The sequence below is a fragment of the Selaginella moellendorffii genome, unplaced genomic scaffold (genome assembly GCF_000143415.4).
Source record: "Selaginella moellendorffii unplaced genomic scaffold, v1.0 SELMOscaffold_94, whole genome shotgun sequence".
In the NCBI taxonomy this organism is placed as follows: domain Eukaryota; kingdom Viridiplantae; phylum Streptophyta; class Lycopodiopsida; order Selaginellales; family Selaginellaceae; genus Selaginella; species Selaginella moellendorffii.
The window spans coordinates 491,926-613,821 of record NW_003314355.1 but is presented as its reverse complement, the minus strand read 5'-3'; the positions used below and the strand labels follow the sequence as shown (position 1 = coordinate 613,821).

General features: G+C 47.6%; 27 protein-coding genes and 1 non-coding gene across 32 annotated transcripts; 17 read left to right on the top strand and 11 right to left on the bottom strand.

Annotated features, from left to right (window-relative positions):
- The first annotated feature begins 7,616 nt into the window (after positions 1–7,616).
- On the top strand, positions 7,617–9,180 carry LOC9629842 (gibberellin 3-beta-dioxygenase 2). Its single transcript, XM_002989157.2, has 3 exons — positions 7,617–8,431; positions 8,548–8,869; positions 8,938–9,180. The coding sequence occupies exons 1-3, from the start codon at positions 7,860–7,862 to the stop codon at positions 9,160–9,162; spliced, it is 1,119 nt and encodes a 372-aa protein (XP_002989203.1). The 5' UTR covers positions 7,617–7,859; the 3' UTR covers positions 9,163–9,180.
- On the bottom strand, positions 9,137–12,604 carry LOC9630304 (kinesin-like protein KIF15). Of its 2 annotated transcripts, XR_002990741.1 has the most exons (20): positions 12,280–12,604; positions 12,145–12,223; positions 12,047–12,082; positions 11,868–11,971; positions 11,762–11,806; positions 11,664–11,715; positions 11,428–11,612; positions 11,212–11,370; positions 11,076–11,150; positions 10,816–11,026; positions 10,693–10,752; positions 10,478–10,632; positions 10,248–10,428; positions 9,990–10,180; positions 9,821–9,934; positions 9,665–9,766; positions 9,562–9,609; positions 9,399–9,506; positions 9,224–9,301; positions 9,137–9,154 (listed from the first exon to the last, which is right to left on the bottom strand). XR_002990741.1 is itself a non-coding variant. In XM_024662901.1 (19 exons), the coding sequence occupies exons 1-19, from the start codon at positions 12,523–12,525 to the stop codon at positions 9,281–9,283; spliced, it is 2,172 nt and encodes a 723-aa protein (XP_024518669.1). In that variant the 5' UTR covers positions 12,526–12,604; the 3' UTR covers positions 9,169–9,280. The 2 variants fall into 2 exon arrangements, 1 of the variants encoding a protein (XP_024518669.1); XM_024662901.1 differs by lacking the exon at positions 9,137–9,154 and having other exon boundaries at positions 9,169–9,301.
- Positions 12,605–12,758: 154 nt separating this feature from the next.
- On the top strand, positions 12,759–14,318 carry LOC9630303 (anthocyanidin 3-O-glucosyltransferase 2). Its single transcript, XM_024662902.1, has one exon. The coding sequence runs from the start codon at positions 12,849–12,851 to the stop codon at positions 14,178–14,180; it is 1,332 nt and encodes a 443-aa protein (XP_024518670.1). The 5' UTR covers positions 12,759–12,848; the 3' UTR covers positions 14,181–14,318.
- Positions 14,319–15,193: 875 nt separating this feature from the next.
- On the top strand, positions 15,194–16,804 carry LOC9629841 (anthocyanidin 3-O-glucosyltransferase 7). Its single transcript, XM_002989155.2, has one exon. It carries the CDS (start codon positions 15,336–15,338, stop codon positions 16,746–16,748), a length of 1,413 nt encoding a protein of 470 aa, XP_002989201.2. The 5' UTR covers positions 15,194–15,335; the 3' UTR covers positions 16,749–16,804.
- Positions 16,805–18,255: 1,451 nt separating this feature from the next.
- LOC9630302 (F-box protein At4g35930) lies at positions 18,256–19,984 on the bottom strand. The gene is made up of 4 exons (XM_002989113.2): positions 19,571–19,984; positions 19,406–19,480; positions 19,243–19,352; positions 18,256–19,175 (listed from the first exon to the last, which is right to left on the bottom strand). The coding sequence occupies exons 1-4, from the start codon at positions 19,958–19,960 to the stop codon at positions 18,938–18,940; spliced, it is 813 nt and encodes a 270-aa protein (XP_002989159.2). The 5' UTR covers positions 19,961–19,984; the 3' UTR covers positions 18,256–18,937.
- LOC9629840 (putative glycine-rich cell wall structural protein 1) lies at positions 18,333–18,782 on the bottom strand. The gene has a single exon (XM_002989114.2). The coding sequence runs from the start codon at positions 18,780–18,782 to the stop codon at positions 18,333–18,335; it is 450 nt and encodes a 149-aa protein (XP_002989160.1).
- Positions 19,985–20,162: 178 nt separating the features above from the next.
- On the top strand, positions 20,163–22,332 carry LOC112341909. Of its 2 annotated transcripts, none has more exons than XM_024662904.1 (9): positions 20,163–20,304; positions 20,354–20,428; positions 20,486–20,532; positions 20,590–21,211; positions 21,262–21,353; positions 21,411–21,485; positions 21,540–21,601; positions 21,657–21,726; positions 21,779–22,332. In XM_024662904.1, the coding sequence occupies exons 1-9, from the start codon at positions 20,181–20,183 to the stop codon at positions 22,265–22,267; spliced, it is 1,656 nt and encodes a 551-aa protein (XP_024518672.1). In that variant the 5' UTR covers positions 20,163–20,180; the 3' UTR covers positions 22,268–22,332. The 2 variants fall into 2 exon arrangements, with proteins under 2 accessions (XP_024518672.1, XP_024518671.1); XM_024662903.1 differs by having other exon boundaries at positions 20,345–20,428.
- Positions 22,332–23,507, top strand: LOC9630301 (E3 ubiquitin-protein ligase MARCH8). Its single transcript, XM_002989154.2, has 6 exons — positions 22,332–22,543; positions 22,601–22,686; positions 22,800–22,946; positions 23,011–23,116; positions 23,166–23,278; positions 23,340–23,507. The coding sequence occupies exons 1-6, from the start codon at positions 22,378–22,380 to the stop codon at positions 23,433–23,435; spliced, it is 714 nt and encodes a 237-aa protein (XP_002989200.2). The 5' UTR covers positions 22,332–22,377; the 3' UTR covers positions 23,436–23,507.
- Positions 23,508–23,552: 45 nt separating this feature from the next.
- Positions 23,553–24,609, top strand: LOC9629839 (glycine-rich RNA-binding protein GRP1A). The gene is made up of 2 exons (XM_002989153.2): positions 23,553–23,700; positions 23,783–24,609. Exons 1-2 carry the CDS (start codon positions 23,581–23,583, stop codon positions 24,512–24,514), a joined length of 852 nt encoding a protein of 283 aa, XP_002989199.2. The 5' UTR covers positions 23,553–23,580; the 3' UTR covers positions 24,515–24,609.
- LOC9630300 (pre-mRNA-splicing factor SPF27 homolog) lies at positions 24,541–25,650 on the bottom strand. Its single transcript, XM_024662907.1, has 6 exons — positions 25,414–25,650; positions 25,171–25,346; positions 25,031–25,114; positions 24,903–24,972; positions 24,714–24,847; positions 24,541–24,657 (listed from the first exon to the last, which is right to left on the bottom strand). Exons 1-6 carry the CDS (start codon positions 25,615–25,617, stop codon positions 24,627–24,629), a joined length of 699 nt encoding a protein of 232 aa, XP_024518675.1. The 5' UTR covers positions 25,618–25,650; the 3' UTR covers positions 24,541–24,626.
- On the top strand, positions 25,618–26,612 carry LOC9630299 (AP-2 complex subunit sigma). The gene is made up of 6 exons (XM_024662908.1): positions 25,618–25,719; positions 25,779–25,877; positions 25,928–25,978; positions 26,045–26,218; positions 26,296–26,355; positions 26,410–26,612. Exons 1-6 carry the CDS (start codon positions 25,717–25,719, stop codon positions 26,449–26,451), a joined length of 429 nt encoding a protein of 142 aa, XP_024518676.1. The 5' UTR covers positions 25,618–25,716; the 3' UTR covers positions 26,452–26,612.
- LOC112341910 (protein CDC73 homolog) lies at positions 26,199–27,897 on the bottom strand. 2 transcript variants are annotated; one of them, XM_024662906.1, is made up of 3 exons: positions 26,770–27,897; positions 26,630–26,712; positions 26,199–26,561 (listed from the first exon to the last, which is right to left on the bottom strand). In XM_024662906.1, exons 1-3 carry the CDS (start codon positions 27,851–27,853, stop codon positions 26,460–26,462), a joined length of 1,269 nt encoding a protein of 422 aa, XP_024518674.1. In that variant the 5' UTR covers positions 27,854–27,897; the 3' UTR covers positions 26,199–26,459. The 2 variants fall into 2 exon arrangements, with proteins under 2 accessions (XP_024518674.1, XP_024518673.1); XM_024662905.1 differs by having other exon boundaries at positions 26,432–26,561; positions 26,630–27,897.
- A 172-nt stretch (positions 27,898–28,069) lies between these two features.
- LOC9629838 (probable glutathione S-transferase MSR-1) lies at positions 28,070–29,108 on the top strand. The gene is made up of 3 exons (XM_024662944.1): positions 28,070–28,101; positions 28,300–28,611; positions 28,671–29,108. Exons 1-3 carry the CDS (start codon positions 28,093–28,095, stop codon positions 29,043–29,045), a joined length of 696 nt encoding a protein of 231 aa, XP_024518712.1. The 5' UTR covers positions 28,070–28,092; the 3' UTR covers positions 29,046–29,108.
- On the bottom strand, positions 29,062–30,975 carry LOC9630298 (tRNA:m(4)X modification enzyme TRM13). 2 transcript variants are annotated; one of them, XM_002989111.2, is made up of 9 exons: positions 30,894–30,975; positions 30,778–30,837; positions 30,389–30,724; positions 30,086–30,323; positions 29,969–30,026; positions 29,814–29,903; positions 29,673–29,768; positions 29,508–29,601; positions 29,062–29,442 (listed from the first exon to the last, which is right to left on the bottom strand). In XM_002989111.2, the coding sequence occupies exons 1-9, from the start codon at positions 30,959–30,961 to the stop codon at positions 29,262–29,264; spliced, it is 1,221 nt and encodes a 406-aa protein (XP_002989157.1). In that variant the 5' UTR covers positions 30,962–30,975; the 3' UTR covers positions 29,062–29,261. The 2 variants fall into 2 exon arrangements, with proteins under 2 accessions (XP_002989157.1, XP_024518709.1); XM_024662941.1 differs by having other exon boundaries at positions 29,673–29,903.
- LOC112341921 (serine/threonine-protein kinase tousled-like 1) lies at positions 30,975–33,146 on the top strand. The gene is made up of 8 exons (XM_024662943.1): positions 30,975–31,270; positions 31,393–31,481; positions 31,642–31,709; positions 31,869–31,955; positions 32,052–32,561; positions 32,621–32,852; positions 32,912–32,975; positions 33,036–33,146. Coding segments are annotated over exons 2-8 (981 nt in total). The 5' UTR covers positions 30,975–31,270; positions 31,393–31,463; the 3' UTR covers positions 33,038–33,146.
- Positions 33,147–33,198: 52 nt separating this feature from the next.
- Positions 33,199–35,420, top strand: LOC9630297 (putative transport protein YdbI). Its single transcript, XM_024662940.1, has 10 exons — positions 33,199–33,329; positions 33,541–33,837; positions 33,903–34,097; positions 34,149–34,220; positions 34,307–34,354; positions 34,410–34,535; positions 34,625–34,744; positions 34,796–35,004; positions 35,068–35,159; positions 35,211–35,420. Exons 1-10 carry the CDS (start codon positions 33,243–33,245, stop codon positions 35,363–35,365), a joined length of 1,401 nt encoding a protein of 466 aa, XP_024518708.1. The 5' UTR covers positions 33,199–33,242; the 3' UTR covers positions 35,366–35,420.
- Positions 35,421–41,878: 6,458 nt separating this feature from the next.
- Positions 41,879–44,197, top strand: LOC9630296 (polyadenylate-binding protein 2). The gene is made up of 8 exons (XM_002989149.2): positions 41,879–42,250; positions 42,313–42,431; positions 42,497–43,222; positions 43,279–43,368; positions 43,435–43,542; positions 43,592–43,690; positions 43,746–43,868; positions 43,927–44,197. The coding sequence occupies exons 1-8, from the start codon at positions 42,046–42,048 to the stop codon at positions 44,158–44,160; spliced, it is 1,704 nt and encodes a 567-aa protein (XP_002989195.1). The 5' UTR covers positions 41,879–42,045; the 3' UTR covers positions 44,161–44,197.
- Positions 44,198–44,298: 101 nt separating this feature from the next.
- LOC112341922 (keratin, type I cytoskeletal 9-like) lies at positions 44,299–44,841 on the top strand. The gene has a single exon (XM_024662945.1). It carries the CDS (start codon positions 44,322–44,324, stop codon positions 44,751–44,753), a length of 432 nt encoding a protein of 143 aa, XP_024518713.1. The 5' UTR covers positions 44,299–44,321; the 3' UTR covers positions 44,754–44,841.
- Positions 44,842–45,043: 202 nt separating this feature from the next.
- LOC9629837 (putative per-hexamer repeat protein 5) lies at positions 45,044–46,055 on the top strand. The gene is made up of 2 exons (XM_024662935.1): positions 45,044–45,401; positions 45,432–46,055. Exons 1-2 carry the CDS (start codon positions 45,044–45,046, stop codon positions 45,923–45,925), a joined length of 852 nt encoding a protein of 283 aa, XP_024518703.1. The 3' UTR covers positions 45,926–46,055.
- Positions 45,925–47,468, bottom strand: LOC9629836 (CTD small phosphatase-like protein 2). The gene is made up of 6 exons (XM_002989110.2): positions 47,324–47,468; positions 47,164–47,252; positions 46,998–47,112; positions 46,756–46,941; positions 46,358–46,695; positions 45,925–46,271 (listed from the first exon to the last, which is right to left on the bottom strand). Exons 1-6 carry the CDS (start codon positions 47,457–47,459, stop codon positions 46,029–46,031), a joined length of 1,107 nt encoding a protein of 368 aa, XP_002989156.2. The 5' UTR covers positions 47,460–47,468; the 3' UTR covers positions 45,925–46,028.
- Positions 47,469–47,514: 46 nt separating this feature from the next.
- On the bottom strand, positions 47,515–48,175 carry LOC9629835 (ankyrin repeat domain-containing protein 39). Its single transcript, XM_002989109.2, has 2 exons — positions 47,886–48,175; positions 47,515–47,820 (listed from the first exon to the last, which is right to left on the bottom strand). Exons 1-2 carry the CDS (start codon positions 48,123–48,125, stop codon positions 47,596–47,598), a joined length of 465 nt encoding a protein of 154 aa, XP_002989155.1. The 5' UTR covers positions 48,126–48,175; the 3' UTR covers positions 47,515–47,595.
- On the bottom strand, positions 48,154–50,853 carry LOC9630295 (conserved oligomeric Golgi complex subunit 6). Its single transcript, XM_024662939.1, has 11 exons — positions 50,591–50,853; positions 50,481–50,533; positions 50,274–50,421; positions 50,094–50,201; positions 49,966–50,033; positions 49,783–49,906; positions 49,579–49,725; positions 49,277–49,519; positions 48,936–49,220; positions 48,712–48,879; positions 48,154–48,660 (listed from the first exon to the last, which is right to left on the bottom strand). The coding sequence occupies exons 1-11, from the start codon at positions 50,810–50,812 to the stop codon at positions 48,178–48,180; spliced, it is 2,049 nt and encodes a 682-aa protein (XP_024518707.1). The 5' UTR covers positions 50,813–50,853; the 3' UTR covers positions 48,154–48,177.
- Positions 50,854–50,930: 77 nt separating this feature from the next.
- Positions 50,931–52,926, top strand: LOC9630314 (probable protein phosphatase 2C 46). Its single transcript, XM_002989147.2, has 4 exons — positions 50,931–51,707; positions 51,837–52,213; positions 52,287–52,523; positions 52,582–52,926. Exons 1-4 carry the CDS (start codon positions 51,416–51,418, stop codon positions 52,831–52,833), a joined length of 1,158 nt encoding a protein of 385 aa, XP_002989193.1. The 5' UTR covers positions 50,931–51,415; the 3' UTR covers positions 52,834–52,926.
- LOC9630294 lies at positions 52,785–53,732 on the bottom strand. Its single transcript, XM_002989107.2, has 5 exons — positions 53,466–53,732; positions 53,246–53,415; positions 53,152–53,179; positions 53,028–53,085; positions 52,785–52,965 (listed from the first exon to the last, which is right to left on the bottom strand). The coding sequence occupies exons 1-5, from the start codon at positions 53,721–53,723 to the stop codon at positions 52,937–52,939; spliced, it is 543 nt and encodes a 180-aa protein (XP_002989153.1). The 5' UTR covers positions 53,724–53,732; the 3' UTR covers positions 52,785–52,936.
- Positions 53,733–53,815: 83 nt separating this feature from the next.
- TRNAP-AGG lies at positions 53,816–53,887 on the top strand. The gene has a single exon. It is a non-coding gene; the product is annotated as a tRNA-Pro (tRNA).
- Positions 53,888–53,996: 109 nt separating this feature from the next.
- LOC9630293 (TIMELESS-interacting protein) lies at positions 53,997–55,026 on the top strand. Its single transcript, XM_002989146.2, has 5 exons — positions 53,997–54,247; positions 54,299–54,421; positions 54,479–54,545; positions 54,607–54,822; positions 54,879–55,026. The coding sequence occupies exons 1-5, from the start codon at positions 53,999–54,001 to the stop codon at positions 54,917–54,919; spliced, it is 696 nt and encodes a 231-aa protein (XP_002989192.1). The 5' UTR covers positions 53,997–53,998; the 3' UTR covers positions 54,920–55,026.
- Positions 55,027–55,136: 110 nt separating this feature from the next.
- On the top strand, positions 55,137–56,439 carry LOC9630292 (pentatricopeptide repeat-containing protein At4g02750). Its single transcript, XM_024662954.1, has 2 exons — positions 55,137–55,215; positions 55,298–56,439. Exon 2 carries the CDS (start codon positions 55,328–55,330, stop codon positions 56,318–56,320), a length of 993 nt encoding a protein of 330 aa, XP_024518722.1. The 5' UTR covers positions 55,137–55,215; positions 55,298–55,327; the 3' UTR covers positions 56,321–56,439.
- Positions 56,329–58,182, bottom strand: LOC112341919 (U11/U12 small nuclear ribonucleoprotein 65 kDa protein-like). The gene is made up of 11 exons (XM_024662934.1): positions 58,028–58,182; positions 57,898–57,969; positions 57,625–57,840; positions 57,483–57,564; positions 57,257–57,403; positions 57,047–57,205; positions 56,853–56,999; positions 56,715–56,802; positions 56,604–56,662; positions 56,480–56,545; positions 56,329–56,410 (listed from the first exon to the last, which is right to left on the bottom strand). Exons 1-11 carry the CDS (start codon positions 58,180–58,182, stop codon positions 56,345–56,347), a joined length of 1,257 nt encoding a protein of 418 aa, XP_024518702.1. The 3' UTR covers positions 56,329–56,344.
- Between the last annotated feature and the right edge of the window lie 63,714 nt (positions 58,183–121,896).

Genomic DNA, 121,896 nt, shown 5'->3' with positions numbered 1-121,896 from the left:
ATTGAAGGTCCTGTGGAACTCGGCGTGGCCGAGTATCATGGAGAGTTACCCATAGTGGAGGCATTCACAGCGGAAAGACTCAACATTTCGAATTTAGTGAGGGATTCCTTAGAACAAGCTTAACAAAGGCAAACCAAATATGTGAACCAAAAGCATCGAGTGTAAGTGACTAATTTTTTCATTCTACTTTATTCACTTAACCACACCTCCAACCACTTGGAGGAGTCTCACTTACAGCCTCCAGAAGTCCTATTCCGAACTTGGGATTGCTAGCCCTAAGAACGGCATCCCCGCAACTCAACCTTTGCATTTGGTCCAAGTGCTCCATATGTCTGATCCTATGACCGACACCCCAAGGTACCACTAACATATCAGCCTATTACGCTAAGGCCATGCCCCTTCACCTTGGTCACACCGGTGGTTTAACACCATCTGCATCATAGTCCTGTCTCTCAAAAACTAGGCTATCCATCCATGAGTGATCATCCCAGATCCACTTTTTAGCATCTTTAGGATGCCCGCAGGCATGGGGAATACCCTTCCCTAACATCCTCTTTCCAGTCCCCACCAAGTCCCTTTCTATCCATGGCCATATTCACCAACACTGCCATTGGATCAAGGCCCACAGGCCTGACCACTAAGTCCCATGGTCCTCTGGGATTTCCTCCTCATATGACTATATCCTTGGTCTCTACACCAAAGGATTGCTCCTCTTCCTTTTCACAGTCTGGGACTTTGGGACAACATCTCGGAACATTGTGGCCTTACGCGAGCCTTGTGGGTACTCTCCCTGCCTTCCACCTTTGTGTGCCCTAGCCATGGGCTTAAAGCAAGGTTCCGTTGAGCCACGCCAGGTATCCAAATAGGTAGTGTCACCCATACTTGGATTGGGAACATCGACCATTCGATCTCCCGAGGGAACTAGAGCCGGCTCTTGAACACTCCACCAAGCTACCTCGTTTGTCAGTCCGTATTCACTCTAGCCTTGGACTTCTCAATGGTTATTTCATCACCCAACAACTGAGTATGGCCTTTCTAGCCAAATTGGCTCCACTGGGATCCAACCCCCACACTCTCCCTATTATACTTTTGGAAGCCTTCTTTGCCCCCCCCCCCGGGGGGACGATCGCTTTGGGCTTTCACTCAACAGCCTGCATTAGTATTCGGACTCGGACTTGGTCTCAGTCTCGGCCTTAGACTCGGACTTGGTCTCGGTCTCGATCTCGGTGATCTCGGTCTCAGTCTCGGTCTCGGTCTTGGTTCCATCTCGGACTCCATCTCGGGTCCATCTTAGACTCCATCTCGGGTCCATCTTAGACTCCATCTCGAGTCCATCTCGAACTCCATCTCGAGTCCATCTCAGACTCCATCTCGGGTCCATCTCAAACTCTATCTCAGGTCCATCTCAGATTCCATCTCGGACTCCATCTCAGGTCCATCTCAGACTCCATCTCGGGTCCATCTTAGACTCCATTTTGGACTCCATCTCGGGTCCATCTCAGACTCCATCTCGGACTCCATCTCAAGTCCATCTCGAACTCCATCTTGGACTCCATCTCAGACTCCATCTTGGGTCCATCTCAGGTCCATCTTGGACTCCATCTCGGACTCCATCTTGAGTCCATTTCGGACTCCATCTCAGGTCCATCTCGGACTCCATCTTGGGTCAATCTTAGATTCCATCTCAGGTCCATCTTGGACTCCATCTCGGACTCCATCTCAAGTCCATCTCGGACTCCATCTCGGGTCCATCTCAGACTCCATCTCGGGTCCATCTCGGACTCCATCTCGGGTCCATCTCGGACTCCATCTCGGGTCCATCTCAGACTTCATCTCGGACTCCATCTCAGGTCCATCTCGGACTCCATCTCAGACTCCATCTCAGACTCCATCTCGGGTCCATCTCGGGTCCATCTCGAGTCCATCTCGAACTCCATCTCAGGTCCATCTCAAACACTTCCACGTGTCATGTGTTGGTCCTCTTGTGTCCCTTTTCTAGAGCCTCACTTATTGCTCACTTCGTGCTTGTTCCTTGAGCAATTTGTTGGGAGTTCCACTCCCGCTCTCGACCTTTCAAGTCGGAGCTTTTAGTCTAAATGTGTTACGCTTGTTTGGCTTTCATTTTGGTCACCACCCTGTGGTGCCCTTTCGGCTCCACTTTAGGGCTTAGGGATTTGTGTCTCACACTGGGATATAGAGTTCCAACCTGGGGAGAAGGTGTGGCTGAACACCAAGAACCTGAGCCTACCAAGTGGGATTAGCCGAAAGTTGACTTAAAGGTAAAATGCATGTATTCCTAGAAATGAATTAATCTTGAGTTCCTTAAGCAGGTTCACGGGGCCTTACGAGATTGAGGCATGAATTGGTAGGGTGGCTTACTACATCTGACTTCTTCGAGAGATGGGGAAAATGCACCCTATGTTCCATATAAGCTTATTTAAGGCATACTTTGAGGATCCACTTTGAAAGGACCAAGTAAGACCTTTACTTGAGGTTATCAAAGGGGAAGAGAAATACAAAGTCGAAGCCATCCTTAATGTGCACAAAAGCAAGCGACAAGGACACAAGGTGAGGGAGTTCCATGTGAAGTGGAAAGGATTTCCGCACTACGAAGCAACATAGGAACCAAAGGAGAACCTAGCGAACATACGGGATCTAGTGGAGGAATTTTTGCAAGATAAAACTCTATGTACTTATGCAAAATTCAATTAAAGAATCTATTTTAAAAAATTGAGCAATGGCGTATGTTGGGACCTGAAGGCACGCTGAAGGTAAGCTAATTAGCATGGGTTAACTAGGTTAACCAGGCGTAGGGAACTACACCCGACTCCCTGCGAGGATATCAAACCCGTAAACGTACTCTATAGAGGTTGGGTTCAAGTCCCAACCCTCTAGTAAAGCAAGGTTGGGTTCAAGTCCTAACCCCATACTAAGGCGAGGTGAGGGGAGGGGTATAAGGACACTTATATTCCGTTGTCATGGGCTTTTGGTCAGGGAGGCTAACTTAGGCACACCGCTAAGTGGGGGATGCCCCCGAAGACATGGTCAACAAGTTGTAGGATTAATAATAGGCGTTTGATGTGGGTATCGAACTTCTTCTATGGGTGGTGGAGTTGTAAGGAACCAACTCCCCGAGGTGTTGAAGGCTAAAAAATCCCCGAGTGCATAACCGAAATGATAAAGAATTCATTGGATGAGATTGAGTCTAAGATCGAGTCCAAGACTAACTCTAAGACTGAGTTTGAGACCGAGTTCGAGATCGAGTCCAAGACCAAATTCAAGACTGAGTTTGAGATCGAGTCCAAGATTGAGTTCAAGACCATGTTTGAGACTGAGTTCAAGACCGAGTCCAAAATCTGAGAATGGGTCCGAGACTAAGTTCGAGATCAAGTCCGAGATGGAGTCTGAGGTCGGGTCCAAGATGGAGTTTGAGATGGAGTCCAAGACTGAGTCCGAAGTTGAGTACGAGATCAAGTCCAAGACTGAGTCCGAGTCCAAGATCAAGTTTGAGACAAAGTTCAAATACTAATATAGGTCATGGGGTGAAAGCCCAAAGCATGTCTCCTAAGGGGGGGGCTACTGGGGGTTCCAAAAGTATAGTAGGGATAATGAGGTCCAGGAACCAATCTTGAAGGAACTCTTCAAATGTGCTTCCAAATTGACTTGAGGTTGAGATTGAGGCCGAGGGGCCTTGGGTGGGAGTGAGCATGGACTTGGGTGGTGCCGGAGGGGCCACCCAAGGAAGTGCTCAAGAGCAGCTCTCACTCCTGGAAGGGAAACCGACTGCAATGCTCCCGACTCATGTAGAATGGTGCCCCACTTAAATACCTTGCAGCTCATTACTCGTCACCCTTCCTAGGGGCTTGGGCCTTCCCTTTGGGATGGAAGGGGGGGGGTAGAGGTACTCATATTGGGCCGTTAGGCCATAGTGTTTCCCATGGTGTTTCAAGGGGTTCACTTGGCACTAGTTCATCCAGTATCTACTTTCCAAGCTTGTTTTTATAATAAGAGGTCTTCTATTCTTTTTTCTGTATTGGTTGATATAGGCTTGAGTTTATCTTCTATTGCTTGGCTTGTTGCCACATATTACCATCTATATTTACATTGTGTAGCAGTGCCAATTTTCATTCTTTATGGCAACAGCTGTACATATGTATGATGAGGCGGGCCTGGTTGTGTGGATAGGTAGTCTCAAGTTTGAGTTGCAATCATTATGGGTAGTGATAAGTCAAGCTTTCGACCTCATCTGTGGTATGGATTGGTTGTGGCGCAATTATACCAAGTGTGAGTTTGAGGCTTTTCCCCTTTATTTCATATTTCTTTATATCTCTTCCATTCCTCTCACTTCTGTTTTTTTTTTATCCTTTTACTTTTACCTTTACTTCCATCACTTTTATCTCTCCATTACTTTTTTATATGTTTCCATTTTGTTCCTCTTTTCTCTTTTCTGATCCCTTCAATGGTTTTTATATTGTAACGGTTGACTAGTTCATGAAGGAGTATGCCGATCTCTTTGAATTTGACATCGTTTGGGGCTAAAATTCCAATACGTCATCTTATTTCAATTGGGGATACTCGTCTAATCAAAGTTTTTGTTCGTCATCAGTCACCCAAAAAGATCAAAATTTTATATGCAAATATTAAGGAGATGTTGGAAAAGGGTGTTATTTGAAAGTTGCAAAGTTCTTATGCTTATGAACTTCATCTTGTGATGAAGCTTAATAGGAGTTTTTATTTCTATATTGATTATCATCTATTAAACGAAGTGACAATCCCAGATATGTACTCTTTTCCTCATACTGTTGATCTTTTTGATCGTCTAAGGAAAAGTCATTGGTTCACTAAGTTAAATCTTACTTTTGGTTATTGGCAAGTACTGATGGCCGAAGACGATATTCCTAAGATTGTTTTTTGTACATTGTTTGGTTTGTATAAGTTCTTGGTGATGCCGTTTCATTTGATAAATGCTTTAGCAACTTTCTAACAAATGATGGATAAAGTTCTCTGTGATATACCAGAGATGATTTTTACTTTATCAAAGATGTCTTAATCCACTCAAAGGGCACATGGGAGGAATACGTCCATGATGTTCCTAAGGTGTTGAATCAACTTCGGGAAGTTGGTTTAAAGGTAAAGCAGTCAAAGTGTGTGTTTGGATCTAAAGATATGACTTATCTTGGATACCATATTTATCAAAGGTTTGCAAGTTGATGCTGAAAAACTTGTTGCTATTCTAAAGTTTCTTACACTGAAGTGTGTGAATGATGTGTAGCACTTCTTGGGCAAAGTGCAATATCTTGGTCATTTTGTTGATCATTTTTCTGATTGCAGTGCACTGTTACAAGTGTTGTTGAAGTCATTAACATTATCTTTCATTTGGTCTGCAGACTGCGAGCGGATATTTGTGGATCTCAAAGAGATATTGACAACTCTTTCAATTTTAATATATCCTAATTACACTTGACCTTTCATTTTGCATATGAATATTTCTGATATTGATCTTGGAGGTGTATTAATGCAAGAGAGCCCGAGTGTGCTTAGTTAGCACCATTCTATTGCATATATTAATCATACATTATAACTAGCAGAGGTGAACTACTCCACTACAAAGAAGGAGTGTTTAGTAGCAGTTTAGGATTTTGAAAAATTTCATGCATATCTACATGGTTCTCAAACGTTACTAAAAGGTGATCATACTATAGTTACTTCATTATTGAAGCAGAAAAACTTGGTTAGTCATATTACTCAATGGGTTTTGAAGCTTTAAATATATGATTTTGATGTTATTCATCAGTTAGGGAGTCCTATAGTTAATGCTGATGCCCTTTCTCGAGCTCCTCTTCCTTTTTCACTCTTTTATCATATTTCTAATGAGTTTGTTACTCCTGCATATATGAATTTTTTAAATAAAGATTCCATGCCATCAATGGTTGCTATATTTGATGTTTAGTGTCCACAAGGTGTAGAACAAGATTTACATTCTTTTGATGAAGTTCACGAGGCCTAAAAGATTGAGTTATAGATTGAAGGCTTTGCAATAGATTTGAGAATCCTGCATCACTTGTTGACTATTTGCCCTCTTGGCATTTACATTCTCAATATTGCCTTGAGAATGGTCTTTTTTATTTTGTGGGGATGGATTTTGATGATCATTTACGGCTAATGGTGTCTTCGATCTTTATTCTATGCTTTCTCCATGACTACCATAATTCTTCTATTTTAAGTGGGTATATGGAACATTGTTGTATGACTAAGAAGTTGTATAGGTTTTTTATTGGCTAGAGATGCGATGTGATATTATCCAATATGTGTATAGCTGTGTTTGGTACTAAGCTCATAATACTCCCTCTCATATTACGAAAAGATGGTTGGAGTTAATTACAATTTCCCATCCGTTTGAGTTTGTTTATTATTGGTAATGAATATATCAATATTGTTTCTGACTACTTGACTCATTGGGTGGAAGTTAACATTCTTACTAGTGCATTTGCCACTGCTATTAGTTAGTTCCTCCTTAATTGAGTGATGTTCCAACATTCCTATTTAAAATGGATTCTTTTGGATAATTATCCCATATTTATGGCTGAGGCTTTTCACGTTTTGATGTTTTAATTGGGGATGTACCACACTTTCACAAGTGTTTATTATCCACAGTTAGATGGTTTGGTGGAATAGCTCATTCGGACCTTCAAATGGATGATTGCAAAGTATGAACTTTTAACATTTAAATTGAGATGATTATTTGTTATCTCTTTAGTATGCATATGTCATAGGGGTGTAAAGTTCTATTATTATACATGATTCAATGCTATTGATAGAATTGAGTTTACCTTTGTGATTGCCATAAGTTTCTAATGTTGGGTTTTGGGATTAGTTTTTGACAAGCATCCTTCCACTTGTCTGAGCAGAATTTGCTGAACACCTAGGCCACATACAAGTGGGACAACAATGGCATTATAACCCCTATCATTGTTCATTTGTAAAGTACAAAATGGATAGTTTATTTTCCCAATTTTAAGGTATATGGTTTATTTAAAGGGCCTATTATTCAATAAAAAGGACTATATTAAGTGTTACAATAAATTGGACCACAAGTTTATAAGATTTGGCATAACATCCAATATGCTAATCCTCTAGAAATTATATATATGCAATAACTAAAACACTTCATACAAAAGGATTAGAAACAACTAACACCACTTACAGATTCACCTATACCTCCTCCTAATGTTCCTCTTATCCATAAAAGAATGGTATTCTATCATTTTGGAGGGGATGTTATGAGGTTCAAATGTATGGCTACAATGGTTTTTGGGTTAATTAAGCACATTTTCTATATTCCCTTACCATATTCCATGCACTCACATTAATTGAATATACAATGTTAGAAATAGAGAAAAAGTTTTGGGATCTTGATGGGGAAGGATTCCTAGGGAGGAAGTGGACGATTTTCGGACTGCTGTCCATTGCATCAGACGGAGATCGGGCACTAATTGACATGGTAGGGGACAAGCTGTCGTTCCAGGCCTTGGCTAATACCACTGGCTTATTACTCATTCCATATGTCACCACCTTTGTCTCTTGCTGCTTCTGTGACCCAATGCAATTTGTGGGGCTCCCCACTCAGCTGCCCTGTGCCAGCCCTGCCCATCACTCACCCCACTGCTATTTACTTTGGCCTCAAGCACTACAATGGTGGAATGGTGGAGGGTGTGAGTAGAGAGCAAAGAAATTTAAAGAGTGTATATGTATTTCCCCTGCCTAGGCTATGTGCCTGCCTTGAGAGGCAAAGAGCGAACTCCTCCTTAACTTCATAACTCCTAATACTTTGGTTTTTATATAGTCTACCTTGGAGATAGATGATGCTAGGAACAACACGGCTCCCATCGGGGCTCTCCCAGTCTCCCACGCCTTCTTCCTGCGGAGCCCAGCTCCTGCGATCAGTGTCGAATGTAGGAAGCCTCAGCAAGATGCTCGAGAGAGGGCAGCAGCTCCCGGAAGCTTATCGCTGGAGCTCGAGCGAGACGGCAGCAGCGGAGGATGATCCGGCGGAGCTGGAGGACGAGGTGGTGGTGCCTGTGATCAACCTGGCGGAGCTGGATCGATCCGATGAGAGGCGCAAGGAGATATGCGAGGAGATGAGATCCGCCTGCCGCGAGTGGGGAGCGTTCCAGGTGGTGAATCACGGCGTGCCTGACCAAGTTGTGGAGCGAGCGCGGAGGACGAGCCTCGACTTGTTTGCTCTCCCCGAGTCGGACAAGCTCCGGGCCGAGAGACCACCCGGGACTCTCTTCGGCTACGGCGCCACCAGAATGGCCTCCTTCTTCAACCGGCTAATGTGGTCCGAGGCCTTCACCATGATGGGCTCTCCGCACAACAATTTCGAGGCATACGCCCGCAAGCTCTGCGTCCACAGCGAGCAAGATTTCTGGTAAGAACAAGGAAGTTAACAAAGAACAGACTTCCATTCTGCTCTTACCTTTCGCATACCAACAAACGACGTTGTCTTTTTCATGCTCTCACGGTTTTTGTCTCTGTCCTTGGCAGCAAGTCGTTTGAAGAGTACGATAAGGCGATGCGCGGCCTGGCCCTGCTCATCACCGACCTCATCCTCCACGGCCTGGAAGCAAGCGAGGAGCGAATTCACCAACATATCCGGAACTTCTGGGGGATGATCCACATGAACTTCTATCCCCCCTGTCCCAGCCCCTCGGAAGCAATGGGTCTCGCGTCCCACACCGATTCCAGCTGCCTCACCATCATGCACCAAGGCAGCGTCGGAGGCTTGCAAGTGAAAAGAGGTGACAAGTGGATCGCCATCAAGCCTGTTCCCGGTGCCTTTGTCATCCAAGTCGGTGACATGCTTCAGGTATCCTGGAATCTCATCCAGTTTTTCCAGCCTCTGACAGTGCTTTGCCTTGCCTTGCCTTTCTACAGTTGATGAGCAACAACGTCTTCCATAGTGCCTTGCACAGAGCTCTCGTTAACGAACGCTTCGAACGTCTCTCGCTGGTTTACTTCTTCACCCCGCCTCCCACGGTTTCCATTTGCCCCATCCATCCCAGCAAACCTCTCTACCGCTGCCTCACTTGGAACGAGTATCTACAAGTAAAAGCCAAGCTTTTCATGGGAGCGCTGGATCACTTCCTGTTACCTGAATAAAGAAAACACACAAGTGTCTCTCATGAGCTCCGTAGACAGTAAAGAAACGACGGCAGCTCACCGGTTGGTTAAAATTTTGATACCCACAATACCAACAAAAAGCACATGTGTACAGATCTCAACTTATGCTCTCTCTTCTCTGGCACGGGCACACATGTTAAAAAAAGGAATCAACGTGCAGTGTCAAATCCCGAAAAAGAAATGAGAAGAAAGGGAGAAAAAGAAAATGATCACACCTTTTCAACCAGCCTTCCCTCCAAATCTCTGATGCGAGACTCTAAAAGAGCATTTGCAGCGAGGGCAATATCTAGTTTCGTTGCCAGTTCACTCGATGTTCTTGCTGCCTGCATGTTAGAGGCGATGAGAATAACAGGAAACAAAAAAGAAAAAGAAAAATACCTCATCTCGCTCCCCACTGATGACTTGCACCATGGAATTTAAAATCTCCTGTGTCACGAGGAACACGTCAAAAGGCAACACTGGCAAGTATCCAGTACGGAACCTTTTCTTTCTGTAGCGCCTTTGATGCGTCAGACTTTTCTTTGGCAAGCTCAAGAGCGAGTTCTGTTGCTTGTGCTTCTGCAAGGTTGCACATTCGCCAAACCTGAACGTCACGATCAGCTACAAACGAGCGCAACAAACTTTTGTAGTTTCTCACCCGGTCCTGTTCTTGTATTGCTTCACGTAGCCTTTCGTCCGTCTTCTCTTGCTTTTGTATCGCCTCCGTAGCTTCCTTCTTACATTTTTCTGCTGCCTCTTGCAGCTTCAAAAACTGCAAGTAACGACGATAACATTCTCAAGCCGTTTGCAAAAAGAACAAACAATACCTGCTCTTCGGCTACTAGTACTTGAGCTCTTGCTGACTCATTCTCAGCTTTCATGGCAGCCATAGCTTCATCAAGCTTAGCCTTTTCTTCTAAAGTGTCTTGCAATTCAAGCTTTAGCGTCTGGCTGTAGTTTTCAAGTTGAGCAACATGCTCCTCGCCTTTGTCCTTGTGCTCGTATTCCTCGAGTTTGGCTGCACAACTTCCAACTCGCGTTAGGATCATTCCTTTGGCATAATCAATTAGTGAAAACACACGAACCTTTACAGAGATCGAGTTCCATCTTAAACCTCACAACGTCTGGATGATGCTCTACTTGTTTGCGTAACTGTTCAATCTCTTCTTTCATTTCGGAAGTTCCATCGTCACCATCAGTAGCTGGACGGCCACCCTCAACTCTTTTGATAGCACATTCACGCAACCTCGTTATCATTTTTTGCGACTGCAAACATTTGTTAATGCTATGCAAATTATAGAGCGTTCACCCTTACCTGTAAAGCTGTTTCCAGTCGCTCACAAACCGCTTGTGCAGCCTCGTACTTCGTGGCGAGTTCGTGCAGCTCTAGAGCTGATTTCCTTTCAGCGGCTAGAGACTGCTTTGTAGATTCAGATAATATATGTTCCAAGCGGCTGATTCGCTCGCTTTCTAAAAATCAAACAAAATTATCAATACCAATAAAGAATGAGATGAAAAACAAGGGGATACCTGGGAGTGCCTCTGCCGCCACAGTTGGTATCGAAATCAGCGATGGAGCTCCAATATTTGCTGAACACATTTTACTCAAGCTATATCAGAAACAATGCTATACAAGACACAATATAGCTCTACCTCGCAGTGTTGCAATCTCGAGTCTAAGTCTCTTTATTTCCTCGCCCATAATAGCTGGATTACCAAGCATGTCCTCGTTAACAACGGCAGCGTTTCTCATCAACTTCGCTCTTTGAGCAAATTTAAGAGTGGAAAGCGTTTCCTCCCCATTCTTATCGGCTGGACTCACATTCGCTATTAGCGTACACTTCGAATTTCCACCCAAAGCGTCCTGGTCCGCACACGAGTAAAATTCCTAATTCAAACGACTGAACACAAACCTTCAGCAGGAATGTTAGCTTCGAGTCTCGGTAAGGAACGTGCCTTACTTTGCCTTCTGATATGTCCACAAGCGCCTGCAAACAATTGAAACCACTTTTACGTTTTGCTAAACATCTGCTGCTTATGTTTGCTTACCTTTATAACGTTTCCAAGTGCGGACAACGATTTATTTATACTCCCAGCTTCTTTGAGTCGAATCCCAATAGTCTCGCTGTACTTCTGACGCTCAGATCCTGCTAAGTCAACAAGATAAAATCTCGATGTCTTTCTGTTCATCACTCCACCAACAACACGCTACCACAAAGAACACAATGAGCATAAGAGAAACCAAGCTAGCAGTTTAAAGCGTACCTGAGACTCGACCACTAAAGTAAACACGCTATGTGACCTACTGCTTTCAATGTTCATAGCAGTCATCCCGACGTGCCGGTTTTGAGATCCACGCCGAAAAACTCCATAAGTAGCTTCTGCAGATGGCACGACCACTTCCTGGAGACCATCCACATACATTCCATTCTTTGTATCCTCGCGGATATCTGAAAGGCTTTAAGGAACAGCAAGCAAATGCAAGACAACAAAAAGGATACTTAAATGAGCGGAGTCGGGATCTAGAAGATCTTGCACTTGCTCGTTATATATCTGCACGAAAGCTGAATAAGGAATGGTGGTGAAGCAGTTTACTAACCTGAAGATACGAGCACTTGATGCCATATTCAACATCCTTCTGCCGCTGAAGAAAAAACAGCACAAGAGTGAAAAAAAAAAAACTGGTTGCCAATGGAATATACAACCTCCTTTTTCTCCTCTCCCATTCTCTGGAACATGTAGTCCAAAATGCGAGGAATCAGGCCACGCATTTCATACGCTTGGGCCTGATCCTCCGTGACACTGAGACCTGCCCTTGAGCGATGGAAGTTCGGGTGAGAAATCCACTAGCCAAAAACAAAGCAAAAGAAAAGTTCAAAGCTACCTTCCATTGTGAAGGTCTTTCCAGCACCAGTTTGTCCTGAAAAACCATTGCATGTCAAAGCTATACATGAATCCGAGACTTTTAGAGTAAACTCCTACCGTAAGCAATGAGACAGCAATGGTATCCTTGCAAGCAAGCATCCGTGATGGGCTTCCCCACTCTTTGGAACATGTCTTCCTGTAGAAGGGATTTACAGTATGAGCTGAATCACTTGAGAAAAATCAATCAAAAACCTGGCCAACGTCCTCATCGGCAACATAATCAAACTTGAAGGATCTGGCAAATGGCGTGACACTGAGAGTGAGCGTCTGAGCTGCGGCATCGACGGCAGCAGCCTTCTTGTAGCCCTGCTCGTGCTCCCGCTGATTCGGCGGCCTCACCCGGACAATCACCTGGACATTGGAATTCGTGGGCTGATCCGCGGCGGAGAAGGCATCGCCATCGCCATCGATCTCGATGCCGCCGTTGGAGGCCGGCATTGCCCCTGCCCTCCTCACCTCAAGAACCCTAGCCTAGCAGCGCTACTACACGAAAACGTAGAAGGCGCGAATGAGCGCATTTTAGGTCAGCCGATTCATTTGCCGCGCTTTTTCTAAAGTTCGATCGAATTGGACGGCTGGGATTCGATGGCAGAAGCGCGATTCGAACTCTACGTTCTTGAGTGAGAAGAACCAATATGATTCCGGATATGCAAATCCATGCGTGTCTAGGAGCCCGTGTGTCGATCGGTGCGTAGGACAACTCAGATCCACCAAAATTATATAAAAAAGAGACTCCACCCCTGAATTCTCCAAGTAGAGAGATGGCTCCAGCGATGGTTGTATCAAGCAACAATGGCGATGGTGGCAAGCGTCCCCCACACTTGGTCTTCGTCCCATACAAAGACAAAGGCCACACTGCACCATCAATTATCCTCGCCAACAACCTCGCCATTCTTCACGGTATTTCCATCACTGTGATCTTCGCGTCCGCGAAAGAATTGGAATCCTGGCCATCGCCGGCGAGTCCCCACATCCAATTCATGGCTCTCGACACGCAGGGAGGAACAAGAAGTAAGTCCGAGGCTCTCACTGCCACGCTGGACGAGCTCAAGCGCTCGGCCTCGCCACCCGTCGCAATTCTAGTGGATATCATAGTGATGTGGAGTGCTGACGCGATCCGACGTAGCAATCTCCCCAAGTTCGTGCTCTACACTGCTAGCTGCTCGTATTTGTCCGTCATGCTGGGGATTAAGGCACCTCTGCCCGAACCGTGGATCGATGAGTCCCGGGCCGCGTTCCAGTTGGGACTCGACGATCCCGAGATGCCGGATATCGAATCCCACGATTGGAATGACGACAGCGGGGAGGCGCAGGCCGTGCTGGTGAATTCGTGCGAAGAGCTCGAGCAGGAAGCTATGGCCGAGCTGATCAGAGCCCAGCCTCGGATCCCGCCAGTTCTTCCCGTCGGCCCCTTGCTAGCGATCGATGTCAATCCCAAGGCAGTGGGGCAAGAATCATCGCCACCCAATGCCGATGCGTGCAAGCAGTGGCTGGACGAGCAGCAGCCCTCGTCAGTGATCTTCATCTCGTTTGGCAGCAGGACGTTTCTGGCAGAGGAGCAAATCCACGAACTCGCGGCTGGATTGGAAGCCAGCAAGCGGCCATTCCTGTGGGTTCTTCCAGTCCCGCCAACCTGGGCCGATGGTTCGACTAAGGACTACCTGGATCATGTTCTTCCCGATGGATTCCTGGCGAGAAATCAAGCCGGGCTCATCCTGTCTGGATGGGCGCCTCAGAAGATGATCCTCCAGCACAGCTCCCTGCTAGCATTTGTGACGCACTGCGGCTGGAATTCCGTGCTCGAGTGCCTCTACCTGGGCGCCAAGCCGATGCTGTGCTGGCCGTTCGGCACGGACCAGCCCCAGAACGCTCGATTCATCGAGGAGGAGCTCAAGGCCGGGGTGGAGCTGGAGAAAGATCCCAGTGGAATCGTGCGCAGCAGCGAGATCCAAACCAAGATCGAGGAGGTGGCGAGGCTGGAGGCCAGGAACTCCTCTGGCAATGCTGCTACTGCTACAGAGCAAGTGAGAAACGCGAAGAGCTCCTCCATAAACCTCCAAGCATTTGCAGGTAGAGTGCAGGCCTACGTTTGATGTGACAATGGCGTGGCTAGGGATCTGAGAGATCTGGAAATCTTGGGCTAGGGTTTGTACAAGATCACAAGATGTTTGTAAAGGTCATGAGGGCATGCAGGGCATCTGGCCTTGTTATTGTATAGATGAGCTTGCTTCCTTGATTGTGTTGTCCAAAGATCTAGATCATGAGCTGTTTTGGAAACTTTCAGACACGTCAAGCCCGGATCCATGACCTTCTGTCACCAGCATTTAAAAATCCAACATAGATAGATGCCTCTTTTGTAGTTCTCGTTGTTGTTTTGTTCGTAAGTCCATATCAAACTTTGTCCATAATATTATTAGGGTTTTTTAACTCCAATGAGAGTGATATCTATTATAAATTAAGGCTGGTTTTTGTGGTGGTGGATATGTTTGCTCTCATCCCTGTTTGAGTAGATCAAAATCTGGAAACTCTTGCCGAAAAACCTCAATGCACTGACTGCTGAAATTTGGGGAGTCTCAACGTCGCTCTAACTGCTTCAACGCTGCCTGTAGCGCCCCAACACTCCATACTCACCTTTTTATAACTGGTCTGTGTCAGAATTTTCCTGGTTTGGTAGGGTGACGGCGATCTGGGCATGACTGTCTGCAGGCAAGGATCAAGACAAGGATATCGTTGTGGCGGCTTCTCTCTCCCAAAACCACAAGAATATGGTGTATGAGTTAGAATTGTGCATGGTTGGTTCATGAGGTGGGACAAATTGGTGGGACAGAGGGATGAACCTCAGCAATTTGATTATAATACTTGTCATTGCTCCTTTGTTACTCCAATTTTGTGCCATCGTCTGCAAATGTTGTCATCACCCATAGGTTGTTTGAGATATCCCACTGTGAATAAACTTGCATCAAGATAGGTGCTTCCTTTGCCCCGTTCAAACACAAAGCCATGTCACTTGTTGGCTATAGCGGTAAACGTGACAATGGCGTAATCAAAGAAGCAAGCTCGTCTCTCTTCTTTCGACAAGTCAAGCTCCAACACAGTTCTCCCAAGTTGAAAACAAGGCGCATTTAAGTGACCCGATTCATTCGCAAAGTGGACGGCGCGTTCTTTGGAGCTCGAAGCTTCTAGGAGAAACGTATGAATCCAATAAGATTCATACATACAAAGTCATACGTGTCAAGGAGCCCACATCTATGCGTGTCAAACGCTGCTCACAACCAAAAACATACAAAAGAGACTCAAAACCCATGAGATTTCCAAGCAGAGAGATGGCTCCAATGGTAGTATCAAGCAACAACGGCGATAACGGTAAGAGGTCGCATCCCCCACACTTGGTGTTCCTCCCGTTCACAGACAAAGGCCACATTGCGCCGTCAATGATCCTCGCCAACAAGCTCGCCATTCTTCACGGCACTTCCATCACTATGATCTTTGTGTCCGAGAAAGAATTGGAATCCTCGCCATCGCCGGCGAGCCCCCAGATCAAATTCGTGGTGCTCGACACGCAGGGAGGAACAAGGAGTAAGTCCGAGGCTCTCACCGAAAAACTGGACGAGCTCAAGCGCTTGGCCTCGCCACCCGTCGCAATTCTAGTGGATATCATAGTGCTGTGGAGTGTTGACGCGATCGAACGTAGCAAGCTCCCCAAGTTCTCGCTCTACACTGCTAGCTGCTCGTATTTGTCCGTCATGCTGGGGATTAGAGCTGAGCTGCCGGAACCCCAGATCGATGAGTCCCGGGCGGGGTTCCAGCCAAGGATCGACGATCCCGAGATGCCGGATTTTGGATCCCACGATTGGAAACGCGACCTCGGGGAAGCGCAGGCAGTGCTTGTGAATTCGTGCGAAGAGCTCGAGCGCCAAGCCGTGGAGGAGCTGATTAGAGCCCGGCCCCGCATCCCGCCAGTTCTTCCCGTCGGCCCCTTGCTAGCGATCGATGCCGATTCGCCCAATCCCAAGGCAGTGGGGCATGAACCATCGCCACCCAATGCCGAGGCGTGCAAGCAGTGGCTGGACGAGCAGGAGCCCTCGTCGGTGATCTTCGTCTCGTTTGGCAGCAGGACGTTTCTGGGCGAGGAGCAAATCCGCGAGCTCGCGACTGGATTGGAAGGCAGCAAGCGGCCATTCATGTGGGTTCTTCCAGTCCCTCCACACTGGGCCGATGGCACCAAGGAATACCTGGATCATGTTCTTCCCGATGGATTCCTGGCGAGAAATCAAGGCGGCCTCATCCTGTCTGGATGGGCGCCTCAGAAGATGATCCTCCAGCACAGCTCCCTGCTAGCATTCGTGACGCACTGCGGCTGGAATTCCGTGCTCGAGTGCCTCTACCTGGGCGCCAAGCCGATGCTGTGCTGGCCGTTCGGCGCGGACCAGCCCGAGAACGCTCGATTCATCGAGGAGGAGATCAAGGCCGGGGTGGAGCTGGAGAAAGATGGCGGTGGAATCGTGCGCAGTGGCGAGATCCAAGCCAAGATCGAGGAGGTGGCGAGGCTGGAGGCCAGGAACTCCTCTGGCAATGCGGCTACCCTAAAAGAGTACGTGAGGAATGCGCCGAGCTCCGCCAAAAACCTCCAAGCATTTGCAGAGGCTCTATCACAAATGTAAGATTGTTATTCCATAAGCTGTTTATAATAGTGTTCGTAGATAAGCTTACAGATCGATTTACTGAGCTCTTTGATCTGCTGATTTGTCCTCGCTCTCTCTTGTCTTTGGACACTGTTTCTTGTTCTGAATTTCTTGCTCGATGGTATCGATGATATTGCTTGTAAACTGTTAAGTTGCATAGCTGTTGTTCAAATCTTCTTCATAGCTGGGGCAAAAGTGGATCTCTCGTGCAAAGAGTCAGATCGTAGATCGTGTAAATTTTGAAAGGGACTCTCTCCACAGCGCTGACCTCTGGAGAGTATTTCGCTCCAATTGCTGCGCGTGGCCACCAACATGAGCAGGCTATGTGTTGTGATCCTGTGATGGTTACATCTGCCAGCTTCTGTGAAGTCAAGAATACATATTACACGGTATTGCAACCTAGGACTAAGGCTGCATTCATGCGCGTTAGGGAGCCCAGATCTTCCCGTGTCAATCGGTTCCCAGATCAAGACATAAACCTAATTAGAGAGATGGCAACAGGCGATGGCGGCAAGAGGTTGCATCCCCGACACTAACTGTTCGTCCCCTACAGAAACAAGGGCCACATTGCACCCGCAACTATCCTCGCCAACAAGCTCGCCATTCTTCACGGTGTTTCCATCACGATGATCTTCTCGTCCAAGAAAGAATTGCAGTCCCTGCCATCGCCGGCGAGTCCCCCAGATCCAATTCGACACGCATCTCACTGCCAAGCTGGACGTCGCAATTTGAGTGGACATCACGGTGATGATGTGGAGTGCTGACGCGATCCGACGTAGCAAGCTCCCCAAGTTCGTGTTCCACACTGCTAGCCTCACTGCTAGCTGCTCGTATTTGTCCGTCATGCTGGGAATTAAGGCACCTCTGCCGGAACCCTGGATCGATGAGTCCCGGGCCGCGTTCCAGCCAGCATTCGACGATCCAGAGATGGCTTCCCGCAACTGGAATCGCGACATCGGCCGTGCTGGTGAATTCCTGCGAAGAGCTCGAGCGTGTAGCCATGGCGGAGCTGATTAGAGCCCGGCCCCGGATCCTGCCAGTTTTTCCCATCGGCCCTCTGCTAGCGATCGATGGTGAATCGCCCAATACCAAGGCAGTGGGGAAAGAAGCATCGGCGCCCAATGACGATATGATCTTCATCTCGTTTGGCAGCAGGACGTTCCTGGCCGAGGAGCAAGTCCGCGAGCTCGCGGCTGGATTGGAAGCGACCAAGCGTCCATTCCTGTGGATTCTTCCAGTCCCTCCACAATGCCACGATGGCTCGACCAAGGACTACCGGGTGGGCGCCCCAGAGGATGATCCTCCAGCACACCTCGAGTGCCTCTTCCTGGGCCCCAAGCCGATGCTGGCGCTCGATTCATCGTGGAGGAGATGGAGGTAAAGAAAGATCCCAGCAGTGGAGATCCAAGCCAAGATCGAGGAAGTAACGACACTTATTATTCAATATAATGAGTCGGTGGTGGAGTGGGAATAAAGATCGCGAATAAGATATAAGATCGGTATAGATATTATGAGATCGTTAACTACATTATAAGATCGCGGATTACCAAAACATGGATCTTTCTAAACAAACCCAGGCATTTCTGGCAGGGGTGGCACTCCACCTGGAAAGTGGGACTCGTCTTCGCTTGAGCTACCAGCCCCAGGAACCTGGCCACTTCCATAGCCATAGCCAGTACTCCCAGAGCCCGAGCTGGATCCATAGCCATAGCCGGAGCCACTGCCTCCGCCAGGGCCACCACCGTATCCAGAGCCATAGCCGCTCGCACTACCATCGCCACTGCTACTTCCACTGCTGGAACCGTAAGAAGAGCCGTCTGGAGTGTGGCCGTGGGAGCCGTGGTGATGAGAGTTCTTCCTCGGGCGAGGTGCTGGAACGAAACCTCCAGCTGGAAATCCAGTTCGAGCTTGAGCTTCGTCTTCCCATTCCAGCTGCTTACGGGACTCTATCCCTCCCAAAACCACCAGCACAAGGAGAGCCACCGCCACCGTCTTCATTGCCACTGTCTTCATTTCAGCCTGCTGGAGTTGAAGTAGAGAAGGAACTATATATACTTCCTCCTGTCCCTAAGTGGAGATCCAAGTTGCCTTTAAACTAGTTGCCGACTTCTTATCTAAAATAGTGAAACGAGCACTTACACTTGGGACGTCTTGTCAAGACGTCTACCTCAGAGGAGCTCTAGAGTGTTGTTGGCCACCGCCTGGCAGAGTTCTTCCTCCGTGAATAGCACTCGGTGGGATGTGATTGCTCTAGGCGCGGGCCTGGGTTCCTCGATGCCATGTTCGTAATCGCCCGGAAAGAGATTAGCAGCCACTTGTTTCAAGTCTCCCAAGGCTATTCTAGCTTGAGGGGGCCTCGGTGCATGTCTTGGAGCCATCGGGGTGGTCGGTTGATCGCTAGTGCGACTGACAAAGAAAAAGAAAAAGGTGTTGGACGGAAAGAAAGATGGACGGAAAGAGTAATCGAGAGTACCTTGCAAATGGCCAACGTTCATTGGGTCTAGGAGTCATCAGCTCGAGCTCCACTTGACGCTCACGATTCGGTGTCCTGAAATCGAAATGGGACTCCTGGGCTATAAGGACCTGCCACAAGATTCAGAGATAAGCAGCGATAGGAGAAACCACCATTTTCATACCGCTTGTCTGAATCGTCTGCAAACGTGGAAAGCAGGCTTGAGTTGATCATGGTGTAGACTGCAGACGATGCGAACCTAGCATAGAAAAGAGAGAAAGAGAGAGAGAAGAAAAAAGCGTAGTCCAGTCAGTCTCATCTCCGGCATGGGCAATGATGGATCGCTTACCAGAAGCTCCAGAGGAAGACGGTCAAAAGGCGATTCCTTCCGACGATCATTAGGGTAGAGCTGCCCCGATGGCGTCATTGGGGTTCTTGGCGCAAAACCCTCACTCCCCGCCAGCAAAAGCCCCTCTTTTCTGGCACGGGCCACGGATTTTGAGATGGCATAGCGGCACTTGACCTTGCCCTTGCGTCTCGGCCTGGAAATCTCTGTGGCGGCTTCCTGATAGTGGAACTTGGAGACATTGAGATTCATGACCGAGGACGATCGGCGATCCCTTGCCTGACACTGGCGGCACCGATAATACCCGGCGGACTGCTCGAACGATTGCCTCTGCTCGTCGCGCGCATACCTCTCGTGCCGCCGGCACACACACCGCCTGTGAACAATGCTCATTCGCCGCCTACTAAGAACCCTAGGTGAAGAGCGGGAAACTTTGAAATTACTAGGGCGGCGCCGAGAATATGCTAAATATCGGATCTTCGAATGTACGTTTGGGCGGGAAAGTTTGAATTGTCTAGGTTAGCTATGCCACGTCACAAGAAAAAGAATATGTCGCAAACATTCTCTTTTCCTAGAATATACCGTTTCCGGAAGACCTAATTTCGGAGCTTCAATGTCGCGAAGACGAAGGGGTGGAGCGCAGAGCAGCGGCCGCAGCAGCAGGGAGAGCAAGAGCCATTGCTCGAATCGATCGCATTTTGTGGAGGCCGGATTTCTGAGTGATTGGAAGCCAAAGGGTAAGTCGTCGCGGCATTCTAGCTCAATCCTATCTGTTAGCGCTTGTAGAGGGACGCGGGAAGCATAGGGGCACCCGTAAGGATCTCGATCACGAATTTCTGGTCGTAGAGGACGAATACAAGAGTAAGTGCCTCACGATCATTGTGAAATTTTTTTCTTAACGAAAAATGTGGCTCGCAGGAAGACCAAGCAGAGATGGTTCGTTTCCAATTCCGAGCGAAGCACAGGTTGGTTGAGTCTTGTTGCGTATGAACTTTGGCTGGAAAACGATTTTTGCTACTCAGATAATTCTCGCTGCTCTTCCCACCCGAGCAGCCGTTTTCGAGGACAAGGGATCATCCATGGACATACCAAGCTGCTCTAGACGATCAACAAAGACAAAGACTCCAAGATCAAACAAAGCCAAAAATCACACCAAGTATGAGAAGAAGCCGAGTTCCAGCTCATCCTCGGACAGTGAAGACGATTGTTCCTCGAGTGTGGATTCGGACCTCGCTGAGGACTACGCAGGAAATCTTGGAAACGAGGTCTCACTGGAGGAGCTCTCCACGGAAATGGCAATGAGAGCCATGGCAATGAAAGTGGCTCTCGAGAGTGGTGACGAGATTGACGAGGAGTTTTTTCTCTCGGATTCCGACGATGACGAGAGCGCAGATGGCGATGATGGCTCCAGCAGCAGCGAATCGGTTGTCCATGCGGGGCTTGGATACAAGTCCGGCGATAGTAGCTCCGAGGACGATGACGACGTGGAAGCCGTATTTTCCAGACAGGGAGCCCGTTTGAAATGTCTTGATCTGAGCGACAACGAAGAACTCATCGGAGTCATTGAACCATCTTTCATTCTAGACAAAGGCCGTATAGAAAGAAAGGGGCTGGACACGGCTCGCTGGCAAAAAGGAGTACCTGGTAAGAGTTTCTTTTCATACGATTTTTTAATAGTGTTTGATTGATTCCAGGAGAGAGGAAGAAATACAAAAAGGAATTAATCGCCCGCAAACGCAGAGAGAGAGCATTGCACCGGGGTGTTGATCTCGAGAGCATGAACGTGGTACGTATGAAGGCTGTGATTCATCTGTTGCGGTGAAAAGTGTTAGCTTTTTCACAGATGTTTGAGAGCATGGTACTCAGCGAATGCGATATGCTTGCTCTTCAACCAATGAAGCATAGGGACCTTACTCTGGTAATTAGACCACCTTCGCTGAAAATTGGATCGTAACTTATTTGTCTTTCGCAGGTGAATAAGCTTGCTGCTGTATACCGTCTGAAAGTCGGGGCTCATGGATCTGGGAAAAAACGGTGAATCAGTCGGGCTTTTTCTGTGCTCGGATTGTTTTTTACGTATCTGTTACAGATTTCCGACTGTGACACGAACCAGGCACACGGCTCTACCGCAAGGACTGGATATTCAGCAAATGTTAAAGGTCTCGCTTCCATTTTTTTTTTTCCATCTCTTATGATCTTTCTTTCTACCAGCTTCTGGGGCGTGAAAAAGAACTCGACGACTCGCCACCGAAAGCCAAGAAGGGTGAAGCTGGAAGGCTGGCTGCCAAGTACAAGAGAGCTGCTCGGCACGCTCGGGCGAGCATGGCACGAGAGAACGAAAAGCTTGAGCAGCATGGCAAGAGAAACAAGAAGCCACTGAAGAAGAGAAAAGATGGCGAGCGATCATCTTCGATCCAGCAGCAGCCGCCAAGTTTCGTCTCGAGCGGTGTGCTCCAACCGGGTGACAATCCAGAAACTCCGGTGGTGCTTTTCTCCGAGACGAGCGTCACTGTGAGGAGCAAAGAGAGCGTTGACAAAGCTCCACTCGGGAGCTTCGAAGCTCACACCAAAGGCTTTGGCTCGCGAATGCTGGCGAAGATGGGATTTGTGGAAGGGAGTGGACTGGGAAGAAATGGACAGGGAATGACGCAGCCTCTTCTCCCTCGATCTCGCCCAAAATCGCTGGGACTTGGCGCTTGAGCGATCAATCGATCGATAGAGTCTATGGCTGACTTACTGTTTAAATTAAGCGCCTCTTCCACGCTTACGTTTTCTGGCTAGGGCGTTCGTGACGCAAGAAATTCGTGGCGATGGCGCAGGCCAGCGCCGCCCCGGCGCTGGAGCTGGATTTCGGCTCGGCGCTGCCGAAATACGCAGGCATTGAGGAGGCGGCATCGAGCAGCGGCAGCTTTTGCGTGGATTTGGAGCTGGATCGGCAGCAGCAGCGCCAGTGCCGGATCTGTCTCGAGTGTGGAGGTGAGAATGTGTGGGAATTTCTTGAATGGAGGATTATCGGATGCTTGTTTCGTCCAGGGAGTGACTTGATCGCGCCGTGTCAATGCAAAGGGACGCAGAAGTTCGTGCACAGATCGTGTCTGGACAATTGGAGGGCGGTCAAGGTACTCTGCTGCGCAAGAAAGCGGCATCTCTGTCTGTAAGTAGCGGTGGAAGAGATGATGGCCTGATGGATGGAATGGTTTTCGTTTTTGTTCTTCTTTCCTGTTTCTACTAGGAAGGATTTGCTTTCTCCCATTGTACCGAGTGCCGGAGTGTGTTCCAGATGAGAGTCAACAGGCCGCCGGATCGATGGTGGCTCCGGCTCAAGTTCCAGCTGCTTGTCTTTCGAGACCACACTGTCATTTTCGTGCTCGTCCAAGTGGTAAGTAAGATCTTATCCTCTTTGTTCTTGGAGCACTCACAGCGTTTTGATGCTTCACTTCCAGGTTGTGATCTTGCTGGGCGCGCTTGTGTATGCCTTCTACGGGGAGGAACTCAAAGAGATGTTTGGCTACGACGAGCAGCACGCGTATGGTTTCTACGCACTCGCTGGTAAGTCATTCCACTATTCTCGCTGCGTTTTTCAATCGAATTCTCGCAGTGCTGGTGCTCATCTTGGTCGGGCTTCTCTACGGGTTCTTCATAGCCATCATCTGTGGGCGGAAGATCACCAACAGGCACTACCACGTCCTAGAAAAGCAAGACCTCACCAAGGTAAGCAAAGGAAGCACATTTTTCGATATAGTCAGTGACAAATGCGAGTTTTCCCTACAAGGAGTACATTGTGGAAGGATTAGACGACGATGAAGAAGAAGAACAAGAACAAGAAGAACAAGAAACGTCACTAGCGCCATCGCCAGTGGCCGAGTGACGGGACGAACTTAAATTTGGGGGGCTGGCTGAAAGGTAAGATTAAAATAAGCCCGTCAACGTTTTTAGGGTTCGTGGTAGCTTGTAAGAAGTGGCAAAGAAGCTAGGGTGAGCGCGCAACGACGCAAGACGATCGCGACGCCGGCATGTCAGGGGGCGGCTCCGGCGACGAGTTTCGCTGTTTCGTGGGCGGTCTCTCGTGGTCCACCGACGATCAAGCGCTGGAGAGCAGCTTCCGGCAGTTTGGAAGGATCTTGGAGGCCAAGGTACTCGCTTCTTCTTGGTTTCTTTTGCGCGGTCCCGAGAGAGCCATGATGGATCCATCACTGTGGTGTGTGTTCTTGGCAGGTGATCATCGACCGGGGGTCGGGGCGATCGCGCGGGTTTGGCTTTGTCACCTTCGCGGACCAGCGCGCAATGGACGAGGCGATCGACCGGCTCCACAACAAAGAGCTCGACGGCCGCGTGGTGACGGTGAACAAGGCACTGCCCAAGAGCGACACCGGCGGTGGCATGGGGTTTGGCGACCGCGACCGCGACCGCGACAGGGACCGCGACAGGGACCGTGACCGCGACTTCGACCGTGGTGCCGGCGACCGTTACCGCGACCGGGAATATGCCGCTCCTTACAGTAATGGCTACGCCGGGAGGGGCGACAACAATGGTAGCGACAGTTGCTTCCGGTGTGGGCGGCAGGGTCACTGGGCCAGGGAATGTCCGGTCTCTTCCCGCGACCGCTATGGCAGCGGTGGCGGCGGTGGCGGCGGCGGTGGTATTGGCAGGGATGTCGGCTTTGGCGGCCGCTATGGTGACCGAGGCGGCGGTGGTGACTACTTTGGAGACCGCTACGAGCAGCGCTACAGCAGTGACGAGTATGGAAGAGAGCGGAAGTATGAAGGTGGCGGCGGAGGGATCCGGGACCGTGAGCGGAGCAGTGGCGGAGCTATGAGGTACGATGGTGGCTATAGAGATCGTCCGGGGCCGTATGACCGGGCACCGCACTTTGATCGCTCAGCTCCCCCGGCGTATGATAGGCCGCGGCTGCGTGGCGCTGCTAGATCTTCTTACGATCACTACTGATGATGTACTGCGATGGGGGACAAGTCTTTGGGACGAACTTCCTCCTCGTTTGGTTTCTTCTTTCCAGTTTTCTCGCAAAAAGATTACTACTACTACGTCGTTTGAGCACTCACTAGAGCTGGAAAGGTGTCACGTCTATGCCCCTGAGAGGGAGAAAGCACACTGTCACTGCTTTGAAACTTTGCTCCAGGAACTGTACCTCTGAGACGCTTGCTCGTGCAAGCTTTCGATCTCGGCCTCGAGCTCCGTGCAAGCCGCGTCGATGTCGTTGTTCTTTTGGCAGATCTCCACCCACTGTGATCTCAGATGAGTGAGAACAGTCGCGGCCGCTTGCTGGAGAAAGAAACTCTTGGGTCAGTCACGGCACTTGCATTGTAAGTTGGCAGACCTGATTCAGCTTACGATCGCGATTCAGTGATTCGATCTGTTGAGAGAATGCCCGTGCTATCGACTGCAGCCTGGCAGGCAGCAAACAAGAAATGTGAAAAACCAAACGAGGAGGGAGTCGGACTTTACTTGGAGAAGTAAGCTTCCAAGCGCTGGTTGTGAGCACGCCAGGTATTTCCACTGTACTGGAGCATAAGCTCCAAGTTTTCAATCCTGGAAGAGAGGAATCAAGAGCTACTTCGACAAAAACGAGAGAGTTCTTACACTACCTCATGGTTTGATACTCGAGCTGGACTTTGGCCTTGCGGAGGTAGTCGTTCCATTCGTAGAGATCGTTTCGCTTGCCAACGGGAGGAGCTTGGACGCCATAGCGTGACAAATCCAGGGCCAGCGGCGGCCTTCCTGCTCGGAGACGCTCCAATGCCTTGGCGACCAGAGGCCCTTCCTGACCAGAATCAAACAGAGAGGGCGAGTGTAAGAAATGCGTGGAGAAATGCGAGATTATTTCTTGCCTGGAGGAGATTGGAGCTCGGCAATGGCGGCAAATCCTGCAAGAAATCCACGGGGCGCTTGCTGCTCCGGCTCATCTCCTCGTCTATCAGGCGCTCCACCTCCCGCTTGAGCTGCGGATCCGCGTACTCGTGGTCGACGTAGGGAAGCGCATCGACCACGGTGTTGTCGGACGATCGCCACCGGGCTCCATCGCTCATCATCATCTTCCCTCCCTTGTTAGATGAGAACCCTAAATCTTCCTCTCTTTAACCCTAGCCAAGAAGAGCAAGACGACCAAGAGGATTGGCGCGCGCCTGGACGAAATGGTGAGTGGATTTTCGCTTGGATCCGTGCCGAGACATCGATCGCCGTGTTGGATGCGCAGATTAGATTCATCCTCTTGCAAAATCGCCAGGGGAAGACTCGTCTCGCCAAGTACTATGTCCCGCTCGAAGACTCCGAGAAGCAAAAGCTCCAGTATGAGGTAAATCGCTCCCAGATTCGAGTGTTGGAGTGGAATTTCTCGCATCGCAGGTGCACAGGCTCGTTGTCAATCGCGATCCAAAGTTCACGAATTTCGTAGAGGTTGGTCTCTTTGGTTTGCTTCTTTTCTTTGGTTTACACGGAGTTTTTGTTTGTTCTCTCTTCCAGTTTCGCACACACAAGGTGATCTATCGACGCTACGCCGGGCTCTTCTTCTCAATGTGTGTGGATATCACGGATAACGAGCTGGCCTACCTCGAGAGCATCCACCTCTTTGTGGAGATCCTAGACCATTTCTTCAGCAACGTTTGCGAGCTAGATCTGGTTTTCAACTTCCACAAGGCCAGTTTCTTTCCTTGCTTTTTTATTCTCCCGGTCTGGTGTTGCAAGCACTCAGCGCCTGCTGGTTTCGTTTACAGGTTTACTTGATCCTCGACGAGTTCATTCTTGCTGGCGAGTTACAAGAAACCAGCAAAAAGGTATGCCGTCGTATGTTCTCGTCTTTGTTCCTTGGATTCATGAGTTTGTTCCAGGCAATAATCGAGCGGATGGCAGAACTAGAGCGGCAGGAGTGACCATCATCTCAAAAGACAATAGGCAGCCTCCGGGCTCGCACAAAGGCATCGAGTTTATCCCAAAACTCGAGAACTGCCGTGCGGTCCTGGTGCCTCTTGTGCTTGCTCAGCTGTTTAGCAAACAAAGAAGAGTAAGAAGGCATTCGTTTTTCTCGCGATTCTTTTTATCTTCATTTACCGAGATGATCTTGACATTCCATTGCATCACGACTTTAACCGATTCCATGCTGTCGTCCTCGAATCTCAGGTACACTCCCAAAACTGCCACAAACAGGTTTTCAGCTGCGAAGTTGCGAACAACGAAAGCACGGCACTCACTCTTGTTGAAGATCTCGACGTGGTCCTTGAACGGCCAGTCCTTGAATTGCCACTCCTTGCCGAGAACGAAGACAGCAACGACTCGTTCCCAGTCCTTGGAGGAGAGAGCCGACGGCCTGTCTCTCACCTCGTACTTGACTGGGATCTCCCGGCCGATCTTCCGGTAGATGGGAAGCGTCTCGGGCTTCTTGGCAGCGGCGGACTTTTTGGCATCGGCCAGGACGTAGACACCATCTTCCAGGAACTCCTTGGCGTTGAAGGTGTTGAGCAGCGTCTGCGAGGCATTTGGAACGAGGATGATAGGTGGTCCTTCGATCTTGGCCTTGCTCGACGATCTCGCCAGAGTTTGCTGGGAAGATGGTGGTGGTGGCGGGGGTCGCTTCTCCATGGAAGGAGCAGCGGCAGACTTGAGATCCGGCTCCACTTTGACGAACTTATCCGTGGAAGAAGATTGTGGCTCTCTCCTCTGCGAGTTCTGGGATTGCTGCTGTGACTGCTGCTGGGACTGCTGCTCGATGCGCTCCCGGCGTCCCAAGGTGGAGAGGATCCCCTCGAAGCTCTTGTTGGGACAGAGGAGGATGGTCTCGCGATCACGCACGGGACGCTCCAGGCTCCTCACCAGCTCGATGAGGAGGCAGGCATCCACAGGCTGGTCTTGGTCGCTCCGGGGCCGCTTGCTCGGGTGGAGAGCCCCGGCCTCGTCCGCGGCAGCGAGATCGCCCGGGGAGAGCTTGTCCAGCGACGCCGCCGACGAGGCGACCGGCGGCAAGAGCTCGATGGCATCACTGGTGGAGACCTTGCCTTCGAGGTAGTCGAGCAGCGGCTTCTTGTCGGTGTAGGTGACGATCTGGAGCTTGAGAGCTCGCGCCTGCTGCATGTACTCGGTGTGCTTGAGGTTGCTGCTCTTGACGAAGAAGACGAGCGAGTCGAGCGTGTAGAAGAAGCCGAGCTTGGAGCGGTAGCCCGTCTCGGTGCTGCACGGGAACCTGTAGTCATTGCCGAAGCGGAACTCGTCGCCCACGCGGTGGACATTGCCCAGCTCCTTGCGCGCCGTGTAGTCGCGGAGAACGCTTAGGGCATCCATCCCTGCGCCTGGGCTGGGCAACAAAGGCCCTAGCTTTATACCTAGGGTTTAACCAAGAATAATCTTTACACAGCATATTCTGTTAGGTTAATGCGCATATTTTTTTAGCTGGCATATTCTGTTAGTTGGTGCCATATAAGAATATCTGTTTTTGATTAGCATATTCTGCTTACTTGGGGTACGTATACTTGGCATTTTGCTGGCGGCTATTTCGCTCTTTGACCCCTGGAGCTCGAGCTATGGCGGAGGTGACTCTTTACACAGCATATTCTGTTAGATTAATGCGCATTTTTTTTTAGCTGGCATATTCTGTTAGTTGGCGCCATACTAAGATCTGTTAGTTGGCAAGATGTTTTTGATTAGCATATTCTGCTTACTTGGTATCCTTGGCATTTAGCTGGCTGCTATTTCGCTCTTTGACCCCTGGAGCTCGAGCTATGGCGGAGGTGACTCTCCTCTCACTGCCGGCGAGTCCGTTTGCTATGAGCGTGAAGATGGCGCTGATCGAGAAGGGCGTGGAGTTTGCTACGGTGGAGGAGAACTACCGGGCCAGCGGCAAGAGCGAATTGCTCGTCAAGGTGAATCCCGTGACCAAACAGGTGCCCGTTCTCCTCCACCGCGCCAAGCCCATCTGGGAGTCGCTCGTCATTCTCGAGTACGTCGAGGAGACTTGGAAGGCGCAGGGCACTCAGCTCCTCCCTGGCGATGGCTACCAGCGGGCGTTGGCTCGCTTCTGGTCGAACTTCGTCATCACCAAAGTAAGTTTTCTTAAGTTTTGATTAGCTTCTTCCAGATCACCCAACACCGTCTTCGCCAGTTTTGGGAGACTGGATTGCTGATCATGAAGCGAGTCGGAGACGAGCAGCTGAAAGCTCGAGATCAAGTGCTGGAGATGATCCGTTTGATGGACAGCGAATGGAGCAAGCCCGAGTATGGGAAGCCGTTTGTGTTTGGCGACAAGCTGAGCTTAGCGGACTTGGCCTTGGCTCCCATTGCGTCGTGGAAGGTCACCTTCGAAACGCTCGGGAAGTTCGAGTTCCCGGACGCTCGGACCTGTCCTCGGATGGCTCTCTGGCTGGATGCAATCGAGAATCATCCCACGGTGCAGTCGGCGATTTTAGCACCGGATCTGAACCTGGAAAACGCAAACATCATTCAGAAACTCATCAAGGATAACAAGATCAAATTCTAAACAGGTTCTTTAGTAGTGAATAAGGTACTTGATCAAGTACTTGAATAAATTGCTCTTTGAGAACCTTCGAGCTGGAACAGAGAGAGAAACACGTCGTTTCAACAGAGATATAGACTAAGCAACTTGCTGGAAACTTAGTGCTTCGAGCTGTGGGGAGGAACCAAGCTTCTCTTCACAGCCCCAAACAACGCAGTGAGGATGATTCACATAAAGCTGCTAGACAATACTTGAAACTTCAAGCTCGTTGGATCTTTTCGTGGCCATGAGGAACTTGTTCTCCGGAGATACTTGAGGAGAAATATACTTTACCATCTTCGTACTCATCCCTGTCCTTTGCAGCCACAAGAGCCTGCCCATGTCAAGAAGCTCCTTGCACTTCATTCCCAACTCCGCCTTCCTGGCACAAACGAGAATAAAAACATTAACAACAGAGAAAAGAAGATCCCAATGGCGACAACTCACTCATCGCAGTTTCCACTCAATGCCCAGCTTGTCATCCAAACCACAGCCTCAAAATCGGTCTTTGTAAGCCCCATGCTTTGAAAAAACTCTTTGTCTGTCACCCACATTCACAAGCTAGAATCAGAATCCAGCCACGCCATGATCATATCAATCTCAAGCACTTACTCACATACGCCTTCCACTGGCAAAGATGATGGCAGCACGTCGCAAAACCAATTCCAAAAACCACGCTTGATTGTGAACAACATCGAAGTGCCATATCTGGATAGGAAACTTGTAAAAATTTGCCACAAACTGATAGAGTACCTGTCGCCGCTCCACAAAGGTGCTTCCCTACGGCCACAACCTTCTTGCAGCCCTGGAGAGCGTCCACAGCATCCAGCTTAAGATCTTCAACTGCGGCCATAGAGTAGTGTGAATTTTCATCGCCACCGCAACAAAAAAGTAGAAAATAGACTTACTGTCTACTCTAAGCCGCGACAAAGACACGCCAGCTGCGTAGCGAAGAGTTCGATCGGCCTGCGATGTTACCACCACCGAGTGAGAAATCCGAGAACTCCGTGAATTCATTTTCGTACCTTGAATTTGTAAGATCTCCGTTCGACCAAGATGATGTTGTCCGCAGCATAGCAATCGGAGAGCATGTGTGACAAGTATCCTCTTCCGGCACCAAACTCGATAAAGCACTCCTCATTCCTTCCACGATCAGTATCGCCAAAACCTTCGTCATTTCTTCGCCTGAGCAAGCCGATCTCTTCCAAGTTTCCAAGCATCGAAGCTTGCTGAGAGATATGCTTTTCCTGCATAGGGTGCCTCCTGTTGTGTAAAACCAGCGAAGCAAGCGAAAAAGAAATTCATGAAAGCGAATGAGAGAAAGATACCTGTCGACGTTCGAGCACAGCCACTTTGCACAGGCTGATGGCGTCGCAAAGCTTTCCTGGAGTAGCGACACGCCAGTCCCTCTCTCCGATCTAAAGCAGCTGCTGTGAGCAACCTCGATCTTCATCACGAGCTCCTCGAATTTGTCCTTTGGTAGCGACTCGATCGCCGCTCTCCTGCTGCCAGATTCCACACTGTCCTTCCCTTCCTCCTCGCAATCGCAATCGCTTCCAGCATTGACGCCAGGACTGAAATAGGGGCGATTCTTGGCATCGCGCTCGAGCTTGGCAGCGGGGCATTTGCGCAGATGCGCGGCGATCTTGTGCTCTAGAACCGTGCTGCGGAGCGAGGAAATCCATGAATCAACAAGCGCAAGAATGGGAGGGCTTACTGTGAGGGATCGATCGGGCATGGAACCCTGGATTGCGACGGCTGATGATTCCCGCAGTAGCTGGAGACGACCGATCGATGAGGAGAGATTGTGAGAAGCAGCGCTAGATTTCTTACTTGGATCCTGGCAGCGCCGAGCCGCCGCAATGCCTGCCCTTCCTGGGCAGCCACACACCACAGCCCATGAGTGTTTGACACGCTAACAGAATATCCCACGTCCCGTTACCGCATATTCCGGCGACAGTATACGGTAGTAGTAGAATGTTTGCTGCCTTATTATGAAAAGAAAGAACAAAAAGAGCAAGAAAGGAGGAGAGGAGAGAAGGGAGGACTGGCAAACTGGAGCGATTGGGACCTAATCGCTAGGAACAGTGGCGCCGGGGCGATCATCGATCCATTCGGAAGAATTCCTTGGCGCCGATCCGGGAATGAATCTTGTCGCGGCAATGGAATTGGATTGAAGGCGGCCGCGGCGGAGGGGAAGATCGAGAGAGGTAGGGGGTTTTTTTCGGCCAAGAAATGGTGGAGTGAGAATGTAGATCTGTGTGTTGCGAGAGATCGAGAGCCATTGCGCGATGGATTCCTTCTCACAGTCCCTGGATTTGTCCCCTTGCAGAAATTTCGGATTTGGGGGACAAGACGGCAGCGGGACGAGATCGATCGAAGGATTTCGGGGGCTCCGACGGCATGGCTATGGTCGAGTTGGTACGCTCTCCCTCCTCGCAATCAGGGCATCCTTGCATCCATCCATCCATCGCTCTCTTTGATTGATTGGCTTGCTCTCTCTCCCGGAATTGCCCCCTTTTTTCTTCCGGTTTCCTATATTCTTGAGCACGACGCACGCATTTGGATGATTTTGTTCCAGGCGGGGACGACGCGCCGCGCAGTGGTGAGGAGCGAGCGATTCATGGAGTGGCAGCGCGAGTTGATCAGGTCCGTGCTCTCGCGCATCGCATCGCATGACCAAGAAGCAAAAAATAAAAAAGAAAGAGAGGCTGTGAGCTTTGGAAATTTCGTTGGTTCGTTCGCTGGGCTACTCAATGACGCTGACTGACCGACCATTTGGGTTTTTCCCTTTGCGTGGTTTTGCAGGGGCAGCAGTTATAGCGCACGCAAGCGCCGAGAGAATGAGAGCGAGTGTCATCAACCGGCCAAGAAGTGCTGCATGGTGAAGAAGAGGTATGAAGAACAATCAGATTTTTTTTTTTCCTTCGTCGTCGTCTCCAACTTAGCAGCTATGAGCCCTAATGCCTCGTCTTGTTCGTCCTTTACCAGTGGTACGAGTGGCAGTGGCAGTGGCAGTGACGAAATCGAGCTGCTGCTGCCCGACGAGGACAAGGAAAGGAATGGGAGTAATGTTGCTGCGGCCAGTGCTCCTCCTCCGGCCGGGGGGAATGCTGATGAAGACGGAGGTCTTCTCGGCAGCAGGGGTATCAAGGTCATGGCAAAGAAAGAGCAGCAGCACAATCACCACCACCACCACCACCAACACCACCACCAACAACAACAGCAGCAGCAGCAAGTCCACCACCAAGTAGAGCACAAGAAAGGATTGAACGGGAAGACGACCAAGATGGGGACCAAGCATGATCCCGACTACCACAAGCCGCCAGATGAAGGGAACTGTCGAATGCGCAGGTGTCACGGCTCTTCCAAGCAAGAACAAGATCAGCAACAGCAGCTGGGGGCTTCTCCAATGCGGCGGACGCAGAGAAGAAGCAGCGAACAGCCGCAGCAGCAGCAGCAGCATCAATCGGATCAGAGGAGCTTCAGGTTCTTGACACGGTAAGTTCCAAAGTTCTTTAGTATTTTTTTTTTCTTTTGTTTCTATCTTGGCTTGGCAGGAACCGAGGTGTATCTCCACCTGTGATCCCCGCTGCCGCTGTGCCAAGCAAGGCCTCGAAGCGATCCAAGCGTGTCGCTCAAAGGCTCGCTAACGAAGAACCTCCGCCGCCGCCTCTCAAGCTCCCAAAGCTCCACCTGGTGCTCACCAGGAAGGAGATTCAGGAGGACTGGATGAAGATCACGGGTCACAAGTACAGTGGCAAGCCAAAGAAATCGACACTCATTCAAAGGGTAAGATCTTTCGATTTGTTTTGTTCGAGACAAACACTTTCATCACTTGGTTGTTGCAGGGATTGGCGCTCTGTACCGCTCTAACTTGCCCGTCCTCGATTCGTTACCTCAATGATCCACAATGTAAGCTAGATCCCCATAGCCATGTCTTTGTTCTCTTCTAAACAGCTTCTCTTGTGGCAGAGCTTTCGATCGATTCGATCCAAATAGATCCACTCATTCTTATTTGTAAATGCAGTGCTCTGTTTTTAGGGCAGAAGCATTTTCTAAAGCTTAGATGTAACAACCCTGGAAGCAAATCTCGAGCGTCGGTTTTGGTGTGGCCAATAACAGCCGTTGGATGTCGCATTCCCCTCCCTCCTTCCCTAATTTTCTCCCCCAGCTGGCTGGATGGCCGCTTGTTCTACGCCCATACGCCCTTGCGAAAGATCGCCGCTCGCATCCTCATCCGCGCCTCGGATCGCTCGTCTCGCCAAGGTACGCCGCTCGCCATGATCTCATCGCTGCGATTCTTGCTCCATTTCCCCCTCCCAATCTGGAGCCGCGGATTTTCTCCTCTTTTCTCGCTCGATCGGCGCCTCCTCTTGCATTCATTGCTCCTCGCTCGCTGCGGCCTCTCGCATTTCGTGCCTGAGACAAGCAAAATAATTTTTTTCCCTGATCTTTATTTTTCCTTGGTTGTGAGCAGCACCACGGTAGCGTTAAATCAGTCTATTCTCACAGAGGACTTGACAAGCGCAAGAAAGGGACGCTCTTGTATAGCAGCAAGCACTGGGCTGGCTCTCCTCGAGGATCGGGCAGGCCTCGCGTCGCGGTGCCCATCGGAGAGGTCGGCGATGCTCTCATCACTAACAGTGGCCTTCGGGCTTCCGACACGCTGCTCGTCGTTAACTTTGGACCGTACTTGCGGCGGTTGCCGATCAAACGCGTTTGTGTATGGGCAACAGTGGCACTGGTCCTCTTCCAACTACGAGATTTCGTCGGGGTATGGCTTTTATCTTTCCTGGTTTTGTATTGATCCTTTGGTTGGTTTCTCTCTCTCTCTCTCAGGTGATAATGGGAACCATTGTGCTGTCGATGATTGGAAATACTTTCATAAGCTGGGCAGAAGAGTACTTGCCCGGGAGGAGGCGTTTTTTGATCGCGACCATGTATGTCGTGATCATCGCTGTGCTAACGGGACTTGGTATCATGTACATACCGAGGTTGCTCCAGGAAGGTGCCAATATCATTGGTCGCATTCAGGTGAGTGTAGACTTTAATTCTTTTTCTCTCCAGCTTTTCAACTTCTTGCAGCAAAGCGAGAACCCCTACAGCCTTTTATCCGAGAAACTCAAAAGCGCTTTGGGAGAGAATGTGACCGATCAAGTGAGTTCGGACTCGAAAAAAAATAAAATAAAAGAGACTGTCTGCTTTGGTCAGCTAGCTGATTAACCATGTTTCTCTCCCAACAGCTGGAAAGATTTCTTCTTGCCGTGATGAGGCCAGACTCCGTCGTCCGGGTAGGTGTTTCTTTCTACGGAACCTGTTTCTGTACTAAATTTCCAACTCGTTCAGGAGTCCATGGCCGGTAACACCGCTCAAAGGTCCATAATTTTTCAGCAGCTGATAAAGGAGTACTCAGGAGCGATGGTAGCTTGGCTAGCAACTCTCATCTCTGCAACAAGTCGTTTCGCACTGCAGGTTAGCCATTTCCAACGCATTAACACAGAAAGTAATGAATTTTTTTGTTTTTCTTTTCTTTTCTTTTGTTCTTGTTTCTCGTGCTTCAGAGTTTTGTTAGTTTAATATTTTCCTTCCTCTTTGTCTGGGATGCGCCTTCTGTAAAAGCAGGTATCCAATCGCTGAAACAAACTAGGCTCTCTGTTGTATATGAGGAGATAGCACCCGTGGTGAGTTGTTTTTTTCTTCTCTTTTTTTATTTCTCTGAACGATGACCTCAGGTGGCCACATTCGGGCAAATTTTTGGAAAAGCTTTACAGGCACAGAGCACCATCGCATTGGTAAACACAGTTTTGACAAGCTTAGGCCTCCTGGCGTTGAGAGTATCTGGAGTAGGATGGCTTTCATTGCTGGTGTTCTTGTGCTCCTTCGTACCCGTGGCTGGAGTTATAATCTCGACGGTTCCCATTGGAATTGTAGCTTTTGTGGAGTAAGTGTTTTGCTTCCTTCGCACACATTTAATCGTTGGGTTTGTCCTTTTATTTTCTATCAGGACTGGATTCTTACAACTGAGCTTGGTGGTTTTGATGGTAATACTCATTCACGCTTTGGAAGCGTACGTGCTAAATCCTGCAATATATTCAGGTAGAAAAACAATTATAAAAATAGCGTCTAAGTTCCTCTTGTTTTTCGCAGCTCACCTGAAACTACATCCTCTTCTAGCATTGGGTGTCTTGGTTTTTGCGGAGCACGCCCTGGGGGTGTGGGGATTGATTGCAGCAGTGCCAATGGCTGTGTTTTTCATCGAGTACGTCATCAAGAGAAATTCATGCTACCAAGACAATGTCTAATCCATTTGTCTATAATAACAATAGAATTACTCAGCAAATAGTATGTTCAACCTTACTTTTATATTAGTGGAAATATACATATAAGTAAGTACTTATATTAGTTAATAACTATAACCAATAAGGTTTAGATTAATATAAAAACTATAATTATGGAGTGGGTTTTAATCATATTATTGATGATTTTAAAAAAATTATGTTTTATGTCTAAATATATATTTATATTTTTGTGTTAAATTGTGGTTGTGAAGTCCAAGTGTATGGATATAATGGATTTTGATAGCTATTGGATTAATTTCGATAGCTATTAGATTAGTTTCAATTTGGACTATTTGCTTATGTATATAAGGTTTTTATGCTAATTGATATGCATATTTCTAGATTCCATTTCTACATTTCATACCTTCACATTAGTGAAATTTTGATTATCCCTTAGGAGTGCTTGGATTTGGGATTTTGGTTTAAATCTAGCTTTTACATTGTCTAGATCTCCTTTTCTTTATAGTTTTTTTAATATTTTCTTTTTTGCATTTAATATAATTGTGCTGTAATCAATCTAGAAGTCAAAAGCTTGGCTCAACATAATGATTAAAGCTCAAACTTAAAATTACGCACACATATAACAAGGTTTGTTTCATCCTTGCCAAAAATAAGGATGTACAGCCATTGCCATAAAGAATGAAAATTAACTCTACCACATAACACAAATATATATAGTTACATGTGGCAAGAGGTTGACTAATAGAAGATAAACTCAAGCTTATATCAATTAATATAGAGAAAATAATAGAAAACCTCTTATTATAAGACAAGGTTAGAAAGTAAACATTGGATGAGCTAATGCTAAATGAACCCTTTGATGATACTCTTGAAAGAAAGATGAATAAATCATTGACTTATTCACGCAAAATCCCTCCATAACTAATATGACTCCTCATTTCCTAATAAAATCTTGGTGTTTAGTCTTTCCAACACAACAACACCAATAATATGTTGTTGATGCTAAGGTTTTCATTTGAGAAATAGAGGTCACCAATCCAAAAAACACCAACAATGCCAATAAGTGTGACTAACTTTATCACATACCCAATAGTAGACATCAAAACCAAGTTTTTATATAAATATAAATATAAATATAAAAACAAATTGCCCTTAACAAAGATAATGCAATTGTTGGAATGCATCATCATAATCTTCAATATATCCAAATACAAGTTTGAAGGCATCTAAAAGAATGCTCCAATCTGTACAAATGGCTATGCTCAAACCATTATACCACTGTAGTGTTGTCCCTTATAAACATGCAAAAAACTAATGGAAATGTTGAGCATCATTCTAAAAATGATATGTGGCAATCATTATAAAGTGATTAAACCAATTGTTTAATTGCAATCGTATAGCATCAAGCAACTATATCAACTACTACTCTAGAGTCAAAAGAGGAAGAAGCTACTGCTCTGCCATAAAGATATTGTTTCATATTTTTTCATATTTTTTCCATTCCTCTCATTTTTATTCTTCTTCATTCTTCTAGTTTTACTTTTGTTTTTTTCACTTTTGTCTCCCCATTACTCCCTCTTATACTTCTATCTTGTTTTTCTATTCCCTTTTCAAATCGGCAATAGTTTTTATATTGCAATGGTTGGCCAACTCATAAAGGAGTATGTTGATTTTCTTGAATTTAACATGTCGTTTAGGACCAAGATTGCAACACACTAGGGATGTTCATCCAATCAAGATTTTTATTTATTGTCGGTCGTCAAAGGATATCAAAATTTTATGTGCAAACATGAGAGAGATGTTAAAAAAGGGTATTATTCAAAAGTTATAGAATCTTTGGGCATGTGAACCTTATCTTGTCACGAAGCTTGATGAGAGTATTTATTTCTGCATTGATTATCGACCGTTAAACAACATAACTATCTTGGATATGTATCCTCTTCCTTACACTATTGATTTTTTGGATTTTTTGGGGAGAAGTTATTAATTCACCAAGTTAAATTTTGCTTTTGAGTAATAGTAAGTGCCAATGGCTAAAATGATGTTCCTAAGATTGTTTTTTATAAACCATTTGATTTATATGAATTCTTGGTAATGCTGTTTAGTTTGTATAATGCTTTAGTGACTTTCTAGTGGATAATAGATGAGGTTTTGTTTGATATGCTGAAGGTGACTGTTGACTTCATTGATGATGTCTTGATCCAATCAAAAAGGACATAAAAGGAGCACATCTGTGATGTTCAGAAGGTGTTGAATTGGTTGCGGAAAGTTGGTTTAAAACTTAAAATAAGTGTTTGATTCAAAAACATGACTTATCTTGAGTACCATATTTCTCATGAAGGTTTGTAAATTGATTATGACAAACTTATGGCTATTCAAAAGTTCCCTACTCTGAAGTGTGTAAATAATATATAACACTTCTTGAGCAATGTGCAATATCTTAGTCATTTTGTTGATCATCTTTTTTATCACATTATACCGTTGTAAGTGTTGTTGAAGTTATCAACGTCATCTTTCATTTGGTTTGAGGACTACAAATATACATTTACAGATCTCAAATAGCTGTTAATAACTATTCTAGTGTCTTTCTCCCCTTAAAACAACTGAAAAAGGGGCAATTGTTTGATGAGAGAGCCCTTAATGGCTATTTTATCCCCATTTATCCCCTAAGATTTTAAGGATCATGGTGACAGTATATCCAAATTTCATCCCATAATCACATGCATTACATTTAATTTTAGTGTATCTTGATTACACTTTACCTTTCATTTTGCATGTGAATGCTTCAGATATCAATTTTAGGGTGTTTTAATGTAGAAAAGTATGAATGAGCCTAGCTAGCATCATTCTATTGCATACATTAATTATATATTACAACTAGTAAAAGTGAACTACTCCACAATAAAGGAGTGTTTAACAATAATTTAGGGTTTTGAGAAACTTCATGTGTATTTGTATGGTTCTTGAACATTGTTAAAAGGTGATTATGTTATGGTTACTTTATTATTGAAGCAGAAAAATTTAATTGGTTGTATTGCTCAGTAAGCTTTAAAGTTTCAAACATATAATTTTGAGGTTATTCATCACCCATAGAATTTTATAGCTAATATTAATCCCCTTTCTTGAGCTCCTCTTTCTTCTTCTCTCTCTTCTTTTGTTCTTGATAAGCCTATTGTTCTAGCATCTGTGGAGTTTTTGAATGAGGATTATGTACCATCGGCAGTTGCTGTATTTGATATTTAATGTTTACAAGATGCAAAATAAGATTTACCTTCTCTTGACAAGGTTCATAAGGATTAAAAAGTTGAGTCATGGATCCAAAGGCTTGAAAATTTTGCATCATTTGCTAATGATTTGCCATTTTAGTATTTACATTTTCAATATTGCCTTAAGGACAATCTACTTTATTTTATTATGACTGATCTTGATGATCATTTATAGCTGATGGTACCTTCAATATTTATTCTACACTTTTTCCATACTTATGACTCTCCTATTTTAGGCGGATATATGGGACATTGATATGTGACTAAAAAGCTAAGTAAGTCTTTTTATTGCCTGGAAATGCAACATAATGTTATTTAATATATGCATAGTTTTGTTTGGTGCCAAACCCATAATACTCCCTTTTTTTGTTACGGAAAGATGATTAAAGTTAATTGCAATTTCTCATCTATATGAGTTGGTAGCATTTGATTTGATGGGGCTTTTTCCATGGCAATAAGTATGTCATTATTGGATTTAACTACTTAACTTACTAGGTGGAAGTTGGTGCTCTTTCTAATGCATCAGTAACTACTATTAAATATTTTTTCTTTAATCAAATGATGTTCTAATATTTTTGTCCAGAGTGTATTCTCTTGGATAATGGTCCTATTATCGCTAAGGCATTTCATGTTTTAACATCTTGGCTGGGCATATGCCACACTTTCACAAATGTTTATCATCCACAAACGAATGGTTTGGTGGAACAACTCGTCTAGACCTTCAAAGGGAATGTGAACTTTCAACATTCAAATTGATATAGTTATTTGCTGTCTCTTCAGTATGCGTATATCATAGGGTATAGAGTTCTATTAGTGTTTCACTATATAAACTTCTATATAGTCATAATCCAATATTACCAATGGAGTTGAGTTTACTTTCGCAATTGCTATAATCTATTGATGCTAAGTCCTAGGATCAGTATTTGACGAGCATTCTTTCACTTGTCCAAATAGAGTTTGCTAAACATTTAAGCCCTGTACAAGTGGAACAATTGCATTATAACTCCCATTATCATCTACTTATGGAGTATAAAGTGGATGATTTGGTGTTAACCTATTTTTCCAATTTTACGGTATATGGTTTATTTAAGGGGTGTAAGCGACTAAATTTTTCCATTCTACTTTAGTCATTTAACCACACCTCTGACCACTTGGAGGAGTCTCACTCACAACCTCCATAAGTCCTATTTTAGGCTTGGGCTTGTTAGCCCCGAGAATGGCATCCCCGCCACTCAACCTTTGCACATGGTCCAAGTGCTCCACGTGTCCGATCTCATGATCGACACCCCAAAGTACCACCGACATACTGGCCCATTATGTTAAGGCCATGCCTATTCACCTTGGTCACACTGGTGGTCCAACACCACCTGCATCGCCGTCCCGTCTCTCAAAGACTAGGCCATCCGTCCATGAGTGACCATCCTAGGTCCACTCCTTAGCATCCTTAAGATGCCCGTAGACATGGGGAACAGCCTTCCCCAATATCCCTTTAACAGTCCCCACCAAGATCCTTTTTTATCCATGGCCATGTTCACCAACACTGCCACTGGATCAAGGCCCACAGGCCCGACCACCAAGTCCCACTGTCCTCTGGGACTTCCTCACCATATGACCGTGTCATTGGTCACCACACCCGAGGATCACTACTCTTCCTTTCCATAGCCTGGGACTTTGGGACAGCATTTTGGAACACTATGGCCTTACGCGGGCCTCCTGGGTACTCTCCCCGCCTTCTGCTTTTGGGTGCTCTAGCCATGGGCTTAGAGCGAGGTTCCGTTAAGACATGCCTAGTATCCAAGTAAGTAGTGCCACCCACACTTGGACTGGGAGCATTAGCCAGTCAATCTCCCGGGGGAACTAAAGCCGGCTCTTGAACACTTCACCAAGCTACCTTGCTTGTCGGTCTGTATTCACTCTAGTCTTGGACTTCACAATGGTCAATTCATCACCCAACACTGGGTATGGCCTTCCTGGGCCAAACTGGCCTTCCTGGGCCAAACTGGCCTTTCCTGGGCCAAACTGGCCTTTCCTGGCCAAACTGGCTCCACTGGGCTCCAACCCCCACACTCTCCCTACTATACTTTTGGAACCCCCCGCAGCCCCCCCTCCCCCGGGGGACGATCGCTTTGGGCTTTCACCCAATTGCCTATATTAGTATTCAGACTCGGACTTAGACTCGGTCTCAGTCCCGGTTTCGGACTAGGACTCGGTCTCGGTCTCGGTCTCGGTCTCAATTTCATCTCGGACTCCATCTCAGGTCCATCTCGGACTCCATCTCAGGTCCATCTCAGACTCCATCTCGGGTCCATCTCGGACTCCATCTTGGACTCCATCTCGGATCCATCTCGGACTCCATCTCGAGTCCATCTCGAACTCCATCTCAGGTCCATCTCGAACTCCATCTCGGGTCCATCTCGGACTCCATCTTGGACTCCATTTCGGGTCCATCTCGGACACTTCCACGTGTCATGTGTTGGCCCTTTCTGGGTCCCCTTTTGGAGCCTTGCTTATTGGTTGCCTCGTGCTCGCTCCTCGAGCACTTTTCCACTCCCGCTCTCGACCTTCCAAGTCGGAGTTTTTAGTCTAAACATGTTCTGCTCATTTGGCCACTACCACGTGGCACCCTTTCCGGCTCCACTTTGGGGCCTTGGGATTTTGTGTCTCACAAGGGGCTTCTTGATTAATTGAAGGGACCATATTAACAAGCATTATCATCTATCTATAAAATATAAAGTGGACAACTTAATGTTAGATTATTTTCCCAATTTTACAGTATATGGTTTATTTAAAGGGTTTTTTGCTCAATGGAAGGGACCGTATTGGGTGTTGCAACAAATTGAACTACAAGTTTATGAGGTTTGGTATGACATTTAACAGGTTAATCCTCCAAAATTTATGCATATGCAACAATTAAAATACTTTGTACAAATGAATCACAAACAATTAGTACCACCTATAGATCCATCAGTGTCTTTTCTTAATGTTCATTTAAATCCCAAGCCATCAATTAAAGAACCTTAATTGCCTTTCATTCTTCCAGGAGAGGATGATATAAGGTTCAATGCGATATATTAATTTCAATTTGGACCAATAACTTTTATATATAAATTAGGTTTTTTGGTTAATTTATTTGTACATTTTTGTATTCCCTTTCTAACACACTCACAAAACTAAATGTTTGAAACAATTAAATGTTAAAGTTTAATTATCTATTTTAGGGTTATCAAATCAGTCCAAATTACAAATTGATGCGAATATACCGTCCAGTAAAACCTAGGTGAGGCTGTGCTCCGCCGTCAGCCCCGGCGAGGGGGGCCTTGGATTCGCGTCTCGCCATCAGTTTCCAATCCATTCCTCGAGGTAGTAGCAGCAGAAATCTAGAAATCTAGGCAGTAGAATCAGGGAAAGGGGAGAGATATGGCGCAGGAAACCTCGCCGCCTCGCTCGCCCTTCGCGTCGACGGCTCTCTACGTGGGAGACTTGGATCCCAGTGTCAACGAAGCTCAGATCTTCGACATTTTCAAGCAAATCGGGAATGTCATGTCTGTGAGGCTGTGCCGCGACATGGTTACCAAGCGCTCTCTGGGATATGCCTATGTCAATTACAACAACACCCAAGACGGTGAGGCTTCTTTCTTGCGTTTTCTTTTGTTTCTCTTGTGATTGAATTCTCTTGTCTACCAGCTTCTCGAGCGATAGAGGAGCTGAATTTCATGCCGGTCAATGGGAAGCCTGTGAGGATAATGTTCTCATATCGTGATCCCAGTATTCGCAAAAGTGGCTCCGGGAACTTGTTCGTCAAGGTATGTTCTCTCTTTTTTCTGTTAGAAAAAGAGCTGGACTGATTCTAGTCCTTTTTCTCTTGCAGAATTTGGATAAGAGCATCGACAACAAGGCTCTCCATGATCTGTTTTCACCTTACGGCAAGATTCTCTCGTGCAAGATCGCCCTCGATGTATCCAACGTCTCCAAAGGTCATGGGTTCGTCCAGTTTGACACCGAAGACGCCGCTCACACGGCGATTGAGAAGATCAATGGTACAACTTTACACGACAAGCAGCTCTTTGTGGGACCTTTTGTTCGTCGACAGGAAAGAGACCCCCCGGCTTCCAAGTTCAACAACGTTTTCGTGAAGAACCTGTCCGAGATCACTACCGACGAGGACCTCCAGAAGCTTTTCGGGGTCTTTGGTCCCATTAGTAGTGCGGTGGTGATGAAGGAGGTGGATGGCAAGTCAAAGTGTTTCGGCTTTGTCAACTTTGAGAACCCCGAGGACGCTGTTAAGGCTGTGGAAGATCTGCACGGGACAACCTTCCAGGACAAGGAGCTGTACGTTAGCCGTGCACAGAAGAAGAACGAGAGGGAGGCGGAGCTGAAAGCCAAGTTCGAGCACGAGCGGAAAGACACCGAGGACAAGTCACCGACGAATTTGTATCTCAAGAACTTGGACGACGGCATAGACGATGAGAAGCTCAAAGACATGTTCTCGGCGTTTGGAAACGTGACTTCGTGCAAGGTAATGAGGGACCCTCTCGGCCACAGCAAAGGCTCCGGGTTCGTTGCCTTCAGTACCTCCGACGCGGCACTCCGAGCAGTAAGTAAACCAGTACGCCGGACGGCGTCACTCACGATTACTCTTTTGTCTCGCAGGTGGCTCAAATGAACGGGAAGATGATTGGAAGCAAGCCTCTTTACGTTGCCATGGCACAGAAGAAAGAAGAGAGGAAAGCCAAACTAGAGGTAGCCCATAGTACAATCGCCACTCTTTTCCTCCTACTGATTCTTGTGTGATTCTTCTCTTCCCAGGCGCAGTTTGCCTCACGAGGCCCCGTCAACTTTCCTCCACCGCCGCTCTATTCCGCAGTTGGACAACAGCTTCTTTACAGCCGGCCAGCACCAATGGTTCCTCAACAGGTAAGCCACTTGATCCAGTTTTTGGCTTCTCCACACATCGTCGCATCAGCCTGCAGGTTTTGCAATGGTGAGGCCCAATGTTGGACAGATGCCCGGTTTCTTTCCTCCTCAAAGGCAGCAGGGTCACGCAAGGGTCCCGTTCCAGCAGGTCTGTGTGTCGCTCTCACTCTGTGTTGTTGATCCAACTTCGTTCTGTGATCTAGTTTATGCAACGGGAAAGCACCTTCCACGGTAGCAACTCTAGGACGCCTGCGTATGGAAACAACTCGTTCTTGGCGGTCTTGGCGTCTCATTTGGCATCCGCGACGCCGGAGCAGCAACGCATAGTGAGTGCAAAGTGGAAGTACCGATTCATGTGACGATCTTTTCTCATTTTCTTTGCAGATGTTGGGCGAGCAGCTGTATCCACTGGTTGACTGCATAGAGCACAACCACGCCGGGAAGATCACGGGCATGCTCCTGGAGATGGACCAAACCGAGGTACTTCACTTGCTCGAGTCTCCCGAAGCTCTCAATCTCAAGGTTTCCGAGGCCATGGAGGTGCTGAGAGACTCGCAACAGAGGCTCATCCCGCCGGATCTTGCATCACTCTCGTTAGATGATCCGCTGATGTCGTGATCCCGGTTTCATAAATCAAAGTTTTGATCGTTCGGCATCGCCAAGCAAACGAGAATCACCGAGCGTTAAGTCGGTGGAATTCCCACTAGACAAAGAGAAGGAATAATGACTTCCACCATCTCTACTTGGATAAAAAGCCATGGGAATCACAAACATCCACCATGGCGAATAGTAGTTTTCTCATCCTGTTCTTGGCTTGCTTGCTCGTCTTGTTGGTGTTAGCTCCAGGGATGGCGGAGGATGACTACAAGAAAAGCTCCAGAGGTCCTTCAACGAGTAGCTCTCACTCCCATGTCTCTGGCCGCCATGGGTCTGGAAGTGGCTATGGATTTGGATCTGGTTCCGGCCAAGACGCGAGAAGCGGGAGTGGAAGCTATGCTTCGTCTGGCTCGCACAAACACAAGTCATCCTCCAGTAATCACCACCACGGTGGTGGCAAAAGTGGAGGTGGTGGTGGTGGATTTGGGTCTGGTTCTGGCGCTGGATCTTCTGGATCAGGATATGGCTATGGCTATGGGAGTGGCTCTGGAGGTGGCTCTGGATATGGTTATGGCTATGGATCTGGAAGCTCGGGTCCTGGTCACAAACATTAAAACGTGATCACTTTATAGTACCAAGTAGAAGCACTAATGACTAAAATATAGCTACTTTTGATTCCAATATAAAAGTTCCTGATGTTTCTATCACAGCAACTACCGTTAATTGTCAAGACATCATAGAACATTTGACTTGAAACTTTACTTTGTGCGTGTTAATCATATGTCAAGCTGGACTTTTTCTTTCTTTATATTCTTTTCATAGTGGGCTTAATGGTGGCTACGAAAAGTCTTTGCAAATCGAAATAAATTCCCAGCTTGCGAGCCTGGAAATGTGCCAATCCAAAATGGCATCCAGTAGCACTAGCAAGAGCCTTATCAAGTTTGGTGGAGTTGCTTGCATCTTGCTTCTCTTTGCACTCTTCTGCATTGTGGATGCCCGGGACAAATCTCTTGAGGTCACAAAAAATGAAAGTCTTGGAAAACTTAAGAAAGGCAATGGGTTAAAACATAATGCTGGTGAAGGAAGGGGCTCTGGAACTGGTTTGGGAAGTGGAACTGGTGTAGGAACTGGACGTGGTTCAGGTTCCGGAAGTGGCTTTGGAAGTGGTAGTGGGAGCGGGACAGGCACTGGACGTGGTTCGGGTTCTGGAAGTGGCTTCGGAAGTGGAACTGGAAGCGGGACAGGCACTGGATATGGTTCAGGTTCCGGAAGTGGCTTTGGAAGTGGAACAGGTTCCGGAAGTGGCTTTGGAAGTGGAACTGGGAGTGGCATTGGACGTGGTTCGGGTTCTGGAAGTGGCTACGGAAGTGGTACGGGGAGTGGCACAGGGAGTGGGACAGGCGTTGGACGTGGTTCGGGTTCTGGAAGTGGCTACGGAAGTGGAACGGGGAGTGGGACAGGCACGGGACGTGGTTCAGGCTCAGGAAGCGGACATGGTTCTGGTTCGGGGAGTGGCTATGGAAGTGGAACTGGACGTGGATCTGGTTCAGGAAGTGGTAGTGGGAGTGGTTCTGGTTCGGGAAGTGGCTTTGGAAGTGGTTCGGGGAGTGGGAGTGGGTTCGGAAGTGGTTCCGGGTCTGGGAGTGGCTTTGGTTCAGGTTCGGGATCTGGCTCGGGTAGTGGAAGTGGTTATGGCTCAGGCTCAGGGAGCGGATTTGGAAGCGGAAGCGGAAGCGGATCCGGAAATGGCGGTGAAAATGTGAAAGTCGGGATGGTAAAAGTGTGAACTTGAAGTGCTAAATGCACAAAAATGATAGATAAGTCGAGTCCTATGATAAAATCCATTGTCCTTGCATACATACCTGGACAAGATCTAAAAACTAAACCAATTACAGTGTGATTTTACTTACTGCTTGCTTTTCATTCTCGTGCACGCAATGCCTCAGCCATGGAGGATCGCTGGCGGCTTGGATCTTTTGGCGCAGTTTGTACGCGCTTGCAATTATAGGACGCACGTCCTCTGCGCTGGCCAGAGACTCGAGAAACGGCAAAAGTGATGCAAGCGCGCAGTCGGCTTCATCGTCAAACCAGCTCTCGATCGGAATGCCATTGTCTACTTGGAAACCGAATGCCTGCAAGCAAAGAAGCAAGCGAGAAAACGTTGAGCAAAGTAAAAGCTTTGAGAAAGGAAAGAGGAAGAAGTAAACCCGGGCCATACCTGTGGAGAGTTGTCTACGATGACGGTCTTGGAGAGATCGCGGCCAAGAACACTCAAGTCCTTGAGGTAGTTCCCGTCGACGAGAACACACGAGTCCCGGAAGATCCTGTGCCGGAAAACCTTCCGCTTGGGGTCGAGGATGTTGAGCAGCTTCTCCGCGTACGTGCTCTGGCTCGCCGTGAAAACGATGATCTCAAAGAGTTGGGCGACTCTCTCCATAAACATTTGGAGGTGAGGCCTGCGACGGACGTAGACGGTCTGGCGTTGGAAGTTGGCATGCAACGAGAAGCTAAAGTCGGCGTTTCCACAGTGATCCGTTGTCGAGTGTACGAGGGTCTCTGCCAAAACAAGGAAATCTATGAGAAAAAAATTGGAAAAGAGCTTCTTTTTCCGCTTACCATCGAGGTCAAGAACTAAGGCAACTGGAGGGCAGCGTCTCGTCCGACGAGGGAGTAAGAACTTCCGGCATGGCGAGAGAACCAGGGAGGGATCTGGCAGATGCTTGATGAACAAGTAAGGATCGAAATCACGCAAGAGTTCACGAGCCTTGTCGTCGTGATTGCTCCTGGCGGCTTCAATGACCACTGTGGTTTCCCGAGAGTGATTGTTAGCTAGCGCGAGGAAACTGAGCGATACATACCTGTGGTGGCGGTGCTGCTCGAAGACGAGAAGCACTCTCCACCGATTCCTTTAAACAGGTGAAGAACAGGAGAGAAGATGGTTTCCATTAGGGAGTGCCGCTCCTCTTGTGGCGGCTAAAAGGGAGAAACAAACTTAAGTCAAGGAGAGAAAGGAAAATCTCTCACCTGGCACTCCAAATCTACAAACAGTGTGTCGCGATCCTCGCGAGCTTTGCCTCCAGAGACGCGCTTGCGAGCTGGTGACAAATAGATCCCTGCCAAGGGCCAAGGGCTAGCGCTGTGAGCCAGCCACAAGAGATCAAAGAAATCTAGCTTGATCACTCACCCTCGGCCTTGCGCTTGCTCCTGGTGAACGAGCTGATGGGGGCGGCATCCTCCTCCTCCTCGAGCTTTGGCATGGCGATCCAATGTGAGTGAAAGAGAGGGAGAGAGAGAGGAGGGAAAGAGCTAGAAGCTGCCATCGCTCATATTTTGAAATGCCTAAACGGTCATAATGACCTAACCTAAAAGGGCAGCTTCCATTAAATAGCGCGTTATTTTATGTTACCATTGAGTGAGATTCTTCTCACATCTACATCAATAAAGCGATAATCTTGCTTAATCCAGGAACTCTTTCTTCTTGTCCGAGAGGAGGAGCGCAACTCTATCGTGGTTTTGGATCATCGCCTTGTGGAGAGGAGTGTGGCCGTCGGAATCCACCGCGTCTCGATCGGCTCCACTCTCGAGCAGCAGCGCAACAATGTCTTCGTGACCAGCGAATGCCGCGCGATGGAGGCTCGTCGCTCTGCCGGACCTCGTCCGAGCATCCACGCCTGCTCCAAACTGTCCAACACCAAAGATCAAACAAAGCTTGAACGAAAGAAAGAAAAGCTAAGCGCTCACTCTACCTTGAGTAGCAGCCGGCAAGCTTCCAGATGACCATTCCGCGCGGCGTAGTGTAGTGGCGAGTACGCTGCCGCTGCTCCACCTTGCACACAGGCTCCCTTCTCGAGCAACCGCTCCATTCTCTTTACATCGCCAGTGTGCGCGGCACCCGACAAGCTCCTCGCGAATTCCATCTCTTCCAGTGACTCCACTGCTGCCGTGCCGCGGCAGCAGTCACAGCTATGGCCACCACCCTCCTCCATCCTCCACGAGAAGAAAAAAGCCTCCTGGAATGCCCTAGCAAGCGAGCGCTCGTCATATCCCCAGGAGCATGGTTTGCATCTGTTCCGGACTGTGCCGCAGGATCGACCTGTACTCCGGAGAAGCGTCGTAGATGAGCTTGTAGGCGCTGGCGAGTTCCTTGGCTACACGAACGCAAGCCTCGTTTCTCAGCCGCGCGTCTTGCACCTGTCCAAACTCCGCCACTGCCCCCTCGCCAACCAGTCTGAGGAAGATCTTGAGGCTTTCTGCTACGTTGGAGGGAGCCATCTCTTGTTCGTTTGCCGTTGCTCCGCCATCGCCCATCTCGGGGTTTGCTTTCAAGTACGCTACTTTGCTGCGGAGGTTGCACTTCTCGAGGATGGTGGCGACTTCGTGCTCCACGATGTAGCTCATGTACTCCTCGAGGGAAGATTCCAACGACTCTACGTAGCCCGATGCTGCTGGGTACGAGAGCAGTGGCTGTCGGATGACGGACACACAGTTTATGAGGAAGATCTTGCGAAGGCTCGGTACATCCTGCAGATTCTTTGGTTACGGATCCATCGAAAGACATGCTGGATAAGTTACCTCCTCGGTCTGTGACTTGGATGGTGAAACACCAGCCGGATCGGTAGAAGTGGTCCGTCGAGCAGCATTGAGTAGAGCCTTTCCCGTGTCCAAGTTTAGACTGTTTAGTCGTTTAACTGGCTGGTGTGAAGGTTTGGAAGCGTAAGATGCTGCAGCTCGCTCACACATCTGGAGAGAAAAGCACGTAAGACGAGACCAAATCTGCAACGTAGAGAAGAAGTTACCGTAATGATTGGATCAACGAGAGCTGCAATGACTGGTTTGAAATCGGGCTTGCTGGCACCAACAGCGACCATCATGCTGTTGTGAGTATCAATCAAGTCAACCAGCACTGGAACAACTTCCGCAAGCGCTGGCGGCGGAGAGAGATCAGCAGATACTGGAGGGGGATAGCGCAGAAGCTTGTCACCACGGCTCTTCAAAATATCAAAAAACGTCCGATCGGCGGCCTCTTTCACGTCCCTCAAAGTAGCTGACAAAGCAGCCTCTTTCCCAAGTAAATCAGAAATCTGTAACAAAATCTTCGTTGCCCGACCCCGGCAAAAACAACTGTGACAAAGCTTACCATGTGACTGTAAAAGCCGAGGAGATTGCACAGCTTATACGAAAGGATAAGGCTGGGTTGCGATTGTAAGACTTGCTCCACTCGCACCTTAAAGGGTCGACAAACGCCTTCAAAGATGCGGTCCAGAACAAATAGCAAATGGGACGCCGACTCATCGGATTCCTTCGACGACCAGTCTCCAGTACTTGCAGGAGCATCTGGACAGAAAAGTGACATTGCTAGTTCACGCTCCGAGGCTAAGGCCTACATGAATACATACAAGTCTTACGTACTTGAGAAAGGTATATGAAGATTACACGGACCTGATGTAGCCAGCCCAACATGTCCCCAACGTATCGGAGCGGATCATGTGCGTGTACTTCAATGGGCCGGGGCATACCACCTGGACCTCCGCGTGTGAGAGCGCTGATGAAGCGCCTAAAGAGCGCATTGTGCCGCGTGTTTGCCACCTGAGGCAAAACGCAAATTACAGTCACCTTCCATACAGAGAAAGAAATGGCCATTACCTCCTCAGCGCAGTACTTGAACAGAACCGGACGTTCGTTCAAAAATCTGGAGGCTGTCTTGAGAAGCTCGCTAACCTCCGGATGATCATTGTCACTGAGGTTACGGCATTCAGCTTGGACCCATCTGAAAAGAAAACCAAGGCGATCACTATTTCCAGATCCGATAACAAACGTTAAAAGCACCTGCATAGACGCTCGAATGCGCCCTCTTGGTAAACTGCCATCATATCCATAAGCTCCAACCCTGCGCGCTATGAACAAGAAAAATTCGTCATGACACCAAACTCGGTCAGATAGAAATAGTTAGTTACCTGGTGGTGAGTTCGGACCAAAAGCTTGCAATTGGCATGGATCTTTTGTACGCGTGACAAGGCTTTGAAGAAGTTTTGGTTGAGTTCCTCCTCTCTCAGAGCATACACCTGAGTAAAAGAGAAGCACAGGTAATAGGGAAGGAGGTAATCTTTTCTTCTAGTATGTTTGTTGGTCCTTACCTCCTCTGGGGATAGTTGGTAGTTGTGAAGAAACGAGGCAACGATCTCCTGGTGCTGTTTCGTGTTGTCAAGATCCAATCTAAGCTTCTCAGTGGTGGCGACAATATCCCCTGTCACCGCTTCACAGCTACTCAGAGATTTCGCAATTCTGGAAGCCAGATCGCTCCACATTACGGATAGATCGCACACAGGAGAAATGTACCTTACCTCTCGCACGACTCCGCAAGCCCCGCAACTTCAAGCTCGACAGCATCCAAGGCCTGCCAGAGATCCACGCCAATGAGCTCCAAAACGCCTAGATCCACCGAAATACTCACCTTCTGTGCCGCTTCCGACGCCCGCAGGAACTCCTCGTTGATGGAAAGCCCCCGCTTCTCGATCGTCGCCTGGAGATTCCGGCGCGCTTGAGCCGAATTCTCCGCGTAGAATGTGGAGAGCGTGCCGAGCGAGGCGAGCACATCCGGGGAATCGGTGCGCGTCTCCAGGACCTTCTTGAGCTTCCTGGCGAGGCCGGGCGCCAGAGCCGTGGCTGCTGCCATGGACGCAACCTCGCAAAAGCCCTAGCTTAGAGCTGGCTAGGTCGGAATCGAACCGGGGTCTCTCCCTTCTTTTTTTCTCCTCCCCTGTGCACTACAGGATGTGACGGCTGTGTAGAAATTCTTTTATTGTTTGTTTTGATTGCTTGTTGTTGGCTATGGCGACCGCGAGCAAAGCCTACTAAGCAGTGAGCGAGCGGCGCCAGGCCGGCCAGGGTTTCCTCCTCCCAGGTTCTAGGCTAGAAGAGAACAACAGGTCGTCCGATCGAGATATCGCGTCGACATCGCGCGAGCTCGCGGCGATCCAGCGCTTTGCGCGGCGGCGTGCAGCGGCGACGCCAGGGAATTGAATCCTCGCCCCGCGCAGATCTAGCGCGGCGCGGATCTGCCAGGCCCGGTGAGTCGAAATTTCTTGAGCTGGGGTTTTGGTGTAGAGCGAGCGGCCTAGGCGCGGATTATCCGAATTCCTTGTCCGGCAAGCTCGGGCGGCGTGATCGCGCACGGCTTTTGGGGGATCAGATGGTGTGATGGGGCGATTTGCCAAGTAGAGGAGGAGGAAAAGGGAAGACGAAGAAGAATGAATGAGGAGCGGCGATGAGATGAGGCATGCTGGCGTGGTTAGCCAAGACTGTGGCGGCATGCTGGCACCCAGTGGAGCGCTATACTCATGGAAGTTCGTCAATGACTGATCGCAATGACGCGCTTCTATGGTACCGGGATTTGGGGCAGCATGCGTTTGGGGAGTTTTCCATCGCAGTGGTGCAGGCAAACGCGCTGCTCGAGGACCAGAGCCAGATCGAGACGGGGCCTTACGGAACTTTTATCGGAGTTTATGATGGTCACGGAGGTCCTGAGGCCGCGCGCTACGTCAACGAGCATCTCTTCAAGAACTTCCAGAGTAAGTGATCGCGATCGATGCTTCTTCTCTCTTGGTTTGCTTTTCTCATCTCGCTTAGCAGTAACTTAAGCTCGTTTCCATCGTACTCACAGATCCGTGTGCTTTTTTTCTTCTTTTTTCTTCTTGCAGAGATTGTCCGAGACCAACAAGGGGTCATGTCCATCGACGTGTTGCGGAAGGCATTTTTGGCGACCGAGGAAGGATTTCTAAACCATGTCGCGGGCTTGTGGGACGTGAAGCCGCAGACCGCCGGCGTTGGGACGTGCTGCCTGGTGGGAGTTCTGTGGGGAGGAATGCTCTACGTTGCCAACGTTGGCGACTCTCGAGCAGTGATTGGAACGTCGCGCAGTAGAAGCAGCCACGCGGAGGTGGGCGCTGGCCAGCTTTCCGTGGAACACAATGCAAGCTCCGAGGCCATACGACACGAGCTCAAGTCCATGCACCCCGATGACCCTCAGATCGTCATGCTCAAGCACGGAGTTTGGCGAGTCAAGGGAATCATCCAGGTACTATCTCTCAAGTCTTCAAGCTCGTTTTTTCTTCCCTGTTCCCTGCCAACCAGTGGAAGTGGATTTGCAGGTGTCGAGATCCATCGGCGACTTCTACCTCAAGAAGCAAGAGTATAACCGGGAGCCTTTGAATCCTCGCCTCCGCCTCAGCGAGCCTCTGCGTCGGCCCGTGCTGACCGCGGAGCCATCGGTGAATGTCCACGTCGTCCAGTCCATGGATCGTTTCCTGATCTTCGCGTCCGACGGGCTGTGGGAACATCTGAGCAACCAGGAGGCCGTGGACATTGTCCAAAACCATCCTCGCTCGGTAAGTTGTTCGCTAAGATTGTCCTAGCTAGTGACGAGCACTGTTTTGCTGCAAGCAGGGAATCGCGAGACGACTGATCAAAGCCGCGTTACAGGAGGCGGCCAGAAAGCGTGAAATGCGATACTCAGACCTGAAGAAGATCGACAGAGGGATCCGGAGGCATTTTCACGACGACATAACCGTGGTGGTGATCTTCCTGGATCACGACTTGATCAGCAGAGGGGCGAGCATTAGTCCCATGTCAATAAGAGGCGGTGTGGATACTCTGGAAGCGGTGGGCAGCACTGAGAGAGTTGCCTCGAGGATGTAATTTACTCTGGTCTGGACATTTTTGTAGTGATGGATCATTAACTGGTTCGCCACTTTGATACTTGGAAATGAATTCAATCCAAAAAGCTTCGTCTTTCCTCTCGCTAAAACGGCCATTTGGTATCCTCCGCAGCTGAAACAACGCTCGAGTTTGAGAGACGCAAGAACAAAATAAAAAGAAAAAGATGTTCTTACTCCTGTATTCGATCTTCTTATCCGAGGTGGGATGACGAACGTTTTCTCTGATGGCGGCCTGCAAAACACGATCACGCGATCACGATCACGATCATATCAAAGTTAATTGCAAAAAAGAACAAACCTGGATTTCTTCCATGGAGAATGGTTTCCTGGACCAATGCGAAAGAAGACCACATGAGAAGCGAAGAACAAACGATGCTCACTTTGTTTCTTACCTCTCAAGTTGCCCGCTCTTGGGCTTCTTCCTCTTCTTGGCCAGAGGCTCGTCAAAGAAGTAGTCCTCCACTCGGCGAACAACGTTTGGCTCGTCCCACACCACTTTCTCCCATTCATCCCTCGCCTTCTCGTAGACGTTCATGTAGGCCTTCCAGTAGAGGCGCTGGTCCTGTCCTGGCGAGAAATCTGTGAGGAGGAGAATGGAATCGACGCGATTACCTCTTTCTGTGGATCAATCCGGAATGTGGAGAGGTGATTGACCCTGGTATACCGCTGCTGGCCTGGAGATGGAGCTGCGTCGTCTTCCCCTTTTTTCTTGACGGTGCGAATCTCCTGGACGCTCAGCAACTCTCCCTCAACCATCCACCAATCGCTATCTTCCGGCACCGCGCTGGAGCTGCTGCTGCTGTTGCTGCTCCATCGCGCGCCCGGAGCGATCCTTGCTCGCATCGCCTGGATCCCGCGCCGGAGCAGCATTTCTTGTCCTAAAACCCTCCCCCAGGGTTTTGATATTTAGGTTATATGAATCTGGTGAACATGTTCTTTGCGTGGTAAGGAATCTTGCAATTGGGCATTTGGTCTAGTGGTATGATTCTCGCTTAGGGTGCGAGAGGTCCCGAGTTCAATTCTCGGAATGCCCCTTCCCACTTTTTATTCCAATTTTATACTTGTAATTTCAGTTTTTATTTTTTGTTCGTTTCCCGCCATTTTCTTCCCTGAAGAACCCTAGCCTAGCAAAATTTGGGGGCACAATGATCGGTGCGCCAACGGGATGCTACAAGTGTGGGCGAACCGGCCACTGGTCTCGCGATTGCACGTTCGATCCAAAGCCTGGCCTGCCGCCGCCACCGCCCCCGCCGATTTCTAGCGTGCCGCCCCCCAAATCTGGGCGGCGGAGGAAGCGAAAGCTCACACCCGAGCTTCTTTTCTCCAACGAAGGTCTTGGCTATGTCTTGGAGCACATTCCGCACAGGTTTCCCATCAAGGGGCGAGGGCACGAGGTGGGTTCTTCCATTCTTCTTTGTCTTTCTTTTTCCCATGGAATTTCTCAGGGCCGGGATTTGCATAATCTTCTGCGAGCCTATCGGCACTGGCACAGCAATTTCTTTCCCAGTCTCTCTTTCAAACGCTTCGCGCGTGAAGTGGCCAAGGTTGGAAGACTCAGGCGTGTCAAGGTATGCAAATCAGTTCTTCCTCCAGTTTTTTATCGAAGTCTCTTCTTTTTCTCGAAGAAACGTCTCAAAGAATGCCGGACGAAATTTTTCAAGGGAGTTGATGATCCCAAGGATTGTCTCAAAGGTGTGTTTTTTGTTTTTTTAATTTTTTTTCTGTTTGCTAGAAACGTCCTCTTTTTGTGTAGAGGATCTCCCTGAGCCGGACATTCCAAGCCAAGAAGCTCCAGTCCAGGATAACCAGAACTACACCCCCATCCCAATCTCCAATCCTGTGAGCAAGGATGATCCAGACTACGGTCAGAAGATGGCCCGAATGGAAGCCAATCGATTGAAAGCTTTGGAGCGCGCTCGAGCTAGAATTGCTGCTGCTGCTGCTGCCGCTGCCGCTGCCACCAAAACAAGTGAGTGGCAAACTTTCTTCCGATCATTTTTGTGTAACCATCGCTTTGCGTTTCAGCACAAACGAACGAGCAGGCTGACAATGGAATTGCGAGTTGAAGCAAGAGTAGTGTATAGGAAGTACGAAAAGAGGAATGTTCCTAGCAGCTTTTGCAGAACAGAAGCTTACAGTTTCATGCGAAGTAGTCGACGATGATGCGATCGAAGAAAAGTGTAGATGACGGTTAGAGCATGCGACACCTCCGGAGTTTGATTCGAGACAACTTTGAAATCGTCGATTCGGACAACTTGGCCTCGTTGATTCGAGCCTGTGGCGCTTCCAGAAACCTCTTCCAGGCCCAGCGCATCGACCAAGCTCTCTTGAAACGCAGGATCACTCACGGCGAAGAATTCAGGTACCTCAGCAATCTCCTGATCGAAACTTACGGAAAGTGTGGGAGTTTGAGCGATGCTTACCGGGTGTTTGCTGGTTTGCAGCACAAGAACAAGTATACGTGGTCCCTGCTCATGACGGCGTATGCCCAGAACGGGTATCTTGACGAAGCTAAGCGAGCGTTCGATGACATGCCTCTGAGGGACATATTCTCGTGGACGGTCTTGCTGCAAGCTTACGTCGATTCCAGCGCTTTGGACGACGCAAAGCTGGCGTTCGAAAGAATCCCGGGAAGAAACGTTGTTTCGTGGACGTGCATGGTGGTAGGCTATGCCCAAAGTGAGGATTTTGATCGCTGCAAGAAAACGTTTGACACCATGCCCGTGAGGAACGTCTTCTCCTGGACGGCTATGGTGGTGGCTGCCTCTCAGCACTGGAGCCTCGACAAAGCTCGCGAAACGTTCCACAAGATCCCGAGCTGGAACGCCGTCACCATGAACGCAATGGTGCAAGGATTCGCCAGGAACGGACTCCTCCGAGAGTCGAGAGAAACTTTCGACCGGATACCCGAGAAGAATGTCATCTCCTGGACGTCGATCGTCACGGCCTACAGCCAAAACGCGAGGCTCGACGAAGCAAAGGCGCTGTTCGACGACATGCCCGTCAGAAACCTCGTATCCTGGACAAGCATCGTCGCCGGATACGCTTGGAACGGACACGGCCAGAAGTCCACGGAGATGTTTCGAGCGATGGAGCTCCAGGGAGAGATCCCGGACGAGATCTCTTTCGTCAACGTTCTCACGGGGTGCTCGCACGGAGGATTGTTGAGGCGCGGATGGGTCTACTTCCAATCCATGCAGCGTGACTATAGCTTGAGTCCCGGAAAGGAGCACTACTGTTGTCTCCTGGATCTTCTCGCGCGGTCGGGACGCTTGGACGAAGCCGAGGACTTGCTGGCGAGCATGCCTTTTGCGCCGGACGAGGTGGCTTGCAAGACTGTTCTAGCGGCGTGTGGGATCTATCGCGATCTGGAGCGAGCAATTAGAGTCGCAGACGTGGTGCTGGATGACCATGCCGGAAGCAGCGACTGCTACCTTCTTCTCAGGAACATCTTCTGCGAAGTTTGAGCTTTCAATGTAGCAAGCGAAGTCTTACTTGTTTCGACCGTATTGTATAACCATCGGTTTGCCTTTCAGCACAAACGAATGAACACCAGCCTGGCAATGAAATTGTCAGTTCAAGTTAACAGTGTTGATAGCAAAAGAAAAACGAGCTCGACCACTTACCAGAGCATCTCCCGCAATCTCTGCAGAGGGAAATCGCACAAACGCTTGGCCTTTCATGCGACCTTCCTGTTAGATTTGCGAATCCAATGAGTACATAGAGCAAATCCTTGAGAAAGTTTCTTACTTGCATCAATTTCACATTCAGTCCAGCTTGTGCCTCTTCATAACTTGGAAAGAAAGCACCTGCAAAATCGATGTCAGAAAGGAACAAATTAAAAATCTGCGGGTTTCTTACCGAAAACGTAGTGGAGATCTTCAAGAACGACTTCCTTTTCGAGATTTTTTATATACAGAACAGGGGAAGGAGTTCCACGCGAGTAGTTCTGAAAATGACAAGAACACGTGAAATAACATAACGAAAGAAACATCTCACCTTAAACACGGGATGGCTGGCAACTTCTCCAAGTGAGAGCTTTCCTTTCTCTAGCTCCTCCCTAGTTGCAAATCTCTTATCTTGGCTGACTTCTTCGTGCTTTTCTTCTACTTTGGTTTTCTCTTCCACTTTGGGAGGAATTTTGATCTGCAAATACCATGTCTAGCTGAGGAGATCAGAGTTAAGTAGCAAACCTGAATAACAGGCTGTTTCTTCTTGATCGATGTCACGGCTTTAGAGGGATCCGTGACTGGCTTCACACCTGCAGCCTCATGAGAAGCATCCTTTGCTGTTGCTGGACCCAGAATCACTTCCTTTCGTCTTCTTTTCTTCTTTCTACCTTCTTCATTGTCCTGGAAGGCAATCGTTCATCAATACATGAATTTCTCGAGTCAAGTGAGTACCTCTTCTTCTGAAGATTCCAGCTCCGACTCGTCACTCGCGAGATCTAGAGGACGCTCCTGAGCACCAGCGGCGCACGGAAGCGGTGGCTTAGGGACCGCTGGACGGAATGGAGCCGGCAAGTTCATCTTATTCATCAGGTGTAGCACCTTCCTTCACGACACATGCAAAGACGTCATGGCCAAACCGAATCGAAGTTCAAAATAAAGAGAAGGAAAAACCACACACCTGTGTGTAAAAACTTGGAACAGCGATCAGAGCACTAGAAATGTTGCTTAAGATGTTGTCATCCGGTGGAGGATAAGCATATCTGAAACATATAAGAAAATAAAAAAAAGGAGTTAGATTGGGAAGAGATACACAGACGTACTCTAGGTGAGGTGGAAAAGGATAGTCGACGCCAAGAGATGGTGCAATTGGTTCACGCACGAATGAGCCGGTTACTGGATTTGCAGACGAATGCGATCGCGGAAGAAAGCTCTTATCGGGTGATTTTCGAAAAGCTTTGCTCGAAATCTTGGCGGCATCGTCTTCACCTGGAGCACGAGATTTCTCGGCCGTGAGAGTCTTGCCAAGAAAACGCACCCTGCACGAAACAATTATCTAAATGACCACGCACAAAAATTCTCAAGGAAAAGAATACCGATGGAGCTGCGATTGTGCTCTGGCTGCCGAGGCATCGTCAGGGAAATCGAGAAACGCGCAGTTCTTTAGCCTGTGAGCGTGTGAGATGGGCACTGAGCTCTTACTCAAGAGTATAGGGAGCTACATACCTCCCAGCTTGACAGAGTCGAAGATCCAGAGCTCCATAGTGCGTGAACAAGCTCTTGAGAGTCTGTGGAGGAAGCGCAGGGAGATGGCGCACCAAGAGCGTAGCAGACGCACCGCCATCGCCACCGCCACTGCTGGTACTGACGATTCCTTCCATAGAAGAGCCCTAAAATATTCTTACATTCCCGCCTAGATATCTATTAAGCTGTCCATTGGATCAATGTTTGGGTCGTTGTGATGTAAGTTTTCCAGGAGGATTTGGATCCTCGCTGCTATCTCGCTTGGAGAACCATGCTGCTATCTGGAGAAATGATCTTAGATCTAGCTTCTTTACTTCCAAGGTTTGTGGAAGTTCTAATCGTTGTGTGCTCCTCGAGAGGCTTGGAAAGAGAAGTTCTTACTCCTGTATTCGATCTTCTTATAAGCTCCTCGCCGTCCTCCAGCCATCGGTGGCGTGATGCATGTCTCGACCCCGAGCAAAGCCAGAGCTCCTTCGCTAGTCGAATTCGTAGCGAATAGATCCGAGGTTCGCATAACATCGAAGAATCCCCGGCAAGCGATGAAATCCTCGCAGCGGCTGTGGCATGCAAGCGACCTCGTTGCGCTGCGGCATTTTCGTAAAATAAAAAACTTGCCTCTTCAAGATACCCAAACCGCTCACCATTGTCTTCGAGAGAGAATCAATTTCTTCGTACAAGAATCTTAAGAGAATGTTCGAAAAGATCGAGAAGACCTTGATCGCCTGCCCAAGCAAGAACATAGTGCCAGGACTGTGAGCTCTTCGCTTCCCTGCGATTGCCATCCTCCCACGAGTTGATTTGAATGGATTCAGAGCAAATATAGCGAGCTTCGTTCCTGGGTTAGGGCCGGAAGGTTATAGAGAGGAAGAAGGTTAAGACATGGAGCAGTCGCACGAGCAACAGGTTGGCGATGACTTTGACTCAGAGGATGTGGGTTGCTTGGGTATACCTGAAACCCTTGAAGCCTGTGACTTTAGCTCAGAGGATGTGGATTGCCTGGAAGCCTTGGGCATGTTCGAGCCATATCCTGACCCTGGCAAGTACTCCAGGGAGACGAAGGCCGTGGTGTTGTTGCCACCATCGGGAAGATGAGCTCCAAGCTGCTTTACTGTTTGATGGCCTCCTCCCGCCATTCCTCGAGGACGACATTCTTCTCCGGCTGCCGCGTCATCGCTCATGAACGCCAGGATGGTGTCGAGGACCTGGAGTTCCAGGCTGAGCAGCCCAGATCTTTCTAGCCAGTCACCGCGACCATGTCACCACCACTGTGGCTTTTTGTCTTGGCGACCCCTCGAATGTAATATGGTGGCTCCGAACGCCCAGGTTGGCGATCACGCGCGAATCGTCGGCCGGGAAGACCAAGTTCTCGCTGCTCCCGCTCAAAGGCTGCATCCCGGCCACAATCTCGAGCGCTGTGATGCTCCTCCTCATCATGGGCCAATCTTGTTCTGCTTTTCCTACCCCAGCTACCTGGTTGGCAAGCCGCTCTCCCGAAGTCCATGCTCCCTACAAGAAGGGCACGATCGAGAGTGACAGAGACACAAGCTTAGTTTTGATGGCTGATCCATGCGCGCCTGGCCGCTTCAAGCTTGTCTTGTTTCGGTGGCGGTGGCCCTGGATCTACGATTCCGTAACCGACTCATGGACCGAGAGAAGCAGTTTCCACCTTGGGCACAGATACTCTTTTAATCCAGTGCGAGATTGTGCGTGGGAGAAAGGTTGCGGCGGTGTGTGGTATTTACTCGACCGGAGGATGTCGATGCGGGTGCTTTGCTACCGCCTGGTAGATGACTCGTGGTCCTGTTGGCGGCTTCACGGCGCCGAGTCTTCTTTAAAGACATTCAAGCCGGTGCCCTGCAGAGGGCGGCTGCTGATCGTGAACGACGCAAGCTGGGGTGGCTGGAACAGGAGGGACTGGCAGCTGGGATGGGGAAGTGTGTGTGGAGGTGTGGAAGATCAAACACAGACCTGGACGCGAACTGCAGTCTGGTTGCGAGACGCTCGAGTGTGACTTGGTGCTCCATAGTCACTTGAGGCCCGAGAGTGTGACACGATCCATGGAATCTATAGAGGCGGAGCAGAAACACGAGGATGGCTGGTTTCTGTGCTGACAAACTTTTGTTCTGAAGAAACTGAAATAAACATGCTCTCAAAAGTCCGTTTTAATGGGTGGCTATAGGAAGAATGAGTATATACTATACATTTGTGATATACATATACGTTCATAATCTGGTGGACTGATCTTAATGACCACTTACAGTTACAGAGGTGGCAATAAGAACAAAAAAATTGAAAATCTTGCTAGCTACTTTCTTCACTGCAAAGAGAAGAAAAACAAAGCTCTATATATTTTAAAGAGAAGAAGGTTTACCTAGAGCAATATGATACATATATTAAGTTGCCAATAAGTGATGGATGATTTGAAACTAGCCATAAGAATGGATCCAACTTATCACTAGCCTAAACATACAAATGTAAAGTTATGATCCTATACTTCATAGTTATCCACAAATACAATTTGGTGATATGTTCTTTCTAGGCAAGAGACTTGGAACTTGTGAAATCATTTTAAATATTATTAAGTTGTGATCTTAGCATAAAATAAATAATTTATTATGTGTTGTATGCAGTGGTGCTTCGGCAATATGAGCACAAGAGATGTAAATGGAGAATGATAAAAAATAGGAAGAATCACTGAAAAGCTTGAATGACAAGGCAAAAGAACAAAATGTAATTGTGACACAAAAATAAGTCAAAGGTCTGATATTGATTCATTAGACAACTGGGAATGCTTCACCAGGATGCATAAAAAGAACAAGGAGCAAACCCTAGACTCTTAAGGCACTATGACTTTAAATCCCACATGCTATAGAATATTCTTTGAATATTTTTTATATCTCATGACCCAGCCATGAATGGCAGCTTGAGAAGTTAAAGAAGTCCAAAGTAATACAGCCATGAAGAAAAGATGTGCAAATGGCAACACGAACATTATGACAAATGGCCATAAAAGAAAGAAAATAATGTGGTTTTTATATATAACAATGCAATTATGGAAACAAGAGAATGTCAAATCATATAATAGTACAGTTACCCTAAACCCTAAACTAAACTAGCCTTCTCAACATCAATCTCTAGGACTTGGATGATGGACTAATGCATAATATCATTAGAGTGCAAACACATTTTAAGCTTGTTCACATAGAATGTTGGATGAATCTTGAAATTAGCTGGCAAATACAACATATGGGGGAACTTGCTTTCACTTTAGAAAATTATTAATAACCCACAATACTGTAGAGATAACTTAGTATTGCCACCTCCTTTCAAAGATTATTGTACATCTGACAGTTTTAAGAAAACCCTATCACTAAAGTTTTACTCATGATGATAAACAATATTCATTAGCCAATCTTTTATCTCGATCTTGCCAACTCAAATTTATCTTGCATATCCTCCAAAACATAAGGTACCTAAACTAAAGCCAAACTCAAACTTACAGAAAACTTAGGCTCATAGCTATATATTAACTTTAATGGAGACATGCCAATAACTAATTGATAAGTGTTATTGTGAGCAATTGTTAGGTACATATAAAGGATGATAGAGATTAATGAGCTTATGATGATCAACTTTGATTGCTTGATAGATCAAAGAACCATATATATACTTCTCAACATCTGACTTCATCCAAGGCTAAAAAAAATGAATATATACATTCTCAATACCCCCAGATGCTTAACACTTGGCACATCATGGCATTCAACCAAAATCAGGTTGATGAGTTTGTCAATACAAGAAACCACCACACATCCTTTTTTCACTAGGATTCCATCTTGTATCTCAAATGACGCAAACTTGTCACCCTTCAAATTTGTAAAGGTGTCCCTCAATAAAACCTTTGCGTGAATATCAATAATTAAAGGAATCAAAGTTAACAAACTCCTTAAGCCTATCCAAGAGATCATTAGATAGCTTCACAAACGAGATAGAATTTAGCATCCTAAATAATGCATTAACCACCTTATTGTCACCTCCATGCTTGTACTGGATTTTAATAAATATTTCCTACATGAACCTTTGCTAACAAGCAAGGTAGTCTCGAAGATCTGATGAACAATTGAAATACTAGAGAGACTGATGGTCTAAATCCATATGGAAGTCAGATCCATACAAATAATGTCACCATTCCTTCACAACAACAATTATAATATACAACTCTTTGTCTCGAATAAGCTAATTCTGTTGTGTGGCATCAAACTTGTGGCTCATATATAAGCAAAACAGCCCCAATAGAAATGTCATTTACATCTGTCTCGACCGCAAGAGGCTTTTTAAGATAAAAAATCTTTAATACAAGAGCAGAAACAAACCACTACTTTAAATGCTAAAAGGCCACTTGACACTTCTCATCCTAACTATTAATAGTAGCATATTTTGATGTGTGCTATTGAAGATTGATCAAGGGAGTTACTATCTCTTAAAATACTTTCACAAATTGTCAAAAAACTCTAGTCATACCAAAGAAATGTAAGTGATTAAATTTTTCCATTCTACTTTAGTCACTTAACCACACCTTCGACCACTTGGAGGAGTCTCATTCACAACCTCCATAAGTCCCACTCAGGACTTAGGGCATGCTAGCCCCGAGAATAGCATCCATGCCACTCAACCTTTGCACTTGGTCCTAGTGCTCCATGTGTCCGATTCCATGACCGACACCCCAAGGCACCACCAACATACCAGCCTGTTACGCTAAGCCATGCCCAATCACCTTGGTCACATCGGTGGTCCAACACCACCTGTATTGCAATCCCGTCTCTCCAAGACTGAGCTATCCGTCTATGAGTGGTCATCCCAGATCCACTCTTTAGCATCCTTAGGATGCCCGCAGACATGGGGAATAGCCTTCCCCAATATCTCTTTTTTGGTCCCCACTAAGTCCCTTTCTGTCCTTGGCCGTGTTTGCCAACACTGCCACTGGATCATGGCCCACAGGCCCAACCACTAAGTCCTACGGTCCTCTGGGACTTCCTCACCGCACGACTATATCCTTGGTCACTACACCAGAGGACTACTCCTCTTCCTTTCCATAGTTTGGGCCTTTGGGACAACATTTCGGAACACCATGGCCTTACACAAGCTTCGTGGGTACTCTCCCCACCTTCCGCCTTTGGGTGCTCTAGCCATGGGCTTAGAGCGAGGTTCCGTTGAGCCACACCAGGTATCCAAGTAGGTAGTGCCACCCACACTTGAACTGGGAGCATCGGCCAATCGATCTCCCGGGGGAACTAGAGCCGGCTCTTGCACACTTCACCAAGCTACCCTGCCTGTTAGTCCGTATTCACTCTAGTCTTGGACTTCCTAGTGGTCAGTTCATCACCCAACACTGGGTCTGGCCTTCCTGGGCCAAACTGGCCTTTCCTGGCCAAATTGGCTCCATTGCAGTCCTCCCCCTTACTATACTTTTGGAGCTCACCAAACCCCCCAGGGTCTGGGAGACAAATGCTTTGGGCTTTCACCCTCTCAGACTCGGACTCGGACTCGGACTCGGACTCAGACTTGGACTCGGACTCGGGCTCGGGCTCGGGCTCGGGCTCGGACTCGGACTCGGCCTCGGCCTCGGTCTCAGTCTCGGTCTCGGCCTCGGTCTCAGTCTTGGTCTCGGCCTCGGTCTCGGTCCCGGTCTCGGTCTTGACTTCGGACTCCATCTCGGGTCCTTCTCGGACTCCATCTCGGATTCCATCTCGGGTCCATCTCGGACTCCATCTCGGACTCCGTCTCAGACTCCATCTCGGACTCCATCTTGGGTCCATCTCGAACTCCATCTTGGGTCCATCTCGGACTCCATCTCGAACTCCATCTTAGACTCCATCTCGGTCCATCTGGGACTCCACCTCGGACTCCAGCTCGTGTCCATCTCGGACTCCATCTCGGTCCATCTCGGACTCCACCTCGGACTCCAACTCGGGTCCATCTCGGACTCCATCTCGGACTCCACCTCGGACTCCAACTCAAGTACATCTCGGACTCCATCTCGGATACTTCCACGTGTCATGTGTTGGTCTTTTTGGGTCCCTTTTTGGAGCCTCGCTTATTGCTTGCTTCATGCTCGTTCCTTGAGCACTCCGTTGGGAGTTCCACTCCTGCTCTCAACCTTTCAAGTCGGAGCCTTTTAGTCCAAACGTGTTACGCTTGTTTAGCTTTTGCTTCGGCCACTACCACGTGGCACCCTTTCGGCTCCACTTTGGGGCTTAGGGATTTGTGTCTCATAACTCCACCACCCATAGATGAAGTTCGATGTCCTCATCGAACGGTAAACCCTTTTATAAAGTAACACCCGCAAGTATTACCATTTCCATCTTTGGCACCCAGCCAATATTTGTCTATGGTTTGACCCCGAAGGCTCACCATGCCTTGTCCATCCTCTAAGGGGCATAGTCTCTCCAACATAGAGACTCATTCGGCCACCTAGGGTGGTTTGCTCCCTTTTATTGGTTCAGTTTTCACTAAACCCTTTAGAGACACCTTCTCTAACTCAATTCCACTATTCATTCTCGAGTAGTCCCAACTTCTATTGACAAAATTGAAACCAATTTAACGGCTACCAAAATCCCACTATGCTAATATTAGTATACGGCATTAACCAATTCACCTTGGAACTTTTTTAATTTTGACTTCTTGAAGTCAATTTCTTTGGTGTCTTTGACACCTTTCACTGCACATATTGTGCAACTTCACTTCCCATCCTAGGAAGCTCCCCACTTGAGGGCGCCATCATCCTCCTTTCTATTTTATGCCACTTTTGGCACTAAATTCCAGCCATTGTAAGTTGTGCTAGAGCTATCCACGGCCCTATCCTTTGGCTACTTCACCGTTCCCTCCTTTGGAACTTTCACTTTTGCTAACTTGGCGCATTTGGGAATCCATCCTTGGAAGCACACTTCCTTTCTCACAATCCGTTAGCATCTAACACACTAGTGTTCCATGCTTAACTTTGCCATTTGGATTCCTTCCAATGAACTCCATGGCCCACACTTGGCCACTAGTCTTTTGCTGTTATCCATTGATTGTTGCACTGAGCAACATAGGATCATTACCTCCATTCTTGAGGTATCCTTTTGGTTCCATAGCAAAGGCTCTACTTTGCTAAGTCCAATGGGTGCTCACCCTTAGTAGGTCTCTTTAGTAATTTTTGCTCCTGGCTTCGTCCATGGCCCAACTTTGCGACCCTTCCATGGGTCTCTCCCCGAGACTACTTTCTTGGACTTACTATACCATCGTATTGGCATAATTGATTTCCCTTTAGGTGTCCTTCTCACTTGGTCACCTCGACCAAGTCACACCATTATCAATAGTTCAAATCAACACTTTGAACTGGGAATCATATTCCTTAACCCAAACAAAGACCTTGTCTTTGTTTAGCCACAAGATCACCTAGTGATATCCTCTTGACCCCTTAATATGTCTACCAATAGGAACTACCCTTTTAAATTGTTGACTATGACCCCGGGGGCATCCCCCACATTTGGCGGTGCACCCAAGCCAGCCCTTCCAGCTAAGGGTCCATAGCAATTGAGACTGGGTGTCCCCATCTCATTCACCACGTCCTTAGTGCCACTCGCACCAAAGTGTTCAAGTTAGATATGCCGAGCCACACTAAGCAATCTAACCGTGCATCACGACTCCGAGGCATCCCTCGCTTGGCAGTGTGCCCAAACCAGTCTCCTCACTAAGAGTCCATGACCACCGAAAAATGAGTGTCCTCATATTCCAAACCATCACCACGCCCTAGTGATTTGGGACTCGAACCCAAGCACTAGAGGGTTGGGACTCGAACCTAACCTCCATATATGTATCTACAGATGGCATCGCACAGGATGCCTGGTGTGAGTCCCCATGCCGGTGCACCAACATGTATTTAAAGCACGCTATAAATCACAGCTTAGGAACGTAGTTCCTCCACACTGCCAAGTCTTCTCGCTTGACAAGTTTGTGATCATGCATGGACTCCTCCATGCTGGGCCCCATGGGCCACCCCTTTTGAAGTTAGCACCTTCAACTAGGGGATTTGTTCCCCCCAACTTGCCAATCTCACTTAGCAAGTCATTCAGCCATCGTAACATGGTTCATGCATAAGTGTGAAAGTCCTTAACCATCAACTTTCATTCAAAACCCTCTCTTTAAACACTCGGGAACTACTTCCCCAATCTTGATAGCCTCGTCTCATGACAAGCTTCAAGACCACGCTTCTGCTGCACCACTCTGATTTCGCGCGCTCTATGAACCATTTACACTTGGCTGACTAGGTACTTATTTACCTAAGGGAACGTTCAAGGAACTCTGTTCCTTGGCTTGCTAAGGCCTCTCCTTTCGCAAGCTTGCCAATTACCATATATTCTAACATGGACAATCCCATGCTTTAGACTCTCCATGGCATCCCGGTCGCTAGTAACAACATGCTTGAGCACCCATTTGATTCTCCACTCCCAACTTGCATAACCACCCTTGGTCATGCCTGTCAATTCCTATAGTTCAGTTCTATCCCTATACTACTTGACTTTTAGCCTTATACATTTCCTTCGGTTATTCTCCTCTAGACTAGGAAGATAGCTTTGCACTTTCTACCATGTCTTGGCAAATATTCATAAGGATGAACTTACCCGACAGCCTAGGGAGTGGTTCCTCAATCTAGGTTTACTCACCTTGTAATCCCACGCACTAGGATCACCGTTGCTACTTATGGGCCTTTATATGCCCATCACTAGCCTTGCCAAAATCCCTCTTTGGCTTTGTCCAATTTAGGTACACGGACTTCTCCTGTTTCCATAACCTTGGACATTTGGATAGCACCTCCTATCCTTCATTTGCTAGGGATTTTGTCCCTTGGGCATTATCCATTGCCCTTATGACACCAAATACCCCTTTTTGGTGTTCTAGAGTGTTTGGGTGTTCCAATGATGGCCTCTCTGACAATGAGCATTCCCTTTTCGACATGGACTTATTATGTCGCAACATAAACAATTTATCCCTTATAAGGGTATATTGAACTTCCTTATCCCAATAAGAAGTCTTAGGTAGTTGCCTTTTACCAGTTTATGAATTATTTTGCACCTTTTTAGCTGCCTCATAGTTGTCAAGTCCTACAATTTATTGCTAGTGCTTCCACACCTCCATCATTATCTGGGTCACTACACTCTAACCGCATGCCTTCCAGCTTAGGCTATGCTATTCCCATTTCCCTTGGTATTCCTTTGGAAGGGGTTCTCATGAACCCACCAACTTGACCTCAAGGCAGCACGCCTTGGCACCTTTGGTGTCTCCACACCATCAGCTCCACGAGCCTACCTTTATGACACTTCTTACTTGTGTCCAGGTATTTTTGCCAAGACCAATATGGTTGTCTCTTAGGCCAATTATCCATTAAAGCTCTATTTCGTTAAAGTGGGATTTATTCAGTAAAATGGGACTAGGTACAAATTTTCAAGTATTTGAAAATGATGTGAAATTATATGTTTTTTGTTCAGGGGCTAGACATATCTGGGGCATGGTGACTAGCGCGGTGACTTTATGTCCAGACTGTGTCCATCTGGTTGTATAATAAATCTCATTGTCAAGGTGAACAAGCCGAATCTGAAGCTAAAGAAGAGCGATGGCATGCGCGCACACACTATTTTTTTGTTCATTGAGCGTGTGGTGAGCTTTCCAAGATGAACGTCATTCCTATTAGCCAGACATATAACTTAATGGTGAGAACATTTAGATATTATTCAATGTTATCTTTTTCTAACGAATCTAATTGTGAAGGTGTAGCAAGAGGCATTGCTAGTCTGGAGAAGTCATTTAACTCATTTGACCCTTAGTGTATTTTCATGAAACTAAATAACATTCATATTATTAAGGAATTTCTCTAGTACCTTTTTTTTACGACATAAAGGCTTGCATTTCTTTCAAAGGTGATTTAGTAAAAGGCCTGAGGGCACATGCCATTCTATTTCTCAGACCGGTATTAAGATATACTAGTGCAAAGGGAAAAAGGTATTTGGTGATCAAGTAAATGGCATGAGGGCACACGCCATTATAAGCCTAAGCGCTAGTGGACACCTCCTTTTTGGTACTCTCAGCGGTACTATCATCCTTCTCCGGGTCAGTTGTTTTGCTTTCGATTGTTGTCTCTGACGTTACTGGGGCGTTCTCGATAGTTGTTAATGTTGCCGTTTGTTCAGAAAAATGATCACCTGGAGTATAGTACGGGGAGTTTGAAAGACTTATATATTCTACATCTTCACCTATCTCCTTCTCCGTCTCCTTTTCTGCCTCACTTACAGATTTTGTGCTTGCCATGAGAACGCTCTTCACCCTAAAATATGGAGTTCGTTGTGTTATAAAAGGAAACCAACACACACGCTGCAAGGGAATGATGGTACATAAAGCACGTAAGCCCACAATATGGGTTTATGTGCCATTAATATGGGCCACACGCCATATTATTAGATTTATGCACGTGTGATTGGTAAATGCATATGTCACATCATCTCAGGCCACATGCCATCACGCCTCCTCTGATTCAGATTCGGATTGTTCACCTTGAAATAAAATACATTAGAAACTTAGTAAAGGAATATTAATGAATCTCACCTTGAACCCGGGTTATGAATGCTCTTGTTGCATCTCTTGCATGGTCTGGCAAGGTGATGGTGGCACTCTGCTTCCGCATCCAAGCATGCACAACATTATCCACCGATATGCTCATGCTGGGATCCCTTGGATTCAGCACCCATCTCTTTTCTAGGCAATCCTTCGTATATCCGGAACTTGGCTTGAACCACTCCACAATTACATTGAAGGACTTAGTTTCTGCGTCCTCCTCTGCATCAGTGATGCAGCGCCCCACCCATATCATTTGTTTTTTATTACTTGGTCTGACAAGCACAACCATTCCTTTACAGACCTGTACTGGATTGAATGCTGAATCCGGCTTCTTGTTCCTTGGCCCACAATAGTGATCCTCAACATCGTTATCTGTCACTGCATTTCCAGAGGACATTGTTCCGCTACTATCTGGTGCTCTGGGTTCTGGCCAAAAGGACTCTTCCAATTCTTCATATACAACCGGCCCATTTTGGATAGCAGATATAATCTTCTCCCAGTATTCGAGCAAAGGCTTGCACCTCTGAAAATAGGATTCTCCACCAAACACCAACCCCCTCTTCCAGAAGGCAATATGCTGTCTAATCCCGGCCACTATACTTTCCTGGTCTTTGAGTCCATCCGGGTGCATCGGCCGTGGGGAACCCTGAGGAATCATAGGTTCCCCAGTTATGGGATCTCTCTTGAAGAGTTCAATGCCGTCCACTGGCAGCCACACTGTGTCCCATTCTCTCATCTTGTACCTCATCACTGGAGCACCGTCACACATGCTGAAATAAAACTGAAGAGGCTTGGAGTGGCCAATCAGCGTTTCGGATCCGTCCCTGATGTAGCCTCTTACAAACCCCTTAAAGTCTAGAACCTCTGTCAGAAGTGCAGCTTCAATAGTGCCTTTGATGCAATTTTGGAATTCATCGTAGAGTTGTGGGAGGGTGAGGACATTGGATCGCCGGAGGGACTCTGCCAGGTGATTGAACATGGCATCAACGTCTTCATGAGTGTGCCCAACCATAAGAAAGCCAAGTGTAACCGTTTCAAATATGCCTTTGGCAACAAGCATCGCCAAGTACGCGAAGACGTACATGTTTTTGTTCTCACTGCCAGCATTGTCTGTTTGGAGCAGAAGATGGGGTGGAAGGCCACATCGGCCGCAAGAACTTCCTTGAGATTCTGCTTCGTTTGGATGAGGCTGTGCATTCACCGGGCGACCAGCCTCGTCGGAATGGCATGAGGCCTTACGTGATAACCCTACAATCTGACGGCCAACATATTCACTGGGATGGCATGGGGCCCCACGCGATACTGCAAGCCTTTGCTCCTCCTCCAGCTGAACCCTGATCGACAAGGGCCTTATGCAAGGGCTGGCCGTTCAGCTCAGTCTGCGCACTTTGCAGAGACCTTAAGTGTTTTGCTAGGGACGCAATCATCATGTTTGCACCCCCGCCACCCCATAGAGGTACAAAGAAGTTCCCATAGTTCTGGGCACCATGCCCATGAGTGATTATGCCAAACAGAGACACAGGTAGCTGCATGGATGAAGAGATTGCCTTGGGGGCAGGATTGAGTCGAGGTAAGCACGTCTTTTTCTGGTCCATTTTGTTGTGGATGATGCAGAGGTAAGAGTCAGGTCTCTCCATGGAGAGAATCCTGTTATGATAATATGCAGTCCTGCAGCTTCTCTGCTCGATGTTGTGGTCGAGCCGCCTTCTAACCAACGTCTCTCGCTCTTGAGCGCTGCAAGAATTCTTTGACAAAGCCATTTTGATAGCAGTGCACTCGTCACACTTTGAAAAGCTGGAGTACTTTCCTATACTCACATCCCTGAACCTGTTGCTCCACAATCTACTAAATCTAGATTGGCTCAGCTTCCTGTAGCCATTACTCTGGAGTTCCCGATTCACATCTTCCAATATGGCCCCCTTGGTATACATGGAAGGGAGAACTCGTTGGGTGTCTCGTGTTCCATCTTCCAAGAGGCGGGTTTTATGTGGTTGCTGCTCGCTACATGTCTCGACAAACCTCTTGAAGATTGCCTCTCCATATACAACATGACCCCTGGTTTTGTGCGTACCGTCGTTCCCATGGACTGCCTGTTGAACCCTTTGTTCCTCGAACTCAGTTTTGATTCTGTAGAATGTGGTTCGAGGGACTCCATAAATGATTCTCCATGCCTTCATGCAGACCAAACCCCTCTGGAAGACCATGCCCCCCACCTGATGTTCTGAAGCATCAACAGATGACCGTAATGCCTCATACACAAAATTGCGAGCTGCCTTCCAGGACAATGTCTTGTATCTTGCTCTCTCCTCTTCAATAGCATCCCAATCAGCATGTTGACAGCACCTCCTCTTGCAACAAGCAACTGTCAAGACCATTCGAACCTCCATCGCCATTTTCTGCCTTTTGGGTTCGTTGCTCAGATCCCTTTGGCTGCGCTTTAGGAAGGTGTACTTTCTTTTCCCATGAAGAGATGTTCTGTCATCAGTTGTAGTGGTGTTTGATTGTGAATCCTTCACATTCTCAAACACTAAGTGCCTCAATTTCCACTGCACAATGCTTCCAATAGTCAGACTGTTTTCTTCTGTGTCAACAACCTCTAAAATCGCAACTCCAATATCATCCCAGCCCAATTCTTGATTAGCAACCGCATCTCTTGGATCGACAACTGTGGCTAAGCCCTCAGCTACCACCTCCCCCTCGGGGTTGTTTAGAAACACCTTCGCCTGAATCCATGTAGCACGGTTCTTAAGATCCACGGAGGGAACATGCGTCGCACTTGCGCTGTCCCCAACATCTGCTTTCTTCTGAAGATTTTTCAAGTCAACAATAACATTTACCCCGATGACCATCTCTCCTCGTTCAATAGCGACCACATTCCCATCGAAGACAGTCTCTACTGATACAGCAGCATTGCCTTCCCCAAGCCTTTGACAGTGTATAACAAAGTTCCGATCCATAGACACAAGGGTCCCTTTTGCAACTCTCTTCCCACCATTCAAAATGTAAACCTTTTCCCCAACCCTGAAGGCCATTCTGAAAGTGCAGAAAAGAAGTTAAGACCATACAAAAAATGATTGGAGAATGGCCTAAATCATAACATACCAAACAACCTCAATAGCATGAGGCCACATGCTATTATTCAAACATGCTATTGACACCCACGTGAAATTTTGCATTCACAAAATTGGCATGAGGCCTTATGCCATCTTGATATACACACAGCTGCAGGCAAGTAAAAACATACATGACAATACGCTAGCCATGAAATTGCAAGGGCCCAAGATGGCATGTGGCCTCATGCCATTTCTAAATGTGGTCCTAAGCCATTCCATGGTGAACATACCAGGAAGCACAAGTGCCGAATATCAAGAGGAAGCGGTAGCCACACCAAAGACAGTGCCGCTCGCAACACCGCAACTACTCGTAGCGCCGCTCGCAACACCGCAACTGCTCGTAGCGCCGCTCGCACAAACTGCCACTCGCATAAACTGCCGCTCGCAATGGCGCTCGCAATGCCGCAACCGCTCGTAGACGCATAAACCACAGCCCACAACGCCGCTTACACAAGCAGCGCTCACTGCGCTCAGCGGAACCAAGAACACGGCGCACAAAAATGATAGACCTAGGAATGAGTTCGAGAATTCAAAAATAACACACGCTTGAATGTCACATCAAATCCTCTGACAAACCAGATCTTATGACTCCTCTGACAAATTTCAAACTGAGTAGCTTCTAGACTTTGCTGTCGGAGCTTGAACTTTGTCACATCATGTCCTTGCCTCGATCCAGCTGTGCCATGTCAGTGATTCGAACTTTGCCATGCCATGTCAGCGATCCGCGCCAAGATTATTCGCCGTGTAAAGGAATAATTATGCTCTGTGTATACGTCCATTTATGGCAATATAAGGCCACACGCCATTCAAAGAATAATGCTAGTCGAGCATTTTTTGGTGCATTTTTGGGTTCAAAATTGCATGAGCCCACACGCTATAAAGTTTACCTGTACCAAAAATAGAAACAGCTTTATTTACTTGGGAATTTAAGTGGTTGAGGCATTTTTAAACTTACAAACACATGCCCTACTTACATTCCTTTGGTTGCTTAAAATTCAAAAATATTATAAACCTTTCTTTTTGCATTTTCAATGTTTTCAATTATGGTTTTTGATTTTCGCAGGACCAGCCTAGTAATCTATTTGCATCCCGTCATGTTTATAGCTAGCTTTCGTTTGTCCCCTTTGCTAGCCTGAGATACATCTGCTCGGCATCTGCCTCTTACAACATTTGCCCAGAAAGGGCATCTTTCTTCATGCAGCATTTGCCACATGTTTAGGGTTTAGGGTTTAGGGTTTAGCAATTCAGTAGCTTGATAAACATGCAAATACAGAACTTGATGCAAAATCCTTTGATATGTCACAATGCCCCTAGAACCATAAACACATTTCAATAGAGAGGGTCCTTTCATTTCATAACTCCTTACGTAGATCTTGGTGAAACCAGAGTTAGTGAAGTTAGTTTCTTGTGATCCCGCATCTGATTGTGATGTCCCTTTGCAATTTCGATGGAAAGGTCAATGCACACCAAACTGTAAAATCTTGGAGCAAAATAACGGTCGGATCTATGGCAAATGCCCCTGAAACATTGTAAGGCTCGTGTGGTCTCATGTGGTGTCCGATCGAGATGCTTCTTTGTAGGGTCATCAAGAAAGACATTGTATACCATTCTGTAAAATCTAGTTGCGATCTAACGGTTGGATCTCCAGAAAACTCAAAACAATCTCACGCGTGTCAGAATATCCTAGGAATATACTCCTATGTGCCCCTGAAAATGGCATGCGGCCCCACGCCATTCAAGAGATAACACCAGATGACGCCGAGAATTTTTTGGTGCATTTTTTGGGTTCAAAATTGCATGAGCCCACACGCTATAAAGTTTATCTTTGCCAAATAAAGAAAAGTTTATCTGTGTCATGTGAGGTAGTTACAGTCCTTTGTGCTCGGCATCTGCCTCTTGCAGCATTTGCACTGAAAGGGAATTTTTCTCCATTCAGCATTTGGCCCTGAAAATGGCATGCGCCCACATGCCATTCAAGGAATAACGCCACAGGACGCCTGGATTTTTGGGTTTAAAATGTTTAGGGTTTTTTGGGTTTTTTCAAAATATTTTGGGTCCAACGTTTTTTGGGTTTCTTTGGTTCAAAATTGCATGAGCCCACACGCTATAATATTGATTTGAGAGAAAAATAGAAACAGATAGAATTTCTTTATTTAGCTGAACATCTGCCATTTTTGGAAATACAAGATGCTTTGGAATATCCAATCATGCATGGTATAAATATAGCGAGGGTATTAAATGATATCCCAATCATGATCTTTCTTTTGGATTTCGCGTGCATGCAGTCCGAGGAATGATGACGTTGTGGATTTCTTTTGGATTTTGCGTGCTTGCATGCGCGCGGCAATCCAGAAATTAATGGTGGCGCCCAAGTCCAAGGAATGATGACGTGGCGGGATTACCAACTGTTGTGACATTTCGCGCGTGTGAGGTTAGGTTTTGCATTTTGCTTTGTACTCGCGCTCGCGCTCGCATCACACTCGCGCTCCCGCTTGCATCGCGCTCCCACTCGCGATCACGCTCACTTCTCTACAGGTTTCTCATGTGCATCGGCGTCCACTCGCGCTTGCATCACACTCGCGCTCGCATCGCGCTTGTGTGCATCGGCGTCCACTTCAAGACACACCCAGTTTGTAACTTCGCCGCCAACTCCGCCGCCCACTCCGCCACCCACACGCAGCCCACTTGGCGTCCCGGGAGATTTCAGCACCACTCTCCAACTGTAAGTGGCAGAGTAGCCTTGCTGCTACAATCCGCTGCACACACAGTGCACATTCGCCAGCGAGTCCGGCCTCAATTGTCACGGCCTCCATTCGGCTTCAAATGGTAAGTCTTTTAGGCCAAGTAGAAAATGGCATGAGGCCACATGCCATTCAGTAGCAACATTGGCATGCACCGATTGGGCTCTCGAGTGCAGTCCGGTTACAGATGGCGTGTAGCCTCACACCATCTTAGGATGCAGCCTCAAGACATCTGATGCAGTGGTGAATGGCGTGTGGCCTCACGTTATTTCCAGCTGTTAGCTTTTCATCTGTCAGCTCTAATTGTTGTGCATTTCTGAACAGGCGAGGAATTGCGTTCTTCTTCCAGCCACTGTCAATGTGGATGTAGAGAAGGGGGAGGAGCTCACCAGTTGGACTTTTGGGATGGAAGGCGAGGATCTGATGCTGTACAACACAGATGGTGGGAGAAAAGAATGCATGGGGATCCTCATCCAAGTGACAGACACTCCATGCAGTTCCATGCAAGAATATGGACTGGCACTTGTGGTAGAGACAGCGTCCGCCTTCAAGATCCACCTTGCACATCCTAGCGGCTTCCCGGAGGGGGGCAGCGGCTATGAGGAATTCCTAGAGGGAGCTAGGGAGAGGTTGTCCAGGAGGCCCACAATTTCAAAGACGCTGCGGGTCTATGAAGATCACATGGAATCCACGGACCTCACCTACGGCGATGTTCAAAAACTATATTCCAACATTGAGCCGTTGAGAGTGCCTCCAGTTTGCGAAGCGAAGGGGAAGGGGGTCGATCTGGAAACTACCCCGAAGCAGAAAAGGGTGGTCAAGCTCAAACCGACGTCCGACTCTGCTGCTCCAAAAAAGAAGCTACTCGGTGATGCCATTGCCTCGGGTTCGAACACTACACCCACCAAAAAGAAGAGCCGCAAAGAGCAGAAAGAGCAAGAAGAGGCAACAAAAATCGTCGCAGATAATAGTACTTGTTACTATTCCAACAAAGTATATACAATCGACGTGAGCCGTATCGACATCCAAAGCAAATACAACCACAGGCTAGTATCTGATGAGTGGGTGGAGAAACTGAAGCAGAAGATGCTGGCAAGTCCAGTAACACCCGACATCGCAGACGTGATCCCCTACTACCGAACAATGAAGGGCGAGACGAGGTTTCCAGACTTGATCAATAGGAAGGTGTTGGACGATCAGAACATCCGGTTCTATGCCATCTCCGGGCAGCATTCTAGCTTGGCGATGCAACAGATAGTTGTGGATATTATGGTGGGCGAGGAGGTGAAGAAAGTCTTCAAGACAAGAGTTGTCCGCCTGATAAAAGGCAACTCGCCCCTCCGATCTATCATATACATCTCCCACGCGCAGAATGTCAAGCAAGAAACGTGCTACAAATCGGGTCTGCACGAGACATTGGCACGAACACGGAAGCTCTGGGTTCAACTGAAGAAGCCACAAAAACCAGGACAAGGACGTGCACTAGCAACTAGCGCCTGGCAGGTAAGCCTCGTTGCATGTGGCATAGCATGTGGCCTCACGCCATTTCCATTGCAGGAATTCTCGAGTCTTCTCTCGAAAACACTGGGGGTCAATGACACACTCAGTATCCATAACATTCTACTCGCGACAAAAGTTGTTTTTGACAAATGGGTAGATGTGCTAAGGAGGTACTATGACGGGGAGTTGCTAAACTCAATGGGTGTGGAGGACGGCCGGAAGCCCAATGATTTGAAGCTCAATGCCTTGCGTTTCTCGCGGTCTCTAGACGACGACGACCTTCTGACAGTGGCTAATGCTCTTCTACGTGGTGAGGTAGTCTTCAACAAGACCAAAATGACTCCCGGCCATATTGTGACATACGAGGACTTGTGCACGACTCTGAGAGCTCGTGCGCTATTGAAGGATTGGATCTTCGAGCAAGTGGCCGTGGCGAGGGTGAGCATCGACACCACGCAAGAGATGATGGAAGAGCTGGACTTGTCAAATGAAGACATCGACGAGTACGTGAAGGGGGCCCCCAAGTTCATCGATCTGCTGCGGGATGCCACGAAAAGTAAAGCTGAGAAGTTGGATCAGTATCCAAATTTCATTAAGAGGGATGTTGACCGCCGGCTTCAGAAACAGCTCGACCCCGCAGCAGAGGCCTATCGAGAACCTTACCGGGTATACGTGAATTCGGATGAGGATCAAAGGTGGAGGAGCATCGTTTCCTGCGGAGATGAGCAGGTCAAGAACATCTTTTGTGTGATGGACTTCACAAACGAGGAGATCACTCATGCAGACGAAGTCAGCTCCATCATTGACTTAATGGTGGGACTTGCGGAGGTGGAATCTTCAGTCCACTATATGATCTACGACTCCGAATCCTATCACAAGTTCTGGAAGGCCTTGAACGAGGTGAAGGCTGGGTTGAAAGGCAAGGAGATGCGGGAGATACATGGGATAATGGCTAAGAAGAAGATACCGACGAATGTCCGCATCTTCACACTCGCCCTTGTTATTGGTCCTACAGCAGAGTGGGACTGGAGTGACTTCCCAGCTTCGTTCGACAAGGCCGATCGAATTGATCTGAGGGAGGTCAATTTACCTGTGCCTGAGGAACTGAAGACGGCTATGGAGCTTTCGAATCCAAAGAAAGCTCCAGGTGCAGCATGGGAAATGCTCAGCTGGGTCTTCAACACAATAGTGGGTGACACCAAGGGCAAATGCGTTGTCGAGTACAACTGCGGCAGACTATTCTTTCGAGCCGCACTACTCAAGGGTGTCCCGTGTGTTGCGGTGACAAACTCCATTGAAGAGGTGACTTCAATGGAGCATATAATTACAGTTGCCAAAGAAAAACAGTATCTTCTCTGCGAACCTGGTGAGTACGCACTTTAAGTTTAAATGTTATCTCACAAGCTTTGTATGCAGAAGCGTGGCCACCCCCAGATGCTGAAACGGTGTTAACAGCTACTGATGTTAGGCCGAGGTCACAACCTGCACAAGGTAAGGTCACGTGAGGCCTCACGCCATTTTGATTATAGATCGTTGTGAATATTCAGACACGAGGACTGAAAAGCGCACTGGTGGCGCGTCGAAGAAGGACAAACAGACAAGCAATAGGAAAAAAGGAGGTACAAATTATATTTGCAATGGCGTGTGGTCTCATGCCATTCCTTGCAGGAGACACTTCTTCAAAGGCAAAACAGGCAAGCACCAGTCAAGCTCAAACTGACAGTGGTCATAAAAAGCGAAAGCACGTTGGACAGTCGTCGGGATCAGAGGCGTTTGATTCGAAAAGGAAGAAGGGCAACGAAAAGATGATAGGTAATGCCTTGCGGTTATGGCGTGTGTGCTCATGCCATTCATTGCAGATCAAGGGCTGAGTGAAAGGAGCCAGTCACCACCTCCTGACTCAGATTCCTATGGCGGACTCCCCTTCCCCAATCTCAATGGAGAGGTACAATGGATGAGGGATGCTTTTCAAGTCAGGGCCACGTTTTTCTCATCTCGTCGTCTTCGAAGGGTGCAAGAACGTGCAGAAACCATGTTAAGACAGTCGGGTGAGGATACGGTCCTAGGTCAAGCACTGAAATAGGCTATGGATGTCTTGTATTTTGAGATGGAGACTTGGCCAGATGATTTTCCCAAGATGGTCCTGGAAAAACAAGCCATCCAGCCTGAGCAGCCTATGGAAGAAATGCAAGAGGGGGATGAGGAGCCAGAGAAAGATAATGAGCAGGAAGAGCAGAAGGACGAAGAGGAGGACAAAGAAGAGGAGGACGAAAAGGACTTGGATGGTCCTCACAATGGTGACGATCACAATAACGACGATGACGATGATGACGACGATGGCCAGCCTGAGGTGGCCAAAGAGCAGCGGAGGAAGGTCATACAAGACAAACCATCAGGTAAATAATAGTACATCCATTTCTAACCTTTTACCATTTCTAACATTGTCCATGTAGGTCGCAGAAGAAATGGTAAGTAGAGATTATTCAGTTGAATTAAGATACAAACTCTAGCCTTTAGTGTCGAGGAAGGATAGTGCCAAGCAAGGGTCGAAACGTATGTCCAATCCTTCAGAATCAGCAGTGCACCCAATAGCAGTTGATGGTAAATACAGTATAGTCGATTCAATGTGTTAATGAGTTTGTTTTTAGTAGCCAGTAGGGAGGATACCATCTCAATCGAAGGGAGATATTTGGACATGCATATGGATCCGCCAGTGGACTCTACTTGCCTGCAAGAGTCATCAGAACTGGTGGAGGCTACTATCCATATCAACGCCAAGCAAGCTGACCACGCTCCACTTGATGCTGCCCATACCACTGAGTCAATCTTGTCCACGTATCCAACTGACGGTGACCAGGCGCCATTGGACCCGCATGAGGCCGCCCCAGCCGCCGAGCCGGTCGTATCCTCATTTCCAACGGACTCAACATGTGCCCAATCGTCTGACTACGCGCCGTTGGAACCTCCCTACACCGCCCCTGCTGCCTGTTCGGTCATGTCCACTTTGCCAACGGAGGCACCAGCTGAAATGGCGTGTGATCACACGCCATCGGAACCACCCCATGCCACTATTGAGCCAGTTGTACCAGAGTCTACAGCTGAAATGGCATGTGCCCACACGCCATCGGATGCGATTGACCCCACATTGCAGAGGAGAGTATTTCCGCCCTTCACGTTTCCTCGACCAAAACCCTCTGAACGACCATCGGGAGCACCATTCGCTAATATTGTAGATGGTAAAATTGACTTGTACCATTTTTTATGCTGACGCATTTCATTTCAGAGTCACGGCGAAAGTACTGTATCGTTTTTGATCTGAATGGTGTCCTTTTCTCCCATGAGCGTGGCTCGTCCTCGAATGTCACTGCACCCTCCAAAGCCTGCGGTCGCAAGTTGGTCAAAAGAGACAGATTCACATTAATCACACGGGAGAAACTGCGGGATCTAATAATGACCATGCGACACTTAAAACAGAGGGCCGAGTTCAATTTGCAATTGGGAGTTTGGACATCCATGATGCGCCATAATGCATTAACGTTGCTACAGATGATGCACGATCAGACGCGAGTAATATTACCATTTGACTTTCTCCTAACACAGGAGGATTTCTTGACTATGGTCCATGTGAGGGGTAGCAAGCCCATCTTCGTCAAGCCAGAGGCTGTAGTGATGAACCGGACTGCTAGGTCAAGTGAAATCCTCATCATCGATGACTCGCCGATTAAAACTGCAGCGAACACGCACACATATGCAGTGCACCCCATCTCTTGCAGTATGGAAACTAGGGAGAAGAAACCGTATGTTCTGGGGGACCTTGCAAAATGGCTTGAAGCGATGGTGATAGAGAACCGGCCAGTCCAGGAGGTGGCTGCAGAAATCAACCAAATGGCAGATGGAACGGTATATCAGAAGCCATTTGATCGGACAGACACCAGTCATCATTTATGGCATGTATATTGTCTAGCCAAGCACTATCCGCATCTCCATAATCTGCTCAACCGGATGGGTTCTTCGACCACTGAACATGAGCGTGGACATATTAGAGAAGAGATGGCATTACTATTGGGTTTAAATCCTGATAGTGTGGAGAGTGATGAAATTCCAAGATTATTGTATAGGCGTTGGAGGCAAAAAATAACAGTCTGAGATGGCATATATTTATTTAAAAATGTAACTTATTATGGCATGGGGTTCCATGCCATTGTATTAATATTAAAAGACAATTATTTGAGAGGATTTGCATTATACTAGAAGTGTTACAGCATGTTATTGGAAGTCTACGAAGTTGTTTTATTAATAAGGGGAAAGTAAAGATTGAATGGGGACTTGGGCTCCACCTAGACTCGGAGCAACTGAGCCAATATTAAAAGGATGGAAAGAAATTGGACGACGATGACAAGGAGAAGAGAGAGGTGAAGCAGTGGCAGGGGGAGGAGAAGTGATTGAGTAGACATTTCCTTGTTTAAAATAAAATGGCATGTGCCTCAATGCAGTTGAATTTTGTTATATTTATATACTATATAAAGGTTTGGAAACCTTATTTTACAAGTGGGATAATGACAATTCCCACTTTAACGAAATAGAGCTTATTAGCATTGCACTATGCACAACTTTGTGTTAAAATTGTTTTCTTCCGGGAAACTCTTTCCCACGACTTTAGCATGGCACCTTCTGCCATCAATGAAATACATACTGCTCTCATGCTTGGATCTCAAGATCCTCCCCATCCTTCATGGGGCACCACACACCTCAGTCCAAATGCTTTCCTCAGGCCCTTAGGATTATTCCTTGACTCTATTGGAGTCATTTAACCTTTTGAACTTTGTTAATCCGACGATTTATGAGGTCCTACTTTTGAGGTGTTAACTCACTAGAATACAACTCCTTGTATTCATGTCCTACTCACAAAGACCATCTTTTGCAAGTGTTACTCCGACACTTGATTTATTCTCTTGGGGCAACTTTTCGCCCCTTAGGACCACTTGTCCATGTAATGAGAATACCAACTCATCCTCTAAATACACCCCTAACTCCTTGGGTTATTCCAGCATTTATTAGAGGTAGCTCCGGCTACCATTTTAAGGACTTGTGTCCTTTTCTTTATTTGACCTCCTTTGGTCTCAAATTCATGAGCACCAGCCTCAACTTCATGAGGGTAATCTTGTGACTCCTTTATCATTTTGGAGTCTCTATCTTCCTTGTGATCCCAACTATAGTTGTTTACCACAACTACCTTAGACAGTTTGCTGAGTCAAACGCTCATCTGGATCACATCCTCAACTCATTGAGGAAAACCTTGCACTGTTCCCAAGATCCCAAAGTCGTTTCATCATTGGCCCTTTTCTATCCACCACCTTGCCTACAAGTTCACACGTGAACTGTAGTGGAGAGCCATGTTTTCCCGACTTGCTACTCCTCAAGGACAAGCCCACTCCTAGGACATTCCGATGCCAACACTAGTGGTGATATACTTCAGCACCAATAAAAGTCGGACTAAGGAACAGCTCCAATACCAAATTGTAAGCGACTAAATTTTTCCATTCTACTTTAGTCACTTAACCACACCTTCGACCATTTGGAGGAGTCTCATTCACAACCTCCATAAGTCCCACTCAGGACTTGGGGCCTGCTAGCCTCGAGAATAGCATCCATACCACTCAACCTTTGCACTTGGTCCCAGTGCTCCATGTGTCCGGTCCCATGACCGACACCCCAAAGCACCACCAACATACTAGCCTGTTACGCTACGCCGTGCCCAATCACCTTAGTCACATTGGTGGTCCAACACCACCTGCATTGCAATCCCGTCTTTCCAAGACTGTATCCTTGGTCACTACACCAGAGGACTACTCCTCTTCCTTTCCATAGTTTGGGCCTTTGGGAGAACATTTCGGAACACCATGGCCTTACGCAAGCCTCGTGGGTACTCTCCCCACCTTCCGCCTTTGGGTGCTCTAGCCATGGGCTTAGAGCGAGGTTCCGTTGAGCCACACCAGGTATCCAAGTAGGTAGTGCCACCCACACTTGGACTGGGAGCATCGGCCAATCGATCTCCCAGGGGAACTAGAGCCGGCTCTTGCACACTTCACCAAGCTACCCTGCTTGTCAGTCCGTATTCACTCTAGTCTTGGACTTCCTAGTAGTTAGTTCATCACCCAACACTGGGTCTGGCCTTCCTGGGCCAAACTGGCCTTTCCTGGCCAAACTGGCTCCACTGCAGTCCTCCCCCTTTACTATACTTTTGGAGCTCACCAAACCCCCCAGGGTTTGGGAGACGAACGCTTTGGGCTTTCACCCTCTCAAACTCGAACTCGAACTCGGACTCGGACTCGGACTCGGACTCGGACTCGGACTCGGACTCGGACTTGGGCTCGGACTCGGCCTCGGCCTCGGTCTCGGCCCCGGTCTCGGTCTTGGTCTCGGTCTCGGTCTCGGTCTCGATCTCGGTCCTGGTCTCGGTCCCGGTCTTAGTCCCGGTCTTGGTCTTGACCTCGGACTCCATCTCGGGTCCTTCTTGGACTCCATCTCGGATTCCATCTCGGGTCCATCTTGGACTCCATCTCGGACTCTGTCTCGGACTCCATCTCGGACTCCATCTTGGGTCCATCTCGAACTCCATCTCGGGTCCATCTCGGACTCCATCTCGGTCCATCTCGGACTCCATCTCGGACTCCAACTCGGGTCCATTTCGGACTCCATTTCGGACACTTCCACGTGTCATATGTTGGTCCTTTTGGGTCCCTTTTTGGAGCCTCGCTTATTGCTCGCTTCATGCTGGTTCCTTGAGCGCTCCGTTGAGAGTTCCACTCCCGCTCTCAACCTTTTAAGTCGGAGCCTTTTAGTCCAAACGTGTTACGCTCGTTTGGCTTTTGCTTCGGCCACTACCACATGGCACCCTTTCGGCTCCACTTTGGGGCTTAGGGATTTGTGTCTCACAAGAAACTATAGAGATCATACACTGTCGAAGGCATAAGCCAATCAACCATGACCTAAACCTTTGCAACATCAACTGCATGCACTCCACTCTCACTCCATGCACTAAAATTAAATGTTTAAAATATCTAATCTCTTCCAAGAAAAACTCACACTTATTTAACTTTGAGTAGAGCTTGTGACAATGGCAAACTTTCCCAGGTAAGGCTGTAAAATTTGATTCATCAACCTTTGAAAAGTTGTAGGAAACTAAACACATCACCAAAAACTCATAATGATCAGTCCTCATTTGGAATGTTTTTTTTAGAACATCCTTTACCCTTGCCTCAAATCAATTTTTATAAAATATCGAGCACCATGAAAATGATTGAGCAAATCATTAATATGAGGGATTAGAAATATATTTTTCATTGTCCTATCATTCAATTTCTTATAGTTCATGCAAAAACACAATATACCTTCTTTCTTCTTGACCATCACTACTAAAGCAATCCAAAGAAACTTATTTATCAATAACCACCCCTTCCAAAAGTACTCAGCAATTTTCTTATTAATCACTAGTATAAATTAGTTGTCAATGATAAAGAGTAGCTTTAGGAACTAAGTTAATCTTATGGTAAATTCTACATTTAAGAGGTAAACCATTAGGCAACTCATTTAAAAATACATCACAAAATGCCTCCTGCATGCAATCCACACAAGCCCCATGCCCATGAACATATTCCAAATCAAATATGATCATGGAATGGTAGTTTCATCCGATCCAGATCCTCTCCAGGACTTTTGTATTGGAGATCTCAACATTGTTCCTAGGATCAATGGATTCCCATGCAAGTTTCATCTACAGCAGAATCATCAATTCCTCCAACACCAATCGCTCTGGCAAAATCTATGGAACCATGCTGAGATTCCCAGGCCTCCCTATAGCTAGGCTCAACTTTTTCCCCGAAGGAATCATCCCTCTTCACACCCATCCCAGAGCCTAGGAGATGGTCTATGTAGAAGAAGGGACTGTCTACACCCCCATCGTCACAGCTGACAATCACCTGTTTGCTCGAGTGATGAACAGGGGAAAAGTCATGGTGATCCCTCGTGGATTAGTCCAGTGGCAGATGAATGTCAGAAGAACCAATGCGAAGGTCATTGCCACATTCAACTTCCAGCTCCCTGGAATCCAGTCCATTGCAAGATCCATGTTTGGATTGGGATCCAAACATGGATGAGGTGCTCGAGAAGACGTTCTTCCTGGACGAGCATAGCATCAACCAAGTTCGATCCAACTTTGTCCCTCCCATTTATAAAATTCTTTTTTTGGATTCTATGCAAGTTTGTCGGCTACAAGAAAATAAAATAGCCACACTGAAGCAACCAGAAAGCAAAGAAGAAACTACCTCATCGCTGGAAAATTGCTCATAAGCTCCTCCCCTCAGCATCAATCTCTCAAAACAAGCCAAGTAAACTCACTGGTCAGTAATCTCCATCTCGTTGCTGAAGTGATGGAACCAGCTAATGTCCCTTATAGTCGTCCTCAGCACCGACTCTTGTTCTATCAATCCAAAAACTAGTCATCTTCTTGTGGTGGTAGTGCAGCAGCTCTTCCTTTTGCTCCTCCCCAATATCGTGCAAGATCTCCTTCATGTTGGGAATGTAACCAGCAGCTCGTATTTCTCTCACCAGCGAACTGGAGCTGGATCCACGATGATGTCTTTGCTGCGAGGATGCAAAAGATCCCCCACCACGAAGCTGTGACTAGAAAATAACTTAAAAGGCAAAATTTCCAAAGCAAATAGCTTTGTGGATGATGCAATAGCCATGGCATCACCACAGGTGCAATCATGGCCATATTGGCACTTTGTAGCATTGGCTGCTGGTGCTAGTAGCAACAATGGCTAGTGCAGGCACTAGAATAAAAAAAAAAAAAAAAAAAAGAATCTAAATAGATCAAACACCTACCTCTTTCTCACCATAGCTTAGTTATTACAACCATGGCCATAGCCATAGCCAATGGATGTGGTTGGAGCATCCACCTTATGGATCACGGCCATGTTAGCTTGTGCCATGCTAAAATTGGCAATAGTTATGTTGGTGCCAATATGGCTATATGGGGAAAATGAATTAACATTAGATTATCCATTTTATACCTTGTATTTCAGATTTGATCTTGACATTTCCATGTGTTATGACATTTACTATATATTAGTCCCTTTTGTGTCCCTTTCTAGAGACTTGTTCACCAATTGTTACATACTTATTCACAGAGCACTTTTAAAAATTTCAATCCCACTCTTGACTTTCTAAGTTAGAGCTTTTAGTTTAAATGTGTTAGGAATCCACTTCAACTATTGCCATGTGGCACACTTTTGGTTCCACTTTGGGGTTTAAGGATTTTTATCTCATAACTCCACTAGCCATAGATGAAATTTAATATCTTCCTCGAATGATAAACCATGAATTGCCATTTTCATCCTTATCACTAAACCAATATTTGTCATCGGTTCAACACCATGCTTTACCCATCCTTTAAGGAGCATAGTCTCTTTAACTTAAAGTCACATTAAACCACTTGTTGTGGTTCTCTCCCTTTGTTTTTTTAGTTCTTGCTAAACTTGTTAAAGACACTCTTTTTATCTCAACTTTACTACTCATTCTAGAGTAATCTTTGTCACAAATGTAATTTCGAGTATCGAAAGTTATCTATCGGCCAATCCTTACGGATACTCTTTCCTTACTGCTACGATGGCAGGAGGTCAGTATTGCTGGACCCTTTATCAGTCCCTCTTGTGTTAGTGGAGTTAACTAGGCATTTCGAGTGTACTTAGACCAGACGAGCATAAAGACAGAATTTTTACGTGCTATTAGCTAAACATACTTAGCCTAGTAAGGAGTTCCCGTCTTGTTATGTCTTGCACTAGCTAGTGACAAGAAGCCTCGTGTATTGAGATTAATCCCTCAATATCACTGGATGATGGCTTACCGTGTGTGCCAAACACCCTCGCTATCATGCCCTTTATGTTAGTCTCATTCCGGTCCCAAATATTATTTATGGAAAATGTTTAAATTTGCTCATTTGGCATATCTATGAAATGTAAAGATTGTCTTGAATACAATAGTGTTCATCCAGTGTCCAAATTTGCAATCTAGGGATATTCCATATTTAGTAAGTTTTGAGCTTATCCTAGAGACTAATATGAGACACAAAATCCCTAGGCCCCAAAGTGGAGCCAAAAGGGTGCCACGTGGTAGTGGCCAAAGCAAAAACAAAACGAACGTAACATGTTTGGACTAAAAGCTTCAACTTGAAAGGTCGAGAGCGGGAGTGGAACTCCCAACGAAGTGCTCGAGGAACAAGCACAAAGCAAGTAATAAGTGAGTCTCTAGAAAAGGGACACAAGAGGAGTCCAAGATGGACCCGAGATAGAGTCCGAGATGGAGTCCGAGATGGAGTCCAAGATGAACCCGAGATGGACCTGAGATGGACCTGAGATGGACCCCAGATGGAGTCCGAGATAGACCCTAGATGGAGTCCGAGATGGACCCAAGATGGACCCGAGATGGAATCCGAGATGGACCCGAGATGGAGTCTGAGATGGACCTAAGATGGAGTTCGAGATGGACCCGAGATGGAGTTTGAGATGGAGTCCAAGATGGAATCCGAGATGGAGTCCAAGAAGGACCTGAGATGGAGTCCGAAGTCGAGATCAAGACCGGGACCAAGATCGAGACCGAGACCAAGACCCAGACCGAGACCAAGACTGAGACCAAGACCCAAACCGAGACCAAGACCGAGACCGGGACTGAGGCCGAGGCCGAGACCGAGCCCAAGCCCGAGTCCAAGTTCGAGTCCAAGTCTGAGTTCGAGTCTGAGGGGGTGAAAGCCCAAAGGGTTTGTCTCCCAGACCCTGGGGGGTTTGGTGAGCTCCAAAAGTATAGTAGGGGGAGGACTCTAGTGGAGCCAGTTTGGCTAGGAAAGGCCGGTTTGTCCTAAGAAGGCTGTACCCAGGTGTTGGGTGATGGGATAACCACTGCGAAGTTCAAAGCTAAAGTGAATACGAACCGACAAGCGAGGTAGCTTAGTGAAGTGTTCAAGAGTTGGCCCTAGTTCCCCCGGGAGATCGAATGGTTGATGCTCCCAGTCCAAGTGTGGGTGGCACTCCCTACTTGGATACCTGGCATGGCTCAACGGAACCTCGCTCTAAGCCCATGGCTAGAGCACCCAAAAGTGGAAGGCGGGGAGAGTACCCATAAGGCTCGCGTAGGGCCACAATGTTCCAAAATGTTGTCTCAAAGGCCCAGATTGTGAAAAGGAAGAGGAGTAGTCCTCTGGTGTAGTGACCAAGGATACAGTCGGGTGGTGAGGAAGTCCTAGAGGACTATGGGACTTAGTGGTCAGGCTTGTGGGCCTCGATCTAGTGGCAGTGTTGGCAAACACGGCCATGGGCAAAAAGGGACTTGGTGGGGACCGGAAAAAGGATATTAGGGAAGGCTATTCCCCATGTCTGTGGGCATCCTAAGGATGCTAAGGAGTGGATCTAGGATGATCACTCATGGATGGATGGCCTAGTCTTTGAGAGACGGGACTGTGATGTAGGTGAGTGGCGAGGATGCCATTCTCGGGGCTAGCAAGCCCAAGTCCGAAATAGGATTTATGGAGGTTGTGAGTGAGACTCCAAGTGGTCGGAGATGTGGTTAAGTGACTAAAGTATAATGGAAAATTTAGTCGCTTACAACTTGGTATTAGAGCTGTTCCTTAATTCGACTTTTATTGATGCTCAAGTATATAACCACTAGTGTTGGCATGGGAAGGTCCTAGGAGTGAACCTATCCTTAAGGAGTAACAAGTCGGGAAGACATGGCTCTCCACTACAATTCAGGTGTGAACTTGTAGGTGAGGTGGTGGATAAAGAAGGGCCAATGATGGAACGACTTCAGGATCTTGGGAACAGTGCAAGGTTTTCCCTCATTGAGTTGAGGATGTGATCCAGATGAGCGTTTGACTCAGCAAACTGACTAATATAGTTGTGGTAAACAACTATAGTTGGGATCACAGGAAAGATAGAGACTTCAAAACGATAAAGGAGTCACAAGATTACCTTTATGAAGTTAAGGCTGGTGCTCATAAATTTAAGACTAGAATTAATGACCGTGGGAGGTCAATTGCGGATAAGGACATAAATCCTTGGAATGGTAGCCGAGCTACCTGGAATAAATGTTGGAACAACCCCAGGAGTTGGGGGTGTGCTTAAAGGATGAATCAATATTCTCATCATATGGACGGATAGTCCTAATAGGCGAAGGTAGCCCACAATTATCGAAAAATAATCAAGTGTTGGAATAACACTTATAATAGTGGTCATGGTGAATAAGACATGTTGTATTCCAATGAGCTGGCACCTCAACAGTAAAACCTTATAGGTTGGGGGATTATGAAAAGTTCAAAAGGCTGAATGACTTAAGTGGAGTCAAGGAATGGTCATAAAGGACTAATGGAAGCATTTGGATTGAGGTGTGTTGTGCCCTATGGAGGATGGGAAAGATCATAAGATCCAAGTATGAGAACAATGGGTATTTCATGGGTGGCAGAATATGCCATACTAAAGTCGTGGGAAAGGTGTTCCTAGAAGAAACAACTTTGGTGCAGAGTTGTGTGCGAACACTATGGTGTAGTGCTAATGGATAGTTGGCATGAGAAACGACTAAATTGGTCTTGGCAAAAATCTAGACACAAGTGCAAAGTGTCATAAAGGTAAACTCATGGAGCCGATGGTGTGGAGACACCAAATATGCCAAAGTGTGATACCTTAAGGTTATGTTGATGGGTTCATAAGAACCCCTTGCCAAGGGAATCCCAATGGAAATGGGAATGGCATAGTCTAAGCTAAAAGGCATGTAGTAGAGTGTGGTGACCCAGATAATAATGGAGGTGTGGAAGCACTAGTAATGAGTTGTAGGATTTGACAACTATGAGGCAACTAAGCAAGAGGTGCAAGGTAATTGGTTAAATGGGTAGAAGGTAGCTAGCCAAGACTTTTTAATGGCATAAAGAAGTTAGATATACCCTTATCGGGGATAAATTGCTTATGTTGCGATATAGTAAGTCAATGTTGTAAAAAGAAATGCTCATTGTCAAGGAAGGCATCATTAGGACACCCAAACACTTTAGAACACCAAAAGGTGATGTTTAGTGTCATGAGGGTAATAGATAAGGCCCAAGGGACTAAGTCCCTAGCAAATGAAGAATAGAAGGTGTGCTATTGAAAACGTCCAAGGTTGTAGAGACAGGAGAAGACTGTCTACCCGAATTGGACAAATCCAAAATAGAATTGTGGCAAGGCTAGCAATGGGCATATAAAAGCCCATAAATAACAACGTTAATCTCGGTGTGTGGGATTATAAATTGAGCATACCCAGATTGAGGAACCACTCCCTAAGCTATCAGGTAGGTTCATCCCTAAGAATACTTGCTATGGCATATTAGAAAGTTCAAAGCTATCCTCCTAGTCTGGAAGAGAATAACCGAAGGAAAGGTGTGAGGCTAAAAGCAAGTAGTAAGGGGATAAAACCAAACCATAGGAATCGAATTGCATAACCAAGGGTGGTTATGCCAGTTGGGAGTGAAGAATTAAGTGGGTATTCAAGCATGTTGTTACTAGTAATTGTGATGCCATAGAGAGTCTAAAACATGGAATTGTCCATGTTAGACCATATAGCAATTTAAAAGCTTGCAAAAGGAGAGGCCTTAACAAACTAAGGGACAGAGAGTTCCTTCAAAGGTTCCCAAAGACACTTTTAGGTAACTTAGTACCTAGAAAGCCAAGTGTAAATGGTTCATAAAATGCACGAAATTAGAGTGGTGCAGCAGAAGCGTGGCCTTGAAGCTTGCTATAATACAATGCTATCAAGGTTGGGGAAGCAATTCTCGAGTGCTTAAAGGAATGGCTTTGAATGAAAGTCGATGGTTGAGGGCTTTCCTGCTTATGCATGAAACCATGTTACGTTGGTTGGATGACTTGCTAAGTGAGATTGGCAAGTCATGGGAACAAATACCCTAGTTGAGGTGCTAACTTCAAAGGGGTGGCCCATGGGGCCAAGCATAGAGGAGTCCATGCATGATTACAAATTTGTCAAGTGAAAGGATTTGGCAGTGTGGAGGAATTAGGTTTTTAAGCTGTGATCTGTAGCACGCTTTAAGTATAAGTTGGGGGAGTCATGCCAAGCATCTTAGGCGATGCCGTTCGTAGATGCATATACGGAGGTTGGGTTCGAATCCCGACCCTCTATGTAAGCCACAAATTTTTCCTTTCCAATTTGCCAGCTTACCTCGTCTATCCGTCCAACGCTGCCTTGGCTTTTGCTAAGTTCCCTCGCCAAGGTTCTCGCCTATGGTACCAGCTCCTACTTGGTTTCAGCTACTCACTGCACGAGCAACGGAGTGTTAGCCATCCTTTCATGGATTCCCAAATCACTCCCAATCCCCCTCCCCGGGTTAGACTGGACTTAAGGTTCGGCTACACTCCCCACAAGCACAAGCAGCCAAGCACACCAAGCTTCCAGGTTCCTAACATCCCTTGGTACCACAAGACTTGATCATGGGACCCTCTAAATCCCAAGTCTTGAGTGCAACACTTGCTTCAGGATGCCGGGGCGAAACACCGTGGCCTAGCGGCCCGGTATGGGTACCTCTCGCCCCCCACTTCCATCCCGAAGGAAGGCCCAAGCCCCTAGGGAGGGCGAGGACCAATGAGCCGCATGGTACTCAAGTGGGGCACCACTCCACATGAGCCGGGAGCACCGCAATCGGTTTCCCTTTCGGGAGTGGGAGCTGCTCTTGAGCACTTCCTTGGATGGCCCCTCCGGCACCAGCCAAGTCCATGCTCACTCCCACCCAAGGCCCTTCGGTCCCAGTCTCAACCTCAAGTCGGTTTGGAAGCCCAACTGGAGAGTCCCTTCAAAACTGGTTCCTAGACCTCACTATCCCTACTATACTTTTGGAACCCCCTGCAGCCCCCCCCCCCGGGAGACGCACGCTTTGGGCTTTCACCCCTTGACCCGTATTTGTATTTGGACTTAGTCTCTGGCTCGATCTCGGACCCGATTTCGGATCCGACTTCGGATTCGGTTTCGGACTCGATCTCGGACTTGATCTCGGACCCGATCTCGGACCCGACTTCGGACTCGACCTCGGACTCGGTCTCGGACCCGATTTCGGATCTCGGACTCCGTCTCGAACTCGGTCTCGAACTCAGACTCGAACTCGGTCCCCGAGTCGGTCTCGGACTCGATTCCGGACTCGATCTCGAACTCGGTCCTAGAGTCGGTCTTGGACTCGATCTTCGACTTGGTCTCATCCGATGAACTCTTTGTCATTTTGGTCATGCTTTCGGGGTTCCTTTAGCCTACGACACCTCGGCGAGTTGGTTCCTTACACTCTAGTGCTTGGGTTCGAGTCCCAAATCACTAGGGCATGGTGATGGTTTGGAATATGAGGACACTTATTTTGCAGTGGTCATGGACTCTCAATGAGGAGACTGGTTTGGGCACACCACCAAGCGAAGGATGCCTCGGAGTTGTGATGCACAGTTAGATTGTTTAGTGCAAAAGCTCAGCATATCTAACTTGAATGCTTTGGTGCAAGTGGCACCAAAGATGTGGTGAATGAGATGGGGACACCTAATTTCAATTGCTATGGACCCTTGGTCGTAAGAGCTGGCTTGGGTGCACCGCCAAGTGTGGGGGATGCCCCCGGGGCCATGGTCAACAACTTGAAGGTCTAGAAGACCAAGTACTTCTTGGCAACTCTATTAAGGTGCCAAGGTGAGATCACTAGGTGATTTTGTGGCTAAATAAGGATAAAGTCCTTGGTTGGCTAAGGAATAAAGTTCTTGGTTCAAAATGTTGATTTGAACTATTTATAATGGTGTGGTTTGGTCAAGATGACCAAGTGGGAAGAGCACATAAGGGAAATAAGCTATGTTCATACGATGGCATAGTGAGTTCAAGGAAAGTAGTCTTTATAAGAGACCCATGGGAGGGTCACTAAATTGGGCTATGAATAAAGCCATAGCAGAAAATGATAAAGAGACATACTAGGGGTAAACACCCTCTGGACTTGGCAAGCAAAGTCTTTACTATATAACCAAAAGAATACCTCGAGAATGGAGGTAACAATCCTATTGTAAGCGACTAATTTTTCCATTTTACTTTAGTCACTTAACCACACCTCCGACCACTTGGAGGAGTCTCATTCACAACCTCCATAAGTCCAACTCAGGACTTGGGGCTTGCCAGCCCCGAGAATGGCATCCATGCCACTCAACCTTAGCACTTGGTCTAAGTGCTCCACGTGTCCGATCCCATGATCGACACCCCAAGGTACCACCGACGTATCGGCCCGTTACGCTAAGGCCATGCCCATTCACCTTGGTCACACCGATGGTTTGACACCACTTGCATCCCAGTCCCGTCACTCAAAGACTGGGCCATCCATCCATGAGTGATCATCCCAGATCCACTCCTTAGCATCCTTAGGATGCCCACTGACATGGGGATTAGCCTTCCCCAATATCCCTCTGTCAATCCCCACTAAGTCCCTTTCTGCCCTTGGCCGTGTTTGCCAACACTGCCACTGGATCAAGGCCCACAGGCCCAACCACTAAGTCCCACGGTCCTCTGGGACTTCCTCACCACACGACTGCGTCCTTGGTCACTGCTCCAGAGGACTGCTCCTCTTCCATTCCACAGTCTGGGCCTTTGGGACAACATTTCGGAACACCGTGGCTTTACGCGAGCCACCTGGGTACTCTCCCCACCTATCGCCTTTAGGTGCTCTAGCCATGGGCTTAGAGCGAGGTTCCGTTGAGCCACGCCTGGTATCCAAGTAGGTAGTGCCACCCACACTTGGACTGGGAGCATCGGCCAGTCGATCTCCCGGGGGAACTAGAGCCGGCTCTTGAACACTTCACCAAGCTACCCCACTTGTCGGTCCGTGTTCACTCTAGTCTTGGACTTCCCAGTGGGCAGCTCATCACCCAACACTAGGTCCGGCCTTCCTGGGCCAAACTGGCCTTTCCTTGCCAAACTGGCTCCACTGCAGTCCTCCCCCTACTATACTTTTGGAACTCACCAAACCCCCCAGGGTTTGGGAGACGAACGCTTTGGGCTTTCACCCTCTCAGACTCGAACTCGGACTCGGACTCGGACTCGGACTCGGACTCGGACTCGGACTCGGGCTCGGGCTCGGTCTCGGCCTCGGCCTCGGCCTCGGTCTCAGTCCCGATCTCGGTCTCGGTCTCGGTCTCGGTCCCGGTCTCGACTTCGGACTCCATCTCGGACTCCATCTCGGACTCCATCTCGGACTCCATCTTGGGTCCATCTCGGACTCCATCTCGGACTCCATTTCGGGTCCACCTCGGGTCCACCTCGGACTCCACCTCGGACTCCATCTCGGGTCCATCTCGGACTCCATCTCGGACTCCACTTCGGGTCCATCTCGGACTCCAACTCGGGTCCGCCTCGGACTCCATCTCAGACACTTCCACGTGTCATATGTTGGTCCTTTTGGGTCCCTTTTTGGAGCCTTGCCTATGGCTCGTTTCGTGCTCATTCCTCGAGCACTTCGTTGGGAGTTCCACTCCCGCTCTTGACTTTTCAAGTCGGAGCTTTTGGTCCAAACGTGTTACGCTCGTTTGGCTCTCGCTTCGGCCACTACCACGTGGCGCCCTTCCGGCTCCACTTTGGGGCTTAGGGATTTTGTGTCTCACACCTATGTTGTTGGGTACAATTATCAAAGGATAGGAGCAAAAGACTAATGGCTAAGAAAAGAGCCATGAGAACCATGGGAAAGAATCCAAAAGGCAAAGTTAGGCCAAGAACACTAATGTGTTGGGAGTTAGCGAATTGTGGGAAAAGTAAGGTGTTTCCAAGGATGGATTCCCAATTGCTCCAATTTGGCGAAAGTGGAAGCTCCAAAGGAGGGAGTGGTAAAGTAGCCAAATGATAGGGCAGCACAAATTATGATAACTAGAACTTAGTGCCCAAGGAGGTATGAAATAAAAGAGAGGATGATGGTGCCCTCAAGTAGAGAACTTCCTAGGATGGGGAAGTGGAGTTGCACAATATGTGCAATGCAAGGTGTCGGAGACACCTAGGAAATTGACTTCAAAAAGTCAAAAGTAAAAGTTCCAAAGTGCAAAGATTATATTGATGGAAACTGAGACTACTCGAGGAGGAATCGTGGGATTGAGATAGAGACGGTGTTTCTAATAGGTTTAGCAAGAATTAAACCAATAAAAGGAGAGAACCACTACAAGTGGTCTAATCAGTCTCTAAGTTGGAGAGACTATCCTCCTTAGAGGATGGATAAGGTATGGTGAGCTTTTGGTATCAAACCATTGACGAATATTGCGAGGTGCCAAGAATGGAAAGGGTAATATATGTTGGTATTACTTTATAAAATAGTTTATCGTTCAATGAGGACATCAAACTTTGTTTATGGGTGGTGGAGTTGTGAGACACAAAATCCCTAGGCCCCAAAGTGGAGCCGAAAGGGTGCCACGTGGTAGTGGCCAAAGCAAAAGCCAAAAGAATGTAACACATTTGGACTAAAAGCTCTGACTTGAAAGGTTGAGAGCGAGAGTGGAACTCCCAACAAAGTGCTCAAGGAACAAGCACAAAGCAAACAATAAGTGAGTCTCTAGAAAAGGGACACAAGAGGAGTCCGAGATGGAGTTCGAAATGGAGTCCGAGATGGACCGAGATGGAGTCCAAGATGGACCCGAGATGGAGTCCAAGATGGACCCAAGATGAACTCGAGATAGAGTCTGAGATGGACCCGAGATGGAGTCCGAGATGGACCCGAGATGGAGTCCGAGATGGACCTGAGATAGAGTCCGAGATGGACCCAAGATGGACCCGAGATGGAGTCCAAGATGGACCCAAAATGGAGTCTGAGATGGAATCCGAGATGGAGTCCGAGAAGGACCCAAGATGGAGTTCGAAGTCGAGATCGACCAAGATCGAGACCGGGACCGAGACCGAGACCGAGACTGAGGCTGAGGCCGAGACCAAGCCCAAGCTTGAGTCTGAGTCCAAGTCTGAGTCTGAAGTGGAGATCGAGACCGGGACCAAGATTGAGACCGAGACCAAGACCCAGACCGAGACCAAGACCGAGACCAAGACCCAAACCGAGACCAAGACCGAGACCGGGACTGAGGCCGAGGCCGAGACCGAGCCCAAGCCCGAGTCCAAGTTCGAGATGGAGTCCAAGAAGGACCTGAGATGGAGTCCGAAGTCGAGATCGAGACCGGGAATGCTCTATTTCGTTAAAGTGGGATTTATCTAGTAAAATGGGACTAGGTACAAATTTTCAAGTATTTGAAAATGACGTGAAATTATATGTTTTTTGTCCAGGGGCTAGACATATCTGGGGCATGGTGACTAGCGCGGTGACTTTATGTCCAGACTGAGTCCATCTGGTTGTATAATAAATCTCATTGTCAAGGTGAACAAGCTGAATCTGAAGCTAAAGAAGAGCGATAGCATGCGCGCACACACTATTTGTTTGTTCATTGAGCGTGTGGTGAGCTTTCCAAGATGAACGTCATTCCTATTAGCCAGACATATAACTTAATGGTGAGAACATTTAGATATTATTCAATGTTATCTTTTTCTAACGAATCTAATTGTGAAGGTGTAGCAAGAGGCATTGCTAGTCTGGAGAAGTCATTTAACTCATTTGACCCTTAGTGTATTTTCATGAAACTAAATAACATTCATATTATTAAGGAATTTCTCTAGTACCTTTTTTTTACGACATAGAGGCTTGCATTTCTTTCAAAGGTGATTTAGTAAAAGGCCTGAGGGCACATGCCATTCTATTTCTCAGACCGGTATTAAGATATACTAGTGCAAAGGGAAAAAGGTATTTGGTGATCAAGTAAATGGCATGAGGGCACACGCCATTATAAGCCTAAGCGCTAGTGGACACCTCCTTTTTGGTACTCTCAGCGGTACTATCATCCTTCTCCGGGTCAGTTGTTTTGCTTTGGATTGTTGTCTCTGACGTTACTGGGGCGTTCTCAATAGTTGTTAATGTTGCCGTTTGTTCAGAAAAATGATCACCTGGAGTATAGTACGGGGAGTTTGGAAGACTTATATATTCTACATCTTCACCTATCTCCTTCTCCGTCTCCTTTTCTGCCTCACTTACAGATTTTGTGCTTGCCATGAGAACGCTCTTCACCCTAAAATATGGAGTTCGTTGTGTTATAAAAGGAAACCAACACACACGCTGCAAGGGAATGATGGTACATAAAGCACGTAAGCCCACAATATGGGTTTATGTGCCAGTAATATGGGCCACACGCCATATTATTAGATTTATGCACGTGTGATTGGTAAATGCATATGTCACATCATCTTTGTTTTACCTCACACACTATATCAGGCCTAATGAACCATATCACATGTGCGCACATGCTATATATATGGAGAAGTATTATGCAAGGATAGAAATTCAATGCATGATTGTGGAGAGCAATGGCATGAAGCCACATGCTAAATAACATTTTAGAGAAAGAATTAAAATAGAAACATGCAAACAGTACTAAGTGGACCAAGACTTAGAAGTGCACAATTGAATGAGGTATTTCTAATAAATACTTCACTCACCTCATATAGGAATGGCTACCACTCTCAAATGGCGTATCGCCTCATGCCATCACCTCGCAATTTGTTATAACAATCCGATGAATTCATATTCGGCTTGTTCACCTTGAACTTTAAGTAAGATTTGCTAGAACAACTAAGAATTTATACTTGTTATTTGTATCATCTCACCTAGGAATGGCGTAAGGCCACATGCCATCACGCCTCCTCTGATTCAGATTCGGATTGTTCACCTTGAAATAAAATACATTAGAAACTTAGTAAAGGAATATTCATGAATCTCACCTTGAACCCGGGTTATGAATGCTCTTGCTGCATCTCTTGCATGGTCTGGCAAGGTGATGGTGGCACTCTGCTTCCGCATCCAACCATGCACAACATTATCCACCGATATGCTCATGCTGGGATCCCTTGGATTCAGCACCCATCTCTTTTCTAGGCAATCCTTCGTATATCCGGAACTTGGCTTGAACCACTCCACAGTTACATTGAAGGAGTTAGTTTCCGCGTCCTCCTTTGCATCAGTGATGCAGCGCCCCACCCATATCATTTGTTTTTTATTACTGGGTCTGACAAGCACGACCATTCCTTTGCAGACCTGTACTGGATTGAATGCTGAATCCGGCTTCTTGTTCCTCGGCCCACAATAGTGATCCTCAACATCGTTATCTGTCACTGCATTTCCAGAGGACATTGTTCCGCTACTATCTGGTGCTCTGGGTTCTGGCCAAAAGGACTCTTCCAATTCTTCATATACAACCGGCCCATTTTGGATAGCAGATATAATCTTCTCCCAGTATTCGAGCAAAGGCTTGCACCTCTGAAAATAGGATTCTCCACCAAACACCAACCCCCTCTTCCAGAAGGCAATATGCTGTCTAATCCCGGCCACTATACTTTCCTGGTCTTTGAGTCCATCCGGGTGCATCGGCCGTGGGGAACCCTAAGGAATCATAGGTTCCCCAGTTATGGGATCTCTCTTGAAGAGTTCAATGCCGTCCACTGGCAGCCACACTGTGTCCCATTCTCTCATCTTGTACCTCATCACTGGAGCACCGTCACACATGCTGAAATGAAACTGAAGAGGCTTGGAGTGGCCAATCAGCGTTTCGGATCCATCCCTGATGTAGCCTCTTACAAACCCCTTAAAGTCTGGAACCTCTGTCAGAAGTGCAGCTTCAACAGTGCCTTTGATGCAATTTTGGAATTGATCGTAGAGTTGTGGGAGGGTGAGGACATTGGATCGCCGGAGGGACTCTGCCAGGTGACTGAACATGGCATCGACGTCTTCATGAGTGTGCCCAACCATGAGAAAGCCAAGTGTAACCGTTTCAAATATGCCTTTGGCAACAAGCATCGCCAAGTACGCGAAGACGTACATGTTTTTGTTCTCACTGCCAGCATTGTCTGTTTGGAGCAGAAGATGGGGTGGAAGGCCACATCGGCTGCAAGAACTTCCTTGAGATTCTGCTTCGTTTGGATGAGGCTGTGCATTCACCGAGCGACCAGCCTCGTCGGAATGGCATGAGGCCTCACGTGATAACCCTACAATCTGACGGCCAACATATTCACTGGGATGGCATGGGGCCCCACGCGATACTGCAAGCCTTTGCTCCTCCTCCAGCTGAACCCTGTATGGGGTTCGATCGACAAGGGCCTTATGCAAGGGTTGGCCGTTCAGCTCAGTCTGCGCACTTTGTAGAGACCTTAAGTGTTTTGCTAGGGACGCAATCATCATGTTTGCACCCCCGCCACCCCATAGAGGTACAAAGAAGTTCCCATAGTTCTGGGCACCATGCCCATGAGCGATTATGCCAAACAGAGACACAGGCAGCTGCATGGATGAAGAGATTGCCTTGGGGGCAGGATTGAGTCGAGGTAAGCACGTCTTTTTCTGGTCCATTTTGTCGTGGATGATGCAGAGGTAAGAGTCAGGTCTCTCCATGGAGAGAATCCTGTTATGATAATATGCAGTCCTGCAGCTTCTCTGCTCGATGTTGTGGTCGAGCCGCCTTCTAACCAACGTCTCTCGCTCTTGAGCGCTGCAAGAATTCTTCGACAAAGCCATTTTGATAGCAGTGCACTCGTCACACTTTGAAAAGCTGGAGTACTTTCCTATACTCACATCCCTGAACTTGTTGCTCCACAATCTACTAAATCTAGATTGGCTCAGCTTCCTGTAGCCATTACTCTGGAGTTCCCGATTCACATCTTCCAATATGGCCCCCTTGGTATACATGGAAGGGAGAACTCGTTGGGTGTCTCGTGTTCCATCTTCCAAGAGGCGGGTTTTATGTGGTTGCTGCTCGCTACATGTCTCGACAAACCTCTTGAAGATTGCCTCTCCATATACAACATGACCCCTGGTTTTGTGCGTACCGTCGTTCCCATGGACTGCCTGTTGAACCCTTTGTTCCTCGAACTCAGTTTTGATTCTGTAGAATGTGGTTCGAGGGACTCCATAAATGATTCTCCATGCCTTCATGCAGACCAAACCCCTCTGGAAGACCATGCCCCCCACCTGATGTTCTGAAGCATCAACAGATGACCGTAATGCCTCATACACAAAATTGCGAGCTGCCTTCCAGGACAATGTCTTGTATCTTGCTCTCTCCTCTTCAATAGCATCCCAATCAGCATGTTGACAGCACCTCCTCTTGCAACAAGCAACTGTCGAGACCATTCGAACCTCCATCGCCATTTTCTGCCTTTTCGGTTCGTTGCTCAGATCCCTTTGGCTGCGCTTTAGGAAGGTGTACTTTCTTTTCCCATGAAGAGATGTTCTGTCATCAGTTGTAGTGGTGTTTGATTGTGAATCCTTCACATTCTCAAACACTAAGTGCCTCAATTTCCACCGCACAATGCTTCCAATAGTCAGACTGTTTTCTTCTGTGTCAACAACCTCTAAAATCGCAACTCCAATATCATCCCAGCCCAATTCTTGATTAGCAACCGCATCTCTTGGATCGACAACTGTAGCTAAGCCCTCAGCTACCACCTCCCCCTCGGGGTTATTTAGAAACACCTTTGCCTGAATCCATGTAGCACGGTTCTTAAGATCCACGGAGGGAACATGCGTCGCACTTGCGCTGTCCCCAACATCTGCTTTTTTCTGAAGATTTTTCAAGGCAACAACAACATTTACCCCGACGACCATCTCTCCTCGTTCAATAGCGACCACATTCCCATCGAAGGCAGTCTCTACTGATACAGCAGCATTGCCTTCCCCAAGCCTTTGACAGTGTATAACAAAGTTCCGATCCATAGACACAAGGGTCCCTTTTGCAACTCTCTTCCCACCATTCAAAATGTAAACCTTTTCCCCAACCCTGAAGGCCATTCTGAAAGTGCAGAAAAGAAGTTAAGACCATACAAAAAATGATTGGAGAATGGCCTAAATCATAACATACCAAACAACCTCAATAGCATGAGGCCACATGCCATTATTCAAACATGCTATTGACACCCACGTGAAATTTCGCATTCACAAAATTGGCATGAGCCCTCATGCCATTAGTGGTACCACTAATGGCATGAGGCCTCACGCTATCTTTGGCCCCTGCTAGCCTGTTGCTATATTCCTTTTGCCTTGCTGCAACTGTATATATTTTTGTGTGCGTGACTAGTCACCCATACAAAAATATATACAGTTGCAGCAAGGGAAAAGGAATATGGCAATAGGCTAGGAGGGGCCAAAGATGGCATGAGGCCTCATACCATCTTGATATACACACAGCTGCAGGCAAGTAAAAACATACATGACAATACGCTAGCCATGAAATTGCAAGGGCCCAAGATGGCATGTGGCCTCATGCCATTTCTAAATGTGGTCCTAAGCCATTCCATGGTGAACATACCAGGAAGCACAAGTGCCGAATATCAAGAGGAAGTGGTAGCCACACCAAAGACAGTGCCGCTCGCAACACCGCAACTACTCGTAGCGCCGCTCGCAACACCGCAACTGCTCGTAGCGCCGCTCGCACAAACTGCCACTCGCATAAACTGCCGCTCGCAATGGCGCTCGCAATGCCGCAACCGCTCGTAGACGCATAAACCACAGCCCACAATGCCGCTTACACAAGCAGCGCTCACTGCGCTCAGCGGAAACAAGAACACGGCTCACAAAAATGATAGACCTAGGAATGAGTTCGAGAATTCAAAAATAACACACGCTTGAACGTCACATCAAATCCTCTGACAAATTTCAAACTGAGTAGCTTCTAGACTTTGCTGTCGGAGCTTGAACTTTGTCACATCATGTCCTTGCCTCGATCCAGCTGTGCCATGTCAGTGATTCGAACTTTGCCATGCCATGTCAGCGATCCGCGCCAAGATTATTCGCCATGTAAAGGAATAATTATGCTGTGTGTGTACGTCCATTTATGGCAATATAAGGCCACACGCCATTCAAAGAATAATGCTAGTCGAGCATTTTTTTGTGCATTTTTGGGTTCAAAATTGCATGAGCCCACACGCTATAAAGTTTACCTGTACCAGAAATAGAAACAGCTTTATTTACTTGGGAATTTAAGTGGTTGAGGCATTTTTAAACTTACAAACACATGCCCTACTTACATTCCTTTGGTTGCTTAAAATTCAAAAATATTATAAACCTTTCTTTTTGCATTTTCAATGTTTTCAATTATGGTTTTTGATTTTCGCAGGACCAGCCTAGTAATCTATTTGCATCCCGTCATGTTTATAGCTAGCTTTCGTTTGTCCCCTTCGCTAGCCTGAGATACATCTGCTCGGCATCTGCCTCTTACAGCATTTGCCCAGAAAGGGCATCTTTCTTCACGCAGCATTTGCCACATGTTTAGGGTTTAGGGTTTAGGGTTTAGCAATTCAGTAGCTTGATAAACATGCAAATACAGAACTTGATGCAAAATCCTTTGATATGTCACAATGCCCCTAGGACCATAAACACATTTCAATAGAGAGGGTCCTTTCATTTCATAACTCCTTATGTAGATCTTGGTGAAACCAGAGTTAGTGAAGTTAGTTTCTTGTGATCCCGCATCTGATTGTGATGTCCCTTTGCAATTTCGATGGAAAGGTCAATGCACACCAAACTGTAAAATCTTGGAGCAAAATAACGGTCGGATCTATGGCAAATGCCCCTGAAACATTGTAAGGCTCGTGTGGTCTCATGTGGTGTCCGATCGAGATGCTTCTTTGTAGGGTCATCAAGAAAGACATTGTATACCATTCTGTAAAATCTAGTTGCGATCTAACGGTTGGATCTCCAGAAAACTCAAAAAATCTCGCGCGTGTCAAAATATCCTAGGAATATACTCCTATGTGCCCCTGAAAATGGCATGCGGCCCCACGCCATTCAAGAGATAACGCCAGATGACGCCGAGAATTTTTTGGTGCATTTTTTGGGTTCAAAATTGCATGAGCCCACACGCTATAAAGTTTATCTTTGCCAAATAAAGAAAAGTTTATCTGTGTCATGTGAAGTAGTTACAGTCATTTGTGCTCGGCATCTGCCTCTTGCAGCATTTGCACTGAAAGGGAATTTTTCTCCATTCAGCATTTGGCCCTGAAAATGGCATGCGCCCACACGCCATTCAAGGAATAACGCCACAGGACGCCTGGATTTTTGGGTTTAAAATGTTTAGGGTTTTTTGGGTTTTTTCAAAATATTTTGGGTCCAACGTTTTTTGGGTTTCTTTGGTTCAAAATTGCATGAGCCCACACGCTATAATATTGATTTGAGAGAAAAATAGAAACAGATAGAATTTCTTTATTTAGCTGAACATCTGCCATTTTTGGAAATACAAGATGCTTTGGAATATCCAATCATGCATGGTATAAATATAGCGAGGGTATTAAATGATATCCCAATCATGATCTTTCTTTTGGATTTCGCGTGCATGCAGTCCGAGGAATGATGACGTTGTGGATTTCTTTTGGATTTTGCGTGCTTGCATGCGCGCGGCAATCCAGAAAGTAATGGTGGCGCCCAAGTCCGAGGAATGATGACGTGGCGGGATTACCAACCGTTGTGACATTTCGCGCGTGTGAGGTTAGGTTTTGCATTTTGCTTTGTACTCGCGCTCGCGCTCGCATCACACTCGCACTCCCGCTCGCATCGCGCTCCCACTCGCGATCACGCTCACTTCTCTACAGGTTTCTCGTGTGCATCGGCGTCCACTCGCGCTTGCATCACACTCGTGCTCGCATCGCGCTCGTGTGCATCGGCGTCCACTTCAAGACACACCCAGTTTGTAACTTCGCCGCCCACTCCGCCACCCACACGCAGCCCACTTGGCGTCTCGGGAGATTTCAGCACCACTCTCCAACTGTAAGTGGCAGAGTAGCCTTGCTGCTACGATCCGCTGCACACACAGTGCACATTCGCCAGCGAGTCCGGCCTCGATTGTCACGGCCTCCATTCGGCTTCAAATGGTAAGTCTTTTAGGCCAAGTAGAAAATGGCATGAGGCCACATGCCATTCAGTAGCAACATTGGCATGCACCGATTGGGCTCTCGAGTGCAGTCCGGTTACAGATGGCGTGTAGCCTCACGCCATCTTAGGATGCAGCCTCAAGACATCTGATGCAGTGGTGAATGGCGTGTGGCCTCACGTTATTTCCAGCTGCTAGCTTTTCATCTGTCAGCTCTAATTGTTGTGCATTTCTGAACAGGCGAGGAATTGCGTTCTTCTTCCAGCCACTGTCAATGTGGATGTAGAGAAGGGGGAGGAGCTCACCAGTTGGACTTTCGGGATGGAAGGCGAGGATCTGATGCTGTACAACACAGATGGTGGGAGAAAAGAATGCATGGGGATCCTCATCCAAGTGACAGACACTCCATGCAGTTCCATGCAAGAATATGGACTGGCACTTGTGGTAGAGACAGCGTCCGCCTTCAAGATCCACCTTGCACATCCTAGCAGCTTCCCGGAGGGGGGCAGCGGCTATGAGGAATTCCTAGAGGGAGCTAGGGAGAGGTTGTCCAGGAGGCCCACAATTTCAAAGACGCTGCGGGTCTATGAAGATCACATGGAATCCACGGACCTCACCTACGGCGATGTTCAAAAACTATATTCCAACATTGAGCCGTTGAGAGTGCCTCCAGTTTGCGAAGCGAAGGGGAAGGGGGTCGATCTGGAAACTACCCCGAAGCAGAAAAGGGTGGTCAAGCTCAAGCCGACGTCCGACTCTGCTGCTCCAAAAAAGAAGCTACTCGGTGATGCCATTGCCTCTGGTTCGAACACTACACCCACCAAAAAGAAGAGCCGCAAAGAGCAGAAAGAGCAAGAAGAGGCAGCAAAAATCGTCGCAGATAATAGTACTTGTTACTATTCCAACAAAGTATATACAATCGACGTGAGCCGTATCGACATCCAAAGCAAATACAACCACAGGCTAGTATCTGATGAGTGGGTGGAGAAACTGAAGCAGAAGATGCTGGCAAGTCCAGTAACACCCGACATCGCAGACGTGATCCCCTACTACCGAACAATGAAGGGCGAGACGAGGTTTCCAGACTTGATCAATAGGAAGGTGTTGGACGATCAGAACATCCGGTTCTATGCCGTCTCCGGGCAACATTCTAGCTTGGCGATGCAACAGATAGTTGTGGATATTATGGTGGGCGAGGAGGTGAAGAAAGTCTTCAAGACAAGAGTTGTCCGCCTGATAAAAGGCAACTCGCCCCTCCGATCTATCATATACATCTCCCACGCGCAGAATGTCAAGCAAGAAACGTGCTACAAATCGGGTCTGCACGAGACATTGGCACGAACACGGAAGCTCTGGGTTCAACTGAAGAAGCCACAAAAACCAGGACAAGGACGTGCACTAGCAACTAGCGCCTGGCAGGTAAGCCTCGTTGCATGTGGCATAGCATGTGGCCTCACGCCATTTCCATTGCAGGAATTCTCGAGTCTTCTCTCGAAAACACTGGGGGTCAATGACACACTCAGCATCCATAACATTCTACTCGCGACAAAAGTTGTTTTTGACAAATGGGTAGATGTGCTAAGGAGGTACCATGACGGGGAGTTGCTAAACTCAATGGGTGTGGAGGACGGCCGGAAGCCCAATGATTTGAAGCTCAACGCCTTGCATTTCTCGCGGTCTCTAGACGACGACGACCTTCTGACAGTGGCTAATGCTCTTCTACGTGGTGAGGTAGTCTTCAACAAGACCAAAATGACTCCCGGCCATATTGTGACATACGAGGACTTGTGCACGACTATGAGAGCTCGTGCGCCATTGAAGGATTGGATCTTCGAGCAAGTGGCCGTGGCGAGGGTGAGCATCGACACCACGCAAGAGATGATGGAAGAGCTGGACTTGTCAAATGAAGACATCAACGAGTACGTGAAGGGGGCCCCCAAGTTCATCGATCTGCTGCGGGATGCCACGAAAAGTAAAGCTGAGAAGTTGGATCAGTATCCAAATTTCATTAAGAGGGATGTTGACCGCCGGCTTCAGAAACAGCTCGACCCCGCAGCAGAGGCCTATCGAGAACCTTACCGGGTATACGTGAATTCGGATGAGGATCAAAGGTGGAGGAGCATCGTTTCCTGCGGAGATGAGCAGGTCAAGAACATCTTTTGTGTGATGGACTTCACAAACGAGGAGATCACTCATGCAGACGAAGTCAGCTCCATCATTGACTTAATGGTGGGACTTGCGGAGGTGGAATCTTCAGTCCACTATATGATCTACGACTCCGAATCCTATCACAAGTTCTGGAAGGCCTTGAACGAGGTGAAGGCTGGGTTGAAAGGCAAGGAGATGCGGGAGATACATGGGATAATGGCTAAGAAGAAGATACCGACGAATGTCCGCATCTTCACACTCGCCCTTGTTATTGGTCCTGCAGCAGAGTGGGACTGGAGTGACTTCCCAGCTTCGTTCAACAAAGCCGATCGAATTGATCTGAGGGAGGTCAATTTACCCGTGCCTGAGGAACTGAAGACGGCTATGGAGCTTTCGAATCCAAAGAAAGCTCCAGGTGCAGCATGGGAAATGCTCAGCTGGGTCTTCAACGCAATAGCGGGTGACTCCAAGGGCAAATGCGTTGTCGAGTACAACTGCAGCGGACTATTCTTTCGAGCCGCACTACTCAAGGGTGTCCCGTGTGTTGCGGTGACAAACTCCATTGAAGAGGTGACTTCAATGGAGCATATAATTACAGTTGCCAAAGAAAAACAGTATCTTCTCTACGAACCTGGTGAGTACGCACTTTAAGTTTAAATGTTATCTCACAAGCTCTGTATGCAGGAGCGTGGCCACCCCCAGATGCTGAAACGGCGTTAACAGCTACTGATGTTAGGCCGAGGTCACAACCTGCACAAGGTAAGGTCACATGAGGCCTCACGCCATTTTGATTATAGATCGTTGTGAATATTCAGACACGAGGACTGAAAAGCGCACTAGTGGCGCGTCGAAGAAGGACAAACAGACAAGCAATAGGAAAAAAGGAGGTACAAATTATATTTGCAATGGCGTGTGGTCTCATGCCATTCCTTGCAGGAGACACTTCTTCAAAGGCAAAACAGGCAAGCACCAACCAAGCTCAAACTGACAGTGGTCATAAAAAGCGAAAGCACGTTGGACAGTCGTCGGGATCAGAGGCGTTTGATTCGAAAAGGAAGAAGGGCAACGAAAAGATGATAGGTAATGCCTCGCGGTTATGGCGTGTGTGCTCATGCCATTCATTGCAGATCAAGGGCTGAGTGAAAGGAGCCAGTCACCACCTTCTGACTCAGATTCCTATGGCGGACTCCCCTTCCCCAATCTCAATGGAGAGGTACAATGGATGAGGGATGCTTTTCAAGTCAGGGCCACGTTTTTCTCATCTTGTCGTCTTCGAAGGGTGCAAGAACGTGCAGAAACCATGTTAAGACAGTCGGGTGAGGATACGGTCCTAGGTCACGCACTAAAACAGGCTATGGATGTCTTGTATTTTGAGATGGAGACTCGGCCAGATGATTTTCCCAAGATGGTCCTGGAAAAACAAGCCATCCAGCCTGAGCAGCCTATGGAAGAAATGCAAGAGGGGGATGAGGAGCCAGAGAAAGATAATGAGCAGGAAGAGCAGAAGGACGAAGAGGAGGACAAAGAAGAGGAGGACGAAAAGGACTTGGATGGTCCTCACAATGGTGACGATCACAATAACGACGATGACGATGATGACGACGATGGCCAGCCTGAGGTGGCCAAAGAGCAGCGGAGGAAGGTCATACAAGACAAACCATCAGGTAAATAATAGTACATCCATTTCTAACCTTTTACCATTTCTAACATTGTCCATGTAGGTCGCAGAAGAAATGGTAAGTAGAGATTATTCAGTTGAATTAAGATACAAACTCTAGCCTTTAGTGTCGAGGAAGGATAGTGCCAAGCAAGGGTCGAAACGTATGTCCAATCCTTCAGAATCAGCAGTGCACCCAATAGCAGTTGATGGTAAATACAGTATAGTCGATTCAATGTGTTAATGAGTTTGTTTTTAGTAGCCAGTAGGGAGGATACCATCTCAATCGAAGGGAGATATTTGGACATGCATATGGATCCGCCAGTGGACTCTACTTGCCTGCAAGAGTCATCAGAACTGGTGGAGGCTACTATCCATATCAACGCCAAGCAAGCTGACCACGCTCCACTTGATGCTGCCCATACCACTGAGTCAATCTTGTCCACGTATCCAACTGACGGTGACCAGGCGCCATTGGACCCGCATGAGGCCGCCCCAGCCGCCGAGCCGGTCGTATCCTCATTTCCAACGGACTCAACATGTGCCCAATCGTCTGACTACGCGCCGTTGGAACCTCCCTACACCGCCCCTGCTGCCTGTTCGGTCATGTCCACTTTGCCAACGGAGGCACCAGCTGAAATGGCGTGTGATCACACGCCATCGGAACCACCCCATGCCACTGTTGAGCCAGTTGTACCAGAGTCTACAGCTGAAATGGCATGTGCCCACACGCCATCGGATGCGATTGACCCCACATTGCAGAGGAGAGTATTTCCGCCCTTCACGTTTCCTCGACCAAAACCCTCTGAACGACCATCGGGAGCACCATTCGCTAATATTGTAGATGGTAAAATTGACTTGTACCATTTTTTATGCTGACGCATTTCATTTCAGAGTCACGGCGAAAGTACTGTATCGTTTTTGATCTGAATGGTGTCCTTTTCTCCCATGAGCGTGGCTCGTCCTCGAATGTCACTGCACCCTCCAAAGCCTGCGGTCGCAAGTTGGTCAAAAGAGACAGATTCACATTAATCACACGGGAGAAACTGCGGGATCTAATAATGACCATGCGACACTTAAAACAGAGGGCCGAGTTCAATTTGCAATTGGGAGTTTGGACATCCATGATGCGCCATAATGCATTAACGTTGCTACAGATGATGCACGATCAGACGCGAGTAATATTACCATTTGACTTTCTCCTAACACAGGAGGATTTCTTGACTATGGTCCATGTGAGGGGTAGCAAGCCCATCTTCGTCAAGCCAGAGGCTGTAGTGATGAACCGGACTGCTAGGTCAAGTGAAATCCTCATCATCGATGACTCGCCGATTAAAACTACAACGAACACGCACACATATGCAGTGCACCCCATCTCTTGCAGTATGGAAACTAGGGAGAAGAAACCGTATGTTCTGGGGGACCTTGCAAAACGGCTTGAAGCGATGGTGATAGAGAACCGGCCAGTCCAGGAGGTGGCTGCAGAAATCAACCAAATGGCAGATGGAACGGTATATCAGAAGCCATTTGATCGGACAGACACCAGTCATCATTTATGGCATGTATATTGTCTAGCCAAGCACTATCCGCATCTCCATAATCTGCTCAACTGGATGGGTTCTTCGACCACTGAACATGAGCGTGGACGTATTAGAGAAGAGATGGCATTACTATTGGGTTTAAATCCTGATAGTGTGGAGAGTGATGAAATTCCAAGATTATTGTATAGGCGTTGGAGGCAAAAAATAACAGTCTGAGATGGCATGTATTTATTTAAAAATGTAACTTATTATGGCATGGGGTTCCATGCCATTGTATTAATATTAAAAGACAATTCTTTGAGAGGATTTGCATTATACTAGAAGTGTTACAGCATGTTATTGGAAGTCTACGAAGTTGTTTTATTAATAAGGGGAAAGTAAAGATTGAATGGGGACTTGGGCTCCACCTAGACTCGGAGCAACTGAGCCAATATTAAAAGGATGGAAAGAAATTGGACGACGATGACAAGGAGAAGAGAGAGGTGAAGCAGTGGCAGGGGGAGGAGAAGTGATTGAGTAGACATTTCCTTGTTTAAAATAAAATGGCATGTGCCTCAATGCAGTTGAATTTTGTTATATTTATATACTATATAAAGGTTTGGAAACCTTATTTTACAAGTGGGATAATGACAATTCCCACTTTAACGAAATAGAGCTTGGGGGAGGACTCCAGTGGAGCCAGTTTGGCCAGGAAAGGCCGGTTTGTCCTAGGAAGGCTGTACCCAGGTGTTGGGTGATGGGATAACCACTGCGAAGTTCAAAGCTAAAGTGAATACGGACCGACAAGCGAGGTAGCTTAGTGAAATGTTCAAGAGTTGGCTCTAGTTCCCCCGGGAGATCGAATGGTTGATGCTCCCAGTCTAAGTGTGGGTGGCACTCCCTACTTGGATACCTGGCATGGCTCAACGGAACCTCGCTCTAAGCCCATGGCTAGAGCACCCAAAAGTGGAAGGCGGGGAGAGTACCCATAAGGCTCGCGTAGGGCCACAATGTTCCAAAATGTTGTCCCAAAGGCCCAGATTGTGAAAAGGAAGAGGAGTAGTCCTCTGGTGTAGTGACCAAGGATACAGTCGGGTGGTGAGGAAGTCCTATGTAAGCCACAAATTTTTCTTTTCCAATTTGCCAGCTTACTTCGTCTATCCGTCCAACACTGCCTTGGCTTTTGCTAAGTTCCCTTGCCAAGGTTCTCGCCTATGGTACCAGCTCCTACTTGGTTTCAGCTACTCACTGTACGAGCACCGGAGTGTTAGCCATCCTTCCATGGATTCCCAAATCACTCCCAATCCCCCTCCCCGGGTTAGATCAGACTTAAGGTTCGGCTACACTCCTTGCAAGCACAAGCAGCCAAGCACACCAAGCTTCTAGATTCCTAACATCCCTTGGTACCACAAGACTTGATCATGGGACCCTCTAAATCCCAAGTCTTGAGTGCAACCCTTGCTTCAGGATGCCGGGGTGAAACACTGTGGCCTAGCGGCCCGGTATGGGTACCTCTACCCCCGCACTTCCATCTTGAAGGAAGGCCCAAGCCCCTCGGAAGGGCGAGGACCAATGAGCCGTATGGTACTCAAGTGGGGCACCACTCCACCTGAGCCGGAAGCACCGCAATCGGTTTCCCTTTCGGGAGTGGGAGCTGCTCTTGAGCACTTCCTTGGATGGCCCCTCCGGCACCAACCAAGTCCATGCTCACTCCCACCCAGGCCCCTCGGTCCCTGTCTCACCCTCAAGTGGGTTTGGAAGCCCAACGGGAGGGTCCCTTCAAAACTGGTTTTGGGGCCCCCCTATCCCTACTAAACTTTGGGAACCCCCGGTAGCCCCCCCCCCCCCCCCCCCCCCGGGAGACGCACGCTTTGGGCTTTCACCCCTTGACCCGTATTAGTATTTGGACTTAGTATCTCGGACCCGATTTCGGATCCGACTTCGGATTCGGTCTCGGGCTCGATCTCGGACTCAATCTCGGACCCGATCTCGGACCCGACCTCGGACTCGGTCTCGGACCCGATTTCGGATCTCGGACTCCGTCTCGAACTCGGTCTCGAACTCGGACTCGAACTCGGTCCCCGAGTCGGTCTCGGACTCAATTCCGGACTCTATCTCGAACTCGGTCCTAGAGTCGGTCTTGGACTCGATCTTCGACTTGGTCCCATCCGATGAACTCTTTGTCATTTTGGTCATGCTTTCGGGGTTCCTTTAGCCTAAGACACCTCGGCGAGTTGGTTCCTTAGAACTCCACCACCCATAGAAGAAGTTCGATGCCCACATCGAACGTCTCCTTTTATCCTACGACTTGTTGACCATATCTCCGGGCGCATCCCCCCACTTAGCGGTGTGCCTAAGTTAGCCTCCCCGGCCAAGAGCCCATGACAACGGAATATAGGTGTCCCTATACTCCTCACCTCACCACGCCCTAGTATAGGGTCGGGACTTGAACCCAACCTTGCTTTACTAGGGGGTTGGGACTCGAACCCAACCTCCGTAGAATATGTCTACGGATTCGACATCCCCACAGGGAGTCGGGCGTAGCTCCCTACGCTTGGTCGACCTAGCTAACCCATGCTAATTAGCTTACCTCCGGCACGCCTTCGGGTCCCAAGATATGCCATTGCTCAACTTCTCAAATTGATACTTTTAATTGAACTTTGCATAAGTACATAGAGTTCTGCCATGCAGAAATTCCTCCACTAGATGTCGCGCGTTTGCTAGGTTCTCCTTCGGTTCCCATGTTGCTTCGCAGTGTGGAAATCCTTTTCACTTCACATGGAACTCTCTCACCTCCCGTCCTTGTCGCTTGCTCTTGCACGCATTGAGGATGGCCTCGACTTTGTATTCCTCCTCCCCTTGGATAACCTCAGGTAAAGGTCTTACTTGGTCCTTGCCAAGCGGATCCTCAAAATACGGCTTGAGTAAGTTCACGTGGAGCACGGGATGCATCTTCCCCATCTCTTGAGGAAGTCGGAAACGGTAAGCCACTTTACCGATTCGAGCCTCAATCTCGTAAGGCCCCGCGAACCTGTTTAAGGAACTCAAGATCAATTCGTTTACAGGAATACATGCATTTTTACCTTTGGGTCAACTTCCGGCTGATCCCACTTGGTAGCCTAAGGTTCTTGGTGTTCAGCCACACCTTCTCCCCAGCTTGGAACTCCACATCCCGACGCTTTTGGTTCGCATACTTAGTTTGCCTTTGTTGAGCCCGTTCCAAGGAATCCCTCACTAGATTCCAAATGTTGAGTCTTTCCGCCGTGAATGCCTCCACTGCGGGTAACTCTCCATGATACTCGGCCACGCCGAGTTCCACAGGACCTTCAATAGCTCGCCCATTGATGATTTCCCATGGACTCACCCCGATGCTCGAATGTGGTGAGTTGTTATAACACATTTCCGCAAGTCCTAAATGACTTACCCAATCGGTCTGGTCTCCCGAGACATAGCATCGCAAATAATCCTCCAGCTGCCTATTCACCCTTTCTGTTTGTCCGTCTATCAAGAAGTGTTAGTGCCATCAATCTTGACTTAATACCCATTACCTGTCTGTGGGTGATAGGCTATGCTGAACTTCAACTTGGTGCGATACTGTTCCAGGAGTGTCCTCCAGAACCTACTAGTGAAGATCTTATCTTGATCTGAGATAATCTCTTCTGGCCTTCCCCGCACTCGAACCACTTGTTCGAAGAATAGCTTCGCCACACCTTCCGCATCCACTTCCGTTGTGGTGGGTATGAAATGTGCCATCTTTGAAAATCGGTCCACCACCACGAATATCGCATCGAACCCCTCGCTTGGGGGTAGTCCCGTGATGAAGTCCATCGTGAGACATTTCCACGGACGATCTGGAATGGGGAGGCTTTGCAACAAGCCCCCACTAGCCTTCGTTACGGCTTTGACCTGCTGACATGTTGGACATGTCTTTACATAGTCTTGGACGTCCTTAGCCATATCTGGCTAGTGATACTTCCTTTTGAGTAAGCCCATCGTCTTGGGCACTCCGCCGTGTCCCGCAAGAGGTCCGTCATGACACTCTTCCAAGGCTACCTTCCTTAGTTCCCCTTCTGGAACATACACCCTCGTTTGCTTGTAATATATGAGTCCGTTGCGTTCCGCATAGCCCGTTTTTTCTTCCGTTGGCAACTCACCTCTCTGGTGAGCTTCCCGCGCCTCTAGATTCCTCAACAACACTTCTTGTGCTAGACCATCGTTCTCGTATGCAGTCCGCACATCATCCCAAAAGGTTGCTGTCACGCTAGATATCGCCAACTTCAAGCTTGCTTTTCGACTTAACGCATCTGCCATGATGTTGCTCTTCCCAGGCTTGTACAGGATCTCGCAATCAAACTTGGCCAAAGCATTGGCCCACCGACTTGTTTTCCTCTTAGGTCGGGCTGTGACAAGAAGTGTTTCGTTGCCACATTGTCCGTGTAAACTTTGAAGTTTCTCCCAAGGTAGTGTCGCCACTCCTTGAGTGCCTTGACCACCGCAAACAATTCCTTCTCATGGGCAGGCCACTTCCGTTGAGCCTTGTCCAACTTCTTCGAGAAGAATGCTACTGGATGGTTGTTCTACTTCAAAACCGCGCCCAACGCAAAGTCTGAAGCATCTATTTCTACCTCAAAGTCCTTACCAAAGTCTGGTAATGCCAACACGGGAGCCTTCCTCAACTTCCCTTTGAGGTGGACAAATGCCGCCTCACATTCCGCTGTCCATACCATCTTCCCTTTTCCCGTTTGGTCCGTTAAGGGCAGGGCTACTCTCGAATAGTGTCTGATAAACTTTCGATAGTAGTTGCATAGCCCCAAGAATGCCCTTAACTCGTGTATATTCGATGGTCGTTCCCAATCCTGGATCGCTTGGACCTTCTCAGGGTCCACCTTGAGCTCGTCCTTGCCCACCACATGCCCGAGAAACTTTACCTCTTGTTGAGCAAAGTCACATTTGCTCTCTTTAGCATACAGCTGGTGTTCCCTTAGTTTCTCAAACACCTTCGTCAAGTGTTTGGCATGCTCCTCTAGCGTTTCGCTATAGATCAGGATGTCGTCAATATAAATGACCACAAAGTGATCCAGATAGGGTACAAAGATATGGTTCATCAACGCTGAAAACGTTGCCGGCGCATTGCATAGTCCGAAGGGCATCACCAGAAACTCAAAGCTCCCATACCTCGTTCGACAGGTTGTCTTCTCGACATCTTCCTTCGCTACCCTGATCTCGTAGTATCCTGACCTTAGGTCAATTCTCGAGAAGTATTTTGCCTTTCCCAACCTATCGAACAGGTCCTCAATCATTGGCAAAGGGTACTTGTTCTTCTTTGTATACTTGTTGACCAACCGGTAGTCTATGCACATGCGCATAGACCCATCTTTCTTTTTCACGAATAGCACCAGTGCCCCATACGGCGATTTGCTCAACCTAACATACCCCTTGTCCACCAACTCCTCTAGTTGGCACTTGAGCTTCGCGAGTTCTTTTTCGTTCAAACGATAGGGTGGACGAACCACCACCTCAACACCCTCGTGTAAGCCACAAATTTTTCCTTTCCAATTTGCCAGCTTACCTCGTCTATCCGTCCAACACCACCTTGGCTTTTACTAAGTTCCCTTGCCAAGGTTCTCGCCTATGGTACCAGCTCCTACTTGGTTTCAGCTACTCACTGCACGAGCACCGGAGTGTTAGCCATCCATCCACGGATTCCCAAATCACTCCCAATCCCCCTCCTTGGGTTAGACTAGACTTAAGGTTCAGCTACACTCCCTGCAAGCACAAGTAGCCAAGCACACCAAACTTCCAGATTCCTAACACCCCTTGGTACCACAAGACTTGATCATGGGACCCTCTAAATCCCAAGTCTTGAGTGCAACACTTGCTTCGGGATGTCAGGGCGAAACACCATGGCCTAGCGGCCCGGTATGGGTACCTCTACCCCCCCACTTCCATCCCGAAGGAAGGCCCAAGCCCCTCGGAAGGGCGAGGACCAATGAGCCGCATGGTACTCAAGTGGGGCACCACTCCACCTGAGCCGGGAGCACCGCAATCGGTTTCCCTTTCGGGAGTGGGAGCTGCTCTTGAGCACTTCCTTGGATGGCCCCTTCAGCACCAACCATGTCCATGCTCACTCCCACCCAAGGCCCCTCGGTCCCAGTCTCAACCTCAAGTTGGTTTGGAAGCCCAACTGGAGAGTCCCTTCAAAACTAAGCTCTATTTCGTTAAAGTGGGATTTATTCAGTAAAATGGGACTAGGTACAAATTTTCAAGTATTTGAAAATGACGTGAAATTATATGTTTTTTGTCCAGGGGCTAGACATATCTGGGGCATGGTGACTAGCGCGGTGACCTTATGTCCAGACTGAGTCCATCTAGTTGTATAATAAATCTCATTGTCAAGGTGAACAAGCCGAATCTGAAGCTAAAGAAGAGCGATGGCATGCGCGCACACACTATTTGTTTGTTCATTGAGCGTGTGGTGAGCTTTCCAAGATGAACATCATTCCTATTAGCCAGACATATAACTTAATGGTGAGAACATTTAGATATTATTCAATGTTATCTTTTTCTAACGAATCTAATTGTGAAGGTGTAGCAAGAGGCATTGCTAGTCTGGAGAAGTCATTTAACTCATTTGACCCTTAGTGTATTTTCATGAAACTAAATAACATTCATATTATTAAGGAATTTCTCTAGTACCTTTTTTTTACGACATAGAGGCTTGCATTTCTTTCAAAGGTGATTTAGTAAAAGGCCTGAGGGCACATGCCATTCTATTTCTCAGACCGGTATTAAGATATACTAGTGCAAAGGGAAAAAGGTATTTGGTGATCAAGTAAATGGCATGAGGGCACACGCCATTATAAGCCTAAGCGCTAGTGGACACCTCCTTTTTGGTACTCTCAGCGGTACTATCATCCTTCTCCGGGTCAGTTGTTTTGCTTTGGATTGTTGTCTCTGACGTTACTGGGGCGTTCTCGATAGTTGTTAATGTTGTCGTTTGTTCAGAAAAATGATCACCTGGAGTATAGTATGGGGAGTTTGGAAGACTTATATATTCTACATCTTCACCTATCTCCTTCTCCGTCTCCTTTTCTGCCTCACTTACAGATTTTGTGCTTGCTATGAGAATGCTCTTCACCCTAAAATATGGAGTTCGTTGTGTCATAAAAGGAAACCAACACACACGCTGCAAGGGAATGATGGTACATAAAGCACGTAAGCCCACAATATGGGTTTATGTGCCATTAATATGGGCCACACGCCATATTATTAGATTTATGCACGTGTGATTGGTAAATGCATATGTCACATCATCTTTGTTTTACCTCACACACTATATCAGGCCTCCTCTGATTCAGATTCGGATTGTTCACCTTGAAATAAAATACATTAGAAACTTTGTAAAGGAATATTAATGAATCTCACCTTGAACCCGAGTTATGAATGCTCTTGCTGCATCTCTTGCATGGTCTGGCAAGGTGATGGTGGCACTCTACTTCCGCATCCAACCATGCACAACATTATCCACCGATATGCTCATGCTGGGATCCCTTGGATTCAGCACCCATCTCTTTTCTAGGCAATCCTTCGTATATCCGGAACTTGGCTTGAACCACTCCACAGTTACATTGAAGGAGTTAGTTTCCGCGTCCTCCTCTGCATCAGTGATGCAGCGCCCCACCCATATCATTTGTTTTTTATTACTGGGTCTGACAAGCACGACCATTCCTTTGCAGACCTGTACTGGATTGAATGCTGAATCCGGCTTCTTGTTCCTCGGCCCACAATAGTGATCCTCAACATCGTTATCTGTCACTGCATTTCCAGAGGACATTGTTCCGCTACTATCTGGTGCTCTGGGTTCTGGCCAAAAAGACTCTTCCAATTCTTCATATACAACCGGCCCATTTTGGATAGCAGATATAATCTTCTCCCAGTATTCGAGCAAAGGCTTGCACCTCTGAAAATAGGATTCTCCACCAAACACCAACCCCCTCTTCCAGAAGGCAATATGCTGTCTAATCCCGGCCACTATACTTTCCTGGTCTTTGAGTCCATCCGGGTGCATCGGCCGTGGGGAACCCTGAGGAATCATAGGTTCCCCAGTTATGGGATCTCTCTTGAAGAGTTCAATGCCGTCCACTACCAGCCACACTGTGTCCCATTCTCTCATCTTGTACCTCATCACTGGAGCACCGTCACACATGCTGAAATGAAACTGAAGAGGCTTGGAGTGGCCAATCAGCGTTTCGGATCCATCCCTGATGTAGCCTCTTACAAACCCCTTAAAGTCTGGAACCTCTGTCAGAAGTGCAGCTTCAACAGTGCCTTTGATGCAATTTTGGAATTCATCGTAGAGTTGTGGGAGGGTGAGGACATTGGATCGCCGGAGGGACTCTGCCAGGTGACTGAACATGGCATCGACGTCTTCATGAGTGTGCCCAACCATGAGAAAGCCAAGTGTAACCGTTTCAAATATGCCTTTGGCAACAAGCATCGCCAAGTACGCGAAGACGTACATGTTTTTGTTCTCACTGCCAGCATTGTCTGTTTGGAGCAGAAGATGGGGTGGAAGGCCACATCGGCTGCAAGAACTTCCTTGAGATTCTGCTTCGTTTGGATGAGGCTGTGCATTCACCGAGCGACCAGCCTCGTCGGAATGGCATGAGGCCTCACGTGATAACCCTACAATCTGACGGCCAACATATTCACTGGGATGGCATGGGGCCCCACGCGATACTGCAAGCCTTTGCTCCTCCTCCAGCTGAACCCTGTATGGGGTTCGATCGACAAGGGCCTTATGCAAGGGTTGGCCGTTCAGCTCAGTCTGCGCACTTTGTAGAGACCTTAAGTGTTTTGCTAGGGACGCAATCATCATGTTTGCACCCCCGCCACCCCATAGAGGTACAAAGAAGTTCCCATAGTTCTGGGCACCATGCCCATGAGCGATTATGCCAAACAGAGACACAGGCAGCTGCATGGATGAAGAGATTGCCTTGGGGGCAGGATTGAGTCGAGGTAAGCACGTCTTTTTCTGGTCCATTTTGTCGTGGATGATGCAGAGGTAAGAGTCAGGTCTCTCCATGGAGAGAATCCTGTTATGATAATATGCAGTCCTGCAGCTTCTCTGCTCGATGTTGTGGTCGAGCCGCCTTCTAACCAACGTCTCTCGCTCTTGAGCGCTGCAAGAATTCTTCGACAAAGCCATTTTGATAGCAGTGCACTCGTCACACTTTGAAAAGCTGGAGTACTTTCCTATACTCACATCCCTGAACCTGTTGCTCCACAATCTACTAAATCTAGATTGGCTCAGCTTCCTGTAGCCATTACTCTGGAGTTCCCGATTCACATCTTCCAATATGGCCCCCTTGGTATACATGGAAGGGAGAACTCGTTGGGTGTCTCGTGTTCCATCTTCCAAGAGGCGGGTTTTATGTGGTTGCTGCTCGCTACATGTCTCGACAAACCTCTTGAAGATTGCCTCTCCATATACAACATGACCCCTGGTTTTGTGCGTACCGTCGTTCCCATGGACTGCCTGTTGAACCCTTTGTTCCTCGAACTCAGTTTTGATTCTGTAGAATGTGGTTCGAGGGACTCCATAAATGATTCTCCATGCCTTCATGCAGACCAAACCCCTCTGGAAGACCATGCCCCCCACCTGATGTTCTGAAGCATCAACAGATGACCGTAATGCTTCATACACAAAATTGCGAGCTGCCTTCCAGGACAATGTCTTGTATCTTGCTCTATCCTCTTCAATAGCATCCCAATCAGCATGTTGACAGCACCTCCTCTTGCAACAAGCAACTGTCGAGACCATTCGAACCTCCATCGCCATTTTCTGCCTTTTCGGTTCGTTGCTCAGATCCCTTTGGCTGCGCTTTAGGAAGGTGTACTTTCTTTTCCCATGAAGAGATGTTCTGTCATCAGTTGTAGTGGTGTTTGATTGTGAATCCTTCACATTCTCAAACACTAAGTGCCTCAATTTCCACCGCACAATGCTTCCAATAGTCAGACTGTTTTCTTCTGTGTCAACAACCTCTAAAATCGCAACTCCAATATCATCCCAGCCCAATTCTTGATTAGCAACCGCATCTCTTGGATCGACAACTGTGGCTAAGCCCTCAGCTACCACCTCCCCCTCGGGGTTGTTTAGAAACACTTTTGCCTGAATCCATGTAGCACGGTTCTTAAGATCCACGGAGGGAACATGCGTCGCACTTGCGCTGTCCCCAACATCTGCTTTCTTCTGAAGATTTTTCAAGGCAACAACAACATTTACCCCGACGACCATCTCTCCTCGTTCAATAGCGACCACATTCCCATCGAAGACAGTCTCTACTGATACAGCAGCATTGCCTTCCCCAAGCCTTTCACAGTGTATAACAAAGTTCCGATCCATAGACACAAGGGTCCCTTTTGCAACTCTCTTCCCACCATTCAAAATGTAAACCTTTTCCCCAACCCTGAAGGCTATTCTGAAAGTGCAGAAAAGAAGTTAAGACCATACAAAAAATGATTGGAGAATGGCCTAAATCATAACATACCAAACAACCTCAATAGCATGAGGCCACATGCCATTATTCAAACATGTTATTGACACCCACGTGAAATTTCGCATTCACAAAATTGGCATGAGCCCTCATGCCATCTTGATATACACACAGCTGCAGGCAAGTAAAAACATACATGACAATACGCTAGCCATGAAATTGCAAGGGCCCAAGATGGCATGTGGCCTCATGCCATTTCTAAATGTGGTCCTAAGCCATTCCATGGTGAACATACCAGGAAGCACAAGTGCCGAATATCAAGAGGAAGCGGTAGCCACACCAAAGACAGTGCCGCTCGCAACACCGCAACTACTCGTAGCGCCGCTCGCAACACCGCAACTGCTCGTAGCGCCGCTCGCACAAACTGCCACTCGCATAAACTGCCGCTCGCAATGGCGCTCGCAATGCCGCAACCGCTCGTAGACGCATAAACCACAGCCCACAACGCCGCTTACACAAGCAGCGCTCACTGCGCTCAGCGGAACCAAGAACACGGCGCACAAAAATGATAGACCTAGGAATGAGTTCGAGAATTCAAAAATAACACACGCTTGAACGTCACATCAAATCCTCTGACAAACCAGATCTTATGATTCCTCTGACAAATTTCAAACTGAGTAGCTTCTAGACTTTGCTATCGGAGGTTGAACTTTGTCACATCATGTCCTTGCCTCGATCCAGCTGTGCCATGTCAGTGATTCGAACTTTGCCATGCCATGTCAGCGATCCGCGCCAAGATTATTCGCCGTGTAAAGGAATAATTACGCTGTGTGTGTACGTCCATTTATGGCAATATAAGGCCACACGCCATTCAAAGAATAATGCTCGACATAAGGCCACACGCCATTCAAAGAATAATGCTAGTCGAGCATTTTTTGGTGCATTTTTGGGTTCAAAATTGCATGAGCCCACACGCTATAAAGTTTACCTGTACCAAAAATAGAAACAGCTTTATTTACTTGGGAATTTAAGTGGTTGAGGCATTTTTAAACTTACAAACACATGCCCTACTTACATTCCTTTGGTTGCCTAAAATTCAAAAATATTATAAACCTTTCTTTTTGCATTTTCAATGTTTTCAATTATGGTTTTTGATTTTCGTAGGACCAGCCTAGTAATCTATTTGCATCCCGTCATGTTTATAGCTAGCTTTCGTTCGTCCCCTTCGCTAGCCTGAGATACATCTGCTCAGCATCTGCCTCTTACAGCATTTGCCCAGAAAGGGCATCTTTCTTCACGCAGCATTTGCCACATGTTTAGGGTTTAGGGTTTAGGGTTTAGCAATTCAGTAGTTTGATAAACATGCAAATACAGAACTTGATGCAAAATCCTTTGATATGTCACAATGCCCCTAGGACCATAAACACATTTCAATAGAGAGGGTCCTTTCATTTCATAACTCCTTACGTAGATCTTGGTGAAACCAGAGTTAGTGAAGTTAGTTTCTTGTGATCCCACATCTGATTGTGATGTCCCTTTGCAGTTTCGATGGAAAGGTCAATGCACACCAAACTGTGAAATCTTGGAGCAAAATAACGGTCGGATCTATGGCAAATGCCCCTGAAACATTGTAAGGCTCGTGTGGTCTCATGTGGTGTCCGATTGAGATGCTTCTTTGCAGGGTCATCAAGAAAGACATTGTATACCATTCTGTAAAATCTAGTTGCGATCTAACGGTTGGATCTCCAGAAAACTCAAAAAAATCTCGCGCGTGTAAGAATATCCTAGGAATATACTCCTATGTGCCCCTGAAAATGGCATGCGGCCCCACGCCATTCAAGAGATAATGCCAGATGACGCCGAGAATTTTTTGGTGCATTTTTTGGGTTCAAAATTGCATGAGCCCACACGCTATAAAGTTTATCTTTGCCAAATAGAGAAAAGTTTATCTGTGTCATGTGAGGTAGTTACAGTCCTTTGTGCTCGGCATCTGCCTCTTGCAGCATTTGCACTGAAAGGGAATTTTTCTCCATTCAGCATTTGGCCCTGAAAATGGCATGCGCCCACACGCCATTCAAGGAATAACGCCACAGGACGCCTGGATTTTTGGGTTTAAAATGTTTAGGGTTTTTTGGGTTTTTTCAAAATATTTTGGGTCCAACGTTTTTTGGGTTTCTTTGGTTCAAAATTGCATGAGCCCACACGCTATAATATTGATTTGAGAGAAAAATAGAAACAGATAGAATTTCTTTATTTAGCTGAACATCTGCCATTTTTGGAAATACAAGATGCTTTGGAATATCCAATCATGCATGGTATAAATATAGCGAGGGTATTAAATGATATCCCAATCATGATCTTTCTTTTGGATTTCGCGTGCATGCAGTCCGAGGAATGATGACGTTGCGGATTTCTTTTGGATTTTGCGTGCTTGCATGTGCGCGGCAATCCAGAAATTAATGGTGGCGCCCAAGTCCGAGGAATGATGACGTGGCGGGATTACCAACCGTTGTGACATTTCGCGTGTGTGAGGTTAGGTTTTGCATTTTGCTTTGTACTCGCGCTCGCACACTCGCGCTCGCGCTCGCATCACACTCGCGCTCCCGCTCGCATCGCGCTCCCACTCGCGATCACGCTCACTTCTCTACAGGTTTCTCGTGTGCATCGGCGTCCACTCGCGCTTGCATCACACTCGCGCTCGCATCGCGCTCGTGTGCATCGGCGTCCACTTCAAGACACACCCAGTTTGTAACTTCGCCGCCAACTCCGCCGCCCACTCCACCACCCACACGCAGCCCACTTGGCGTCCCGGGAGATTTCAGCACCACTCTCCAACTGTAAGTGGCAGAGTAGCCTTGCTGCTACGATCCGCTGCACACACAGTGCACATTCGCCAGCGAGTCCGGCCTCGATTGTCACGGCCTCCATTCGGCTTCAAATGGTAAGTCTTTTAGACGAAGTAGAAAATGGCATGAGGCCACATGCCATTCAGTAGCAACATTGGCATGCACCGATTGG

Excerpts from the sequence above, each read along its gene's own strand:
- LOC9629842 (XM_002989157.2), top strand. The coding sequence starts at position 7,860 with ATGATGCTAGGAACAACACGGCTCCCATCGGGGCTCTCCCAGTCTCCC. Across the intron at positions 8,432-8,547 it reads CACAGCGAGCAAGATTTCTG|CAAGTCGTTTGAAGAGTACG; the intron begins GTAAGAACAAGG and ends TGTCCTTGGCAG. Across the intron at positions 8,870-8,937 it reads AAGTCGGTGACATGCTTCAG|TTGATGAGCAACAACGTCTT; the intron begins GTATCCTGGAAT and ends GCCTTTCTACAG.
- LOC9630304 (XM_024662901.1), bottom strand. The coding sequence starts at position 12,525 with ATGCCGGCCTCCAACGGCGGCATCGAGATCGATGGCGATGGCGATGCC. Across the intron at positions 10,181-10,247 it reads GGAACTCGATCTCTGTAAAG|CCAAACTCGAGGAATACGAG; the intron begins GTTCGTGTGTTT and ends GAAGTTGTGCAG. Across the intron at positions 9,302-9,398 it reads AGGGAAGGCTGGTTGAAAAG|AGAAGAGAGAGCATAAGTTG; the intron begins GTGTGATCATTT and ends TGCCCGTGCCAG.
- LOC9630303 (XM_024662902.1), top strand. The coding sequence starts at position 12,849 with ATGGCTCCAGCGATGGTTGTATCAAGCAACAATGGCGATGGTGGCAAG.
- LOC9629841 (XM_002989155.2), top strand. The coding sequence starts at position 15,336 with ATGCGTGTCAAACGCTGCTCACAACCAAAAACATACAAAAGAGACTCA.
- LOC9629840 (XM_002989114.2), bottom strand. The coding sequence starts at position 18,782 with ATGAAGACAGTGGCAATGAAGACGGTGGCGGTGGCTCTCCTTGTGCTG.
- LOC9630302 (XM_002989113.2), bottom strand. The coding sequence starts at position 19,960 with ATGAGCATTGTTCACAGGCGGTGTGTGTGCCGGCGGCACGAGAGGTAT. Across the intron at positions 19,353-19,405 it reads GCAGACGATTCAGACAAGCG|GTCCTTATAGCCCAGGAGTC; the intron begins GTATGAAAATGG and ends ATCTTGTGGCAG. Across the intron at positions 19,176-19,242 it reads GAACGTTGGCCATTTGCAAG|TCGCACTAGCGATCAACCGA; the intron begins GTACTCTCGATT and ends TTTCTTTGTCAG.
- LOC112341909 (XM_024662903.1), top strand. The coding sequence starts at position 20,181 with ATGTCGCGAAGACGAAGGGGTGGAGCGCAGAGCAGCGGCCGCAGCAGC. Across the intron at positions 21,212-21,261 it reads CTGGCAAAAAGGAGTACCTG|GAGAGAGGAAGAAATACAAA; the intron begins GTAAGAGTTTCT and ends GATTGATTCCAG. Across the intron at positions 21,727-21,778 it reads ATATTCAGCAAATGTTAAAG|CTTCTGGGGCGTGAAAAAGA; the intron begins GTCTCGCTTCCA and ends TCTTTCTACCAG.
- LOC9630301 (XM_002989154.2), top strand. The coding sequence starts at position 22,378 with ATGGCGCAGGCCAGCGCCGCCCCGGCGCTGGAGCTGGATTTCGGCTCG. Across the intron at positions 22,687-22,799 it reads ACAATTGGAGGGCGGTCAAG|GAAGGATTTGCTTTCTCCCA; the intron begins GTACTCTGCTGC and ends TGTTTCTACTAG. Across the intron at positions 23,279-23,339 it reads AAAAGCAAGACCTCACCAAG|GAGTACATTGTGGAAGGATT; the intron begins GTAAGCAAAGGA and ends TTTCCCTACAAG.
- LOC9629839 (XM_002989153.2), top strand. The coding sequence starts at position 23,581 with ATGTCAGGGGGCGGCTCCGGCGACGAGTTTCGCTGTTTCGTGGGCGGT. Across the intron at positions 23,701-23,782 it reads GAAGGATCTTGGAGGCCAAG|GTGATCATCGACCGGGGGTC; the intron begins GTACTCGCTTCT and ends TGTTCTTGGCAG.
- LOC9630300 (XM_024662907.1), bottom strand. The coding sequence starts at position 25,617 with ATGATGATGAGCGATGGAGCCCGGTGGCGATCGTCCGACAACACCGTG. Across the intron at positions 25,115-25,170 it reads CTCGAGTATCAAACCATGAG|GATTGAAAACTTGGAGCTTA; the intron begins GTAGTGTAAGAA and ends CCTCTCTTCCAG. Across the intron at positions 24,848-24,902 it reads GCGATCGTAAGCTGAATCAG|CAAGCGGCCGCGACTGTTCT; the intron begins GTCTGCCAACTT and ends TTCTTTCTCCAG.
- LOC9630299 (XM_024662908.1), top strand. Across the intron at positions 25,979-26,044 it reads AGTTCACGAATTTCGTAGAG|TTTCGCACACACAAGGTGAT; the intron begins GTTGGTCTCTTT and ends TCTCTCTTCCAG. Across the intron at positions 26,219-26,295 it reads TGGTTTTCAACTTCCACAAG|GTTTACTTGATCCTCGACGA; the intron begins GCCAGTTTCTTT and ends TTTCGTTTACAG.
- LOC112341910 (XM_024662905.1), bottom strand. The coding sequence starts at position 27,853 with ATGGATGCCCTAAGCGTTCTCCGCGACTACACGGCGCGCAAGGAGCTG. Across the intron at positions 26,562-26,629 it reads GGAATGTCAAGATCATCTCG|CTGAGCAAGCACAAGAGGCA; the intron begins GTAAATGAAGAT and ends TTTGCTAAACAG.
- LOC9629838 (XM_024662944.1), top strand. Across the intron at positions 28,612-28,670 it reads CGAACTTCGTCATCACCAAA|TTTTGGGAGACTGGATTGCT; the intron begins GTAAGTTTTCTT and ends CGTCTTCGCCAG.
- LOC9630298 (XM_024662941.1), bottom strand. The coding sequence starts at position 30,961 with ATGGGCTGTGGTGTGTGGCTGCCCAGGAAGGGCAGGCATTGCGGCGGC. Across the intron at positions 30,725-30,777 it reads TGCCCGATCGATCCCTCACA|CACGGTTCTAGAGCACAAGA; the intron begins GTAAGCCCTCCC and ends CTCGCTCCGCAG. Across the intron at positions 29,443-29,507 it reads TTGAGTGGAAACTGCGATGA|GAAGGCGGAGTTGGGAATGA; the intron begins GTGAGTTGTCGC and ends CGTTTGTGCCAG.
- LOC112341921 (XM_024662943.1), top strand. Across the intron at positions 31,710-31,868 it reads TGGCAGCGCGAGTTGATCAG|GGGCAGCAGTTATAGCGCAC; the intron begins GTCCGTGCTCTC and ends GTGGTTTTGCAG. Across the intron at positions 31,956-32,051 it reads TGCTGCATGGTGAAGAAGAG|TGGTACGAGTGGCAGTGGCA; the intron begins GTATGAAGAACA and ends GTCCTTTACCAG.
- LOC9630297 (XM_024662940.1), top strand. The coding sequence starts at position 33,243 with ATGGCCGCTTGTTCTACGCCCATACGCCCTTGCGAAAGATCGCCGCTC. Across the intron at positions 34,355-34,409 it reads GGCCAGACTCCGTCGTCCGG|GAGTCCATGGCCGGTAACAC; the intron begins GTAGGTGTTTCT and ends CAACTCGTTCAG. Across the intron at positions 34,745-34,795 it reads ATGAGGAGATAGCACCCGTG|GTGGCCACATTCGGGCAAAT; the intron begins GTGAGTTGTTTT and ends CGATGACCTCAG.
- LOC9630296 (XM_002989149.2), top strand. The coding sequence starts at position 42,046 with ATGGCGCAGGAAACCTCGCCGCCTCGCTCGCCCTTCGCGTCGACGGCT. Across the intron at positions 43,369-43,434 it reads AGAGGAAAGCCAAACTAGAG|GCGCAGTTTGCCTCACGAGG; the intron begins GTAGCCCATAGT and ends TTCTCTTCCCAG. Across the intron at positions 43,869-43,926 it reads CGCCGGAGCAGCAACGCATA|ATGTTGGGCGAGCAGCTGTA; the intron begins GTGAGTGCAAAG and ends TTTTCTTTGCAG.
- LOC112341922 (XM_024662945.1), top strand. The coding sequence starts at position 44,322 with ATGGCGAATAGTAGTTTTCTCATCCTGTTCTTGGCTTGCTTGCTCGTC.
- LOC9629837 (XM_024662935.1), top strand. The coding sequence starts at position 45,044 with ATGGCATCCAGTAGCACTAGCAAGAGCCTTATCAAGTTTGGTGGAGTT. Across the intron at positions 45,402-45,431 it reads AGGCACTGGATATGGTTCAG|GTTCCGGAAGTGGCTTTGGA; the intron begins GTTCCGGAAGTG and ends GAAGTGGAACAG.
- LOC9629836 (XM_002989110.2), bottom strand. The coding sequence starts at position 47,459 with ATGGCAGCTTCTAGCTCTTTCCCTCCTCTCTCTCTCCCTCTCTTTCAC. Across the intron at positions 46,696-46,755 it reads CTTAGTTCTTGACCTCGATG|AGACCCTCGTACACTCGACA; the intron begins GTAAGCGGAAAA and ends TTGTTTTGGCAG. Across the intron at positions 46,272-46,357 it reads TCGTAGACAACTCTCCACAG|GCATTCGGTTTCCAAGTAGA; the intron begins GTATGGCCCGGG and ends CTTTGCTTGCAG.
- LOC9629835 (XM_002989109.2), bottom strand. The coding sequence starts at position 48,125 with ATGGAGGAGGGTGGTGGCCATAGCTGTGACTGCTGCCGCGGCACGGCA. Across the intron at positions 47,821-47,885 it reads CTTGCCGGCTGCTACTCAAG|TTTGGAGCAGGCGTGGATGC; the intron begins GTAGAGTGAGCG and ends GGTGTTGGACAG.
- LOC9630295 (XM_024662939.1), bottom strand. The coding sequence starts at position 50,812 with ATGGCAGCAGCCACGGCTCTGGCGCCCGGCCTCGCCAGGAAGCTCAAG. Across the intron at positions 50,534-50,590 it reads CGTCGGAAGCGGCACAGAAG|GCCTTGGATGCTGTCGAGCT; the intron begins GTGAGTATTTCG and ends GATCTCTGGCAG. Across the intron at positions 49,520-49,578 it reads TGTTGGGCTGGCTACATCAG|GCCTTAGCCTCGGAGCGTGA; the intron begins GTCCGTGTAATC and ends GTATTCATGTAG.
- LOC9630314 (XM_002989147.2), top strand. The coding sequence starts at position 51,416 with ATGCTGGCGTGGTTAGCCAAGACTGTGGCGGCATGCTGGCACCCAGTG. Across the intron at positions 51,708-51,836 it reads TCTCTTCAAGAACTTCCAGA|AGATTGTCCGAGACCAACAA; the intron begins GTAAGTGATCGC and ends TTCTTCTTGCAG. Across the intron at positions 52,524-52,581 it reads TCCAAAACCATCCTCGCTCG|GGAATCGCGAGACGACTGAT; the intron begins GTAAGTTGTTCG and ends TGCTGCAAGCAG.
- LOC9630294 (XM_002989107.2), bottom strand. The coding sequence starts at position 53,723 with ATGCTGCTCCGGCGCGGGATCCAGGCGATGCGAGCAAGGATCGCTCCG. Across the intron at positions 53,416-53,465 it reads GGATTGATCCACAGAAAGAG|GACCAGCGCCTCTACTGGAA; the intron begins GTAATCGCGTCG and ends TCGCCAGGACAG. Across the intron at positions 53,180-53,245 it reads AAGAGCGGGCAACTTGAGAG|GAAACCATTCTCCATGGAAG; the intron begins GTAAGAAACAAA and ends GCATTGGTCCAG.
- LOC9630293 (XM_002989146.2), top strand. The coding sequence starts at position 53,999 with ATGATCGGTGCGCCAACGGGATGCTACAAGTGTGGGCGAACCGGCCAC. Across the intron at positions 54,422-54,478 it reads GAAGACTCAGGCGTGTCAAG|AAACGTCTCAAAGAATGCCG; the intron begins GTATGCAAATCA and ends TTTTTCTCGAAG. Across the intron at positions 54,546-54,606 it reads TCCCAAGGATTGTCTCAAAG|AGGATCTCCCTGAGCCGGAC; the intron begins GTGTGTTTTTTG and ends CTTTTTGTGTAG.
- LOC9630292 (XM_024662954.1), top strand. The coding sequence starts at position 55,328 with ATGACGGCGTATGCCCAGAACGGGTATCTTGACGAAGCTAAGCGAGCG.
- LOC112341919 (XM_024662934.1), bottom strand. The coding sequence starts at position 58,182 with ATGGAAGGAATCGTCAGTACCAGCAGTGGCGGTGGCGATGGCGGTGCG. Across the intron at positions 57,206-57,256 it reads TGGAATCTTCAGAAGAAGAG|GACAATGAAGAAGGTAGAAA; the intron begins GTACTCACTTGA and ends ATTGCCTTCCAG. Across the intron at positions 56,411-56,479 it reads AGATTGCGGGAGATGCTCTG|GCTGGTGTTCATTCGTTTGT; the intron begins GTAAGTGGTCGA and ends TTTCATTGCCAG.